Source organism: Amblyomma americanum, chromosome 3, assembly GCF_052857255.1.
Source record: "Amblyomma americanum isolate KBUSLIRL-KWMA chromosome 3, ASM5285725v1, whole genome shotgun sequence".
In the NCBI taxonomy this organism is placed as follows: Eukaryota; Metazoa; Arthropoda; class Arachnida; order Ixodida; family Ixodidae; genus Amblyomma; species Amblyomma americanum.
Genome location: NC_135499.1, coordinates 135,634,789 through 135,778,967, shown reverse-complemented (window position 1 = coordinate 135,778,967; position 144,179 = coordinate 135,634,789). Strand labels below are relative to the sequence as shown.

The window sequence follows — 144,179 nt, the reverse complement described above, 5'->3', positions numbered from 1 at the left end:
GCAGCTTTTGTTCTCAAAAGCGGTAGCACAAACACATTGCAATATAGCTTGCGCACGTTTGTTTCTCTTAGAGCAGCTGGGGAAAAGTAACTTTAATTACTGTTTATTTTGTTTATCTCTTTGTAGATAATGTAGCGCCATTTGGAGCTATAGCAGGTGTTGGGGGTAAAATGTAAGAACAAATAGTACAGAGGAGAGCAAGTTTGTCAGAGTGCCAGAGTGGCCCTCTCCGAAGCAAAGGAATCAAATCGCGGATGTACGCAGAGAACTATTTAAACTCGGAAAATACAACAGCTTAGCGCATGCATTATTTCAGGAAATCTATTGATTCACGAGACTACTATGCCGGGTGTACCACCCGTGACATCTAGAATAAATTATGTTGATATCGAGACGAACGCTTCGTAATTGAAGTTTTTGTAGTGGCTTACATACTAAAAACGCTGAAGCATAGAGCGGTTGACATAAGAAATGACCCAATAGCGAAGACCTAACACTCGTGTTTTGCGGATGTCATCACATCAAAATGAATGTAATGTAGCAACCATTTACCTCAATATAAAGTTTTGTAGTACCCCGAGCGCATAATAGCTTGGTGCTAATATAACAGTGTTGTTTTTATTGCAGCCTTGATCACATAAAAAAGAACACGTTAAATGGTAACCTCAGATAGCGCACATTTAATGACTGATAGTAGCACGGGTATGTGAACTGAATGGCACTCTGTGTATAACGAACGGGGTAGTGATAAGGATTAGAAAACAATAGGCACAACCACAAACTGCTGGCGCATATGAAAGTCGTACAGGTCGACACCTTAGATTGCTATTTTATCGTTTTTTCCTGAAAAAATATGTTTCCAGTAGCAACTAAATACACGAAGGAAACAGATCCTAGCCGACAGAAAGACGGATATATTCGTTTCCAGCTCCTGCTATTTTTCTTACTGCAACGCCTCCCGTTTCTTTGCCAGCTGTCGTCGGGTGGTTGTCGTTGCGCGCACTCAAAGTTGGATGCTCGTTTCCAGCCAGCCGAAGTATAATGCTGCCCCCTCTGTCGGGGCAAGAGGGCTACAGGATGTCGCATTCGATATAACCTTCGGCCCTCTGGGCTTTCGTCGAGCGACTGGGCGGAAATGAAATGGGTCCAGAAGCATCCTGCGACGTCCGGGCTGATGCTGTGTTAAGTCGAAGGCGCGAGGCCTTAAGCAGATATTGAGTAGCGTGATTACGGAAAAGCGCTTGAGATTTTAACGGAAGCCAGAAGTGGTGAGATTGAAAGTGGAGGACTTTCGCGAATATACTAAAGGTATGCGAACAAGATGACGATTTCTCGAAACAGCGCGAAAGTCAGAGTTCAATATTCCTGGAATTCCAAGTAAACCTTCCGCGTCTTTACGAGACCTTAGGCAAGAAAATTATGCTCTTTGCCTTTTAACGGCGATTCGATGTGTGCGAGATAATCGCATCAGTCACAAAAATTATGCCTGTCAAAGCAGCCTTTGTCGATGGCAGTTGTGATTGAGGGCAGAGGCTTGATCGTGTTCTCTCGAAAAGCAGACGAAGAGCGAGCTATTACACTACCTCGCTCAGTCAAATGATTAAACGATGAGTGAGCCGAAGGGCGATTATCGACTGCCTTCGCCCCTTGTTTAAGGTACTGTTAACAACGAACTGTGGATTTGTGGCTGGCGTGATAATCAGTGTCATGGTGTGAAACAAAAGAACAGCAAGGACTTCTCCAGTAACTCATTTACCGACAGTTCGGGAGGCTACTACTGGTTGCTCAATGAGCGATATTGCATGGGCATTAGGCTGGACAGGTGAGTTGACTGATGAGGTTTTGTGTTTCGAACGAGTGCGGTCGACTACGGGTTCGCTGTAGTGGACAGCGACGGAATCAGTTTTGAGTTGCCGAGGTTCCAAACGTGCACTGTAAACTCAGTAGCACTGCATTTTCGCGTTTCGCCTCATAAGAAGGAGGGCGCCGTGGCCGGGATCGAAGCTGCGAATTGGTGATCTTTAGCTGCATCCCGCAGCTAACGATCGACAGCGGGGACGTCTTTACCTACCGCGTCGGCCTGTTCAGCTTCGCTGCTATTAGTGTAAGCTAGGCCTATTACCGGTGTGTTGCCTTCATAAGATCTGGATGTTATGTGCATGTTTTCGACTCGCTGCGCACCTGTGTAAACAGGAGAACAACGAATACAGGAACGGGCTGCCACTCGAACTTGGAGGTCATTCCGAGCCTGATGGGCACGCCACGTTACCACCCGAGAAAGGGGCGCCTGCCGTGGAAGCGGCTAAGACTGTAGAAGACTGCTGTTCATGAGAGCAATAGGAACAGACGAACAAGCTATTTCACTCGCACCTTCGGCGATTGTGTTCTTCAGAAAGTAGTCTGTCGTTGTTTTGACCCAAGGCATCGAGCAACTTGACGTGTTGAGACACTGCTGTGACAACCTCTGCACCACTTGTTCCGTACTTAATTCAGTACCTAGCTGTAGGAAGGGGCTGACTTAGGTGGTCTCAAGAGCGATGCAGGACGATTTGCTGGCAATTAACTCATAGCATTGTGGTTTCCACTTTTTCATTATGTAATCAATGTATCATGACTGTGCTGCATTAAATCTTCCTTGAGTCCTCCGCGCAAAGCAAACTTCAGTCTTTCTTCAGCGTGGAAACTAAAAGACGTAGCTAATATAGCCCTAGTTCGAATGGACTACGCGCCTGGACCAAGCTTTTCGTAAACTAAACGCATAATTCTGTCTCTCACGTTCAAAAACTACCGCCTTGCCGGAGAAATTAACGCTACATCGGAAACGAAACATCGGTCCTCTCACTTCAAGCCAGAAGCGTAGCGTGCCTGCAAGCACGAATTACGGGAAACAAATGCTGGAATTTCGTTTGTAATCCATCCTAAACGAACGATCCGGAGACAATAACCCAGATGTTACACATAAATCATTCACAGATTTACGCAGTATGTTTCTCTAAGCTAAAAAATACACAGGGCAACATAGTTGGCTCTTTCTCTGCTTCATGTTATATGCTAAATTCAAAGTGTTTCCTTTTCCTTTTAGTGGTTATTTTATAGTTTAAAGCGTATATTGTACACTCCGTCTTTCATGTTCCGCATTTTGAAAATATATGCTTTTTTTATTTGTGCTAGGTTTATCTCCTCCTGTACGCATTTTTATTTGTGAGGAGCTGCGTTCTGCAAGCGTGTTTTCTGCTTTTGTACCATCCCATTTTTTCCACTGTTTGCCTGCTAAGAGGACACGAACCTCGTCAAGCTTTTCTAAGGCTTTTTGTCTGCGCTCCTAAACATCTGTGGATGTTTTGAATAAATTAGTTAGATTTTAATTACAGTGGCGAAGTCATCGTTAGTGGGCAACATGGCGGGCTGTGACCACGTCTTTGCGTGTTCGCAGAGCGTTAAAAACTGCCGCCTCAAGGGAAAAAAGACAAATACAACAGAAACGAAACTTCGGTAATGTAAGTACAAGCCAGATGCATAGCTTTCCCTTAAGCAAAGAAGAAGGTTCTGAATTCTGAGTGCGAGGTCATCGTTAGCGCGCTAACGATGCTAAATGGGTGCAGTAAGGAAGGAGTTAAGAGATCTAATATCAAAACAAATTGGGCACGCCTATCTCTCCCACGACTGTTTTCGCCCTAAATGAGAAATGTAGGCGCAAAAAACATAAAATTGTTATAACGGCAACACAATAGATTTAGCTAACAAATCTCAATCCCCCTTGCCCCACCTCTCCCTCCAGAAAAAAAAGTTGATTCTTCTCCTGAATTGCCCCCGAGTGGGAGCAATCCTATTTTATTTCTTTAAGTGATTGATTTCAGTTGAAGGGAGAATCTCAAATCTTGCTTAAAACTCCAGATATTGGCGGTTGCACAGTTTTCGCACCACTACATTTCTGTGAACGTCTTTATGACAAGACTTTTTAATTGCTTTTCATTTTCTAGTTTCCCCTTCCAGAGAGGCAGAAACTTCAAGGATATCTGACATTTCTCGGAAACAAGCATTGTCCGCACGTAAACACTTCGTCCAACAGTACTGTATTGCAGATTCTTTATAATCCTGCAGTCAGTCCACCTGTTTCAGTTACTGCTGCAGATGTTTTACAAACCCGTGACCAGTGCTGTCATAGAAAATCTGCACCCAGCGCGCTCAGCAAACCACGTGGTCGATTTTCATCACAGGTCACATTTTTGCTTTGGTGTTGTTTATTGCTGTAGGCATTCTAACCTATCCCTGGCATTCCTACTAGTCGTTCAGCATGTGCTCCCTTGAGAACTTGGTAGAGACACTCGAAAGAGCGGTAGAAACTTTTGTGCGTTGGTCGTTCTCGGTGAGCTGCTGTCCACTTAGCTCTCGGCTACAATCAAGCATTTCCAGCAGTCGGTTCTCCAGAGGCCGCTTTCCACACAAGAGCATTTCCCCCTTCTTTCTTCTCCTCTTTACTCTTCGAAGGCTTGGTCCAGGTTTGGCAGTAAAACATATTAGGATCTTTTCGTTCAGAGTAGTACAAGTTCACGTTTCCTTCCTTAGTTCACTCCACATGTTAATTCTTGTGCGGTTTCGCGCACAAAAATAGAATTGTAGAACAGAAAACATTCCAGGTTCGCGTAACTCTGACATGATGGCCATGGTGAATATTTATTTTCTTGTGTTCATATACACAACCGTTGTCAGTGGAAGGCGGCAAATATTATCGCTACAGAGGCAAGACCTTCGTCTTAAGGTCATTTCGCCATCGTAGAATTTTGAAAATCTAGGTGTTTTTACAGAATATAGCGTTCAAGGTACAAAAGTTTCTAAAACCTAAAGCCTAAAAAGTTTCTAAAACCTTAAAAGCTAAAGCATCTCGCAATGTTGGTTGTCATTGCCACTTCCTTGCTTTTATTTGCCTTGAAGCGATTGTAATCGGATATCTTTGTTCACGCCAGTTCACGAGGAGGAAGAACTTAATTTCAAAAAGAAAAACTGAACTTGTAGTAGTCGCTAGGTGATTAGAACACTTCCTGATGACCTCTATGGCTCGCTCGAAGGCCCGGCGCTGGATAACCAGGTTCGAGCTGAGCAGCGCTGCCTCCCACTGCTGAAAACTGCTGAGTGGCAGCTCTGGTTTCAGGAAGATCAGTCCGACTTCCTTCTTTTAAACACTTTTTCTCCTTCGTCTTTATATCCGCTCATGCATTTCCCTTGGGGGCAGGGTAGCAAGCTGGTTTCTTCTTCCGGTTACACTTTCCTTTTTTCTCCTTATCCTCCTCAACCGTAGTCACTGTAAATATCTTGGAGTGTAGATTGATGCTGTCAAGATGTTTTGAAATACTCTGTGAATGCGGCTTTTTCGACATAAAATGTTTCTCCCCATAAATAGCGTTTCCCTAGACAAATTTCTCAAGACAGCGACAGGCGGGAAAAGTAGCCGCACTACAAAGCACGGTCTGCGCTAGCCAGAGCAGGTAGGTTTACAAATGCCCTTATGGAGAAGAAAATCTTCAGCAAAAAATAAAAAAGGCAAGTTCAAGCTTTCCACAGTGCATTATAGCGCGCAAAGGATAAGCGCAAGCGCACATTGAAAGGCGCCTACGTCGTGTAAGTTTGCCGCATAAGGAAGAAACCTAAACCACTGAAAGAACCTTTTTGACGCTGTTGAATAATTCACGGAGAATGGGCAAATGACAGGTGATATCTGATCTCCAGTACTCACGAGTGCGCACTGTTTTCAGTGTCAGTGAAAAAGAATATTCTCAAATCCGGGAAGCATCGCTCTCCTGTGCAAGGGATTCCAAGGTGCATAGATACTGCTTATTTTCAAATAATTTTTGTACGCGGAAACTTGGCCCTTTGTTATGGTAGTCTACGCTGACTCTGATTCACAGTTCAACAATACCTTCAAAATTCGGGCATCGCCTTTCAGTCATTTAAAAAAAAACACAAATCCTAAGAATTTATAGCCGCTGTTTGCTCTCGTATTCGCTTTTCCTGCACTTCGCTTATGTAGAGCCTACGGTATGAGATGATAACGCGGGGAGAAAGTATAGGGAACAAAATAAATATTACTCGCAGGAACGACATTCGGAAGTGAAAGTATGAAAGAGGCACTCTGTATTTTGCATAATGTTTAGCCAGAAAAGAATATTCGGAGGAACACTCAAAAGGGTGCAAACCGAGATGCAGGCATCGCAGAGAAGAGGAAGCTCAAACTTTCAAGCTGGACGTAGTGTTGTTACTACAAATGGCACACGTTAGACTGCTGCTATCTTTTTTTCTCTGGTATCTTTCCGCACTTGACGTCGCATAATCAAAGCATACAGTTAAACTGTAGACTAATCTAAGATTACGTAGTAAATAATAAACAAAATATACTACACCTAAAGATTATGTATAGCGTGTTCGCAACAAATTGCTAAAGTCAATATTAGTTTTGGCCCTAGCTCCCTCGAATAATATTGAGCGCATGCCTACATTCTCATCCGTTTCACCGCTTCACTTCGTCACACGCTTTTGCAATGCAGTTTTTCCGATGCTCTGGGGGGAATGTTAAAGGACTGGCTGAGTGTACATCTGCAAAAGGGTTGACTTGTGGTGCATTCGTACTTTCCAGGAAGTGTGCCTAAGCACGGACGCAATTTTTGAAGCAATAAATGTATTAGCGTTTTTTTTTATTTTTGAATGAATTGTAATCCACTTTTTGTGTACCAAGTAGGTATGTAAATAAATTAATTTATTCACCTTCAAGGTCTTTTCAAGGCTATTGCAAGAATAGGGTTGTGCTACTCAAAATTAGCAGCACATTTATTTAAATGTTCACGCAGAACAAAACATGGTAGAATGGCAGACACTTAAGATATTCTTGCATATTACTCACGTAGCTGCCGTCAGTATTAGTCTGAAAAAAAAAACTAACGATGGGAGCCTTCGTTGAACTGAAGCTGACGATGCTAATCTTTTTTTACTATTACATTCAAGCAAAAAAACTAATTTATCTAAAAAGGCTATTTGTGATCTCCATACACCTGCGACTACTAGTTTCTTATCGCAAGGAAGAAAATGAGATTTCGAATGTTTGCATTGTTTACTCGATTTAGATACCTAGCTGCAGCAGGAGATAGACGTGGACGTGGCTGCGGGGCACAGAACAGACCCCTCAAAGCGAACAGCAAGCCTTGCACTCCCTTTTACTCGCATGCGAGAAAGGCTTTGTACGCAACGTAAATCCGACATGCGTTCTATTGCCTCATTGGAGCACAAAAATGCTGTTTATTATTGAAACGGCAGTTACTACTGAATGCTCAAATATACATGTCAGAACTGCATGTCACTGTAGCGCAAGTTCTCATTGCATTCGCTCGAAGACGGCTTAGAATATCTGAAGACCGACACAAGGTCTGAAAATATCCTACCTCTCATAGCATAAAAATTATGCGTGTTAAAAAGTTATCGTTCAGTGTGAATACATGAATTTCGAAGATGTGAACTTCGCTTCTCCGACTTTTCAAAGGCAACTTTTCTGCGTTAGTGTTGAATAATCGCTCTTTTACACACGTAGACTTCCTGAACGAATACTCTTTGCAGAAGACACTACGTATGGTGGCAGCCACACAAACCAGGAACGTTGCCCATCACCTAGTAAAATGCAATACAGTTCACATTCTACTACGCTGTCTACACTCTGAAAATTTCAAACGTCAAGCGGAGTTTTTATAATAGGACTGAGAGCTGCAGGTTCATTTTTAAGAAAAGCTTTAAAAACGAAGCGGTGTTTATTATACTCCCAATTCCGCCGACCTCGGAGGTATGACTATCACAGATCGGGGCACCGTTCTCATGTCCACTTCAAATCCTGTCGACGGCTGCGCATTTCGCTTTCACAGAACATTCACTCCAGCTTAGAGCTTCAAGTTTTATGTGTGCATATTTCTAAGTAATTTCTCGGTTTGTAATGTGCAGAAAATTCTTTGCAAAGCAACGTATGCTCTCAACCGCACCATAGGTAAATTTCACATGCTGGGTTAAATCTGTAGGTGCATGGTTAATGTCCAGTGGGGTTTGACGCGGTAACACCACATTGTCGGCAGTGAGGTACATTCTAATGCACGGCTGCGGATTAATTCCGACCACCGGGAGTTCAATTTCTTACCAGTGTATCAAAACCAGCGGAAAACTAAGTTTTTCATTGTTCCCGACTCATTAAGCACCCATGATGAGCTCTGCATGTAACCCACCGATTAGGAGCGAAAGGAATGCAGAGGAAGAATAATGCGGCGTGGGCCAGAGACCTTGGGACCGAAAGAGAGGACGGCGTATCCTAAGTGGCTGCAGTCAGGAAGGAAATGGGCGGACGCTGCTCGCCAAGAAGCGTCACGTACGAGTGGGCCCGTGAACGGCTAGAGATGCCCAAAGCCACTCAGCCGTTTCCACTAGCAGTGCTGCTGCCTTTAGTGGCGGGGCTACGCGACTTTGCTCTCTCCAGGTTATACCTGCTGCCGAGTAAACATGCGGATAATGTAAGAGCGGGCCGGCGAACAACTAGCGGCCTGTGTAGTCACGGTAGACGTCATCAGTACTGTCTTTAGTGTATCAGCCCAGGTAGTCGTTACTATTTACTCCTTTGTGAGGAATGAATTTTTTTTGTCTCACATGCACAGAAATAGTGTCATTGAACTGAGCATAACTGTAGAAATAGAATGACATCATTTTCAAGCTGTGTCGATTCCTGCTTTAATAGAAGTTACACACCTTTGCAGCGCTAACTTCGTAAAGAAAACTCAGATGTGGTACATATTCGTACGCTTGACTTTTGGCAGTATCAATAAATTGACAGTCGATTACGATTGACGGTGCTGGGAAATTTGAGGCAGCTCGTCACGGCTCGCATATGGCATGCCACGCTTGTAGCCACGCTCCGGGGTCTACGGCGTCTCGCACTGCCACTTGGGCAACTGCTGACGCCGACTTCGCCGACGACAACGACTACGCCGATAACAACACCTACTACGGCGGGGAACACAGGAACGGGTGCCTAAGAGCTGCGCTCTAAAAAATTATATCGCCAGCGGCTTTCTGGAGCAGGATGCAGTTCAAGAGAAGTAGAACGTGGTAGCAGGCAGCAGTGAATAAGGTGAGGAGGTGAGGTGTGGTGATTTTCTGGACGGACGCAGCTGGCACAGCGTATGGCTAATTGAACATTAGTGGTGGCGACACTTGTCCCGCTGTGACTAGAGTACTATACTGTGCTTAACTAGTGATGATGATTTAAGAATTAAATACTGATGTAGTGCAAAACCAGTCCATCCCGTCTCCAAGTGCTAGTAACGATACTACGTGGCGGATTTGGTAGCACTAGGACGTTTCCTTTTGTAATGTAGGCTAGGCAAAAAAAGGTAGAAAAAAGTGCGGGCGTGAACTTTATCTCTATACTGAAATATGAAATAAGCAATATTATTTAGATGTGATAAATGGGAGATCTTTCCTGAATTTTTTTAAGCACAGCTCCAGAAGGTGCCCCTAGCTGTTGCATGCGGGCTCCTGGTCTCCTATCGAGATCACAGAATGGCGCCTTCCCACAGTGTTGCTATATGCACTGCCATGTTTATAATCTTCTTTACTGAAGCACTTGTGCGGAAAAGCAAATTTTAACAAGGATGAATACTGCGGATTTGTGATACGATGACACGTGTTGTTTGCCGAACAAGGTTTCTTCCAGTGTACTTTTAAGCTTAGGATAAAGGCCGTCAAAGCAGCGGTCTTCAAAGGATTCTTTTTGCGATGATGGCGAAACAGAGCTTCTGATTTTTACTTATTGCACGTCTACGAAGAAAATGTCAACAAACACTCAAACACTTACTGCTGCCCCAATCTGAACAAGCAGTAAGTGTTTCAGGCAGTTAGAGACCCACAATCGTCAGTGGTTCAAGACATTGAACTATGTTCGAGCATCGCAAGAGAGAAAATGGAGGAGCCGGATAAGAGCAGAAGTGTGTAGATGGGGGCAGCGGGAAGGAGGTAAAGGTGCCTGAAGGTAGAGAAATGAAAATGAATTCCAACTCAAACAGCCCTTTTTACGAAGAACTCTGGCTCAATACTGGTGGGCACTCAAGTGCTGTATTTTTTGTTGTCTCTGTAGACAGGGTATATGTCTGTTTCACTCAAGGACTGATAATTTAAGCTAATACTGAACGAAAATCAACGGACCAGTTCACTATTTTTATTGCAATTTTAATGACAATCGCATAACGCACATGAACAACGGGCATGAACGGTGTTGATATTTCCAGGGCATAGGAATCAGTCTGCAGCGTTATTATTCGCAGGCCGTTGACCATCATAATTAACAAGCTTCCTTCCTCATTGGAGGGTTGAACAGATCTTTGAGATGTCTATTCTGACAAAGACAGCAGAAGGCGGAAAAGTAAAAGGCAAAACAAACCCACTGCTAGTATTGTCACGGCGCTGCCGCTGGACGCCCTACTACCGATCCATTCAAGAAAAAATATGTCGTTAGACAAAGACAAGAGTTTGACTTTCAACTGCGGCTTATTGAAACATACAAGTGCCGTACAAAACATTAAAACCAAAAAATGACTGTGCCGCTGTTGTGGAACGAGCGCTGTATTTTTAAGCGGTCGGTTCCGTAATGGGTGATGATACGTTGTGTTGTTCTAGACTTCGCATGCAAGCGCAGCAATGCCACGCTGCTGGCTATGGGAGAAAATTTATAACCGTCTCCTCTAACTCCATACTTTTGTCAGTATAAACGCCAAACTCAACAGATGCGTCGCATAAGAGGGGAGCTTCATGCCATGCCCCGCGATCTCACATGCACAATTACATGTTTTAGGGCCTAAATTTCAGTTACCCGCCTCGGTGGCTCAGTGGTTAGGGCGCGGAGTACACGGGGTCGAACCCGACCGCGGCGACAGCGTTTCGATGGAGGCGAAACGCTAAGGCGCCCGTGTGCTGTGCTATGTCAGTGCACATTAAAGATCCCCAGGTGGTCGAAATTATTCTGGAGACCTCCACTAAGACACTTATTTCTTCTCTTAGTCCTTCCTTTATCCCTTCTCTTAGGGTGCGGTTCGGGTGTCAGCCGAGATATGAGACAGATACTGCGCCATTTAAATTCCTCAAACACCAATTTGTTTAAAATTTCAAATTTCAGACGCACAAATTTCAGGACTAAGGCGCGTTACTTAAATTGTACAGAATAGAATAGTCTTTGAATGCAACGGCCTCCAAGTTTTCAGTATAAACATGCGCGGTAACAGCAGGAGAATTTAATTCCAATGAATTTAATTAATTGTTCAGGTCAAGACGACAGTTTACTCACTATTTGCGTCAGCCTGGCCGCACAGCCGATTTGCAATAACTTTTGTGTAGTGTTCCTGTAATTTTTTTAACACGTAAAGCTCAATTTTGGACTGTCTGTATGCACGCCTTAATTTTATTTAAAGTGGCTTACTGTGGAAATGCAGCTTGTTTACTTATTTTCTAAAATGTTGCGCTAGCTTTCTTTTGTGGGAATAAATTCCGCGCTTTAAACAACACTTGTTTTCACTGCTTAAGGGATGATCCTTCTGGATGTATTTTTTTTCTGTTTGGTTAAACGCGAGAAAAACCAGGCATGCCACTATGCTGTGAATCTCAGTATTGATTTAGTAAGCGTGCAACCCACATAATTAGTAAAACTTTGTGCACAATCACACGCATGGGCTTTCTTTCGTTAGCACTCACCCGAGCTTTAATAAAGCACGCTCCTGATTTATTCCTAAAAATCTGTGAGCAGCATGATTACGATTCGCTCAAAGACCGGTAACATGAGCAGTGCCCCGGTAATTTGAGCGACACTACTTTCTGCCTAACGAGATCCTACCTTTCGTGCCCGGCGAACTCGACAGCCCCACTGTCTGCGTCTATCATAAGGTGGTAAATTATTATTTGTCGATTGTTCAGCTAATCGGCATCTCCAGCCAAATTATGAGTGATTGCGATGGCCGGCGAGGCCATCTGAAAACAAACACATGACAGTAGATGCTTTTGTTGATGCTGTTGTTGCCTATTTAAAGACAACTTGTGGATTTTAATATTTCTCGTTTTTTGCTCATCGCCACGGTTTTCATGTTTGTGGGTGGCTGTTGAGTATGCATTTCCAAGACAGCTGCTCGCTTTCTCTCGAATACACTGTTAATTTATTCCGCAGCAGACTAAACTGAAAGCGAAACAAGGCACATACAACGTGGACGTGCTACAAAGGTGCCCGTAGCAGCCTGACTTCAAGCTTACCTGAGAGCAAGCGTCCTTATTTCAAAGGCGCTAATTTTCCTTTGCCCCAAGGCATGTTGCGGATAACTTTGCACAACGTGCTCTAGAAGTAAGAGACGCTTTTGGTCTTAATTATTAAAAGGTGAAAAACTGGGCTCCTTTCTTAAGGTGCAGAGGTAACGAAGAAAGCCCGCTTCTTTCCCTCCGAAAACTTCGCCTTTCGTATAGGGCCGTCGCACTTTGAGACAACCCCTTTTTGAAAAAAGTCCTGCAAGCGAGGGATGGCAGATTCGCTCGAGGCGCTAACGCGCTTTGATATATACCAGACAAAAGGCCGTTTTTATTGTAGACACGTAGTTTCATGAAGTATGGCGGTGAAGTTCATTGTCCCTCGGTGATTCAAAACCTGGCTATGCCAGCGCACGTAATTGGAATTTGATCGTACCTTCGAGCATGGGCTTTTTGATATCTTTTCAAAGTGCTAAAGTACAATATAAAGTGTATGAAGCAGAGAGTGTACGAAAAAGCTATTATAGGGCTCAGTACTCGTGTGCGATGACACAAAACTTGTCTCGAGTTAGGTGTCTGTCAGCCAGGTTTTCTCTGCGCAATCAAAGATCCATGAACTTTATTTCCACCTCACTCCCCATTCTTACTCTTCTAGATTGGGGTGGAGCGCATTTGGCAGGTTCTCAGTTCATGAACAGCAGTTTACAAATATCGCTCAAGAGAAAAGTATCTAACAGCTGTATCTTGATCGTCCTCACCTATGAGGTAGAAGCGTGGAGGGCAACGCAAAGGGTTCACTTAAATTTGGGAAAATGCAACGAGCTATGGGAGGGAAAATGATAGGCGTAAGGTTAAGGAATAGAAACTGGGCAGAATGGTCAGGAAACAAAAGCGGGTTAATTACATCCTGGTAGAAACCACGAAGAAGAAATGGGCTAGGACAGGGTATATAATACGAAGGCAAGTTTACCGACTGTCATTAAGGGTAACGTAGCAAGGGACTGCAGATAGTCACGTGGAAGGATAAGATTAAGAAATCTGCGGGCATAAGGTGGCCGAAAAAGACACAGTAATTGGAGAGATGTGGAAGTGTCCATAGTCTCGCAGTGGGCGTTGTCAGGCTGATAATGACTATGATGAGACCCAATCTGGACCTGAGAAATGATTTATTTGTTTCTGAATATGAATCCTGTTTTCTTGCGTCTGTATTGCTTGTAAAGATTTCATGTATTACGTCACTTTTTAAAAGCCTTATTTTCGATGAAATTGAATTTTTCGAAATATCTTCAAAGTGTCGATTCCTTCCTGAATCAAGTGAAAGAACATTATGTTTTTAGTTAACACCGTCACAAAAATACAGCCAAAGTTGTGACCCCCGCTTGTCTCTTCAAACGAAACTGAAAGTTTTCCAGTCAAATAAGAGCATAATTTTTTCACTTTATATAAGTAAAACTTTTTCTTACTCTCTACGCTCTTTTTGTTTGTACAGAATAACTAAAATGCACACAAAAAGCAATGAAAGATATTTGAAACATATTGGATGGTTATGTCAGGATACCTTTACTGAGGTATCATCTGCATCGATAGCATATGTCATTTCAACAACGGCGACAGATGTAGGCAGGCCATTTCGAAGCACATTGGTACCAAACCTGGTCCACACACACAGAAAGTTTGCCTGACAGGCGACCGTGTCCGGAACTTTTCCTCTAGGTCTACTCTTCACGCAAAAAACACAAGAAAAAAGTGAGTTGGTACACTGTCAAAATCAAGAAAACATAACGCTATGGAGGAGCTGAACTACACGTATAGTGTAGGTCAATCGTTTCTTAGTTTGGTTTACGACATTTGTAGTTATTCCTTATCATCGCTGTTCTTTTTCTAACATAACTATCTCTTTTGCCATTCCTCGATACGTAGTATAAACCTAACTTTATACCGGTACAAGATTCCTATTGAAACTTTGTACAATTATTTATTATATATCTAGCTGTGCAATGAATCACAAAAAATAAAACCGCGCAATCTGTTTTTTTTACAGCCGCGCTTTTCCACAAAACATACTTTATGGACAATTGTTCTTGGTTATTCTCGCAATACGTAATCAATTGGCATTCTGTACAGAATGCCAATTGATGGTATCATAATTATTTTAGTTCATTGCACTGCTCCTGTTTTTATTTGTGCAACAGCAAAAGCAACTTGACTTGTCATGATCTAAATTAAAGTAGTACTGCCGGCATTAGATGTATATTTACCAGATAAAAAATATATAACTGAAATAACGCTTTTTCATCTCTTTTGACATTTTATTAGGAGTAAACAACGTGTTTCTCAATCCATAATGCCAAACCTTTGAGAATATGAAAAAAAATATATTTTATTCTATGAAATGTTCATTTCATTTCACTTTTTAAGAATCATCCCTTTATTGGTGTAAGGCGTGTTGCTGGGAGAATTGGTTAATCATTCTAAGAATCACAACGCTGGCATTCAACGGACAAGAACAAGGACACACGACTGCTCTGTGTCATTGTACTCATCCGTTGTCTGCCAGTGCAGGGCTTCTCTGAATGTTTTTTATTGGTGGAAATGTTTTTATCAACACCAACTTTTGAGACATCCTACAGTGTAGGGTACTAGACAAACTCGGTACCTGTAACGTGTGGTAAAATTTCTATTATTTGACATCGACTTTAATATTACATTTCTCATCCCGCTCGGCGGTTTCCTTACGACGATGCGCAAAAATGACTTGTTTTTCTTAGAGAATTAGAATGTAGTCGACGGGGGCGAATTTCAAAAATGGCATCCAGAGAAGACTGGTTGATATTTCTGCACGCACAGAACACAACCCTCGCACAGGAAAAGTTTACACCTTCTTGACCCTACGCTAGCGGGTGCAATCGTTAACAAAATAAGTTACTGTGCAAAAAAGCTGCGTCCTTCAAATAGGACGCCAGGCATGTATTGGCTAAGACAGACCACTAATTTTCTGCTTTTATCTGCTATTAAATTTTTTTCCGACAAAGTGGTCTCATACCTTAATATACCTCTTCAGTAAGCTCCTGAGCATTTGCGGTAAATTAGCTCACGTCCGCTAAAAGAAGGCAATCTTTGATTTAAAGGCGTGTATTAATTTTCTCACGCTAATACATTTTTGTGATTGTATTTACTACACCGGCAATTTTGTTTTTCTCCAGAGCGGCGGTTGTAGTGATAGTGAAATCTATTCCGCTGTTCTCTTCTCCTTTACTTTTTCCAGGCTGCTCACTTGCCGGCGAGCTAGCTTAGCCTAACTATTCTAACTGCTGCGCAAGACTACTTGTTAAGGCGAGTTTAGCAGCAATGCATGCAGGCTGCAATCTCCATACTAATCCTAACTCCGAATCAATAACGAATCAGGTAAAAACTGCTACTTTTTTTTGATCTTGCAGTTTTCTAGAGAAAAAAAAGCATCACATTAAAATAGGACTAGAACAGCGAATAAAGAGTCGCACGCAAGCAGCGCAAAGCGCCATTTATGACTAGCGAGTTTCGAGATATGACTTCCACATCGACTCTAATACCCTTCATATCTTTTATAGATGGCTCCCGCCCCTGTTGTAGCCACAATTTCGCTTTACCTATAGCCTTGCTTTTGGGCTACGCAGCTTTATTGTGGACGACGGCCTTCAAGGAAGTTCGAGGATTCATTGTTGGGCACCTGCTCTCTCCTCGCCCCTCAGTACTTTATTTCTGTTTTCTTACGCCGTATACCTCTGCGATAAAATCGCGGTCGTTGGCCCTCCGGGCCGCTCTGTGGAGATGAGCGGCTCTGATTCTTCCGTTCCTGGCCGACCGTCATGTGGCGAAAGATGACACATTGCGACAGGTTCTTACATTAGAATTCCGACTTTCGCTCTCTCTCTTTCTGAAGCATGGTGCAATATCTTACGTCGTAAGTCAAGGTGGTCGCGCATTTGTCGCGCCTAGCTCCGTATACAAGGTTGATGCCTTTTCCGCGAAGAAGTTGTTTCTGTGGTGTTTTTCTTTCTTTTTAACGTTGTATCTTCAGTCGCCCTTTGCAGTTTTTGCCACCAAATGGCCTACTCACCCTTCTTTTCTGTACCCCTCTTATATTTCTCTGCGCATTTTTCACTGCTTCCGTCACAAGCATCATCGCTGTCTTCCGTGACGTATCTAATCAGATAAGCTCCTTGTGATGAAATACGGGAACATATTTATCGCTACAGCTCCTACCCTCCGTCTCCGGTGTTTTTGAAGCGTATAAGGGAATAAATCATCTCTCGCCTATGAGAACATGTGTTATATCAAGAGATATGAAAGCGAGCGCCATTGTCTGCCGCGGTGGCTCAGTGGTTATGGCGCTCCGCTGCTGTCTAGAAAGACGCGGGTTCGGTCCCGGCTGCGGCGGTTGCATTTCGATGGAGGCGGAGTGCTAGAGGCCCGTGTGCTGTGCGATGTCAGTGCAAGTTAAAGAATCCCAGGCGGTCGAAATTTCCGGAGCCCTTCATTACGGCCTCTCTCATAGCTTGAGTAGCTTTGGGACGTTAAATCCCCGCAAATCAACTACCAAGAGCCATTGGGATTAGCGCAAGTACATTTCCGTCACGCTGTCTATCACAGTTCTTCCTCGGCGCAAATATTTTTCTAAAAAAGCGATATTTAAATGCATAGGAACGCAGAATTGAAACGCACGCCCAGCGACATCTACAGTGGGTCGCAGCGTCTGCCTTCCAGAGAAGACAAGGTTGAACAGCAATCGAATTCCGAATTTCCACTTCCACTTATTTCTCCTCCATTTTACGCTACAACCGCGCAACAGACGCGACATGCACAAGAAACACAAACCTATTCTGTGTTTCTAGCACGTTTCCGCTTTTATTGCGCTGCTATATTAATTGATCACTCATTTACCGACTAACAAACCTTCATTCAAGTACGCTTCTTATTTTAGTGCGTTGCTGCAGTGCGTTTACCTCCTTCAGCGAAGCAGTAAAGGAAACTTCTAATAAAAGAACGCAGAAACTTCTCCGCGTAGATCCAGCCATTTTGAAGTCTTCTTTTCTAGGGCGACATCGATCTGTTTTTTTGGCCGTCAAGATTAGCCACTGTGAGCACGCAACGCACGTAATGAATATGGTGTCTGTGTGGTTGCGTTTCCGGTTCTGTGTCTTCCATTCTTCCTTTTATTTTCCTTCCCCCCCCCCCTCCTGCCTTTTCGGAACGCCTCTCCGTTCACTAATGCCGGCGTTTTGCTTTTAACGCACGTGCTTGTCCAGGAACACAAAGCGGGAGCTTACCAGCGGAGTTGTGAGCGGTTTGAGCGGAAACGATTTATAAGACTCGCGAGCGCGCCCGGAAAGAAAGGCAGTGGAAAACCTTTAACTTTTCTCCATCTCTCCTCCCCTCGAGGTCGACGCTTATGTGGCGTCGTCGGGATCTGGTTTTCAGTCGATGCTGAAGCTGGAAGATCAAAACAATGGCCGAAGGCAGGGACGAAGGAGAGCAACAGATGGTTGTTAACGGCGCTGCAGTGGTTCAGAGGGTGAGGAGCGGAGAGCGAACCAGCTCGGGCATGAGAGACTTAAGAGAAAAGTAAACAATGCGAAATTCTTTCTCAACTTGTCCAAACGACTTCCATTCCTTTCTCCGTCATCCCCAGCTCTGCTCCGCCAGTCAGACTGTGTTTGTCGAACGCCTCGTCGAAGTTATGAATGCGCACACGTTCCTGAAGTTTGGTGAGGATTAGTTAGGCTTGTCTCCGCTTATTTGATCCTTTCGCAGTAGCGGGAAAGATGGGAGTAAGAACAATCGGAAAATTGCACCTTTTCTTGCAGTGAATCATACGGAATCAATATTTAGTGAGTGGAAGAGGAAGTATCCAGTGCCACTTTTATTCGCATTTTTATGGCTGCGCCTGAAAGCCGATCTTTCGACAAGCTATCACTCTTTTAAGAGCTATCACTCTTTTAAGAAGAGTGACCAGTGATTACGAGCAGCAGCTGAGGTTTACTTTATTTGCAGACATAGAACATGTACATTTTATGGTGTGCATGAGAATAACGCTTCTGATGGAGATATGGGAAGTTTTTATCATTGAAGATATTGAAGCTTCCTTACTTTGTGCCTGTATTCGTTTTCCTGACGTTCATATCTGTTCACCTAACAATAAAAATTCAAGTCGCATTCTAGCGCCAGTCACCTCTACATCTCTATGCTTTCATGTCATTAGCCCTGTGTTTTTGAACGTGATTTGACTTTTATCACTTTAGAAAGTCATGCATTGATTGAATTACATTGGCGGTCTGAACGGCATGACGGGAAGCCTGTTAAAGTGCTTGTTAAGGTACAGATATGTACATGGCTGCTTTCATCGAGTTTTTCACTCTAATAACTGATGGTGCCGTTACAAAAATGAATTATCGTGCTATTTATTGATGCAATTATCTTAAGCTTAGCTATTATTCATGAACACCCTCTTTAGCTGGTGTGCTCAAGCAATTCGTTTAATTTTGAAGCCCGTGGCCTCCATAGGCTTAAATAAATAGTCATTTTTTTATATTCGCAGGAGGAACAATCCTTGTAAACGTGCTCTAGTCGTACTAGATCATTTGTTGAACTGGGCGGCTTCTCACATCGGACAGAAAATGCCAGAAAACCGCCAGATAAGAAACCAGTTCTGCTTCATCAAACTTTGATACGTCACCCTAAGGCGTCCCGTGTGGTCTCTATCTCGTTAGTTCTGACTTCACAGGTGTAGTGTAACCTTACCAAAATATAAAGGGTCGAAGCATTGAGCAGCACGTATCAGTTCCGCTTGCATTTGTGGCTGGATATCTGTAGTAAAAATAGACCAGTAAAAAAAGAAAAAAATTGAAAGTATTAATGTCTCAACTTATACACACCTGTCTTTAAGAAGAGAGGTTAATTTCAAGTTGGTGGGGGGGGGGGGTGCAGAAGTAAACGAAGCAGGAGTCGACATCTCCCTCTACAAGCAAGGCGACGGCTACGGCTATGGTTAATTTCTAGGCTCAGCTCTTTCTATTATTGCTTTCCGCACATATTCCTACGCCATTTTTCACCCGAGCGCAGCCATACGGCTACAAAGGAAAGCTATGCAGCTTTCTCAGAAACTTCGTAGTTGAAGAAAAGTTCATCCTGGTCCGAGGTTCGAACACGGGACCAGCACTTCACCGGAGCAGTCGCTTTACCAACTGAGCTAACCGGGACGGCAAGCTTATGGTAGGGCGAAATAATTTATCAATTACTCGAAGTGGGTAGAGTGTTGGCTAAATGTTTAGAGAAATCCCCCAAGGTGGAGTACATTTGTAATAAAGGAGTAATTACTCATTGGCATCCACTCAAGCGCAGCCATACGGTTACAAAGGTAGAGCGACTGCTCCGGTGAAGCGGTGGTCCCAGGTTCGAACCCCCGCACCAGGATGAATTTTTCTTTAACTACGATGTTTCTGAGAAAAGTGTATAGCTTTCCTGTGTATCCGTATGGCTGTGCTTGGGTGGGATGTCAGTGAGTAATTAGTCCCTTATTAAAATACTACGAATCAGACGCTATAGATAAAGGTTGAAGTACATGTATTTACTATACCATGATAAACTAGGAGCAGACAAGAATAGGTACATTGAACCAGTCACTAGACGTCCAACGCGATCGCAGCCCTCAAAGAAATTAAAGGAATATTCTAGTAAAACTGATGGTTTCAATAATTCGTATTTCCCACGAACAGTCCGAGATCGGAACTTGCTATCTCATCTCCAGACGCAGTGGAAATTCGGTCGGCCGTGTCATTCTGCTGCCCGCTAAAGAAAAACAAAGATATGTAAAACTTTGATTGGAAACAGATAAAGTGTCACCTGTTTTGTTTATTTAATTGTTGTCATTTTCCCTGTCACAGCGATGGTCTACAAGTAGCACTCATGTGCCTCCATTTTTTTTTCATTTTTGCATACGCATGCCTTCATTTATTCATTTCTGCATGCGCAAACTATGCTGACAAATGTCTTGCAATGCTTTTATGCTGTGTTCTGTTTGATTATATCTGTATCTCCCACTCCTGCCTAAGGCCTAAAATAAAGACGGGCACTATCTTCGAAATAAATAAATAAATAAATAAATAAATAAATAAATAAATAAATAAATAAATAAATAAATAAATAAATAAATAAATAAATAAATAAATAAATAAATAAATAAATAAATAAATTGTAACGGGGGTTTGTTACGAGGTACTGGGGCGACGGGAACGGCAACGGCAGCAGTCTGGGATCAGATCGGCAAAAGACACACAAGCGTAGCGCTGGCCAAAAACTCTCGAGAACACTGTCACCTCGTCTTCGTCTTTTCAAATCATCAGACGCATCTTCTTCTTTAGCCTTACAATCACCCCGGGGACAAGAGGAGCCATCCTGGCGACTTAGGATGATGGCAAGACGGCGGGATCGTAGTAGGGCTTGAGGCGCTGGACATGAACGGTCTCCCGTCCTCGGCGGCGGAGATCAGGAGACGGCGTGAGGGGTTCCACGATATAATTAACCGGAGAGGTGCGCTCCAGCACACGGTAGGGACCATGGTACTTCGCAAGAAATTTTGAGGAGAGACCGGGAGTTCCTGAAGGGATCCAGAGCCACAGAAGTGCACCAGAAGTGTAGTTCGGTGGGGTTTGGTCTTGGTCGAGGCGGGAGCGCTGGCGATGCTGGGTGTCAGTGGTGAGTGACCGGGCAATTTGGCGGCAGGCTTCGACGTGTTGCGCGGCGTCGGAAACAGGCCGATATTCGGATTCATCAGGGCGGTAAGGGAGGATAGTGTCGATAGTAGCAGAGGGTTGGCGGCCGTAAAGTAGGAAGAAAGGAGAGAATCCGGTGGTAGACTGCGTAGCGGTATTGTACGCATAAGTAACGTACGGAAGGACGAGATCCCAATTCGTGTGGTCAGAAGCGACGTACTTGGAGAGCATGTCTCCGAGTGTGCGGTTAAATCGCTCAGTGAGGCCATTGGTCTGCGGATGATAGGCGGTGGTAGTTCGGTGAATCGTGTTGCACTCTTTGAGAAGCGCCTTCACCACCTCAGATAAGAACACGCGGCCTCGGTCACTGAGCAGTTCACGAGGTGCACCGTGGCGAAGGATGAATCGGTGCAAAATGAAGGAGGCGACGTCCGTCGCTGTGGCAGCCGGAAGGGCAGCAGTTTCGGCATATCGTGTAAGGTGATCCACCGCTACTATAGCCCAACGGTTGCCGTCTGCAGTGTATGGAAGCGGACCGTATAAATCAATGCCAACGCGGTCGAACGGGCGTGGAGGGCATGGTAACGGCTGCAGCTCAGCAGCAGAACGATGGGGAGGTGTCTTGCGACGTTGGCAGGGAATGCATGCGCGCACGTACTTCATGATAAAGGTGTACATTCCGCGCCAGTAGTAGCGCAGCCGTATGCGGGTGTAGGTCTTGAAAACGCCCGCGTGACCGCTGTGGGGGGCAGCATGGAAGTATGCGTATATCTCCGAGCGTAAGTGACGTGGAATAACGAGCAGCCACTTGCGACCTTCGGAGTTGTAGTTACGGCGATAAAGTAGGGTGTCACGGATCGCAAAATGGGCAGCTTGGCGGCGGAGCGCACGTGACGGTGAAGCAGCCGTCGGGTTGGCGAGAAAGTCGAGAAGGGAAGCGATCCAGGGATCCATGCGTTGCGCTGAAGGCATGTCGCTGAGGCGAAGCAAGGGCAGAGAAGCGTCGGAGGTGGAAAGGCTGGCGATCTCGGCTGGAAGGGGGCAGCGTGACAGTGCATCGGCGTCTTGATGCTTGCGGCCGGTGCGATACACGACGCGGATATCATATTCTTGCAAGCGAAGGGCCCACCTAGCGAGGCGGCCGGAGGGGTCTTTCAGGTTGCAAAGCCAACAGAGCGCATGGTGGTCGGTCACAACGTCAAAAGGGCGCCCATAAATGTACGGTCGAAACTTCGCGAGGGCCCATACAATCGCCAAACATTCTTTTTCAGTTACGGAGTAGTTGGGTTCTGCTGGTGTGAGTGTGCGGCTAGCATAAGCAACGACGTATTCGTCAAAGCCAGGTTTTCGTTGGGCGAGGACAGCGCCGAGGCCAACACCGCTGGCGTCCGTGTGAACTTCGGTAGGAGCGGCCGAGTCGAAATGGCGCAGAATGGGCGGCGCCGTGAGGAGACGGCGCAAGGTGGTGTATGCGTCGTCGCACGCTGGAGACCACAGTGATAAATCCGCACTTCCAGACAGCAGTTGAGTCAAAGGCGCAGCAATGGACGCAAAGTTGCGAATAAACCGGCGGAAATATGAGCACAAACCCAGGAAGCTGCGCAGGTCTTTGATGGAGGTAGGTTTGGGAAAGTCAACCACAGCACGAAGTTTCGCTGGGTCGGGACTGACGCCCTGCTTAGAGACAACATGACCTAAGATGGTTAATTGACGAGCGGCAAAAAAGCATTTTTTTTAAGTTCAGCTGCAGGCCGGCGTCAGAGAGGCAGGTCAAGACGTGCTTCAAACGGGAGAGGTGGGTGTCAAAGTCCGGGGAAAAGACCACAATGTCGTCGAGGTAGCAAAGGCATGTCTTCCACTTAAGTCCGCGCAAAATGGTGTCCATCATCCTCTCAAAAGTCGCGGGGGCGTTACAAAGCCCGAAGGGCATCACCGTAAATTCATACAAGCCATCCGGTGTCACAAAGGCGGTTTTGGGGCGATCGGCTTCTTTCATAGGAACTTGCCAGTACCCGGAACGCAAATCAAGAGATGAAAAGAGTTCGGCCCCTTGCAAAGAGTCCAGAGCGTCGTCTATGCGCGGGAGGGGATAGACATCTTTGCGCGTAATCTTATTAAGGCGGCGGTAATCTACACAGAAGCGTATGGAGCCATCCTTCTTTTTGACGAGCACCACAGGCGACGCCCATGGGCTGCTTGAGGGCTGAATGACGCCGCTCTGGAGCATCTTGTCGACTTGGTCTTCAATAACTTGGCGCTCGGCGACAGACACACGATAGGGACGTTGTCGCAGCGGTGCGTGGTCACCTGTGTCGATGGCATGGGTGACAGTGGAAGTTTGGCCCAAGGAACTTTGATGTGAGTCAAATGATGAGCGAAACTGATTAAGTAAAGTGAGAAGCTGTGCCCTTTGCGGCGCTGGAAGGTTGTCGTCGATGGAGCGAAGGAATGCTTCGGTTGAGGAGGGATCGGGCGCAGCAGTAGGTGGGCTGAGTGCGGCTATGGAGAGGTGCGGCGCGTCGTCCGTCTCTTCGCGGATGAGCAGAGACGCGAATGGTTGTACCGTGCCGAGACATTCACCTAGGCGCAAGACGTTGGGGAACGAAAATGGGTTAGACACGAACAGTACGGAGAGGCCAGCGGATATAGTCAGTACAGCGTATGGCAGAGGCAGACACTTGCGGTGCAGAAAGATAGGGGACGGAGTGAAGAGGACAGTGTCGTCGCGAAGAGGGCCGCAAGAGAGGGGTACGAGGACTGAAGAGCAGGGAGGCAGGTCAATGTCTTCGGCAACTAGGGCCTTAACACAGGCACCAGGAGGGGCAGTGTCCAAGACAGCTTCGGGCAGGTGAGAGAACTCGACTTCAGCTCGAGCACAATCGATGATAGCAGCATGGCGCGATAGGAAATCCCAGCCCAGGATAACAGCATGAGAACAGCAGGGCAGTACGACGAATTCGACGGCATAAATGGTCCCCTGGATTACAACGCGAGCGGTACACGCTGCTGACGGCTGGATGTTCTGAGCGCTGGCGGTGCGCAGTGAGAGTCCAGCAATTGGCGTCCTTACTTTTCTTAAAGAACTACACAGCTTTGCGTCCATGACGGAAACGGCAGCACCAGTGTCGACAAGCGCCATGACAGAAACGCCGTCGACGGAAATTTCAATGAGGTTAGCGGCTGACGGATGAGGCCTTTCGAAGTTCGTTGTGGACGCAGTTCTCGCCTCAGGAACTGCGGCGCCTAGTTTTCCTCCTGGTTAGCGGTGGGGCGACGTCGCATAGGCGAAATAGACCGGCGTCGTGGAGAAGAGGGCCGGCGGCTGGAGAGGGTAGAACGGTCCGGCGAGGAAGTACGACTTTGCGGCGGCGCAGCTGGTACAGAGTACTGACTCGGTGGGGGCCAGTACCCAGGAGCTTGGGGAGGAATTTCCGCGTCCGGGAGACGACGGCGGCAATGCCGAGCTACATGACCTGGGAGACCACAAAAGAAGCAAATCGGCCGATTGTCCGTTGTGCGCCAGGAATCGCTGACCCTTGGAGTAGGTCGTCGGTAAGCCACTGGCCCTCGCAAATGCGCCGGAGGCGCACTATAGATTGGCGGCTGCGGTCTTGCTACGACATCGGCATATGTCACTGGAGCCGCGACAGGAGGCGGTCTCGCGACGGCTTCGGCATATGTGAGCGGAGCCGCCACAGGTTGTGGTCTGGCGACAACGTCAGCGTATGTCAGCGGAACCGTGACGGGTGGTGACGGATGAGCCGGTGGAAGAGCCTCAGCAACTTGCTCTTGAATTGTATGTCGGAGCGCTGGAGTCAGATATGATGGTCGGTCGTGAGCGCTCGGCAGAAAGGAAAGTTGACGTGCCACTTCTTCCCGCACGAAGTCTTTAATCTGCTGTAGCAGCGAGGAGTTAGGAGCAGGCGTGAGCCCAGCGAGCGACTCAACCTGCTGTGGCCGCTGGCGTGTCAGAATCCGCTGCTTGCGCAACTGCTCAAAGCTTTGACACAGCGTGACGACTTCAGCAACGGTACGCAAGTCGCGCGCTAGAAGCATCTGAAAAGCGTCGTCATCGATGCCTTTCAAGATGTGTTGGATCTTGTCGGCTTCCGACATACGAGCGTTGACCCGCTTGCACAAGTCGACGACATCTTCAATGTAGCTAGTGAAGCTTTCACTAGCCTGCTGAGATCGTTCACGCAATCGCTGTTCGGCTCGGAGTTGCCTGACAGCCGGTCGACCAAATACGTCTGCAAATTTAGTCTTAAAAATGGACCAGGTTTGAATATCTGCCTCATGGTTGCGATACCAGAGGTTAACCACACCGGCGAGATAAAAGATGACGTTGTTTAGCTTCGTCACATCGTCCCATTTGTTGTATACGCTCACCCGCTCGTACGATGTGAGCCAATCTTCCACATCGTTCTCGTCAGTCCCGCTGAAAATGGTCGGGTCCCGTTGACGAAGAGAGCCGGCACAGATGACAGCCTGGCCCACTTGTACGGCCTGGTGTTGGACGTCCTCAGGCATCGTGCGCGCCGGGAGAGCACGACTACGGAGCTCCAGGGCCGATGTTTTTACCCAGCACCTCCACCAAATGTGACGGGGGGTTTGTTACGAGGTACTGGGGCGACGGGAACGGCAACGGCAACAGTCTGGGATCAGATCGGCAAAAGACACACAAGCGTAGCGCTGGCAAAAACTCTCGAGAACACTGTCACCTCGTCTTCGTCTTTTCAAATCATCAAACGCATCTTCTTCTTTAGCCTTACAAAATAAATAAATAAATAAATAAATAAATAAATAAATAAATAAATAAATAAATAAATAATTAAATAAATAAATAAATAAATAAATAAATAAATAAATCTACTCCACCTTTGGGTATTCTCCCAAACATTTCACCAATACTCAGGTAAGTCTTTTTTCATCCGTTTTCATCTTACTAAGCTAGCCACAACGTGGCCTAGAGTTGTGAATCTCAACGCCATCCTTTTCGCAACTTTTGTGTGACGAGACGACGCAGGTCATTTTGGCGCCCTGATCATCTCTTGTCTCCGGCTGAATTTGAATTTCAATATCTGGTCCCGCTTAACGATTCCTACAAATGAACAATCGATAAAACGGCGGCCTTGATGATGTCAATAGTTTTGAGCCACTCCTAATGCATTGTTCAAAATAGCTGTCTACACAAACAATATTTTCCTTCGTTCATAACCAGAACAAGTACCTCCAATGCCCTGTTAGCAACGGGGGGGGGGGGGGGGGTCTCACTTTGATAGAATAATCTCATCTCTATGGTTTTTCCGAGCGCGACATACCGAGCCTATATGCTGCTCTCTCTACTTTTGTAAACTGTTGTTATTGAAGAAAATATATCTAGAGGGGCCACCTAAGCTCCGCCTTAGAGTTACGCTGCGATAGCGTAAATGGCGTAATGCCCATAAATGCGGAATATGTTATTCTCTTCATTCGTAGTGCTGGGAGTCCTCATACCACTCCTGGTGCAGCGGTGAAGTGGTTAAGCGATGCGCCACTGCATTGCGATGGCAGGTGCTGCCACCCGCGGAGCTTGTGCGACCAAGGTTGCTCTTACCGAGCAAACTCCTGGGATAAATCAATAATTTAACTCCCACCTGCCACGGTGGGCAGTTTCCTCGCAATTCGGTATGCAGAATGGGATGACGTAACAAGGTCACGTTACCTAGGTGGCTCACCTGCCCTGTAGTTTGCTTCTCGGGGGAGGTTTCGTGGGCTTTTCGCTCACGGCCTGCGACACGGTGCCCTTAACGCTACCGCTTTAAAAACAAAGATTCTGTCCCAATTAAGTAAGCAGGCATTGGTTCCTGCAAATCGTTTCGATAAATATTTTCCCGACTGTCAGGTCTGAGAAACTGAATCGCCTCTATAAACTTGGTGCAAATACTTGCCAATGGGCCCCCACGGTGGCTAAGTGGTTATGGCGCTCGGCTGCTGGCCCGATATACGATGATTCGGTACCGGCCGCGGCGGCCCAATTTCGATGGAGGCGAAATTATAGAGGCCCGTGTACGGTGAGATGTCAGAACCCCACGCGGTCGAAATTTCCCGAGCCCTCCACTATGGCGTTCCTCATAGCCTGAGACGCTTTGGGACGTGAAACCCCAATAAACCAAACCACATTTGCCTATGCTTCTTTTCGACGAAATACACAGAAGACATACACAGGAGTTACATGCAAACGAAGACACTGCAATACGTTTCTTCGATAACCATTGCTTTTGTTTTAACTAAGCATTAGTGGAAAGTTGGTTAATAGAGCAAGACATGACGTTGGGCTAGTCTGTGCGTAGGAAGTAGCGAATAGGAAGTTCTGCGCTATGTGTGCGCGTCTTTGCGCTTCTTCTTGTCCCGTCGTCTTCGCACAGTTTTTTGGCATCGGTTATTGAGTGGATAATGCACTCCTTATTTCAGAACGCACTGAATCATGTGAGAGTTACTGAAGACAGTTATCTCCCATCGCATGGGAAAGTCATTGTTAGTCATCAGTAGTCGAGCTCCCTAACCACTGAGCCACCGCGGCGGGGGTGGCTCAGTGGTTAGAACGCTCGGCTATTGGTCCGGAGTTCCAGGTTTCGAACCCGACCGCAGCGGCTGCATTTTTACGGAGGCAAAACGCTAAGGCGCCCATGTGCTGTGCGATGTCAATGCACGTTAAATATCCCCAGGTGGTCGATTTATTCCGGAGCCCTCCACTACGGCACCTCTTTCTTCCTTCATTCTTTCACTCCAACCTTTATCCCTTCCCTTTCGGCGCGGTTTAGGTGTCCAACGATATATGAGACAGATACTGCGCCATTTCCTTTCCTCAAAAACCAATTATTATTATTATTATTAAATTACAAATTTTCCGAGAAGTGCGATAAAGCTCTCACTGCCACTTTCTCATTTCAGATGATAGTGAAAAGTGTGGTATTTGGGGGAGTAAGTAAAGCTTATTCAACTGAAACAGGGTTTGTTGCGTCAGTAAGACAAGTCGTATTCATACTTAATCTTGGCGTGTGCTTTCTGTCCGTTTCAGTGACGGGAGTGATGTTGAACTTTCGGAAGAAAAAAAATCTAGTCGAGTATTCTGGCTGCGTGCAGAATGCCACTCAGCGAAATGAACTGTGCGCCATATTCGAAGACAAATGATGCATCTCAATATCATGCGCCTTAGGGCTTCACGAAGTCATCGCGTGGTTCTGCTAACTCACGTCCATGTGAAGAGTGAGAGGTGTGGAGTTTCTTGCGTGCCGTCGGAAGGAAAAACATGGGAAAGCTAAGAAGACACCAAATATAAAAAACTGCTGGTAAAAACTCGGTGCCTGCGGAGGAGCGGGGGGGGGGGGGGGGGGAGACATTTCTGAGGCCCATTCCTCAAGGAAAGATCAATGGGATCTCTTTGATCTTGTCTACATTTTCACGTTCTGCGCCCATGTATTCTTCAGGAAATTTCAACACGCGCATCAAAAATGGAGTGAGTGATTGCGGCAGTGATTTGCTGAAAAATCTGTTGCTTAACCTCCGCGCAGATACCTCTGCAAAGCCTCCTCTTGAGCGATAGAATGCACTGAGAGTAACGTGAAATTGTTTGCACATGAAAGAAAAAAAAAATGACAACGACTGTAATGTAAAAATAATTTTACTTGCCAAAATCAGCCACTGCGCTGAGGGCGCGTAATAATTGTTGCCGCGATTAAACTTACAGTTATTAAAATTACAGTGGTGAACCCTGTGCGAACGGGTGATCTTGAATTATGGTGAGTAATGAATAATCAGTTTACGTTAAATAACCGCTATGTAAATTTCGTATAAACACATATTACCAGTCTCGTACTTAAGCATCTTTTTCGTCCTCTGGCTAGCTCAAGAATGTGAATAACTGACATGAAATTGTGCTTCAAGATGGGCATAAGCCGTTCTTGCTTCTGCACCTTGCGGCTTATGCAGCTTGTGGTGTTAAGAACTCTCCCAAATTGAAAGTTCTCATGAAAGCTAGCCAAGAAGTGAAACTTTAAGGCGCTGAATTTTTATGAAAGGAGAGAGCACTCATCGTAGGTAGGCGCAAGCATATCGAGCAGATTAAAACAGGCCGAGTTCATTATATATTCACTTTAATCCAATCAATCATGACAGGGATATCTTCCATCAATCTGCGTCATTTTACCTTGAATTTGCCTCTCAATCTTCGTCCATGATTTTGTTTCATTGCAAAAAGAAAGAAGGTTAGATGATTGTTTGCAACCTTAGCTTCATGCTCTCAAGGGATTTGTCGTTTATATTTTATTGTTACTGCTCAGTAATGAAAAGAGATTGGCTCCTGCAGACTGTATTTCTTGTCTGCTTGTCACTTAACCGTATTTTATGATACGGTGTTCTTAATATTTTAGTTCTTAACTTTAAGGAGGTCACTTGCTGCGTAAGTAATGCCGAAGAACACAAGAAGGAAATTCTATTTATTTTCTGCTCTAAGCTGACGCTGCAGGCAATCTGAGGGAGCAACTCATTCGAAGACGTTAACCTGAAGAATTGCTTCCCGCGCCGAATTAAGATCTTTTTGACAACGCTTGTAGGCAAGCCGGCGACACTGAGCTCGAATTCCGTCAATGGGACGAAAATAGGAGCATAGTCACCAGGCATAAACCATGGTTATGACATCGATCTTGTTGCTTATAGTAGTTTGTTTTGTTACGCAGCTGTGTTACGCATCGTTCAGCCAGCTCTACACCGAGTCCGGTAGTTATGAACATACTATCGTGGGAACTTTTTTAGGCCTGTCTTTTGTGCTAGTGTTCTATTAAACATAGTCTTACAGCTCTTCAAATGACAATATCTTACTAAATTCTTCGTCATCGCTGTATGCACCGTCTCCGAATATTTCTTGAAGACCGTGCTATGATATAGGTATTGGCATTAGGTACTCTAGTTATTGAGGTTTTTTTTTCCCTGCATAATGAAAACTTTTATTTCGTGGCATTTGTTTCTGGTTTAATGAGAGGTTTCTGGTGTGTGACAACGAAGCTTAATGGCAGAAGTTCCTTCTTGAGAGCTCAAATATGGCGCTTGATCGTCACTTAAGTTGACTGAAACAGAAGTGCGTTGTCAGCTGCGGACGAACGTACTTCTGGTGCCGTATTTTGTAATTAATTTTGTTTTCATTTTGTTTAGGTCTGTGCCATTGCAACGTATCGTGGTCACAGTTGCCCAATTCTATGCTTTATTTGACACGTTTTTCTCAATGGAGGGAAAGTCACGAGCGCTGTACTCAGCGCTCGCAATCAGACCTGACAAATTTGAAAGCCGCCGCAACTCCCTAGTAGCTTCCACTCCAATACGAGCAATTGTGGTGCGAAACGTAGGTTGTTGGTGATTGTTTTTGAGTGTTCGTGATGGTGAAAGCGTGTTATTTTTAAAGTTACAGTCAAAGAGACCGCGACCAACAGCCACGGCTAGCATGAGCTCATTCATAGGCCCCACTGTGTTTGTATCTGAATAACCTGCTTCTTTCTTGTTTTGTTGGAAAAGACTCGGGTAATTGGCAGTGTGGAGTTTTACGTTATCCTCCACGTCTTACTTCTGCGATCGTTTCCCTTCATTATACGTCACCACTTCGTGACAGGGTTCACGAAAGAGAACAGCGAACAAATATTTTGCCGTAGATACAGTGTGAAAAAAATCTCCTGAGGATTAATCAACAATGGCAGGCGACGTAATCTCCTGCTTATATATGGTTAGTGGGGGAGAATATATGAGGAATGGGGATACATCTGGGGGCTGGGATGGACGCTACATTTATGTTTTGAGACGCGAGAAGAGCAAGTCTGTATTTCAAAATAAAAAAAGGCAACATTCATGCTACCCTCTGCTTCCGCAGTCGGCTTCTGTTCTCTATGCAAAGTTATTTTTATTCTTGGGTAACAGTATGCATATACCATTCTTGTGCATACTTTTTTCTAAATGGTACCTGCCTTTTAACAAGCCTCAGGTCTTTTCATGTTTGCCTACTCCTGGAGATTGCCTTCGTAGAACTGCATTCTTACAGCAGCTAGCTAACGAGTCCGTGTGTAGCTTAGTGTCACCAATAACATGCAGAGGACGACAAAGGGGCTAAAATTCTCAAAGTGCAGCAGGCGAAAGATTTGATGTGATGCTCAGTTCACTTTCTTTTTAATCTGCGACCAGCTGGCATCATCTAAAACATCACCTTTCTCTTTTCTGTGATGAAGTACAACGCAAATTCTTCTGCACAGGGGGATCAACTTTTATTGTAAAAGCTTGTCTCGCTTGAATTAGTTGACGCCCTATGCATTCCCTCACAGCAGGCACTCCCCACGAATACGGCGAAGCGCGAGTTCTCTATGCATGCGCCGCTTTTCATGCATGCTCTATGATTTTCTGGAGATCTACAGCAGGTGCTCTGCTAAACATCCCGAACACCGCGGACGTTTGAAGGTGCCAAATATTCATGCAGATCTGCCGCACCTTCCTTACAACTTAGTAGAAAATAAAAACCGCAGTATTCTTCATGAGTACATAGTTTTATTGGCATAAAAGTTAGCAGGAGATGCCATATGCGTTGCATTCTTAGAAAATTAATGATTGCTTTATTAACGATGTTCCATCCATCCAATCTACTTTTTCCCACGAAAATCTTTGAGCATACAGTGACTTCTCGTGCAGGAATTTCAGCGTGCAGTTATTTCAGTCCACCCTGCACTGTATGTTGCCCTGTTCCAACTGGTATCACTAGTAACTCACCTCTAGTCAAAAGTCTACCTTCAGCATTCAATTTTATGTATGTAGACACCACGGAAAGGCGATTAGTGTTGAGTAATACTTCTCGCAAAGTGATCATTGCTTAATAATTTTCTAAACAAGGAAAGATAAAGTAACAATCTTTCTTCAAAATTGTGATTATCCTGATCCACACTTTAAAAGCATCATAAGCTCTGAAACGTCGTTCAGACTAAACGTCTTTCGACTGTTGGTTGCAACTTTAGGCTTCTTGCTCAAGAAAACACTGACAACTTCTATGCGTTGGGGTAATGAAGCAATGCATCCGGACTGAGAATGGGAGAAGAGCGGCCCGACAGCAGGCGACTGTGGACACAGGGATAATTTGTTTTCAAGCCTGTTGCAAGGCTGACGATCGAACTGTGTGCACTGTTTCGATTTCCGTTTGTTACCAGGCGCCCTTCACGTGGTGACAGACAGAAGTCTTGCGTCACCAGAATCTATATTTGCCTGAGTTCATTTCTCACTGTCTTCTCATTCAACCTGCTTTACCCAAGCCGACCTATAGAACCCATTGAACTCGACGCTCAGAAGAGCTGCTCAAGGTAGCACTACGTGCAGTGCGGTTACCAGCAATACCTTACCCCCCTAAAAGAACCAAACGACACATTGCAGAGTTTCCTATGTGCTCTTTATCTGCAGGTCCTCTTACAACCTTTCGGCCGAGGAGTTCGGCTTTGCTCTGCACTCGTTCGCAAGCATAAGGGTACGCTGCGGTCAATGACAATCTTATGCCTCTGCTTCTTACGTCACAGCGAAGAGGGCTTTGGCTACTTCAAGTCACATTTCTCCGGTAGCAGTACATTCGCGATGAGCTTTTTGCTCCCATTAACCTCAATTTTTAAATGTTTTTATCAGGCATTCAACGCCACATGCCCAAATATATCGCGTCCGGGAAACGGAGGGATTGCATTTTGCTCGAATTTAATGGGGCTCTGTTGCCCATAACGGACTTCAAGGGCCGCAGCGATCTTATATCGCTTCCATTTTCACCGAGATTTTGAAGAGACAATTTAAGTTAAACCTCTATAAGCCAGCGTTAGCAATGATGCCTGGCTTTTAAGTTGATGCAGGATTAGGAGACCTCGGCAATATGAACTTAGCATTTTTCTTTCGTTCACGCTCGTTGTCATCGGTTCAAATAATGAAATAATTGCAGACGTGAAATAACCTGAGAATCGTGAGTGAAAAGGGATATATCAGTTATCATGACATTTATACATCCGCACATCAGTGCTTCGAGCCTAATTCATTTGCCTGTTTACTTCTTATTTTCGCGCCCTATGACGTTGCTACCAATGAATGAAAACCACAACGTACTTATCAGAAGCGGAGTTGAGTAATGGAGACATGTAAAGACAAAAGAAAAGGGAAAGCGTCATTTACGAATATTGCGTGCGCCGCGGTTGCTATTGGTGGCTACTGTGCTTCGAATTGGCCACTGTACTACCCGGACTGGCGATGAAAATTTGAGGTTGGCTCCTTGGCTACTTTCTGGCTACTTCCAACTTGTATTGTTGTGCATTTACCTCTCATTTGTTCAAAGTAGCGCCATCCTCGCCGGTGGAGATGGTGTGCACCATGGCATCCCTAGGCACGGCTAGGGAAACTAGGGAGTCTATATGCTCGTGTGGGCTTGTGGCGTGACACTTAAGAAGATGGCATCTTCAGAGAGAAGATTTCACTAGCTCAACGGGCCCTCAGTGAGTGCTGCTACCCGGTCTTGAGGCATGTGGCGACGCAACTCCTACAGCGGCTTCCAGATGCTTCGTCTGCACTGCACTTCGTCAATCCTGATTACTTAGAAACCGCGAAGAGCCTTGAAGGCATAGTGAAGCTGCCGATATATTTTTAAAATACTTCTCCATCGAGCTGGAGTTCGAATTAAGGCAACTGGAAGCACTTAGTGTGAGCCTGATCAAACATCATGTTTCAGTTTATGACACGAAGCGGGATCGGTGAAGGCCAAATGCGGCGAACTCTGTTTTCCACACCTAGCGGAAGGCACAGAAAATTTTGCCATTTCCACTTTATAACGCTCATGCTGAGCGCGTGTTGTTCTGTTTGAACTTGACAAAAACAGATGCGTAACAAAACGAAGCTGGACTGCTTAAAGGCAATCCCACGAATCAGGTTCGCTTTACGGCTTCCAGGCAAAACTTACTATGTTGTTGGCTAAAATATGACAAAAGTACCCTCGCAAGATGGGTACTATGCGCACTGAGCGTTTAAAAATTCAGTTATTTATTTTCACCGTACTCCTGGTTTGAAGCTCAACGAAAAGGGGGGAATTTTGGGGTGCTGTAATTTTTTTTTGCGTTGATTCAAATTGCTTTTCTTGACGGTTCTGTAATAGCGACTGTATTCACAATATCGCTTCTGTTCTATTTGGCTAAAAATTTGGCGCTGAGGTTAAATGACACGGCTACTCTGGCTGCTTGTATATCGATTTCTCGCTCCTTTTAAAATGCACCTAACGGGAACCCTGTCTTATGCACATGATGTGCTGTTCAGGCTGCGAAAACGTAAAGAAACTTCGGGACTCATTGAGTTTATATGTTTCAGCTAGTCTACGTGTAATCTATTCCGGCCAGGTTGTTTTGAAAAGCGATAAGTAAATTCTTGCTGCTAAGTTTTTCTTTTGATTGAAATGAAAGCTTTGTTCAAGGAACAAATATTGTTGAGAGCAAAGCAACTCTACAAAGCTCTGAACAGACTTCACTTCTCTTACTTCCAAATGTGCTGTCGCTAGAGACGATATGTTCGAAGCGCATCTATGGAGCTAAAAGGGGCAAGATTAAGAACTGAGAATATGCTAAAAAAATAAAAGAAACATAGTAGCGGGAGGCAAGATTTCAGAATTGTTCTACCAGTTTTAATGAGGCTGTTGTTAAACGTGATGGGACTGCAAAACAAAAATGCTAATATCTTATTTGTACTTCCATCTAAAAAAAACATGTAGTTTAAATCCGACCTCTTCAGTAACCTATCTTCTCCAGTGCCTTTAGCGTGTGACAGGAGAACGCAACTTCGGGCGTTCAGTCCCGTCCATCGCAGCAATATTTTGGCTTAGGCAAGTTTCCAGAGCGGTCCCATGCTGAGGTATCTGTCTATGGCCAAGAGCCATAGATGGTTGAGAATGATCCGGAGCAGTTTACAACGCCGTGTCTTGAAGCGTTTCTTCGCACGTAAAAGTAAACCTGTTTTTTTTTCTTATTTAGAGCATGTTATCTTTTCGTTACCGGTGTTTCAGCTTCATAAGTGCAAGGATATCACTTTATCGTTTTTCCGCTGTCATGGGTGATTTTTATTCCTATGTCAACGCACGGTCTCAGATTTATTTCTTTACAAATACAGCCCTGCAAAAATTAATAGCGAAGAGCTAGTAAACAAGAAACAAGTTGCAGAAGATATATTTTTCGCACTCCTGTGGGTGTTGCCACTATCCGTCGCCGCCCGTCGCCAGGAGAAGAAATTAACAAGGTGATTTATAGTGGTCGTTGACTATGACGAATGACATTTTTTTTTGGAATCATTAGGACGTCAGAACTCAGCCACGAGTTATGTTGCAAAGGAACTACAGCCGGCAAAGAAATGCCTCATAGTAAAGAAGACGTATACACAGGGTTGTGTACGTGCATTCTTTACTGTGCGGCATTTATTTGTCGACTGAAGTTCCTTTACATCAGGAACAACCAACTCTAGCTTAAAAGCAAATCCATCTACGAATGATGTCACGTGAGTAAACGATATCTAGAAAGATAACCTAATTATGCATGCACTACTGCGCAGGTATACGCGGAGAGTTCAAATGGAGATAAAGTCGTGAAATAGCTTGTGATTGGTGCATAAGTTTAGTGCCTGAAATGGTATGATCAGCCCAGATCGGGCCTATTTTCGAAACTATCAAAGCGAATAGTCTATAGCTCTTTGAAATAACGAATGTCAGACACCAATGTTTCCTGTCCACTGTGTGGAGGCGAAAGCTGACAAAAAGAGCTTAGTGGCTTAGACCCGTGTTAATGCGTGTGCTGCTGCTGTCGTCGACATGCACGTTCTACCTTTTTTCAAGCAACAAGGAAGAAAGTGTAATGTTTCTGCACTTAGTGCGGTTTCTCACAAATCGCGACGCCCAAATTAAAGCTCTCGGTTAAGTGTATTACTTTTTATAGGAAAACGAATAGGTGCTGTAACTTGTCACTTTTCGGTGGACACTTCAACTACGCCGTGAGGAAAAGGAGGAAGGAAGAATTTTTTTAAGCGAAATTTATTGCCCCAGGGCATTAATGATGGGTGAAGGTGTGATGAATGATGTTGTAGAGATTAAATGAATGGAAAAAAGGCTAGCTGATTTGATGAAGTCCAGTAGAGAACGATGGTACGGTCCCTGCGTCCAGGCAATGTATGAAGCAAGGTTGCTTGGTGAAAGACCTGCTACCATCAGGTGCCGGATCCTTGTAGGCTTGAGAGCTGGGCAGTCTTACAGTAAGTGATGAATGTCGGCCTCAATGTCATCGTGTTTACACATCGGACACCCTGGCCGAGGAAACAATTCTCGGTACTGAGGCCACTTCCGAGTGATGGCTGGTGTGAGAGCAACCGCGACCCGTATCCTCCTAAGCGCAACCTCCTCTGCACGGGTAAGACCGCGTGGGAGGGTTACCGCACAGGGAGGGATGAAAGCATGTGTGCGCAGAAAGCTAGAAAAAGGTGCCGTGGCGGAGAGCTCCGGAATAATTTCGGCCATCCGTGGATCATTAACGTGCCCTGACATCGCGCAGCACAGGGGCGCCTTTTGCGTTTCGCCATCATTGAAACGTGGCAACCGTGGCCGGGTTTGAACCAGGGAAATCCGGCTCAATTAAGTGCAGGAGACCCTGAAAGAGATTCCATAATGAAGAAGGAGGATAAGTGCACTGAATAGAAGAAAGTCGCAGTAGCACTGTCCCTACGAGTAGACACCTCAAACACGCCACGAAGAGACAGTAAAAATAAGTGAGAATTGAAAGAAAAACTTTGAAGACGCTTAAGTCACCTCAAGAGTGGAATGCGAAAGCATTAGGCTTCACATTTGTCGCAGCTTCTGTTGCCACTTCTGTGTGCTGTAGCATCAGTCAGTTTATTTGCAATTGTCGGTCCACGAACCACCATAGTCAGGCTGCTAGGTGCAGTAGCAGGTATCCGCTGTGCTGTCATTTGGGTATATAATCATTTTGTTCTGATTTTGGATTTCGATTCTACATCTAGGTTGCCGTTTTGACACTAGGTTGCTCACAAACCGCTATGCAGGTCGTGATGACGTCACGAGGTGACGTAACCTCTCTCGACCAATCATTAATTTAGTTTCCATCTTCACGGTGGGCAGGTTTCTCACAATCCGGTGGCCAGGTTACCACCTGTCACGGCTGGCAGGTCGTGATGGCATTACAAGGTGGCATGACCTCTTTCGGCCAATCAGGGTAGCCCATCAGGGCGTGTTGTGATGTCGCAAGGTGACGGGACCTGTCTTCGACCGTTCAGTGAATTTTGTGACACCGCACATCGGCGGAGTATTGGTGCGACGACAAGACCAGTTATATCGCTGTGAAAGAGAAAAAGAGAAAGTTGTGGAAGAGACCAGGACAACCGGCATTCCACAGCAAATGAGTGAATACGAGTGTCCAACCGACACGTACGGGAGTTCCTGCAGCAGCAACATACTGAACGCCTGAAGACTACACAGCCCCCCCCCCCCTACTAGAAATCAATTTTCATACACCGCTGACATTCTTAACATTCATTGTAGTTGCTATACACGTAGATTATCTGTGGGGTTTTTTGCTACAAATTATGGGTTCCATGACCGAAAATCCAACCTTGAACCTGCGTTGGGAGAGATAACGCAGTATCTTATAATTTATAACCCACCGCGGATATCCGTGTGACCGAATGCCGCTCTGAGCCTGAGATGTGACGTAGTATTTCGGAGCACGGGTGCTTCCTTTGGCAACAAATCTGTTAGATAAATCATAAGCACGCATTTTTTTGAAGCAATGTTTATTGCCTCAGGGCATAAAAACTATGAAGTGAAAGATGAGTAAGATGCTTAAATAAATGAAAAAAGGTAAGCCGATTTGATGAAATCAAGAAGCGAACGATGATATGGACCCTGTGTCCATGCAATATAGCAATCCAGATTGTCCGGTGAGAGTCCCACTGCCGCCAGGGGCCGAATTCTTGTCGGCTTCAGCGCCGGGCAGTCCCACAACAGGTGGTGGATATCCGCCTCACAGTCTCTGTTCTTGCAGACTGGACACCCGGGGCGGGGATATAAATCTTTGAAATGCGGCCACTTGTAATATATACTATATTATAGACTATACTATGGACCTCCTGCATGTTTGTAAACAAACGAGGTGGCGCTGCAGTCGCTAGCGAGCTCGTGGTAGGCAAAAGACCAGGGAGTGTCGTCGCGGAGAGGTGTTGAGCGCGGGTTTTCAAGGCTTGTAGGCGCGCTTTCAGCTTCTGCGAATCACAGCAATGGTTGATGTTTACAGCTTAGTAATTTCTTGAAGTACACGAGCTCGCGTTGGCCACGTGCGGTGTATTCAGAGAAATAGTTCGCCATTGTGTATTGTATATATGGTTAGTAGTAAACAAAGTGTTTCTGCCGTTGATTTCTACGCTAGGCATTGAATAAAATAGGAAGTTTTTGGCACTCTGCTCTAGCCAGAATGATTTTGCTTCGGGACAGTAGTGAGAGGATGTGCTGGCGATCTTTCGGCGGAGCAGATGTGCGCTCACCGTCTGCTGACATACGTAGGTGTCGTGCTGTGCGAAAAGTGGGGACAGCGTAGTGTACTTATTCTCCTCTGGCTGTCCCGCTTAAGCGCTGTTTTTATCCGCAGGATCACGCACCAGCCAGGCCGACTTCTCCCCTTGTTAAACTGGTCGATTTGGTGAAAATTTTTGATTTCTGGAATTATTTTTTTTTTAGCCCTGGGGTGTTCTGTTTCGTGACGAAAAATTATAGCGAAATATTCAGTAGAAATTTATAAAGTACTCTTTCGAGATGCGGTGTCGTCGAAAATTGTGAGGTAATTCCTTTGAGGCTTTCTTTGTGTTCAGGGCCGCATTTCTTTGACCAAAGTGCAAGCGAAGAGGCCAAAAACGAGGAAATAAACGTTAATTATAAGGTTCGTTTTCTGACCTTTCACATTTTCTGCGATTGGTATCACTCACACCTGCGTAATATCGTAACGCATGAAAATAGAATGATTCTATTTGTCCCAAACGATTCCTGAGACGTTGAGGAATGTAATTTATCTCTCGATTTTTTTTCCTACAGGTGCAGTATTATGTCCGTTATTTTTGTAAGAAACGTTTTCACATAACTATGCATGCATAAGTACATGATCATCTAAAAAAGAAGTAATAGCGTCATATACAGAACAAGGCTTTGTATAAACATTAGTTAGGACCTTGAGGTGACTTGACGAGGGTGTTAATTATAATTACCCAAGAACTGCACCAGGTATAGCTAAAAATAAAAGGCATTACCGAAACTAGCGTAGCAATTTCATATTTTTTTTTAAATTATTAATTCGTTTTTGGTGGAATGGAAATGGCGCAGTATCTGTCTCATATATCGTTGGACACCTGAACCGCGCCGTAAGGGAAGGGATAAAGGAGGGAGTGAAAGAAGATAGGAACGAATAGGTCCGTAGTGGAGGGCTCCGGAATAATTTCGACCACCTGGGGATCTTTAACGTGCACTGACATCGCACAGCACACGGGCGCCTTAGCGTTTTTCCTCCATAATTGCACCAAATTTAGTTTCATATCGCGTGCATAAATAACGAAAATACTTTTCATTGCCGCACCCCCTCTCAATCTCGACACGTCTGTTAGTAGCACGCCTGCGGCTGCTTTTTTCCAAACAAGCTTCGCGGTCATGGACTGCATCATGAAACATGACACATGCATGATGCAATGAAAAAGCATATGGCTTTTAGCACACTTAAGGTACGCTATTCTAAGCAAGCCAACGTGACCGCGCATGAACTTACCAGACTTCTTTCTACTCGAATCAAATAATTACGTCTGTCATATTAAGAAACACTTTCTAGTAAATATCAAATGCCATAAAACGTGTCATTAAAACATGCTGTGCTATTAACAAAAGAACGCATTCCTTGGGAGCAAGTGAACCTGCCGGCGGGGGCCCCGTGCACACCGGCTCAAGGTGATAAATGCGTGCGCAGCTACATACGTGCTTTTTTTCATTGCGCAGTTATAAGCGTACTATGCTGATGTGCAGGTGAATGAACGCAGTAACTTACATGCTATTAAGCACATTGAGTGGAAGTGCCGATCGACTCACAGCTTCGCGCTTTAGTACCGCGGCCCATTCCCCGTTAGCCAGTTTACTAATGCGGTATTTATCGCGAGGAGCCTATCTGGGCTAATTTAAATTTCCTTTTATGCTACTACGTGGATCGAACAGTGACGCAGCTGATCAATACATGCGGCTTCTGCAGTGCGCAGGCATGATATGTAGCCGCCGGTAGCTGCAGCAGCTGCGGTAGGCACCGGCTGGACGTAGCTGTTTTGCCTACCATGCGAAAGTCGCTGCTGACATCAGCGCCACCGCATCTTCTTGACGTCGCCGGGTGAAGGAGGTTTATAGACTATACTGTTCTTGTGTCCACGACTATACTGTTTTTGTGCACTCAAAAATAAGATTTCAAAAAGTAGTTATGAGCAGGTTCCTGGCTATGCGCATTTCGCGCTCATGTCGTGCACTGTACCGTCAACTGCAACGCAGCAGAAAAATTACTTGCATGTTTACCTACCGATCATTACGGCATTGTCTTGCAAATATAAACATCCCGTGTTACTACAACTGAAGGCAAGCGCCGCCGGCTGCGACATAAATTTAGGTGGGCGGATGAGATTAGAAAGTTTGCGAGGACAAGGTGGCCTCAGCCGTCACATGTGCGGGAGAATTGGAGAGATAAGGGAGGGGCATTGCTCTTGCTTTGGGCGCAGTAAGGCTGATGGTGATGCTGGTTATTCCTAATGTTAAATCTCTAAATCCATGCTGAGTTGGAAAAGCAACAGTAATCATTAGGAAATCAGCTTTCTAACACAAAAAGCATTTCGCGCTAGAACACGATAGGATATACCGGACAACATTTACTTGATGAAGTTTTTCGTATAAGCCTCCTGAATAGCTACCTCACTTCCACTGTCTTCTACTTTTAACGGTTTTTACGACGCACTGCGCTATAAGCGATTATAAAGTAAGTTTTGCTTGAAGCAGAAATAATGGAGTTTGATCGGTTTATAACCGTTCAGTCCGGTCTTAACAAACGTTTTTGACCTTTCTGTAATGAGACTGAGCTCGAAAGCTTCTACTTTATCGTAATAATCGTAATAGCAGCGAAGGGTCAGTTATTTATTATTTACGCGCAGCGTTATATTCTACTGCTGTCATTAAGGCCGTAAGTGACGAAAGGAATATGGCCGCTTATATAATGATTCCTGTAACGGTCTCAACAAAGACTATAATGAAAGCCCACCGTCTTGATATCAATTTTTATAAAGCCGTCGCAACCAGGGCCGCCGAAGTACACATCAGTTTTGTAAACTAGAACTGTTAGTTTTAGGAAAAGCTACAATGATGTTTTTTTTTTGTCCTCGCGCGAACCATTTGATCTACGAGCAAGCGAGGTTAAATATTTTTCTCGTTTCCTGAATAGTGAGTCAGATTTTATGCGCGGCTCTCAAATGGCACGTTGAGGGCCTAATTTCTCTTTCCACTGTAACTACATATGGCATTTAGCTCTAACTGCTCCGAAATAAGGTTTAACTTTTGCCCTAATGGTTACTCGATAACAATTTTTATTGCATTTGTGCAGTCCTGGGGAGAGATCCAATTGGGTGTAAGAAGGAAAAATAATTTCCTTCCATCTGGGTATTCTTTGTTGAAAGGAGGACACGGCAAAAGTGACTTCGAGTTAAAATGTAGTGCCAAGTAGCAGGGTTAACAACAAGAACAGAAGAAAAAGTGAGACAGCATATTCGTTCAATAATAAACAGAGCTACCGAGCAGGTAAATTTTAACCGCTAGCATTTTCGAGGATTGGGGTCTTCACTTCTGGTGCTCGTCCTTCTGCGCATGCCAGAAAGCCTCCTCTTGTACTGAAGCGTCAGTGCCTAGTCACCTGTAGGGAGCTATGAATTTTTAAGTTCTGCCGCTCAAATGCCAAAACATTTGCGCAGTGCTCACGCTCTCTTCACGTGTGCTTCAGCAGGGGATTTCCCGTCGCACCAAGCACAATAGCTCCTTTGCCCTCTTCTGTAAGCACTAATAGCATTGGCTTTACTCGGGGCTGTCACTGACGTTTCAACACGTTTTAGAATTAGCTGCCAGTGTTTTGTACAAGCATACCGCTTTAATATCCATTCGTCATACCTCCTTCTTTAACGGCCAATCTGAACGTTCGAGTTTCTCATTCTCTGGCTGCCTATATGAAAGACGCACTCTGGCTCTTGCGAAGGCAAGAGGTGTGTTACAGCTCTGAGCCTGCTTCTCTGTCTTCTCTAAATTGCGCCACTGTTCCACTGACTTCTCGTGTGTATCAGTGCATTATTCTATTTTGTACTTTCAACAGATATTGTGTGAAGCAAGAAGCTTTTGTGGCGATTCTTTGTTGTCTCACAGGTTAAGTAATTCAAGAAAGAAGCAGTGTTACTAGTAAATTCGAGGTACGCTTTGAATCTGTAACAGCTAGAACATGCTTTTTTGTTGAAAGGAAGTCTGAGACCAGCAGTTTTCTTTTGAACTTTTCCAGGACATCGCTCAATCAATGTACAATTTATTTGCCTAATACTCTGCAAGCCGTTCAATCTAAGTTGTCACGTGTGTCTTTTTCTCGACCATCAAAGGTTTGTTTCTAAGAATTCTTCTGTATGTGCCTTTAAGTCATTATAAGTCCTACACTGTATTCACACGACCACGTCGCTAGAAATTAGGATATCACTAACCTAACTTACCTCGACCGAAGGTCTTCAAGTGGGCATTAAGTCTCAATTTAGCTAATATTAATTTTGAAAAGTTCGGTAGCTTATTAAGAGTTTTGATTTGCTGCAATTCAGGAATATAATATGCGCATAACGCAGATCGCAGACGCTTGTACATTATTTAGGGGCGTGGGCTGCTGCTCTTGTTCATGATCTATGTGTGCTGTACATTAACAGTGAGAGGTCCGCACAGACCGCATTCAGTTTTCTTGCACGTGAAGTAGTTCGGTGATTGAGGTGATCTCACCGTCATTAACTGCCATGTCTCTGTCTGCCTCCCACTGAGAGCTCCCAACGCACTACCGGGGAAAATGAGGTCAATATGAGAGGGAGCACGCTGTTCCCCAGAGCCCTCGTAACAGTGACTCGCTCAAGAGAAGATAAGTGCCTCCAATATTCGATCCATTAACGGTCGGGTCACAAATATGCGCGCAATCAATCATGCAGGAGGATATTGTTTCCTTCAGCACACAGTACGGGCCTGATTGGTGGAACTCAATGCTAGCAGGTGGCTCGTGTTTCCTATCTCGTTCGCAATCTAACGCCCTGATTGCTTTTTTTTCGTGGTTGTTTTCGGCATCACCTTCACGTATTTGGAGACGACACGGATTCAATAGTGATGATGATAATAATAATAATAATAATAATAATAATAATAATAATAATAATAATAATAATAATAATAATTGATTTTTTGGGAAGGAAATGGCGCAATATCTGTTTCATATATTGTTGGACACCTGAACCGCGCCGTAAGGGAAGGGATAAATGAGGGAGTGAAAGAAGAAAGTCAGAAAGAGGTGCCGTAGTGGAGGGCTCCGGATTAATTTCGACCACCTGGGGATCCTTAACGTGCACTGACATCGCACAGCTCACGGGCGCCTTAGCGTTTTCCCTCCATAAAAACGCAGCTGCCACGGTCGGGTTCGAACTCGGGCGCCTTAGCGTTTTTCCTCCATAAAAACGCACCCGACCGCGGCGGCTGCGTTTTTATGGAGGAAAAACGCTAAGGCGCCCGTGTGCTGTGCGATGTCAGTGCACGTTAAAGAACCCCAGGTGGTCGAAATTATTCCGGAGCCCTCCACTACGGACCTATTTGTTTCTCTCTTCTTTCACTCCCTCCTTGATCCCTTCCCTTACGGCGCGGTTCAGGTGTCCAACGATATATGAGACAGATACTGCGCCATTTCCTTTCCACCAAAAACCAATTATAACTCCGGATCAGTAGCCGAGCGCCTTAACGACTGAGCCACCGCGGCGGGTTCGATGGTGGGAAAGGTGGGAAAAAGAGGCACTGAGAGTAATTTTATGATATAAAGGGGAAGAGAGTTTTTAATATGGCTTATTCATTACAATGGAACGAGTGTGCAAAACAATAATAGCGGAATAAACAGTTAAGCTCAAGGTGTATGGAGTGCCAAGCACTCAACATTAGTTTCAGTTCTTCAAGCTTGTGAAACAGTGCCATAAGTAACAGTGAGCGAATGATGATTTTTAACAGTCGCTTACGCTAGAACAACACCCTTTCATGATATTTTAAAGAAGCTCATGAATTAGAAAAAATAACGCAATAACCGCAGAACCGAATAAGCGGAAAGAGTCGTTAACACAGAAATGACTGCAGCGGGAGCGAAAGGACTCAAGAAAAGGTCGCAGAAGTTACTAGCCTGCACCCACTGTAAAAATGTGGGTGCTCATTATTGCCATGCTTCTCATGGAACTTGCCCTCAACATCAAAAATAATGAAGAAACAACCCGACATAAATGGTCAGAATCAAAGATGGTTAAGCGATTACGTAGGAGCTTGCGTCCAGTGGCCCGAGAGGCTCAAGCAAAGATGGCTCAGGAGGGAGAAACCACAGCGAAATATTGCACCATTGTTAAGGCGGCTGCGTTTTAATGGAGGAAAAACGCTAATGCGCCCTTGTGCTGTGCGATATTAGTGCACGTTAACGATCCCCACGTGGTCGAAATTATTCCGGAGCCCTCCACTACGGCACGTCTTTTCATCCTTTCTTCTTTCACTCCCTCCTTTATCCCTTCCCTTACGGCGCGGTTCAGGTGTCCGCCGATATATGAGACATACTGCGCCGTTTCCTTTCCACAAAAACCAATTATTATTATTATTGTTAAGGAGAGAAAAAGAGAGACACAGAAGGACAGAAAGGCAGGGAGGTTAACCAGGAGAACAAAGGCGAAAAGGGCCGAAAGAGTGGCAACGAAATGAGTTTCTCGCGCATGCATCGACCACTATGAAAAGGGGACAGAGGGTGCGCACCTAAAGCTTGAAGTTTATAGTCGGGTGGGGAAGCGACTTTCTAGGAGGTGATCGTGGGGGATAGAGATCGGCGATTTTTCGCAGCAGACATCTTACATATTCTGATCAATAGGTGAATACCTCATTCATTACTTAAGCTTGACTGACGTGAATGAGCACATCAAGATTTCTGCATTTAAGCGCTCGGAGATCACTCTCTGATCCCTTTTTGTATGAAACCGTAGGCACTTTTTCAACTCCTTACTTCCTCGATATGTTTCCGCTGCATAAAGGCAAAGAAAACAAGTATCCTATTCAGTCAACAGTTTCGCAAAAAAAAAGCTATTTTTTATTCGACAACTAGGTACTGTCTTAGAGCATTTTGAGGGTGAATAGTTTTCATCTGGACAGGTGTCTATCGCTGCTGTCAGCACCACTTACTGCGCGCAAAATCAAAGGCCTCAAAGCGCAGACGTATATCACGTTATTGCTAGGGGGTATTTCGAGCTGCAGCCAGTGTAATCTAGAAGACAAGATTGGTGGTAAAGATGATGATATTAATAATAAAAGTCCAGTACATCTGCTTTGAAAATGACATTCACTGGCCATCCTCGCATACCTGGGAACACAAAAGTCGACAGTTCAGTTCTTGGCGGCACCACGAGTCTTCTGGAGTCCAATTATTGCAATTACTTCGTGTCAGCAAACGACCTATATCGGCCATTACGCGGCATGAGCCTTGCATTATTTACACGGCTCTAGAAAATATACCTCGTGGCAGGTGACGGACTGTCTTTCGAAGATAAGCCACGTTTCCGTGAAACTACAAAAAGCGGAATTGCGCGTGACTTGTAGAAGTCAGCATCTAGGACAATGGGGCGTAAGCCTCATTGGTTCCAGCTGAAACCGTTATCCTGCGTGCTTAAAGAACTCTCGCTGCTACTGTGCTTTTTTGTGAAGTTTCTGACCGCGGAACATCTTTCCCGACCGATAAACACTGGCGTGCCGAAAATAGCGACCCTTTTAAATTATTCTCACAGCATCGCACTCCCGTTCAAACCAGTATCAGTACCACTGAAGATTTAGAGAACGAGCACTGCAATTCAGACATGGCTCTGCACAAATACGAGAATCTGGAACTGAGGAAAGCAGAGGTTTTGCCAAGCACAAGAAAAAAAAAAGGCAGGAACAGGCCATAAGGCAACGACAGTTATTTGAGCACCTCGGTTCTCATCTTGCTGTCTTTGCGTGACGGGCATGCGGATTTGACACGCAGGCTCTCTTTGATGTTGGCCAATTGGGAGTCGTCAGCCGGGCCATCTCTGTCGCGAACGGCACCGTGTGAGATGATGATGTTAGCCGCGAAGCCTCCTGTCCCAACTCCGCTGATGTTATGTCTGTTCTTCACGCAAACATTCCCCGGGGATAGGCTGGACACTCAAGGGCTGGCCACGTCGGCGGGAAAAGTCTTGTCACAGTCGAGATAGAGGCACATTAAGCAAGTTGTTTCCTTTTCCTTCGTGGCTTCCTTGTTTCCTCTTTACGCGATACCTCTCTTTTCTGGGTCAACAAAAAAGGGAAAAAACGTGCCATCAGCAGCCCCCCCCCCCCCCCCCCCCCCGTTCAGTAAATGAGCGACTCATTGGGTTCCCAGCTTGCGACCGCTGGTTCGGCGTTTTGCTTAAACTACTGTAACTTTGTTCACACTGCATTACGCTTGTTACGTTCGCCGATTGTGCAGTTGGAGATGCACATTATGGGAATATGTCGATTTTAAGAAGAATAATATTGGAGACATTTGCGAAAGTCATAATTTATTGTTTTTATTGGCGCTATTTGTTCAGTATAATTAAAATTCAGCTTCAGTGAGGAGAGAGAGTAATGAAAATTTCAGCTGTGTTTCCCCGCTTATGCTTTGAGCATGATTTAAATGCCTTCATTTGGAGTTGATGGCCATTTTGCAACTATATAAGAATTTTGGGATCAAGAATATTGTGTAGTGTTGTGAGAATTTGTGACACAAGCAGCACATTCTTGTTTCCTGTGGCTCCTTTACTGAACTTATTTCTGTCTTTAGGCTATACCTCGTCACACGGCTAAATCAATAGAAAAACATTTCCCCTAAATGCTGGAGAAGTTTCCGATATTTTTTTAGTGAATGTTTGTTTCATATTTAACTTTGCAGTCCTCGCTCCTTTTTTTTACATGTACTGTTCATGCAGCCAAAGCAGTAGTAGTGATGGTGTTTAAACGTTTCAAGCACTTCTGTTTCATGAGTTAAGTTTTTGTTCCTGTTTTCCTAGAGTTAATCTGAGCAATTTGATTGAGATGGAATGGGTTTCGGAACACTGGTGTTCCTATCAGTCTACAACGCGAAGTTAAACACACCTGTAAGACGAAAGGTGACAAAACGGGGAATAATTTTACAGCGATGAATGGATGAAAGAACTTCTTTGATTGTGTGAGTTTCTATTTTTCAAGGGCCCAGCGCGACCGCACCGCCCTCACATTACGCGCATGTGTCGAGGCCACACAAGCCCATGCCACTGGCACTCCGGTTCACTCAGCGAAGTTGGGTGTCTATATCCTGCGACGCAGGGAGGGCCAACCATTACTCCCATCATCCGATGGCGGAAGCACAGAGAGATCGTCCCCTTTACAGCAAAATTTGTAATTGCTTCCTCTCTTCTTCCGCTCTCCTACTATTAAACTCACGTATCTTACAACAGTGATCGTCATTGTTCCACAGACAACGAAACGGCGGCTGCAGTGAGGTCGATGAACACTCTCGACACTCCTTTCAATTTTTTGCTCTTTAGGACAAGGACATCCCACTGAGCCAGGAACAAAGTATCGCTACTGGCACTTAATTGACGTGCGGACAACAGAATTTCTTTCCTTCTTTCTCCCACATTCCAGCAGGTGATAAAAAAGTCGAAGAGATTTTTAAAACGCTCTAATATGTCAACTTTGCTATGCGTTTTTAAGCTCTTGAAATTGTCTTTTGCTCTACAAAAATCCAATAACAGCATTGAAAAGTCACGCTTTAGTTTCCTCATTCTTCATAAGACTTAAGCAGAGTGTCTAAGGCTGACTGTTATGAGAAAACGAGAAGCTCTAGAAGCTGCTGGAATTTCTGATGTCCATTAGTAATCGCACCTGCGCAAGACTGTCTTCAAAATTGTGTTGCTCCGCTTCCAAAGAGGGCACAGCTACAAACTTCCGTTGGCGGTGCCAATAGCTAAAGGCAACGTTGCACCAGCATATTTTTGCTGTTTTATTTTCTGCACGCATCAGTTAGTTTTCACTCGAGTTGGTTCTTTTTTTTCCTTTTAGTTCGCCAGCGAGCCTTCTTAGTGCACCGCGTCTTGTTTACTTTTCGTTTTGTTCATCCCCGACACGTATTTATTTGGTTTTTGCTCCTAATAATATATACCGTTTCTTTCATATTTTTCTTGATACCGCATCATAAAGGATGCTACTCGAATGATGCCCTTCATTTCTTTGGCTTACCTTGGGGCATCCTTGCGCTTAGTCTTCATTTGTTGCTTGCAGCAAAACAATGTGTTGTACACGAATGCACAGAAAACGACTCGGAAGGCAGGTAGGCTGAGGGTTAGTAGCCAGGTCACGTCCTCAGCTGCTTCATTTCTTTTCCGATATCGACGTACGATTGCCTAGGGTATTGGGAGCCCCTATTCTGCTACCTACAGCTAGGTAAACTCAAGCGTTCTTTTATATTAATTAAAATGGTCGCTGGTCAGCAAACAAACCAACATCGAGTAAACTTAGCACGGGACCACGCACATTCCCGTTCGCTGGGCCTCTGGATCACAGTAATCCGCACAGAACACACGCTCCTTCCCACCGTTGCATTGAAGCACTTGTACAGGATTAGAAAGAGAGAGCGTTAAAAAAATTATCCGCGTCTCAATTGTTGGACGTGTCAGTTGGGCGGACTTCTTAGTTCAGGATTGTGGTAACTTGCGCTAACGTCCGGACCCGTCGGATATTCTAACTATAGTCTTGAAACCATCACTTGTTAAAACTGCTTGCCACTGCTCTTATGATGTCTGTGTTGTTTTCAGGCGGGATAGTTATATCACGCAAATCTAAGAAATGTGGAATAATATGGGCTTACCGCCGCACCTTGGACAGGTATAACGGTATGAGGAAAGGTGTGTGAGGTTGTATCAGTAAACGGTAGCGAATTTGGATGTCTTGCGTTCACCTCTAGAGTGTGGGCTCTCCTGTTATAAGTTTAATACGAGGCGGAGATATTTGTCGGTGTAGCCTAAGAATTTGTAGCCGTTCACAACAGTTTGGTGTTAGAGAGGCAATGTACGGGTAAGGATCCAATCGGTTTGTTAGCTTGCGAGCTAGATCGTTTGTTGCCTTATTGCATTCAAGCCTTCTATGTCCTGGGGTCCAAGTAATGTATGGGAGCTGTGTAGAGAGGATGAAATGCCCGATGGTATGACCAGGGCCACCATCGTTTTTGGAACTCTTACTGCCGTATAAAATTGAGAGGCTTGGCTAATAATCAGTTATTACATGGGCTTATTTAGCCGCTAGATCGAAACGCCTTATTGCGAAGGCGATAGAGGAGGCTTCTGTCACAACAGGATCCTCAGCCAGGAATGAAACACTCGTCAGCAATTGGCAGTTGTGGTCGAACGCCACCGCGACGAAGATGCCGGGTTTCAAGGTACGCCGCCACGTTTACATAGACTGCTTCGTGGTCTGGCTCTAGACGCCGGCGTAATTAAACGCCCCTAGCCGCGCGTCCGCATCTGTGGATTTTTGAGAATGCTTATGTTTGGATAGTGGAGCCCCCATTATTTGCCCACTTATGTTGGTAGGAGGAAAAGTGAGTCGTCGGAGCTCCCGTAGATCTCCCGTAGATCTCCCGTGGTACCAGCGCGTTGAAAAACGGCTGTTGGAGCCGGGCCTTCTGAGCTGCTAAGAACGCGCCTTTGATCTCACGAAAGTTGTAGTGAATTCCTAATTTGGTGTTCGGTAGAAAACTGCTCACTCCATACAGCGGTGCTTAAGTGTTCGCATAGCGTAATAGATGAGAGTTCTGAACTGCCTTCACTGCAGCTTAATTCGCAAAGCTGCTGCAGTGATATTTTTTTCTCCTTTAGCTGTAGCCTTTTACTCAGAGTGTGCTGCCAAAATGTTTCTCAACACACAAAAAAAGAAAGAATGCGGTGCATTCAAGGATACAATGTGCGCTCGGCGCTTCGTAGTTTAGACAGTTGTGTGATTTCATTTCGGCCGAGTGCGGGTAAAAATATTACAAACTGGCCTTCATCGCAGACGTCTTGCGCTTAAAAATAGGATCCGAATCTTTAAAACGAGATTGCCTTTGCTAGAAAACGCGCAGAGGCGTTTCGGGCTAAAATAATTGGTAAAACGAGACCACGTGTTTGTTATCTTCCTCAAGTAGATCTGACTGCCAAGAATTCTACCGGCGCAAGCACAAAAGGGAAGCACTGACAGCTCCTCTCCACCCAGTTCTGTGTTACGGCGCACAGGTTTGACGTGACTGGCGCAAATAAGTCTGTTCTCGATCAATTTCAATATTTTTTTATACTAGATTGTCTTTGTGCTTATTTTTTGCGGTTTTGGTTAGGGTCTTCACTTTTCCTAATCGTCACCCGGATACTGTCACTTCCATGCATCTGATGTGCTTTCTGCTTTTGAAAAGAAGTTGGCAGCTGCCTGAAAGTAGTTCTAGTGCGGCTGGTGATGTCGCAGGTTTCGCGGCATTTCTATAGTTGCCCGATTTCTATGCTCCTCTCCACACAAACACCAACGCGATTCAAGAGCCACGAAAGATTTTGCGCTTAAAAGTCATCGGCTGTTTCGCGGGCGTTGAAGCAATACTGGCGAAGCAGTGCGACGGGAGGAAGGAAGTTCCGCTAGCCTATTTTAGGCCAAAATTTAAGACACGTCTTTTTGTAGGCCTGTGTATTACGGTGTTTGAGCACAGTGAAAGGATTTGCTTCCTGTAACCACGATGGGAGTTGTTCCTTGTTTGCTCGATGGCAGGGAACTGTAATATTTTACTCTGTGACTGAGCGTCTTTTTTGCGCTGCTAGTAGGGCAGAAGCCTTTTATTTATTCGATGAAATTGCCCTCAGACGATGTTTCGTAAAGAACTGAACAGGAGCGCAAATTTCTCATAATTGTGTAAAAGATTTCATTTTTTTAAGTGTATTGCTTTCTTGTTTACAAAAAAAGTAAATCCCTATAGTATGCCTAGGTACCTCATATTTTGGCCCTCTCTCGATATACACATTGAAAGACTTGCCATATCCGCTGGCACCAAATAAACATGTGAAAAGCTTCTTACAAAAATCTGAAAAATTCGTAATATGAAACTTCTTTATTAATATTTTCTTCATGCAGAGCTTGGAAAACAGGTGCAGCGGACACCAAAGGGGTCTTCATGGAGCTGCGAGTGCTCTATGAATGACGCGCTTAGCTTTCAAAGGTCGCTATCTAGAGGCAATCTCAAGGTGATTGTGCAAGATAAGAGGAGAAAGAAATGAAACAAAAACAAATAAATTAAATGAAACAAAAGAAATGCTGTGAATGACAGTACGTAAAAACTAAAATTCTCCGAATAGAGATGAAAAATTCAATTTTGTGCGAGTCCACACACCTGGAAGCAAAAAATCTCGCATTCGCAGCAGAATGAAAGGAACGACGGAATGTCTTATAATTATTATACGACAGCAGCCAGCTTGGCAGCTATTCATAAATGCGTGAATGTCAGTCGAAGGAATCAAAGAGGCTTTGCCGGGGAAAATTAAGTCTTTTGTTCAGAACCAATCGTAGCGGACGTGTGTGCCTTTGAGCCTACGTCCCGACTGAGTGCGCAATGGAGAAGGCAATTTCACTGCGATCGAAAATTAAAATTTCAGGTAGACGGCTTTCTCTCTCCTACAAAAGAATGTGTTCTGAATGTCAACTTATTGAGCCCTCAAATTCAAAATCGCAGCATACGCGAGGCTATCGAACGATCAAGCTTTGCATGGGAATCAATTTCTGTCGAAACCAGTCGGCACCTTGTCGGTTATGCTTATTCTCTTTAAAGGGGAGAACAGAAATAAATATGCAGCGCAGGAAAGGCTTTAGGCAAATATAATTTTACAGCCTCAACGAATTTCGCAAAGGATATGAAGGTTTCCATCATGTGCTCTGTTTGAGGGTTAGGAATGCACTTGTGCGCACTTTGAATCCATTCGTGGAAGGACGATAAAAATTCAAGCAATTCTATCTTCGGGGCTTACGCGATAAATTTTTCGCAATAACCGATTTACTGCTCTGTGTACTGTACTGCTTTTGTATTTTGCTTACACAATGTCGAACACCTGTTGTAAGCACTTGCGAAAATACAAGTGGTATCCTGCAACTTTTCTTTTCTTTGCTTTGTTGCATTTCACAGCGCACAATTGTGGCCTTGTGGTGGCTAAAGTTCCTACTAATCGGCTCGATATCTCGTACTGCGCTGTGAGTATAAAAGATTAAGTTCATGCACGTCTTTCTGTTTGTCGTCGACGTTACTACATTCGAAAAGAGCAGTAGGTTGAGGACGTACATCTTTTCTACGAAGCGCTCAAGCGTCGCTTCTATGCTCAAGATGTACCACAAGCACTAGCAGGCCATTCATGTACGGCTGCAGAGGCTTGGCTTCGGGCGGACCATCCTTCACGGGAAGTCGAAGGCCCAGACATCGCCTCCTTTCGCTGTCACCTTTCAGGGGCAGTGTTAATCTCATCCCAATACTCACTTTGGTCCGACACCAAGTCTGCCCTGATATCTTCTTTTTGTTAATGGTAAGCCGCATGGTGGCTTTGGAGTCAGGTCGGGCGAAATTTATTTTGTATCGCTCCAACCCTTGCTCGCACTCTCGGAGTATGCCTCTGTGATATCTCAGCAGTCTGCTTCTCCTAAGCTCGAGCCTTATTTAGGACGCACTATAGCACGGGTGTCGCGCCAGCTGTGTCGTCGGGTTACACTGAAGCTCGGCTTAGGGTGGGCTCCGTAAAACCGCTCCCGCCGAAAAAGCGACTAGTTCATAGCTACCAACAGATAACTTTAGATCCCTTCCCTTACGGCGCGGTTCAGGTGTCCAAAGATATATGAGACAGATACTGCGCCATTTCCTTTCCCCAAAAAACCAATTATTATTATTATTATTATTATTAGATAGCGAAGTGGTAATAATGAAACCGTAACGCAGCGTTGCTGTTTGATTGAGTATGAGAATAAAGTAATAACCAAACGTTCTCACCAGAGAACCGTAACATAATAATGAAGGGCAAAATCATGTGATTTTGCGTTCCTTGAATTCGGCGACGTATTTATTGAAGTTAGCTATTAACCACTGTTTTATTTAATGTCTGTTCGACAATATTTTCCGAAGCACTTACTAGAAGAAAATGCGCATCTAGATTGCCTGCTATGGTGTTCACAACGAGAGCCTAGTATTCTCTGCGATTTTCCCGCCAAAACTCAGGTTGGAACTGGCTCCATTTCTTTTATATGGAATGCATGTCATCACCTTCTAGAATATTCGAGTTTCTCCCATTGGTTTATCATATCTCATTATAACAATCCGGCCCATTAACACACCCTAATCCACCCACTAATCCACTCTAATCTGTTTTTAGGGAGAGCCAATTCAAAGATTTTTGAGGTCCTCAGATTGTCAAACTTGGCTGTAACTTATGATTGGTCCGCTGTTGGTTACTTAGTGTTGATGACATCAACACCCTCTCATTAGTATTCATATGTCGAGGGAAGGCCTTGTACAGCTGCTGACGCAGTGGTGCAGCGGCTAAGCTATGAGCCACTGGCCCGGTAGAAGGCCGTTCCCGATATTGTCACAGGTGGGGCCTGTGATACTAAGGCTGCTCTTCAATGTCGCTTCAGTGTAGGTGGCGAGTGGCTCTATTTTCTGCTTCCCTCTGTGTGGATCACTGTTCAGAACAGGTTTCTGTTCTCGAGCTCCCGTAAAGCTGATGCGTGACGCCACGGTGGCCAGGTGGCAGTTGTATTCAACTTAGCAATGATGGGCAGTTTGTTCACGATCCAGTTGGCAGGTTGCCACCTTCCACGACAGACAGGTTGTGATTACATCACATGGTTACATGCTCTCTCGACCGGCCAGAGCATTTCGTCGCAGAGAAGCCGGAATCACAAAAGATACGTTCACTACATGGAGATTGAAAACTAAACATTTTGACAGATTTGCCTGTCTGGTTGGGTTTGAAGACTTATAATCAACTGCACATCTCCAACCAAAAATGTCAACTTTAACCCAACGTTTCGAAGCCGACTCGGCTCCTTCATTAGGGGGTGACTGAGGGCAGCAGCTAGCCTCTTTTAAGTATGAAGGGGAGGGGGTGAAAATAACGACAGCTGTGTCGCGAAAGGCGCGGGGGGGGGGGGAGGGGAGGTGGGAAGGGGGGTTTAGGCTTTTAGTCACGCTGGCGCACTGCAAGGAGGTGCTGAATGGCGACATTTTTTCGTTGCGTTGAAGAACGAAGTCCCTGGGCATATACTGGGGTACATCTTGAGAACACAGCGCTTGCAGACAAAGGACCAGAACCAGAAGGACACACACCTGCGCTAACTAACAACTTTTATTTCGGAAGGGGGCCGATCCGCGCCTTTTATACAGAATTGGAGGGAATGATGCGCACGCGCACAACACAGCCAGGTGGGAGCATGGAAAGAGCCAACACATAGACCAACTATGCTTATCGCCACTGATAACCAACAACGCAGCCAAAACAAGCAAGAAAGAAAAAAGAAAAAAGAAAAAAAGAAAAAAGAAAAGAAGAGAAAGAACCAACGGGGGGAGCAAAGGCAGGGAACGTAAGAAACAATTCCAAAAAGTACCAAAAGATCCCGAAGAAGCCAACAACCAACACGGCTAAACGACTGACGATGAAAGGTAACAAGATGAAGGCACTAAAAACTGAACAAACAGGCATAAAAGGTGCAGGAAAAACCTGCGGGAGAGTAAAAGATTCGGCACAGCTAAAAGATGACGGAAACTAAAGGCGTTAAAACAGATACAAGCAAAAACCCAAGAAGCCGACGCGAAAGAATACAAGCAGAAAAGGTGGTCACTAAAAAATGACATTGAACAGACAACAGATCTCTAAAAACAAGCAAAGAATCGTAAAAAAACGTGTGGGCGATAAAACATAACAGAGAAGAATACAGAAGAGTTTAAAAAGGAAAACATCGCAAAAAAAGGGGGCGCAAAAAAATCATCACGGAATGAAACGAAAAGAATACACTGAATCAAATCAAAGCAGAGAGGAATGAACACTCTTTGTCTAACAATGCAACTGATGGTGTGCTAACGCACTCATCTTTTAGCTTGGTAATAGTGGCTGCTTCAATGATTTCTCGAGTCAGTTGATTTAAGTTTTTTGCCAAAATATCTGTTTCCTTGAAAGTGGGGGAGACGCGTCGGCAAGGACTGCAATCACGGCAGTGTATGGCCAAATTACCGGACCTTTTATCCTCAGCATTAGCTTTATGCTCCAGTAACCGCTTATTGATACATCGGCCTGTTTGGCCGACGTACTTCCTGCCGCAGGGTAAAGGAATCGAATAGACGACACCCGACGAGCATGCTACGAACGGATCCCGATGCTTAATTGTGCAGTCTGGAACTTTTTCCCCAGAGCCGTTGACCTTCCTGCAGAGTCTAGAAAGCCGGTGAGGAGCAGAGAAAATAACGTCTACTCCTGCCCTTTTTCCAATTCTTTTTAGGTTGTGCGACAGTTGGTGGATGTAGGGGATTACAGCTACCTTTTTATTGCGACTCTGCCCTTCCCTTGAGGTTAGGCTCTTTCCTTGCCTCGTTTTCAACATTTTTTGAGCAACTGAGGATAGGAGTAGGGCCGGGTACCCAGAGCTGAGAAGCCTCTGCGCTTGGTTAAAGAAACTGCTTTCAAGACTGTGCGCGCAGGACTTGAGTAATGCGTTATTGAAGGTGGCCTGGATTATGTTTCTCTTGACCAATTTCGAATGAGCTGACTCATACGGTAAAAGTGGCTTATTGGCCCTTGGTTCGAAGATCCAGCATACGTGATCGGGTAAGAAGTGCAGCTTAAGTTCAAGAAAGCGAAGACAGCTATTTTCTGGAACTTCATGCGATAAAACGAGGGGATGAAAAGACTCCCTAAAAATGCCTAGAACCTTGGAAACTTCAGTCATGAAAGCATTGCCTGGGCAGTCGAGAAAAATTAGATAATCATCGACATATCTGAATATCTTTAGTACCGGTGAATTTGCAATCTTTGTGCTTACTTCTCTGTCACGCATGGCCAAGAAGAGGTCGCTCAGGATAGGGGCGATGCACGACCCAATACATATGCCCTGCTTCTGTATAAAAAGAGATCCATTCCACTCAGCATAGGTAGACCTAAGATATACAGACAATAATTCTAAAAAGCCACTAGCAGAAACGCCACATGCATTTTGAAAAGCCACAGCTCCGTGTTTGTCGATACACTCGTTTACACAAAGGAGCAGATCGTCGTGCGGAATTGAATAGTAGAGGTCTTTCACGTCAACGGAGAAACCTAGGTAGGCCCTGCTGCCATGTTCTCGCAAGAAGTGAATGGTATCACTTGAGTTTTTTACTAGGAACGGGTCATCTACTGCGAGAACGCTGAGATAGGCTTGAAGAAAGTTGGCAACCAATTTTTGCCAAAGTGTCATTCTCTGAAACGATTACACGAAGCGGGCACTCGGGTTTATGTGTTTTTGCGGTAAAAAATAAGCTGAGGGACATTCTTCTGCTATCTGTTATCGAGCGGGAAAGTTTATCGAGGTTCAACCGTTGGCACAACTTTCCTGCTGTACTCTTAACTTTTGTCAAGGCAACGTTCTGACATTTGTCAAAGCAGGAATTGAGTGCGGACGATGCTTTTTCACAATAGACAACCTTCGGCAGTAAAAACAAAACCCCCTTCCTTGTCAGCGGTTAGCAGGGACAAGTTGTTTCTTACGTTCCCTGCCTTTGCTCCCCCCGTTGGTTCTTTCTCTTCTTTTCTTTTTTCTTTTTTCTTTTTTCTTTTTTCTGTTTTCTTTCTTGCTTGTTTTGGCTGCGTAGTTGGTTATCAGTGGCGATAAGAATAGTTGGTCTATGTGTTGGCTCTTTCCATGCTCCCACCTGGCTGTGTTGTGCGCGTGCGCATCATTCCCTCCAATTCTGTATAAAAGGCGCGGATCGGCCCCCTTCCGAAATAAAAGTTGTTAGTTAGCGCAGGTGTGTGTCCTTCTTGTTCTGGTCCTTTGTCTGCAAGCGCTGTGTTCTCAAGATGTACCCCAACCAACTCGCCCAGCAACAAACCTTGCTCAAGTTCATTTCTAATACAAGGGGCCCTTTTTTCTCGTTCAGTGTCGATCCGTGCCATCTTGTCTCGTTGATTTCGTCCGCTTCCTGCAAGGCTAGGATTCTGGGTTTCTGCGTGCGACACCAGATCTTACCGCCTGATGTTCTGAACCTGTTCGGTGGTCTTCGACCCTCGGCCGGCCATGGAAACCGGATTTGTAAGATTTTGCGCTCCGAATGGCAGCACCAAGCCCGTCTGCTCCGGCAACATCTTCAACTTCTGCTTGTGCCTCCGTCAACACCCATCTCGTGGAGCAAGTGGCGCGAGTTTTCGCGCATAATCGATAGCACCACTGAGTTCCCGTGGCAGAGTGCGCTCCCACGTCTCCGGTCGGCAGTTCCAAAGAAGCAAGCACCGGCCAGCAATCGTCTTCATCTTTTAGGAGGCGCCAGTAACATTCCCAAGAAATTCCAGCAGTTGCTCCAGTGCGGGCCCAAGTTCGCCATCGAACCAAGCCCCTCAGCCCCGGAATTACTGACCATGGTCAGGCAAGTCTCAAGGTCAGCTCCTGCAGCCGACATAGATCGTTGCGTCTCCGAAGGCGTTGACGTACTCAACCGCCACAGTCGTACCAGCAAAAAGCCACCTATTGGGAAGACAATCGCTTACTTGAAAAACAACTTGTCCCTGCTAACCGCTGACAAGGAAGGGGGTTTTGTTTTACTGCCGAAGGTTGTCTATTGTGAAAAAGCATCGTCCGCACTCAATTCCTGCTTTGACAAATGTCAGAACGTTGCCTTGACAAAAGTTAAGAGTACAGCAGGAAAGTTGTGCCAACGGTTGAACCTCGATAAACTTTCCCGCTCGATAACAGATAGCAGAAGAATGTCCCTCAGCTTATTTTTTACCGCAAAAACACATAAACCCGAGTGCCCGCTTCGTGTAATCGTTTCAGAGAATGACACTTGGCAAAAATTGGTTGCCAACTTTCTTCAAGCCTATCTCAGCGTTCTCGCAGTAGAAGACCCGTTCCTAGTAAAAAACTCAAGTGATACCATTCACTTCTTGCGAGAACATGGCAGCAGGGCCTACCTAGGTTTCTCCGTTGACGTGAAAGACCTCTACTATTCAATTCCGCACGACGATCTGCTCCTTTGTGTAAACGAGTGTATCGACAAACACGGAGCTGTGGCTTTTCAAAATGCATGTGGCGTTTCTGCTAGTGGCTTTTTAGAATTATTGTCTGTATATCTTAGGTCTACCTATGCTGAGTGGAATGGATCTCTTTTTATACAGAAGCAGGGCATATGTATTGGGTCGTGCATCGCCCCTATCCTGAGCGACCTCTTCTTGGCCATGCGTGACAGAGAAGTAAGCACAAAGATTGCAAATTCACCGGTACTAAAGATATTCAGATATGTCGATGATTATCTAATTTTTCTCGACTGCCCAGGCAATGCTTTCATGACTGAAGTTTCCAAGGTTCTAGGCATTTTTAGGGAGTCTTTTCATCCCCTCGTTTTATCGCATGAAGTTCCAGAAAATAGCTGTCTTCGCTTTCTTGAACTTAAGCTGCACTTCTTACCCGATCACGTATGCTGGATCTTCGAACCAAGGGCCAATAAGCCACTTTTACCGTATGAGTCAGCTCATTCGAAATTGGTCAAGAGAAACATAATCCAGGCCACCTTCAATAACGCATTACTCAAGTCCTGCGCGCACAGTCTTGAAAGCAGTTTCTTTAACCAAGCGCAGAGGCTTCTCAGCTCTGGGTACCCGGCCCTACTCCTATCCTCAGTTGCTCAAAAAATGTTGAAAACGAGGCAAGGAAAGAGCCTAACCTCAAGGGAAGGGCAGAGTCGCAATAAAAAGGTAGCTGTAATCCCCTACATCCACCAACTGTCGCACAACCTAAAAAGAATTGGAAAAAGGGCAGGAGTAGACGTTATTTTCTCTGCTCCTCACCGGCTTTCTAGACTCTGCAGGAAGGTCAACGGCTCTGGGGAAAAAGTTCCAGACTGCACAATTAAGCATCGGGATCCGTTCGTAGCATGCTCGTCGGGTGTCGTCTATTCGATTCCTTTACCCTGCGGCAGGAAGTACGTCGGCCAAACAGGCCGATGTATCAATAAGCGGTTACTGGAGCATAAAGCTAATGCTGAGGATAAAAGGTCCGGTAATTTGGCCATACACTGCCGTGATTGCAGTCCTTGCCGACGCGTCTCCCCCACTTTCAAGGAAACAGATATTTTGGCAAAAAACTTAAATCAACTGACTCGAGAAATCATTGAAGCAGCCACTATTACCAAGCTAAAAGATGAGTGCGTTAGCACACCATCAGTTGCATTGTTAGACAAAGAGTGTTCATTCCTCTCTGCTTTGATTTGATTCAGTGTATTCTTTTCGTTTCATTCCGTGATGATTTTTTTGCGCCCCCTTTTTTTGCGATGTTTTCCTTTTTAAACTCTTCTGTATTCTTCTCTGTTATGTTTTATCGCCCACACGTTTTTTTACGATTCTTTGCTTGTTTTTAGAGATCTGTTGTCTGTTCAATGTCATTTTTTAGTGACCACCTTTTCTGCTTGTATTCTTTCGCGTCGGCTTCTTGGGTTTTTGCTTGTATCTGTTTTAACGCCTTTAGTTTCCGTCATCTTTTAGCTGTGCCGAATCTTTTACTCTCCCGCAGGTTTTTCCTGCACCTTTTATGCCTGTTTGTTCAGTTTTTAGTGCCTTCATCTTGTTACCTTTCATCGTCAGTCGTTTAGCCGTGTTGGTTGTTGGCTTCTTCGGGATCTTTTGGTACTTTTTGGAATTGTTTCTTACGTTCCCTGCCTTTGCTCCCCCCGTTGGTTCTTTCTCTTCTTTTCTTTTTTCTTTTTTTCTTTTTTCTTTTTTCTTTCTTGCTTGTTTTGGCTGCGTTGTTGGTTATCAGTGGCGATAAGCATAGTTGGTCTATGTGTTGGCTCTTTCCATGCTCCCACCTGGCTGTGTTGTGCGCGTGCGCATCATTCCCTCCAATTCTGTATAAAAGGCGCGGATCGGCCCCCTTCCGAAATAAAAGTTGTTAGTTAGCGCAGGTGTGTGTCCTTCTGGTTCTGGTCCTTTGTCTGCAAGCGCTGTGTTCTCAAGATGTACCCCAACCAACTCGCCCAGCAACAAACCTTGCTCATATACTGGGGGCAGGTTTCCTTTTGTGCGGTTGATATTGTTCGGGGTGGTTTGGATATGCCAGGATTCCAGAAGGAGCCTTTTGTGGTAATTGGTTTCGGTTCCGAGGATGCGGGTTTCTTCAAATTTGATTCTATGGTCGGATTCCTCGGAATGTTCGGCTACTGGATTGCGCTGTCTTGCGATTTTGCGGACGTCGTTTTTATGTTGCCGAATTCTTTCTTTGAAATTTTTGGTTTCGCCGATGCAGCTTGCGTCGCAGTCGGCGCATGGAATTTTGTAGGCAATGCCTTGGGCTATTTCTCTCGGCGGCCGGCCTTCGGGAAAAGGTAGGCAAAGCGCGACAGTGTTTGTGGACTTGTGCGCAACCTCCGGGTCTCCAGGTTGCGCACCAGGTTCAATATGCAGCAGGTTGCATATTCAGTTGAAGAATACTGTGCACGCTCGCAAAGCCAAATTTTCTAATCCCAGCAATGTTTTCGGGAGCGGTATCGCTGTTTAAAATCTCTTATAGCCTCGTGGCCACTTTGAAAACAGGAAACGGAGTACGCGATTGGTAAGCAGCAAAAAATCACTTAGATAAGAGAATTTCATTTTACGTTAGTCAGGGGAGAAACTTTTTTGCAGCTGTGCAATCTAAAGTTCCAGTATTTAGGCTTACGTAAATCGTATTTGACTCATTCTTCTCACTTACTTGTGCCCGAAAAGAACGTCAACTCTTACACCTATTGATTCCTTATATTTAAAAAGCTCTACAAACAATGTTTGGCTACAGAGCTTGCTGCCTTAGATTGTGAGAGTAAGTAATAATTGTAACGTTTTCATAACTATTTAGTTTCGTTGCATTGCCTCGTATTGCCTATAAAGACGCGAGGAGTAGAGGCAGGAATCACGACGTGAGAGTAGAGTAACTTGAAATGGAACATCCTAGTGAATGCTCTGTTTGATTGTTGTATTTTTGGGAATAAAGCTAAAATACAGCTGCATGGCATTTTTTCGACGCTGAAAAGTGTCCTAAAATAAATTACCCATAATATCGCTGACAGTTGCGAGTGAAAATTTGTGTACTGAGAATGTGCAGTGGCATCGTTTCTGCCCTCAGCGTCAAGGCTTGGATACCACGGTGGCACATAACTCTTTATGCGTGCTGTATGGGAGCCGGTTTCTCCCTTTCAACGAAATTGAGCATGAAAAGCTAATGGAATAGAACCTTACGACCTGAACTATTTGATTTCTTCCTGGCCTCTTGCAACCGTCACTGGCCCACCAAGTCAGTCCTAGAGCATTGACATATAGTGACGCTCTTTTCCAAGCTCTCCACTCGGCCGCAAATGTTGCACCTACGGGAGCTCCACTTGCGCTTTACTTTTTTGTCTCACCCTTTGTAAGTCTTGTTCGTGAACAGAGCAACGCCCCTTTTCCTGGGTGTGGCATGGCCGCAGGAGGGTAGCAATGTTTACCCAAAGGTCTGGGAGAAACTGGGCGGCGCATGGTGCTTTTTCACGCGTCCACCCCGTTTACACACAGGGTAGCACTTTCCGGGGTTTTGCTGTGGCCACATTTTTCTTCGTGCCCGTCAGTTTTTTTTGCCTTTCTTTTCTATACCGGATGAGCTCGCTGGCTGTTTTTCTTTCCGCCCCTTAGCCGCCCGCCCACCGTTCACCAGCGTGTCACTTCCTGTGCTACGGAATATGCTGTTCCATTTCTTCCTTTACTCGGTGAAAGTGTGGTGCCAAACATAGCACAGGAGCTCTTCCCCGAACACCGTCTGCTAAATTTCTCCGGCATCTTCGAGACAGCGAAGCTTGAGCCACAACAGCACTTCATCGAACTGAATAGTGCTGCTGGCGGCCTTCTTTTTCAAGTTGTCAAAACTCGCCTAGCTACTCTGCGGCGGCGGAGTCGAAACACACCTCCATACTACCCGAAACCTTCTCTCGGTCGTAGCAATAGACATGCATTAAAACAAAACAAGAGTAGTAGTTGAGGCTCAGACCCCATGCTACTTGAAGAATCTTCGCGTAGTTGCTGCTGCTGACACTGGATAAACTGGATTCTACGCCCTTATCTAAGGGCGTAGAATGCCATCAGTATGCATGGAATTTGCTCCATTTTTGATGGAAATTTACACTCCGGCTCTGCACTTTGGGCTACGAGCGGCGCCAATGTGGAGGGCTTCGTTTCAATTTAAGCTACGTGGAGTTCTTTCAAGTTAACAAACATCCCAGTTTATATGAATTTTTGTATTTTGCTAAGCTTTATCGGGAGCCGCCTCGCCAACCTTAGAACACACGACCCTATGTTACCAAAAGAATATCCGCAGACCCCCGTGTGATAACCTCTGCTTCGGTGCGGGCTTCCTCTCACATTTGTGTTAGGATTTTATGTATTTCTTGAGATTTTTTTACAACAAAGGGAGATCTCAATATTGAAGTGACTGTTTGCGTAAACAGGAAGCCTGATATGAGCTTTGTATATTCGCATAGGACGAAAGCTCCCACGTTGTTCAAATAGGAGTTGTTGATAGCATGATTACGCTGCACAATGTTTTAGGGTAGGCCGCTGTGTGCAAACCAGAATAGTACGCAGTAGTTATCCGTCACCTAAAGAAGTTAAAATAGGATTCCTGCTCTTCTCTTGGTACCTCAAGTTTGCATTGCGAAAAAGACTGCATATAAGTAAAAATGCAACATAGACTTCCAAAGGATCGCAGTTTACACGAAAATATAACGATATTTAGCGGTTTTACTTTACTGTTATATTCATGTTTCTTTATTTGAAAGGACGCCGGAAAGTGTCATAGTTTGAGTTCTTCGAAAATATCCGAACGTGTTATTAATTGTTCCGAAGTTATAAAACCTTTGATTTCGGTTTTCTTTTAGGCATATCTTCTTTTAGCAGACAGGGCCGCTTTTAAATTGCTTGAGCAAAATACGCTGTATACGTCACACTTTGGACGCGCCCTGAAAAGACGGTAACTCGGCTCGAACTGCCGGAAGGCAAGCTCAGTAGTGCAAAGTATAAGTTCAGTAATTTAGCGCATTCTATCAGGTCTACGTTAGCTATAAAGATATTGCTATTACGCTAGAGCTGGTGAATTGTTTTGGCTCGAAGACTCAATGCAGCAAAACAGTCGCCTAATGCAGCAGTAAAGATATTTGTGCATTTATGTTTACTGGCCTAAAGTGCTAAGGCGTAGGTATAGCTTTCTAGTTTGAGCTTTTAGTAAAGGAAGTGTAACACAGGAACTACTTAATGTAAGTGCGCTACATGCATAGCCGGCGCACGAGAGCAGCAGCCAGTCATGATAGTCGAGGAGACGAAAGCTTGATCATGAAGACGAACCAAGAAGGCACCGACGAGGCAGAATAATACGCTTTCTTAGAAAGCTTTCTGAAGACTTCCACTGTATCACCCACCTATTTTTTGCCTTAAGAGCGATGCATGACTGGCCGCTATCTTTTCCTGGTCGCCACAATTGGCCAAAGATGTCATGCCGGCATATCTTCAGGCCTTGTTACCTTAAAGACCTTGACGATCAGCGAGTGCAAGAAAACGGCACGTGCGAAATTCAGCGGACAGGACATACGCTTGTGTTGCAACTGTATGAGCCCCCTTCCTCAATCCTCGTCTTTTTTGCGGTTGTTAATATCACCGAAGTGTTGAGCCCCCAACGAGTCTAACTGAGCGCTTTAATACCTGCACATGGCGCCCGTTCTCTGTTCAGGTGTAAGCTCTCCCACGCGGTCGCTATATGCTGCATGGACACCAAATGGCATGTGCGCGGCCTAACGGCGAAACTATGGCGGCTTAGAAGCTTCCGTGCTCAGCATCGCTGTGGGGATGACAGCTTTTTCAGCGTCTGGCGTCACTAATAGGTGGACAGCGCATTGCTTGACCACCCGCCACAACAGTCATATAATATAGGTGGCTCCGACCCATGCTTTCAAAGGGAGAGCGCTATCGCGCCAATGAAACCCATCTTTCCGTATGCGGCGTTGGCATGCGCAGGTTTTTGTTTTCTTTGTTTTCCATACTAATAAACTCTTCCTTTACGAGATAACGTATGCGCGCGCGCGCTGTTGTGATTGTCTTTTTCTCTAAGGCGGCTCGATCGTTAGCCGTCTGTGCTTTTTACTGGCCGTGTTTTATTCTCGTATCTCTAGCCTAATGTCCATGGTAGAAATTACGAGTATCGCCGCCACTGTGCAAAGGTGCACGAATGTAAATTTATGGACAGTGTTCACCAATCAGTAGGGCATTTGGGGGCTTCACATCCTCTTTATTTGACACTAAGCCGCATAAATAGACTGCCTGTTATCTCATACTGCTGCAAGGTACCGCTTGCTGTAAACGCCGAGCGCCAAGACGCGACAGGAAATGTTTAAATTTTCTTCCCGCTCTGTAGATATAAAATCAAATGCCACCGGATGCCCGGCAGTTTCATCATCACTTCCGTATTTTATAATTGCTCTCGTTTGAGGTGCAGCCTTTTCTCGCAATTGACAGTAAACTTCGCCGTCGTTTGGACACGTGACGTCGACCACAGCAGCTAAGGAAAGAGCCCAGATAAATTTGTCTCTGTTGTGATGAGACATGCCAGCCCACGAAAGTGTAGGAGCGAAAGTACTTTTCAAATTCAGGTCCGGATTCTGAATCCCTAGGGGGCTTTGTTCCTCCTGGTGTGCCTCGACGCCAGAGCCGCTTTTGAACTTTCGCCTGCAGTAAGACTTCGATACCTGGTAGCACTACTGAACCGTTTCACTCTTCAAAGACATAAAAGTGTTGCCTTCCACAATGATTGGGTGTTTCAAATTTAAACCTCTGCTCCGAAATGACGCTGAAATTATCGCCGTTTACTGCCGAGTTTAATGGTTCTGATGGGTAACACAGTTGCTTAACAGTCGACCGGTTTGGAAAGTTCCTAATTTATTATAAACGGCACAGTTAAGTCAACGTTCCCCTAATAATAAGAGGAGTTATGTATTTTTAATACAGAAATGCTTTCTTGGCCTCCAGCTCGCTATTTATGAGCTGGCGAAAAGTGAAAGGTTTTTGTGTCCTTCGCCACAATCGTTTCTAGAATAGCCACGCGGTTCCACGATGCCACCAAGCGCTTCGAAACGCTTCTGTAACGCTAAGCGCTTATCTGTGTGCGGGTTGTTACTAGATATTGAGTTGGACGTGAGGTCGGATAACGCCACCAAACGCATCGAAACACCTTTTTCGAAACGCTTTTTTTTTAAATGCCTGACCATTTATGTAGTGGTAATGAGCAATAAGCAAAGGTGGAATGGCAGTACCTCTTGTCGTAGATGGGCACGTATATAGGCCATAGTTGTGAAGGAAGCCAGAAGGAAGGAATGAAAAGGGTAAAGATGTAAAAAAAATGTTTCTGCTTGCTCTCTCTTAGTTTCGCGTCCTACTGTGCGTATCATAGGCTTGTGTACATTTTTTTATTTGCGTTTGTCGAAAGTCTTGCGACGGATGTCGCTACACTGCATTTCTACATATGTTGACTTCGGCGGAGGAAATGCCTACGGAAATTTCTCTAAAAAATAATCTCATCCGAAATCAGATTGTGCATTAACGAGTGGCAAGTCAATAATAAATTCTCTGTAAATTATATTTTTCAGATAATTCGAGGTGACACTGCAGGCGCGTGTGACACTTAGTGCATTGAAGAGGCCCCGCTTAATTCCGACTCTGCACATTTTGAAAAAAACTTGCGATTCCCTTCGAGTCGGCATCTTTGAGAGCCGAGAGCATAACTTTAGTCTCCAGGAATCGCATGAGCGCGAGGAAACTCTTCTCAGTTGATAGAACCGAAGACATCGTTACTTCATCCTACTGAAAATCGCTGACGCCGCTCGTCCCTTTAGAGCTGATATTTGGCAGCTGTCGGTGGCACTCTCCTCAGAGAGCAGCTGACACGCTAAGACGTACGGAAGAGCGGAATCCTTCAGTCTTCGCATCGCACGAACTGCTATTGGCCCGTCCGCATGTCACCCGCTTTCCCTTCTATGACGCCGCGCTGACAACTTCAGTGTTACTCTTGCACGCTATGAGACATGTGATAAGAATGTGTCTTAATCCTCTGGGCGAATAAGGACTGCTGTTACAAACACAGAATAAGGGGGGCCTGTCCGAGAGACTTAAGCGTTAATCGGAGTTGTCCAAGCATCGACGCGAAGAGGAGAAAGTTTTTTGAAGCATTTTCTGCTTGTCTGAATCATTTTATTGTGTGAAACATGAAAGACAAAAACTCGGGCTATGGAATGCCGACTTTGTTTCATGTATAGTCAAAATAAGCGGTCGCAGATGCTTTTTGGCGCAGTGGTCAATCCGACTGAACGGAGCTGATTTAAACACTCGACACCGCCTTTCTCGCGCTTTAGCACTAGAGTTGACTTATCACTGCTGCAGTCGATTAGGACACAACAAACCACTCATTAAGCGATATGAGAGAAGGCCTGGACGTATATATGTGGTTTTGTGTCTAAACTTCAACGTATTTTTCTACTATCTTGAGCGGCCAGCCGGAAAAGTGAGAAAAAAAAGTCGGAAAAGTAACGAAGAAACCAAGCTTCGTTTCTCGGTTACTTTTCCGACTTTTCCGGCTAGCTTTTTTTCTGGGTTACTTTCCCGACTTTTTTTAGGAATTTCCTCTTGAAGTAAGCGTTTTGCCAACCTCTGTTAAATTACTAAGAATGCGCCGCAAACGGCAAACAAAACGAACTGTTTCTCATAGCATTTCATGACACTGAAGAGAGAAATCACGCTTCTGTCATTGCATGCGAATTTGTTTTCCAGAACGTTTGAAGCAGCGTTCGCGCAACTAACTTGCAGTGGGTATTTGGGGGCTTCGGAAGCCTGTGCTTGTGCACGCCGCTATCGTGTTCCCCTCGATAATGACTTCCGTCCATGAAGGTAAATAAATGAATAAATAATGGTAAATAAATGAAGGTAAATAAATGACTCCATCCAGTGGATGAGTGAAGTTGCAGGAGGAATAAAGAGAAACGCATATACAGGGGAGAGGGCAGCGCCATGGGGGGGGGGGAGGGGGAGGGATATGGGGAGTGGCGAGTGAGGTTGCATGCGTGTTGATGCGCGACACAGAAGGTACCGTCCGATGGCCGTCGTGACAACACTCGAGGAAGCCTGTTGTTGAAGCACACATATGTCACATGTCTGATTCAATACGTCGCTGCTGGAAGTCTGAGATGATTGTCTGTGTACTTGAACCCAGTTACCGGCCAGGACCATTCAACGAAGTGTTCATACTGAGCAGACTGTGAGGGATCACCCCGCCAGAAATGTGTTGGTGGGTGTGTTTTGTTTACGTAAACACAGGGCTACAAGCATCTGAAAGGTAGAAATACAACTTTAAGCATAGATGCTGAGTTAGAAGCATGGAAGCTTATTTGCCCATGGCGGTATTTTACGGCACGCGCCCCACGGGAGAAACAGGTACACAACATTAGCTCTAAATTCGATTCTGTAAACTAGCTTGAAAGCGATATGGTTAGATTTGTTCCCACTCCATTTACACCTCATTGCAGTAGCTTACCTGTGATCAAATATTGAACCAGGCTCAGGCAACGTGTAATAAATATTTGTCTTGCATGGACGTGCGTCGATGCAAGGCAAAAAGCTGAGGCGAATTAAACCCTTGCCAGAGTGCTCCCACCATACTCACTGAGGACTAACAATACTGAAAAATTAACCATGCACGTCGCAACATTTGGAGAACGAGAAGAGTTCATAATTAATCAGGACTGTGATTGTGCAATTAGGAGGCACATTTATGTAAGGGAGTTCATTAAGACCTGAAGAATTTTCCTGGTTAACATTAATATGTTTGCGCATATGCTTGCACGCTAATAAGGAAACAGCTAACTCAATTCACGCAGTTGGGTGGGTTACACAAGAAGATGCGCATAGCTGGGAAATTGCTTAAACAGAGCAGGCGCCGTAGTCGGATGGAGAAATTTTAGGTTACGTAGAAGTACCTAAACTCCGCATTACCCTTATAGAGTCTCATAAGGCTTTATTTCGTAGAATAGCCTAGATGATGTATAAAAGGAAAGAAATTTTTTACTTTATGCTCAGGAGCGTTTTATTACCTAAAAAGATTTCTTTCGATTTCTGATCACTAATATCTGCGTGGATCACCAGCTGCTCATAAACAAAAGAAGAAACTATTACAGTAATGGGGACGGATTTCACATGTGAAAATTCGGGCTTCATTTGCTAAAATTTCTTCCATTGGTTAACTCTGCCAACGACTGATGTTTCGTCAGCAGCTAAAATAAGCACTTATATTGCTCAAAAGTAGCTAAACTACAATTTGTGCAACGTTCTACATCGGCGCTTCATGTGCAAAGAGCACCTCACCTGGAACATGTGCCATAACTACAGTCGGGGACGAAAGTCTCCGGACACCGTGGTTTGTAAAAAAAAAAAAAACTAAAGTGGCTGTTTGGGCTTGTTGGTCAGTGACCATGGGTAAAAAATGCAGCGCGAAAAGACAAGGACAGACGAAGAAGTGGGACAGGAAGAAGTGGGCAGGACTGGCGCTTGAATAAAACAAGACTTCTACGTCAAGTGTGAAACCGGTCGTAGCGTCTGTACTGCCTTCGAGTCGCTGTATCCCCTCTGACGAGCTCCTTACCAGAAAAGGGTCATCTATAGGTAGGCCGTCCAAGTGGCGTTGTAGGCAGGCACCGACTTCAGCTTGCCACGTACATTTTTCTGAGATGATGATCCTCAGAGGGCAGTCGGGCTTATGGATTGTGTCTGTGAAAAAGACTTTCATGAAACAGTTTCGTGCCTTCTCAGCCAATGATCTTATTCTATCGAAATGGAAACTCGTCAGTAGGCTGAAAGCAATTGCTTTCTGTCTACTGGGGCGGAACTGAACCTTCTTTAAATTCTTTTCGAGCGCTACCGCAGCATTCCCCTTGCAGAGATGGTCAGGGAGGGTTACAAATCCGCCTTTTTTGTCACTTTGCGGTGCCATAAGGTCCGTAGACGTTGCTCTCAAGCAGTGCTATTAGTTGCAGATATTCCGCAACTCACCGAGAGAGTAGCAATTCACGCCAATCACGAATTGGACAGGACTGGCGCTGCAAAGCGCTGCAAAGCGCTGCAAAGCGCCAGTCCTGTCCGCTTCTTCGTTTGCCCTTGTCTTTCCGCGCTGAATTCTTTATCCGTAAAAAAAGTCGGTGGCTCTTTTATTAGCCGCCGGCTGGAGACCACACTTGTGGAAGGGAAAGCTAAAATCGTGGTCTTTCACCTCCAAAAGCGCATCTCCTACCGGCGGCTAGTAACAAAGCCATCGGGTTCGTTTACGAACCACCTGGTATATATAATAATATTCCCGACTTGATACGTCGTCTTGTCTGAAAGAAAGAAGCAGCGTGCAATCTTCTTAGTGAAGGTGTATTCTTTCAGGACTCTTCCACTCAATTTAGGAAAGCCTGTTACACGGCAAAGCTTTTACGTGAAGCTGGTAAATAAGCTATTGGCCCCTCACTGCTTCTCAACGGGTCCGTGCAGAGAAATTTGTACTATTCATGTCTTTGCTTATGCCACCCCCTTATACCCTGGCTACAGCAATCTCGTTCATTTTAATTACATTTTATTCAGCGCGTCCACAGCGTGCGGAAGCAAGCTTTGGAAAAAAAAAACTTTTGAAATAGATTAGTACAAGCAGAAAGAACAGAAGGTAAAGAAAGACGGAATCGCCAGACGCTACCAAGATTGAAAAAAATGCAAAGCAACAACACAATATGATCCCGTCTCAACGTACACCACCATGAATTGAAAAATTCGCTATTCAATTGGCGACTACATGGTTATGTATATCAAAGCATTATGTTTAGTTAGAGAGCGGTTGCTGTGATCGTAATGCCCGTGATACGCTTGTCTTGTTTCGAATTTTACGACTTACTTTTTTCTTTTGTCGCGAAAGATGAAATTTAAGGTAAGCGAATGCAAAATTTTTCCGAAGTGGCACCATAGTATTGTTGGTACTTTTCGCGTAAAAAATGCTTTTTAAATCAAGCAAAAAAACAACGCCGAAGAAGCACACTGTGAGCACGCCACCTCCATTTCCCACTCTTCTTGAACAGTGAACGCGATGGCAAACTCAATGGAGAACTGATTTCTCTCAGAGATACCCCCCTGTCTTAGCCCATGAGATTCAAAATATTGCCGTTGTATTGTAAGGTTACATAGATGGGCGTGGATTGCTACTTTCTTGGTGGGTTGCGGAATATCTGCAACGAATCGCACTGCTTGAGAGTAACGTCGACAGATAATATTTCAGATTTTTTTTAACTACAGTTATGGTCTTATCTTTGAAAGAAGGCGAATGTTCTCTTCGGAGAGACTGCTTGGGCAGACCTGTAATTCAAGTGATGACTTTGCTGGTGCCTGCCATATATTCGTAGAGATGAAGCTAGGAGATCAAGTTAGGAGAAGCCTTAGAAAGATTTAAAATGGGAAAAGTGGCCGGAGCTGTACCTTATAACTCCTGTAACGCAGAGGCAGATCTTCTTTCTTGATCGTATAAGTTACCCGAGAAGACAACGCTTATTGTCGAAAGGATTCGGCTGTTCAGGTTTGTGTGCTCGCCGCAGTTTTTCCAGTACTGCAAAAAGAAAATAAAGGACGAAATTGAAAGAAAAACAACGAGAATAAAAAAGATTGAGCAGGGTGTAGCAGATTATTGTGCGCTTTCCTCAGAATGTCCGGCATATTCTGAACTCGGAGTTCAGGCCATCGAGTGGATGTTTTATCGCGAACAGGGGACAAATATAATAGGAGCTGAAAGCAGTAACTGCTCACATTATGCGTCACAAAGTGACACGTTATGCCGGCTTAACTAGAGAAGGAAAAGAGGCGGAGACGCTATCCGGAGCGAACACACAAATGCGAAAAAAATTCGGGAAAAAAATAAACGGACTGCAAAGTGCCGCACGGTGAAGTAGCATTGGGCACCTAAGAGGTACAGTTCGTTTAGCATATCATCCTGCCCTACGTAAATATTTGTACCTTGGAACCTCGCCCACATTACGGCAGGAAGCGTGCCGTCTTGAAGACAACCAGAAAAGAAAAAAGGAAGCAGTGCTGTTCCTGTATGAGGAAAATTTGCCCCGGAGTGTGAGTGGCCAGAGGGGAGCCTTGCCACATGTCGCTGTTGACAGAGCGTATACTTGTGGACTGATAGCGGATCGCTGTAGCCGACCGCGGCGCGCAACGTTAAGAGTAAAATCAACTGCTTGGGCACCAGGTTGCTTCTTCCTTACGTTGTCAAGGTTGAAGCTGGTCACCAGATCCAGCAGAAAAAGGAAACACGTCTAGTCAAACTCACACACACAAATTCAGCGGTTCAGCAGCAACAAACTTGAGCCCAGTGCCAACGCAGCATTCATTCCTGGTATTTTACATGCACCTGGGAAATTACTACTGACGTATCGTTTGAAGCAGACTCTTTTAGTGAGGCTGTAACTAGACGCCGTGATTTTCCGGAAACAGAACTGGGAGCGCAGTGAAAAGCTAAAAGCCCCTACGTTTACCTGCATGTCATGGTTAGAGAACGGCCTGTTTTTGTCTCCTTCATTGCTACACCACCTGTATTTATCGAACTACTAAACTCTCAAAAAAGCGAGACACTCTGCGATAAAGTTTCAAGAGGGATTGTGAAGCCCTCCTAATGTCGCACGTTACCCTGAAGTTACGTATTGTTTTTCTTCAGATAAGAGATGTTCGCCGAGTAGATTAACAGCCCTCTCCATGACAACGAGGCCACAACAAATGAATTCACCCACTTCGCGTTGTTTGCTCAAACTCTAAAATTCATGCCATGCACCGTAGGCTGGCCCTAAGTCAATATTCAGGAATTAAAACAACACTGTATATTTCCTTTTTTTTCTCTCGTGGCGTTCATCAGCCACGCAATTTTCCATCTGCATAAACTCTACAAATCAATGTATGGTGTCTAGGTATAGAAACGTACGAAAACGAACTGTTTGCACAAGACCGTGATTGCCTCGTCTCCCTTAGCTAATGTAAAGGTACCCAGCCAAGATATGCAAGCGAAACGGCATTTTATGCCACTAAAATGCTAAAATTGATAAGTTAGGGAGGCTTAAGCCAACATAACTCTTCTTTAGGAAACTGTGGCAGCAGAGGAGAAAGGGAAGGGCAATCTGACAGTTCTGGCACGGCATGACAAAAAAAAAAAGCACTTCTTATTGAGGGTTAGGCTTGGGATTAGGATCATTCGACTACTTTAGGGCAAAAGTAACGGTCGTTATAGTATCCGTATATTAAGGAAGGGCACGAATTTCATAAAAAAACTTATGACTGGAACACTGCATTCATGAATGCATATCTTCTTATGAAGCACCCCAAAAAAGAAGCCACTCACTTCATGTGGGCACTGCATTGAATCCACTGTATTCTGGTAAGGATTCCTGCTATTTTGTTTCGCAAGAAGTGGATCGGCCGATCAGTAGTGGGAACTCGAAATTGTACGAACTGCTCGTTTTGAGCAGCAGGGTTATAAGTAGGTTTGGGCAACGTGCAGCACGTGTTCAGACCTACATAGCGACCTATCATGTTGATTTCTGCCTTGAGACTAAACAGTTGCTATGCTTTCTCACTCTCGACCTGACTATGCCTCGGCGAACACCTCCAAATGTCTGAATCTCTAGGGCCCGATATTTCGCACGTTCAACGCTTCCCTGTGTCTACTCCCGCATGAGGAGAATTGCAGAACTGGTTAGCAGCTGTGCGACCCCCTCTACATCATTCGTAATTCGTGCATGCACAGGAATATGTCTAAAATGTAAATTCATAATGTGGTCTTTCCAAGTTACGACACTTTTTTTTTTACGACAGGTGCTTGTTTTATACTGAATATTTTTTATTCCATTTTTATGTTCTCCGTCGCTGGTTCTGCTTCGTGCGCCACCATAAAAAGAAGCAGTATTCGACATATTCACAAAGCGCCGTGCAAGAACCTCCTGAAAATCATTACCGTTTAAATTTCGTAATCTTATGAAAGGTTGGTTTATCTGCCCTTAAGGTTGTTTCAATTGCAATCGTGCACTCACACTTTTGTTTTACGCAAATACAAAGAGAAATAACCGGGCGGGAGGAAGGTTTTCACAGTCCTAATTGTAATCTTATCGCACGGCGCGTCGAATAAGTCACAACAGATGAAGAAAATAAAAAAGAAGGAAGTAATAATTGCTCTCATTTTTATTTTTCTGATTCTAAAACTGGTAGCTTACACGCGAGTCGGCAGCGGCGAAAATCAATTTTCGAATTTTTGGCTGTATTCTAACTGTCCTCCACACACAAAAAAAATAAGAATATTCCATAGGCCTAGAAAACGCGGTTCGCTCTTTTCGTGGGGTCTTAACAAAAGACGTAATTTCGTTCAGCGAGAGCTGCCGTGCCTTCTTTTAATGACACGTGCGCGCTCTCTTGAATACCTTAGATGATATTGCAGTTGCCCATCGCAGTCGGTTCTGTTTCTCTGTAAGATGAGAAAAAGCTTTCGCTTCCAGGCATGCACCCATCAGTGCGAAATTGAAATCGTCTTCTAACTTGAAGACATTTCACTCCGCCTATGCTTTGTTCATTTGTCCCTTTCCTTTCAAGTGTCAGGCTTCGTCTGTTCGCCATTTGAATTCTACATCTGCGTATTAACGTTTTCTTCTTATCCGTTTCTGATTGCTTCTGAAGTGGAAATCTTTAGAAAGCAACTTGTGGTTCACGATCCATGCGTTGAGCAGTGAAGCGTCTTGTGCTGTCCACGACATCTGTATTAAAAAGCCTTTGATTGAATGCGATGTAAATTAATGACGCTTACTTTCTGAACACCGAAATTTTCGTCTCCTCATATTAACCTCGTAGATATATTGTAAGCACAGAACGCGAACCTTCGTCTTCATCTGTACATATTCATCATCAACACGCATGTTCGTCTTCGGCAAAGTGGCCGCCATACTTGCGAGTGGCAATAACAGCTCGCTCCGTCCACAGTCTCGCAATATCTTTAAAAACTGATTGAAAGGCAATCTTTACTGCGTGACAAGTTTAAAAAGATTGCGATTGGACGAAATATCATGAACAAAATGTGAAAGTCGGCTTGCCGCCATTTATTTTCATTTTGTGATTGGAATTAACGAGCTGCATTTCCCGAAATGTCTTCAGCGCTGTGTATTTTAAAGACTGTTTTGAACTCATCACCCTAAAACCTAAAAGCCTTCACAGTGGTCTACTTTTTGACTGCAATCCGATGACACTGCGACAAAAATGCAATTCGTCGTTTTGTGATTAGTGAATTGCCAATGAACATTATTTTTCATTTCACAGGTGTACCTGCAACAAACGGCTCGGAAGTCAAACTAGATTGTTTCTTTCTCAGTTGTGACAGAAAACGGAGATTTTGTGATAAAGAAAGAAGACAGAAAGCTGGAAGTCTCAAGCGAAAATAGGGATAAGTGCGTCTGCAGTTCTGCATGAAGCCCTTTGACGGGTTAGGATAAAAATGAGCAAAATATCTTTTTAGATTGATGCGGGTTGGTATGAGCGGAAAAATGGGGTTCCAGCAGAATTATACAGCTTTTAATCTTTACCAAAATTACTCCCTCTCACGGTTTACAACATCACTGATCAGAAGTGTAGAAACTCTCGTTCACCTCTTACGATTGGGAACAATAGGCACTAGTCACTTTCTACATAGAATTGGGAACGCAGGCAACCCATGATGTGGGTGGGGCATGTGCCTCATCTGTTACTGGATTGACCAGAGCATGAGAGTTTTAGGACCCGACTGAAGAGGGGTTTAACTTGATTGAAGAGGGAGGGCCTTCAGACCTTTCGGTCTCCAAAAAGCATTAGGTACATGGCAGACGCATGTGCTATACAAACGGGCGATCATAGCGCTGAAATCATTCCTCGAGGATAATGGCATCATCAGGAGGTACTAAATATTGCTTGTGTAAATTTTCTACTTATTCGCCTCGGTTCGTGCTTTGCAGTATCCTGGCTACATTTTTTATGTGTTTCTATCATGTATCTGATGTGCCTGATATCGTTAATGCTGCTGTCATTGTTTCTCTTTCATTTCTTTGATATGTGATTTTTATACCGCTTACTGTGATTAGGATATATCATTGCTCATCGTATATACTCCTTCTATGTCATTAGGTAGTATCATTGCTTAAAGTTTATTTTTATATTTTATGCTCGCATTTCTGGCTCGTCTATTGTATTATTTGTGCTGTAAATTGTGTGTGTAGTATTTTATTTATTTGAAATACTGTTTAGCCCTTGCGCGCTGTTACAGAGTGGGAAAAAGAGAACAATATTTCAAATACGTTCAGTTAAAAGAAAAAAAGCATTTGAAGCCTCATGCTGAAACACCCTGAGAACACACTGGTACCGATTTTGTCTCATTCAGCAGTGGTTTGAATGAGACACGAAAATTTGAATGTATCAACCCTTATTGTATAAAGATGCATAGCATAAGGATGAGCTGTACGTACGGACGCTCGTAGTGGACGTTGTAGACAAACATCTGGATCTAACTTTAGGATTGTGTTATAAAGCTCGTAAAGGAATTTCAGCCGCGCTATGCTATTTTTATCCTCAGGGAGAAGGGTGGTAGACCGGCCTTGTCAAGCAGGGCAGTCACCGATTGCTTTCTGTCGTAGCTTGGGCTGCTAACCCGGCTCCTAACCTCTGGATTCTTTCTAATTTTCTAACTTCGGTTTGGCTTTTAGGGTCTCCAATGATACTTGCATATTCCAGTGCTCGTCTTACTACAGTTTTATATGCCGCAAGTTTGACACTTACGTAGCGCTGACACGAAATAACTATCATATTATGTCGGCACTTATATAACATGACACTACATAACGCTTAACAAAGCGTTGCAAAAAAGTGCCGTGTGCGGATGGGGACAAATGAAGCGCATCGAAAAATCAGCAAATAAACATAATCAATCCTCGGTGCAATATGAAGTTTTAAGTAAGGTATTTGAAAAGACAACACGTCCGCTTTGCCCTTTGATACTCACAAACAGCATACCACAAATGTTTAGCCTGATGACATGTAGTAAATTAACCATTCATCACTCTTTCTTGTACGTTCAAGAAAAACCTTTTTTGAAATGCAAATTTTTTTACATCAGTCGTGTGTTGGGCAAGTGCCGCATCTTCCTAAATCACTCCTTTGAAATGAGTTGTTGTCTGAGTTGAGTTGTGAGTTTTGATTTGCGCAAGCCGTTCTTCGGATGCTAAAGTAAGTTCTCTCTCTCAGGTACATGCAGAAGTACCGCTATGTAGCCCAGTAAAGTATTTCTTCTGGGTATTATTTTTAATAACCGATAAAATTCAAAGCAGGGTGTGTTGCTGGGCGAGTTGGTTTGACATTCTGAACACTGAAGCGCTGGCAGACGACGGACGAAGGGGACGAAGCGCACTGTGTGTCTCGTCCTCCCTTCGTCCGCTGTCTTCCAGCCCTTCAGTGTTCAAAATTCAAAGGTTTGTCAGTTGCATGACAGTTGAGATTGTCATCCTTCACGGGACGTCGCCGTTTTCTTTATTAATCACCATACACTACGCAATAGTCATACAATATACAACGCAATAGTCTCTCAGAATTTTCGTAGGACCTGCAGTCACATGTTATGTAAACGCTAGTCTGTGCTAATTGAGAACAATAAAGAAAAAAGAAATATAGAAACCACTAGAAAAGAAAGAGAGCGGTGGTTGAAAATTTTACCAGCGCAGTGGAAAGATCGCCTCTTCATCGGACGCGAAGCGAGTGCCCTACAAATGTCCTTCTTCTTGGGAAACAACTAGAGGTCGGAAGGCGTACTAGAACCTGTGCTGTAGTTTAAATGAGGCAAAAAGCCTGCGCAATTCTTCTACCACGGCATGCGCAGACTAGTGCACCGTTGTGGAAGCGCATTGTCTTTGGAAATTATTCTACCCTAAATGAATGTGTGCTCCTGGCCGAAAGGACAGTGTGAAGTTTAGCTTGAATGAACCATTTCACAATTACATGAGTTAATAAACAATATACAGCTTAAGCAGCAAAACATGGAAAGGTATTTAAGCACAAAATTACCACCACGCATTCTTACGATTTTTACCTAACACACCATAGCTTAACTGGAAACGATTAGAGAAAGAAAGAAAGAAAGAAAGAAAGAAAGAAAGAAAGAAAGAAAGAAAGAAAGAAAGAAAGAAAGAAAGAAAGAAAGAAAGAAAGAAAGAAAGAAAGAAAGAAAGGAAGGAGGAAAGAAAGAGAGAAAGAAAGAAGGAAAGAAAGAGAGAAAGAAAGAAAGGAAGAAGAAAAGAAAGGAAGAAAGAAAGGAAGGACGAAAGAAAGAAAGAAAGGAAAATCTTGCCATCTTTAAATGAGCGTGAACATAACCTTTTTATCAAAATATGTTTTATTTCATTATTTCCCTTCTTGATTACAACGCTGGATGTAGCAGGATTCCGCAGTGCTACACCGAAGCCATTCCACCGTAGACAGCCCCAAGAATCGTGGTCGGTCGTCGCAATCTCAGGAGAAATGACGCGGCTAGGGACGTGACCGGGGTTCTAATCCCCGTCCTCTTTTCGTGTGGCGAGAAACTGCGCCTGCTTAGCCGTCGTGTGTGCCCCTCTTTGTTGCACTCCTGGCGACAAATGAGGAGGGGACACAATACCTCCTGGAGATTAAGCCGAAATAAACAAGAGGAAAAAGACAGCGCTGGAATAGAGCCTTTAACGGCGTGCTTCAGAGACGGCAGAAAAAAAAAAACGTTACACAATTGAAAGCTCACAAAAACAAAGAAAGTAAATGAAAAGCACTGATACAAAAAGTCTGAGAGCTCTGTAAAAGAAAGCCACAGCTCACAGCCGACGCTGAATTCGATAAGATAAGAATTTAAAAATGCCTCACTCATCTGCAGCATTTTGCCAGCTCACAATAATGGTTATTTTCATGCATGCATACACAGGTCTGGGAATATGTATTTATGGCTTTGCGCACGGAATGTAACCGAAACAAACGTACCCTAGGAGCAACAAACCTAGACTTCCTCCTAATTAGGTCAGACAATGAAGTTAAAGCAAAGCCCGAGGCGTGCTATATAGGGAGGGGGGTAGTCACGTAAGTACACGGCCGCGCTCTAACGTCATAGCAGTGATCACATGGCTGCTTAGTACAACCTTTGTGCGCAAAGTTTCGAGACTGATTTATTTTCTTCTCAAGAAATCATCCCCCAAAACAAATGTTGGTGCGTGTGTGGAGCGCCATCTATTCGGGCTAACCTGAGCTGATTGTGTTAATTGCTGTGGCAGCCGCTAGATGGCACCACATATAGAAAAATACGTTGTCACTAGTCTGCGCATTCCACCTCGAACAGCGTGTAAACATAAAATTCTGTGTGAAGCTTGGCAATACAGCCACACAGACGTATAGAGCTCCTTCGTGACACTTATGGCAACGAGACATTATCGCGGGCGCGCGTTTTCGAGTGGCACAAGAGGTTCGTTTCAGGGAGAACGTCGGTGGAAGACGACACAAGGAAGGGGCGTCCTTCAACCTCACGGAATGAAAACAACGTGGCTCAGATGAGGGGAATCGCACACCAAGACCACACCATTAGAGTCCGCATGCTGTCAGATGGTCTCGATATTAGTAAGACAACATGCCACCAAATTTTACGTGAGAACTTGGGGAACGAAAGCTGAATGCCAGACCTGTGCCGCACTCCCTCGCACAGGAGCAGAAGGACACGCGGGCATCAGTGAGCGCTGATTTGATCTCCGAGGCAGAGAAGGATGCTGCATCTGCCGACAGCATCATTGCTGAAGACGAAACGTGGCAGACGTGGCAAAACGTGGCAAAAGGGCAGACGGTGAATCAGGAGTTTTATATCCGCCTGCTCCAACAGATGCATGATGCACTGCGACGCCGTCGCCCTGCCTTATGGGCATCTGGACAATGGAGCCTTCTCAAAGATAACGCAAGGCCGCACACTGCTCTCAGCGTGACACATTTCTCGCCAAGCACAGCATTACTGTACTTCCTCATCCGCCATACTCACCTGACCTCTCTCCATGCGCTTTTTTCCTGTTTCATCGTGTGAAATGTGCCTTAAAAGGTCGTTGGATGGGGAACGTGGAGGCCATTCAAGACTTCACGACAAAGGAGCTGAGAGCCCGGCCAAAAGAAGCGTTTTTCAACATTTTCCAAGACCTCAAGAAGCGTTGGAAGCTGTGTATAGACTGCACGGAAGACTATTTCGAAGTGGTGCTGCACATATGATTTCAATGTTAAACGCATTTTTTTTAATGGACTCAGTCTCGGAGCTTTACAGAAAAAGGTTTCATTTGTCGTCTTAACTACAGAGGGTTCGATCTTTGGTTACGACGACGATTACTACTTTACCAAAGACCAGGAAGCTCCGAAGAAAAAGCGAGCGCTTGAAAAAAACTAGGGGGACACTGAAGCTCCACCTTAAGTGTGTGACGCGACAGTGTTAATTTGTTATCTGAAACTTTCTTTTTAATTATTACCTCTTTCTAATTGCACAAACTCATTAGCATACACAAGTAAGCATACTAGACCACGTAAGACACAAGACAATCAAGGTCTTCCTTCAACCAAGTCGAACAAACGCGCCGCAGTGGCCTGTGGTTAGTGTGTCTGACTCGCTACTCACTCAAGTACATATAATATCTTAATACTTCCTATCATCCCGTTATCAGCAGTTTCTATATACTTCCTATCAACGACTTTCAAACAATGTCTACCAACACCCTATCAAAGGTCTTCCTACAACTGGCGACGGTTATCTAAAAGACTCCAGTACATAGAAAGTCTTTATACCTCCTATCATCCCCTTATCAAGTTTCTACATACTTCCTATCAACCACATATGAACAAAGTCTACTAACACCCTACGAACAGACTTCCGACAATTGGCCACCGTTATCAAAAAGGTTCAAGTACGAAAAAAGTGCGAGTGACGTCACAACCTGTGGCGTCACAATACTTTTTCGACCAATCCTGCATTAGTGTGATAAGCGCGCGGCTTTTCGTCCGAACGCTGTAGCGATGTCGTGGTGTCTTGCAGAAAATTAAACGGCAGAAATACTGAAATATGTTACTGAACTGATACTGTTACTGACAAAAAAGCAATTTTATGCTTCACAGCTGTTTAAATCGTGGCGTGTGATCTCGGTACCTCGCCTTTAACTCGAAGCATACCGTCTGCCTGAGCGTGGTTGCTTATTGCATTAATTTGATTTTGAAATAGCTACAACATGCTTTTCACTACAAATAGTGCTTCCCGGTGGTGGTCCTGACGCGGCAGTGTTTACTTTTTATGCGTTCTTAATGGGCAGTAGTGCAAGCGACAGTCTGTAAACGGCAGTGTGCAATCACCCCGGTGTTTTTGCTCACTTTCTTTGTAATGTTATTTCGACAACGCAAGTACCTTGATCTTTCCAGATTTACAAAGTTCTTCATGGTGGTAACTGCCAAATGGGGAAAAAGACAACCCACTGATATACAAATAAAAAACTAAAGGGTTCAGGCTGGCAACTTTGATTTAAGAAACTGAACCAAGTCACGTTTATCTCCGGCTCTTCAGGACGCGACGGATATCCGGCCTGGAGGAAAAGTTCGAAATCGGAAATGAAAGAAAGAAGCGGAATTTCCAATCGGCATAAGCGGTGCAATAAAAAAAAGAGAGCCTCGTCGTGAAAGACATAAAAGAAGTCTCCAGTGAAGCGAGAACTTTATTAAAGATTCCTCCTCGGAGCCATATTCTTCAGATAAAATATGTGCAGTCGGTAAGAAGGTGCAGCTTGCGAGGGCCGCCAACATGTCCTTTTTTAAAACCTGAAATTCATTCCCATGATCACTCTATTTTATTTTTTCAGCTTGCTTCTCCAGAATATCTGGCACTTTGTGCCACCGAGTTCTTTTTACGAATGAGATCATACGTCACACCAAAAGTACACATCGAGAATTAAAACAAACTGCAACAAAGTTCCGAGACTGAGTCCATTAAAAAATGCGTTTAACATTGAAATCATTTGTGCACCAAACTTTCGAAATAGTCTCCATTGCAATCTATATACAGCTCCCAACGTTTCTTGATGTCGTGGAAACAGTTGGAAAACGCTTCTTTTGGCAGTGCTGTCAGCTCCTTGGTCGTGGCGTCTTGAATGGCCTCCGCGTTCCCCATCCAGCGACGTTTTACGACTCTCTTCACACGAGGAAACGGGAAAAAATCGCATGGGGAAAGGTCAGGCGAGTATGGCGGATGGGGAAGTACAGTAATGATGTGCTTGACGAGAAATTCTCTGGTATCGAAAAAAACTATCAGCATCGTCTTTGTTTTGGTCTTCGGTCGCCGCACCTTTCGCGAGCCGGGCTTTCACCGGTGGCGCCTCTGCTGCATCATGAAAAAAGGGCGCGCTTATTCCGCCGGTCGGCACACCTGGTGATCTAGACACCATAACCTTACTGTCGATCACAGGGCCAGTAGAAAGGTTATTCTTAAAGCAGCAGTGCTAAGAATAGTCCCTCCAAAGATGTCGCTAATTGTATTTCAGCAATGGTCGTACTGCCATTAGCAAAGGCTTGCCTTTGCTAATGCGCTGAAATTCTCTAATCGAGGCTGTGATGTCAATCTGCCCGTACCTGTGAAATGAACCGCACTAGAAATGCCTGGTCGTCAACATCGTGGTCACTTCGGCACTATTCACCGAAACGAATCAACACGATACAAATAATGTAGCCACCTAATAGCACCTGCAGAATCCTACTAGATCTGAACAGATGCGTCACTTACACTTGAGTATGATCGAAGTTATCAGGAATTAACTAAGATGCTTCAAGCAATCACCTGGTTGAAATGGGCGCCTGAGCTCATAAGCATCTGTCACTGACTTGGCCACGTTATGACATTAAAGTTTCTTTCAGGGGGCAGCAAACATTCCCTTCTGCCTTCATTTTGTTTTCTCTATCATGATTTATGAAAATAGCAATGCAAACTGCACTGTATTCGGTCGTATGCCTACGAGACAACCGTCTAGTAGTTTAGACAAGCTACCTATAATAAATCTGGATTCTAGAGCTGTAGAAAATTGTTGCTAATCATGCCAATGAAAGGGACGACCCTTTTCTTAGGCGTAGTCGGATCTGGGAGCCATGTTTCCATAGAGACAAGATGTCTGTTCTGAGGTGGACTCTACTGCCCATTGCAGCAGTCCCCTCCTGTGTACAGAAGGATGCGTACTAGACGCCTTAAAGGGGGCTCTGTGTGTTCATCAAACGATATGCCAGTGTAACAAAAAACTGTCTTCTATTTTCTAAGGTGGCCCGAAAAACTAATTTCCGTGAAGCTTATAAGAAATTGGGTCATTCCATCTCAAACGTCCCAGGAGTGGTTCACGACCTTCTGCAATTTCTACAAAAAAAAAAATAATCGTGGTAATTGTGGATATAGAGAAAAGTGATATCCTTCATTTCTCGCGAAAATTTTTTTCATCGCTTGAACATTGCTTAATTTATGAGGATTGGTGCGAACACAGACATGAGAAAAAATTTGGTGAAACAAATCAATTTAGCGCACAACGCGAATCACTATTTTTACAACGTCTTCACATGTTCCACCACACTCCAGTATAGGCTTCACAAATTGTTTTTGGTGTTAAATTTGTATATTTGTTACAATATCTAAGAAATGCCGCTATTTTGGAGAATTTATCTGAAAATTCACTCTAATTTGGGCTCAGTAAACACCCGCGTAAAATTGACAAGACGTTGTAGTACAAAACAAAAACAAATTTGACCCATGATCTGTTCTCATCTTTACAGCAAGAAATATCAAATGGGCGAAAAACATAAATCTTTCTAAGTATTGGCTGTTTCACGTAAAAATATAAAAAAAATGACTCAATTGGTAGTCCAATCTAATGCGTTTAAGGTCGTGTAGTTTCCTCGAAACAATTTTTGTTTTCAACAAAAAAAAAATTTGAGGTAGAGCAGTCGCTGTGAAGTGTACGACACCGCACGTGCACTAGCTTCAAACCGTAACAAGTCAGTGCAATGATGCTGCAATTCGACTGGTTCCGCTGCAGTCCGCCAGAAATGTCGTCTGGTCTGATATAACATTCTTTCCCTCCTGCCTTTCTTTAACATGCGGTTGGCAGGCCATGCAAGATCTCTCGTGTTGCATTTCCACATGTACTAGGCGCCCCGTATTTGTTTGCCCATGAAATAGGATTATTGTAAAGTGTGCAGAAAACAAAATAAATTCATTTCAAATTGAACGGACCAAGCTAAAAAAAGGTTTGTCTTCACTCTTATAAGCTCGTTGAATGAATTCTGCCTAAACCATGCTAAAATTTATAATAAGAACATTGTACTGAATAAAAGTAGTGTCATAATATTTTGCTTTCCTCGTGTATTTGTTTTAATTCAATAGGCGGGAAAAATCATCCAAATCATTATCATTTTCCCGTCAGCATTTTTCTTCCTGGCAACATAGTTGGCAATTTTTATAGCTGAAAAAGAGGAGAAAAAAGATGCGAATACAAAGAATATATAGAACACTTATTTCAAGAATACCTCTTCCTCAACGCGTCTTTTCTGCAAAGGATAATCTTAAAGCTTTTCTCTAAAGTGCACTGATATTTGTTTCATGAAATTTTCTCTTAATAGAAACTATCATTAACTGACAAAGCAGGGCTGCATGTATGAGCGCAATTTAATCTTTAAGCCAGTTCAATTTTCTGAAGACACTAGATCGAGGAGAAGACCGCACAAGTTGCTGGAGCAGGTTTCAGCCAAAGCCTCCAGGCCCAGCCGAACTGGGCGCAGACTGGTAACAAGCATTCATTTATAATTCACTGCCAGAGCCGTCCGATCGGTCGTTTCAGACCTGAGTGCTCGTTACAAGGACTAGACTGCGTACACACTTACGAATGTTTGTGAGATGTTGTTTTTTTTTGTGTGAAGGGCATCTGATATTTTGAAGAAAAAGACGTCGTAAATCATAAAGAAGAACGCGCGAAAAGCTTAAAAATATTAATGTAGAAAAGGAACATTGGCTCAAGTGTGCGAAAGCGTTCTAAGAGCGAAAGCAATAACATTGAAACGAAATTGGCAGTGTAAATTTTGAATGGTTGGCTTTCATCTGCTTCAGGCTGTTGTGCTGAGCCACAAGTACATTACGTTTTTCGGTATTCGAAAGGCATGCAGGTTTTTAACTGCTTGGTACGCAGCCATCGTTCTCCAGCGCAGTCTGGGCAAACCAACACGCAGTTTCAGGAAATACAAGTAAAGCAAACAAAGCAACACAATCTTGACCACCTGAAAATTGCTAAATTGTGTGAAAATAAAAAGGGACAAAATAAATCAGGACCACATTGTCACTAGATGCATCAACGTGTCCAGAGCTGAGAAAGCACCTTCGCAAGGGTTACATAATGAAATTTTCGGATCACCAGAAAAAAAAAAGTGAAATACTTATCAGGAAGGAGAGGCAAAATTGAGCATTAGGTTGCAAAGGGTGAAAAATAAAATCTTTTCTTGTGTGTTATAGTTTCAGCAACGTGAATCGACACTCAATGCATAAGAATAAGATTGTTAGCCTAAAACAAAAGGGTTATAAATTGATGGGCCTTTACGTTACAAACTGACATTGTACGCTACGAAGGACATTGTAATTATAAATAATTTCTGCATTCTCGCGGGTGTAAAGAAACCGCGTTACTAAAGGACAACGCGAAATTGTGTCCTTGTGCACGACCAGACTTGCATTTCTTCTCCATTTAAATGAAGCAGCCGCGTTCGAAGGGTAAGAAAAAAAAACAGTGAGAGAACTTTGCTATATTTGAAGCAAGAGTTATATTAAGCATTAGAATAGCAACAAGCCCAAATTTTACGTTAGTTTGTAAGCTTCCAGCACAAATGAAACCTATGAAATTTAAGTTGAGGCAATGTTTTCTAAAAAGTGACAACTAACGTAGGAATGTTTTCAGGGTGCGAAGGGTTTTTTCACTGCGGTGCGAAGAGCGGAGAAGACCACACACGCACGCACGCACACACACACACACACGCACGGACGCCCTCACACACACGCGCACACGCACACGCACGAACACACGTACGCACACACACACTCTCTCTTTCTCGACTTACCGCAACACATGCCATAACAAAATACAACGAAAAACACGGTAACGATTTCTACGCTGTTAACAAAACGCATGACGCACACAATATCGATATCATGGGCGCGTGCTTGCATGTACAAACCGGCAGCACGTCTGTACTATACGTTGACATGGGGAGCATTGTTTAGCACAGCTTCTGTCACACTCAGTGTCCACGCGTGTTCGGAATATCTTGTTTGATTCACATGATACATAGCTAATAACCCTAACAGAGAGTACACATTCTCCCGGTTCGTCTATGCGATGGTCAAACAGACCGCTTGACTTTGCCACACAGGCATAACTGCTAGTTTTCTCGAGCCCTTGCCTCACAGTACTTATTGCATACTTTGTTTTCGTCAGGGCGGCAGGTTTTCATCTTGGAATAGAGTGGTGTTTTTTTTTTCACTTAATGCATCTATTTTCATGCGCACCAAATATTTAATGAAATGCAGTTCTAAACAAAACGCAATGACTGAATTGGCAGAGCTCCGTACACAACTTTATAAAGTCGTGGCTTGTGAGCCAATTTGTATCACGCTGTCGTTTTCTTTTTTCCACTTTGTAATGAATTGTTTTTGGCATTAAAAATGACTGAACTAATAATTTTTCTCCGATAAACAGCACATATCTGGAAAGAAAACTTTCTCCTATCCTCATATTGGTTTCAGTGATTTTTGGCTTCCTTCATGTGATTCACAGCTTTAAAAAATATATGTTTTTGAAGAGATAACCTTCACTAGGCTAGGTGAAGCAGTTGTTGGGTAGGTCTGAGAATAACCTTGAACGATCTTCAGCCCAACCATGTTAGCCGTGCATGATCATATGTGGTACAGTTATGGTGTCGAACCCTTGAACCCTGACCTTGACCCATGATTTTTAGTTAACCTTTGACCTCTGACCGTTGACCTCTAACTTTGGGTGACCTTTCGGTTGACCTTTGACCTTAAAAATATCCGATGGGGTGATGTAAAGTCACGTGATGACATCCCATGGAAGTGCCGTAAGACCATGTGATACCACGTCATAGCCACGTGGTCATGTGGGTATATATAGAACGGCTGTCGCGAGCGTGTAGCGGAGCTACTATGGGCGCGCCTCAGGCGCTTTGCTTTTCGCCGAATTCTAGGGTTAGCCAAGTTAAGCCACTCCCAATTTTGGTTCTACGGAGGTAGCTTTTAGCTCTACTGTCCTTCTGTCTATGCTTCTCGGACTGTATCCGAGGCACCTTATGCAATCATTAAAGTATGGAAAACAAGAATGCCGTTCGCAACCGGAACTTTGAGCATGACCTCCTCAGAGCAGAGTTGACTGTTGTTTATAAGACCTTCAGAGACTCATTTCCGCGATAATTTCAGAATGAATTAATTGAACATAACAGTGTAATTGGCTTAGCATGTAACATCCGCCATAGCTGTTGCCCATTGCAGCAAGCGTAGTACTTTCAGTTGTCGGATTAAAAGGATTGCGTCATCTTCGCTACGCTCGTTTATCCACCACATATGTGTAACGCAACTTGAAGGAATCCTCGTTCTGTGGTTGAAGAGGTATAGCTTGGCATGACAATATTAGAACACATTTCTAATCAAGAGCTGAATATGGTGAGTACCTCTGTGCGAAAGGTTCAACAGAGGCGTTTTGTAGACTCACCAGCTTTTTAAGAAATCTTTGGCACGTGCAGTGAAGCGCTTTCGTGCATTCCCGTTTTGCGTGTCCATCAGAGAAGAAGGTGCCAAGTTTTATATGAACACTTGCTATGAAGAAGGCCTTTAGCACACGGTCGGCAGACAAGCAGGGCGTCAAAAAGGCAAACGCCACGAAGCTTGCTTGGCGAGCAGCAGTCGACATTGTCGTTCCGCTCTCTCTGCTAGTAACTGCCGCGGCATCGTCTTAACGCTATCAAAGGAGCCGGCTTGACTGAAGGCGGGCTTCTCCATCAGAGCAGTGGCCCTTGTTCCTGGTATAGTTAATGAGGCAGCCCTCCGCCGCTTGTTACAAAGAGCGTCTCGCCTTCGGGGTTAGCCGGGAACGCGAGTGCCTCGAGACTGAGCACTTGTAGTTAGCGTTGGCGTGCGGACAAATGCCACGCTTGGTGTAAAAAAAAGAACGGATAGAAAAAAGCGCCAACGATTTGGAGGGGTCACGCAAGATCAAATTGCTATGAGAAATAGGCGGCCTTTCAGAGACATCTGGTTCGTTCAACGGTTCACTTCCTTGATACTGGCTTTAGCTTTCTGTGGCATTTTTGCTTTCCTCTCAAAACGAAAAAAGCATCATCTTCTACGCTTGTCTCTTGATCAATTCCCCGGTCCTATTTAAAGCGCAAATATTCATAAACACACCTTGCACGTAATGACTAATCAAATAGTGTCCTTATTATCATTACGTTGTTTTATTAGCACGTTTATTTTTTGCTCTGGGCATACATTTTCGCGTTGGTGCTGAAAGCCGGGTACTGAATTTTAATAATTGTTTGCCGCGGCAAAGGTATCGTGATCACTCTATGTAGCCAAGTATTCATCTTATTAGGGACGCATTTGCAGTAGGGGCGCCAGTACCTTACCAGACGCGGGAAGGAAGTCAGGACATGGAACGCACTACTGGTTGTGGAGACCCTGCGGAACAAGCAGTCGCAAAGGACATGCCGTGTCTGAATCCGGTGAAAGGGTTCCCGCGTGTGCACACGCGCTGTGGAGTAAGAGCCGAAGCAAGTTTGGGGTGAGCGACAACAGAACAGAGCTTCCCATGTCATCAGAATATGTTGTATCAACAGCAGTGCTTCCTATAAAAACAAGGTGTGCCGCTGAGACCTCAAAGACTCTTCCTGAATTTCCTGGCCATCGCCTCCTTTCAGTTTGTTTTTCTGTGGAGGGAGTCTTAATGTATAGTCGTCCGCAGACTTGTCTAGAGCGATAGAACGGCACACCACGGAGTACAGTTTGGTCATTTACGAGCGGCCTAATGCTCGAAACATGGCCTTATGATGCATGCACACTTTCATGAAACATATTTAACACCTCCTGTCATTAAAAACTGAATCGGGCCGTCCAGGCTGCGGTGATTGTCATCAATGGAGAACATAGTCCGCGGCTTGAGCGCTTTAGACAAGTGTGTGCACGACTGCAAACTCCAAAGCTTGACTGCACAGGTGCTGTTTAATAACGTTACCATATTTCTCAATGCCTTCTTCTCGCCTATTGTGAGCGAGAAGACAAAGGCAAGGCTGTGGAGCAAGCAATGAAGTCGTTATTTTAACTTTAGGTACTCGAGAATGCCAGGATGTCACACTTTACACCACATATGCCTTTCTGCTAATTCTCCAGTAAGAACGCTAGGAGCAAGCCCCCATATAATTTCTACAATTTATGACGAATAACTAATTACCAGAGCATTTCGTTAATCAAGGATACTTATTCTGTTATGCTGCACACTAGCAAAAAATTGGACGGTAGGAATTCACTCCATATTCGCTGCTTTTCCTCTCCACAAGTTCACTTCGCATTTTTTTCTGTGCTCGGGAAAGACTTGTCTCGTGGGCCCAAATTTTAGTCGCAGTGCACATGCGGTGTGTCTTTTCCTGTAAGTATCCAGAAATCCATCCTGAAACAATAGTTTGTAATAATAAATGAGGAAACTTTAGTCGCAGAGTCGTTTTCTAAATTCACTGTGAGGTACTTCGCATGACAATTTTTGTCGCGTTTAAATCACTGCTTGGACATTGAACAGTGCTCTCTCAGTCCCACTGGCAAACTTAGCGCTTGTTGCACCATCTCGCGGCTTTTATTACTGGTCCTGGTCAATTTATGCAGCCAGTTTAGGGAGCTAAAAATTGAAACATTTGTCCTGGGAAAAATAACTCTCCATCAGTGGCAACAAAACCGACCTTTGTGTGCGCACTAAAGCTTTCGGGGGGCTACTCAAATAAAAGCAGGTCATCTGCAAATACTCTAGTTTTCAAAATATATCTTCTCGTTTTGCGGGTCCATGTGTCATAGCTGTAGGTCGGCTATGCCGTTTGGAGGATCTCTTTTGAGAGCAATCTGGCACTCCGTTCTTCACTTGTATCTGACTGCAGACGTTTTCAAGATGACCACAAGACTGCCGTAATTTTAATGTTTTAAGTCATATTTAATATATGCTAAATAATTGCAGCGAACCCCAGTTGCTATGAAGCGATATGTTGCACTTTTTCCTGCCATTAGCAATACATTGATACCATTATATTTCACCTTGAAAAGGTTTTGAAGGCAACCCTACAACGGTCGCAGGACATCAGCTAAATGATTAGACAGCCACCGACAACTTCAGAAAACGCACTCATGAGCTCCACTTCGACAAAGTTCTCAGTGAATAGCAGAGTAACGTGGAAGTTGACGGGCTGATACTCTAAGAAATCGTTATAAAAGCGAAATGAGGTGTACGTAAAAGATATATCCAAAAAAGGCACTTTCCGCATTAACGCTGTAAACATACTTGCAGAAGGACAACCATGTAGATTGATGTACTAAGGATTCAGTTAACTTGGTTTTAAATTAAAGTAGACTGAAATATCTGACCACCCCTTTCAATGTCCGAGGCTTCTCACTAAGGCTATACTTTACGCGTGTGTTGTAGTGTTTGCTGCATATATTACCTATTATTGCACAGCCAGCACTATAGAATTTGAACCCTGCGCTTAAGTATCTGCATCGACGAGCGTTTTATGTAATGCTGAATAACTACCATCTGAAGTAAAGCTTGTATTTTCGTTCTCTAACTTTCTATAGCACACAGACTAACTTTATAATTAATGAAGTTACGCGGCCCAGCAAACTGCTACCAAAATATTCACGAATTGATCAGATGCGTGCGTGCTGGACAAGCAGCATTACGCGCTCAGTTGGCTCTACTTGATATTTCACCACGGAGAACGATCGCTGCTGTTGTGTTCAACAGCGAAACTACATCTCTGTATTTAAATTCTCATTATTACGAATATGCTGCCAATGCCGCCAAAAGGGATTTTGTAAATACGGAATCATAATGCCTTTTATGCTACGCTTTTTCTCGTGTGGTTGTCGCGGAAAGAGGTTCCTCTCTAGGGGGCTGTGGAATTCTGATAGGTTTTGCAACGTTTGCAATTCACTCTTATCTCTACGAGTTATTAAGCGGTGCACGTCGGGAACTCAGCACGTTAGCTGCTTCTTCCGCCTCGTTTGCAAATACTGTAGAGAAATATTAAGCGCTTGTCATCGGAATCACAACACAAATTAAGCGACAAAAAAGGCTTAAACAGCAGTTGAAAATAACCGCTAATTGGAATGAATAAAATATCAGGAATATATATACCAGTTGTTTCTAAAGTAATGGCAATGAACAGCGATACAACCATGGCGGGACAAACTGGACAAACTCCTCGCACTGGTGCGGTGCAAAGTGCAATACTGAAGTATTGAACAGCCTTTTAAGTAAGTTACTAAATAAAAATCTCCCGTCATCAATAAAGTGTTACTCTTGGTAATGCGTAACAACCAGCTCTAGTGAAACAAATCAGTCAGCCTTAAAAATAAACTAACTAGAGGTTGCAGTATTTACCATATCTCGATGATTTTCTATGCCGGTACTTCGGTGAATGTCCGCCTTCTGCTGCGGACATGTCTAGGAACAAAGAATTCTAGAACAAGACGCTTGCAAGAATTTGGATTTAAGGCAAGAAATGAGGAAGACCGCAACTTGTAGCTTACGGAAAAGAGTAAAAGCCAGAGGCTGCACATGCTACCGCATGTTCAATAGCGTCCACGGCCTTTTCTAGTGTCTTGACCATTCCATAATATGCCAAATGTGAAGTGCTTGAAAAAAAAAATATTGTCAGCCGCAGAATCTACGTAGGTGTGGATCTGTCACCGCTATGTCATCTCAAAATTGACTTCCAGGCTAACGCAATCCCGAACGCTTCAGCGGCAAGACTTCGAACGGCATGTTCAACAGTGAAATGCGTGCAATGGGCTCGTTTTTCAAGCAAAACCTAAATCGCGCAGCAAAAGGTTTCATTGACAAACAACGCTGTCCTTGAAAGCAAGAGTTTCTGGACACACTTAGGTTTATCTCTGGCCTGCGGGCTACAGGAAATTGCAAAAGATTTTTTTTTCACATCTGCAGCATGTTGTTATAGTTTTGTTAACCCTTACCATGTGCTGAGTTGGACGTTTCATTCATTGGTTTTCCTGTGGCTCAACAATATAGAACAAGACACAGCTTAAATAAGGACTGTTAGAGAATGCAAGGACTTTCTTCATGCCGAAGATTAAGGCATTTGAGGAATAAAAATTCTGCAGAGACACTGAAGATTGCTTACGTGTGCGAATGTTAAAGCATTACTGTCCCGGGGTGCCTTGTTTACGCGTAATATTTGTTCTTTTCTACGAGTTTATGTGTTTCCGCTTGTGACATCACTCGGATCCTCTACGATGAATGATTAGATCACAGTTCGGATACAAATGTCTGGGAACGCATAGAAATGACGGTGCATATGTCGTTGGTTCGAATTCCTGTCTCAGGCTATAATCTAACTTGACTAGAACACGTTAGCTGTATGCAACGAGAAACCGTATGACACTACCCGGAACGCTGTACGACAAACGGTTGCGGTACAATTTGGGTACAAATGTCTGGAAAACTGGCGCCTCATGGAGGTCGGCCAGTGGCAAGTACATAAAGAGGAACAACATGGGCCATCTGTCGTGGCGGTGCTCGGTATGGTATGTGCTACGTACGGCGGCTTTGTGATGTTACCCTATTTTTTTTGCCATCACTTGGCGCACGCGCGCGCGCACACACACACACACACACACACACACACACACACACACACACACACGTCGCCGGCTTTTCTCGTAATGCCAAATGCGTTCGCATTATTAAATAACTAAAGCAGACCCATGCGTGCCCTGATTTGTTCGTGCACTTCTCCCCTCTTTCTCTTTTTTTAGATTGGAAGATGCGTCACCTAGAACGCTATGGGCTAGGGCTACCCTTACAGCGTTCGCTACGTGTCGATATATATCGCTCTCAAAAAGACGCAGGGCTGGCCATATACTGAATACTGAAGAAAGTCTAACTAACAGCTACGAGGGGCCAACTTCCTCATTATGCGGCAGCTATCAAAACCCATTTTCTTCCTTCGATTTGTTTCTAATAAATGCAAAAATATCAAGAAAACATTCTTTGTGAGCAGCTCCTTGGATGAAGCTATGGACGATAAATGTACCCGTATATTTTCCTTCTGTCGAAAGTGGGCGCCACTCTTCGTCTTTTGTCTGAGTTTCCACACCATGTGCTCAGAAGGAGACAACAAAAAGAAGTCGCGAAACACTCAATTCTCCGGCTAGCTGTAGAGCAAGCAGCCGACGGTGATGGACGACCAGTCTAAAAAATGTTGCGCTACGAGATATTGCCGGACCGCTCCGACAGCAGGAGGTAGCTCCCATCTTCAGCCACCCGAAGACACATGCAGCAGTAAAAGCAGTGTTTACTTGCTCAACAACGAAGGGCATGACTTTGTTTTCTCGCCATGTCAATAAATCTCTTTTGCTTCCCTTTCCAATATATTTGCCCCCATATACGCCCTTCGTGCATTGTTCGGCTCGAAGAAAAAAGGCTGTCAGCAATACAAGGAGAGCGCATCAATCAACAATTTATCCTTACGTAGAGTGAAGAAAACAATTCATGCAGACTTGCAGACAGTTTACAAGTTTTTCTTTGAAGACGTATATGAAATAACTTTTCGCCCCCATTCTGTTGAACCCATTCGGGGTCCCCCGACCGAGACCCCGTAGAATATTTGATACGGGTCCCAATTGGACTTATTTTTGGAAATGTGGCGGAGTGCTTGAAGGTTGCTTCACTTCCGCCACCGGTTGGCCCGGTATTGCACTACCTTCGGGATCGGCCTGGGTCTTTATACCGTGCGTCTTTTCTACCCTGTCTTCCTATCCCATCTTTGAACTCTCCTGCTATGTGCACATGGTAGCGATTGTGGCTCGGCTTGAGCCAGAGGGCAGGCCTGTGCACTTTCCTTTTCTTTCTTCCTGGCAACAACAGAAAAACAGACAGAACAGGTCTTGCCAGTGGTGCCAATATTGCACAGAATTTTTCTTTGTTATGCGCGCTTTCTAAAATTGGTACGCGGTATTTTTCAGGTCAGGACACTTGATCAAATATTTTAGCTTTGTAAGACACTTGCGCCGCTTTTGGCAGATAATAGTGGGTTTTCTATTATTTTTGCAAATGTTCCACAGAAAAGCCAAGTTTTCTATAACACACGTACAAAGTATCAGTTAGATGGCATGTCTCTTAACTTCACCAATGACAGTAAAGAGTGCAATTCCACCGGCTCAAAGTTTGATTAACGAGCAGCGAAACACTCAACGCATTCAGCCGACTTCGATACTATTTACGTTATGATCAGGTTATGAGCCTAAAAAACAGTAGATCATTGGACACTAACGATATTCAAATTAAACCTGTTAAGTATGTATTAGAATTGCTAACGTCTGCCCTTGCTCATATTTTTAATCTTGTCCTTGAGACAGGCATATTTCCAACTTCTATGAAATGTGCGAGGGTATCTGCGTTGTACAAAGGCGGTGATCACAATCTTGCGTCCAATTACCGTCCCATTTCTGTCCTCCCAGTATTTTCGAAGGGATTGGAAAAAATTATTCTTTCTCGCATTACAAACTTTTATGATAAGCACAGTATTTTGACAAACTCACAGTATGGTTTCAGAAAGGGACGGTCGCCTGAAGCCGCCTTGTTAGCCCTGAAGGAAATAATTTTGGAAAATATTAATAATAATTTATTGACAGCCGGAATTTTCCTCGATTTTAGTAAAGCCTTTGACTCCATTGATCACAGTATTCTCATTAGTAAACTTTCATCATATGGAATTCGTGGTACAGCTTTGGCTTTAGTTAAATCCTACTTAGAAAATAGGTACCAGTGCGTATGTATTAACAACCAAAGGTCATCATTCTTACCAATAGTATGTGGCGTGCCACAAGGAAGTATATTGGGGCCCCTTTTATTTAATACTTTTATGAATGATATCGTAAATATTGACACCACAGTTAAATTCATAATCTATGCTGATGATAGCACCTTACTTATTTCTGGGAGTAATATCAGCGCACTAGAGTTAAAATGCAATGATATCCTTACTAAACTATCGGCATGGACTAGAGTAAATAAAATCAAAGTAAACCCAACTAAATCTGAAGCCGTTATTTTTCGTGCTCAGAATAAAACAGTTCCTCCGGTGAATTCATTCGTTTTTCAAGACCAGCATATAGAAATAGTCAGCGAGCATAAGGTTCTCGGTGTGTATTTTTCTGCCCATCTTAAATGGGACGCTCAAATTATTTATATCTCTAGAAAACTGTCTGCTGTTACTGGCGTAATCTCACGCTGCCGCACATTTCTTCCCACAAGCGCTAAACTACAAATATATTACGCTCTATTTCTTTCTCATATTAACTACTGTACACTGGTATGGGCAACAACAACTAAAAGAAATATTAACAAGCTTCTCGTTTTGCAGTGGAAAATTGTTCGTCTTATCGCAAACACCGAACCAACATCAAGTGTTAATTCCACAATAGCATCTTTCAATATGATCCGTGTAAATAATATATATGAATTTCGTTTGTTACAAATAACATACTTTTCTTCCACAGGTATGAGTAATTTCTTGACACAACTTGCTTCCCTTGAATATCGTACACCAAAAGTTAACACTCGTTGTACTGACACTTGGTCCTTACCATAGTTTCGAACTGATTACAAGCTGCAATCCTTGGCTCACAATCTCCCATTTTTTCTAAATAAATATAAAGATACTGCTGGATTTAGTCCAAAACAACTGCGAATATACTTTGTGAAAATGTAATCTGTATTTATTCTTATGTCATCTGAGAAAATGTCTGTCATCACTGTACTCTTTTTTTTTTGCATTCACTCATTATTGATAAACATTCTCTTATCTTATTTCTGCTGTGTTGCTCTCATGCATACGCTGTATAATTTCTTTTCTATTTATTTATTGACGACCACTACTGTATTGTTCATTAATTGTTATTTCGTTTTGTCTGCTGCTGCCATGTAATGGTTTCCTGGGCCTTCGTCAAGCTGTTCGTACAGCTTTTAGCCCAGGTGACCATCCAGATACTTTCTGGAGAATAAAATATGATTTGATTTGATGTCCAAAAAACAAATCTTGTCAATTAGAGTCAGCTTTCAGACGAGTAACAGCGCATACAGGGTGCGCTATTCTCACCTGCTGTCAAGAGAAGCCAGAGAAAAGTTTTGCAAACACGTCACTAATAACAATGACGCTTTCGACGGCGCACGAGCTGCGGACGTTCTCTCGCTTTCGAGCAGCTGTCAGAAGCGCTCAAAACCATCGGAAGTGACAGCGGATAACTGTCGTATTACAATGGCTACAGTGTAAGAAAAGTTTATCTAAGACAGTGAGGACAAACGGCGTCGTGTTTTTGTCAGCGATGTTAAAAGTAATAAAACGACAGCGTCGACGCCACTGACATTTCAGAGGTTTAATCGGACATGATAGGACAAGGCAGTGGAGGCATATCTTGTTCGGCTATATGCAGTCCAACGTTGTGCTGCCAAGGCTTCAGTAAATAGTAAGAAATGAGTTCATCATCTTTGTTTACTTGGCGTCGAGTGGTGCCCCATAAAAATTGGGTTCAACACGTCAAAACTCTCAATACGAGCAGTGCGTCCAAGTTGATGATTTGTGATCTTTTTCATTTTTTTTTCAATTCAAGTGACCTCTGACGTAGCTGTTATAGAATCGCATTTGCTTCAATGGATCGCTCATGCGAGAAAATATTTGTTAGCGGTGTCGACAGTTTAAATTATGAAAGCCAAAAAAAAGTGCTAATGATATAAAACAGGGAGAAGGTAAGAAGCTCTTTTGCGCGTTCTCCCTTGTATGAAAGAAGAGACTCTGAAAGCTGCAAATCGCGAAGCATCTACCGCAAGGTCCATTTTCGTCAACGGCTCGTTACACGCGTTCTCTTTTACTGCGTTAACAGTAAAGTACAGCAACAGGGAGAACCTAAGTGAACACTTCGTCGAATCCTTCATGTTTTTGCGTGATTCGTATTTGTGGTACACTCATTGGTGGCGGCTTTTAAGCCGTGGATCAAGTTGTTGCACTATGTGTTGCTGAGTTTTACTTGCTCCAGGCAACAAAAATGGAGACCTTGGAAGCTGGACGAAAATGCACATCCCAAAGGTGCAGACAGGTGCTTAAATCAAGAGGGTATCACCCATTGCTTGGTTTCTATCCGATAGCTGCGCGCCTTTAATATGTTCGGAAATCTTGACAATAAAGAATCTTCGTGCTTCACTCGCTCCGAACCTTGGTTCGCCACCCACCGCCGAAATTCCACAGAACGAATGATTTGTTTATTTGGCTTCGTATGAGGAAATTATTTATATTATGTTCCTCTGATGTATTCTTTTGTTGTAAGGAAAATGCCTCGTTCTCTATATTATGTTCCTCTGATGTATTCTTTTGTTGTAAGGAAAATGCCTCGTTCTCTTCTTTAGGCTCTTAGGAGTGAGCAGCTAAAGGCTGGAAGGGGAAGCTATTTTCAGGTAATGAAGGCTATGTGATCAAAGTGCGTAGGATGAAAACAGCTGCTAACCCATCATGACCGTTCTTAAAACAAAGCGCTCTATACTTCTGCTTTCGTTTTCTTATTATAACCACTCCATACCGTCATAGCAAAAACCTTGATATCTTAATCTTGCAGAACACTCATCCGTTTTCGTATGCATAAATCCTCGCACCCTCGTGGTAAGAAGCAACTTTCCAGCTGGACCCAGCGTTATAATGACCCAGGAGTGGCCGCTGATGCTCGTTTGTCCGCCCGTGAGACGTATTAAATTATGGCCTAACACCGACAAGGAAGGAGCCGTGCAGGAAAATGATATTAGCGGATATTTCTTAACAGGCAGCTTATTGACCTGTCTCTCGGAGATTTCCTCGGAAACTCTTTTACTCCTTGCGATTGCCATGGAAGTTGAAATCATGTAATCAACGCTCAGTGTTTTTCTGCCCCCGTATGATCTCGCCCATCGCAGTTGCACCGACGCTCGTATGAGGTTACACTCTTCGACTATGTTGCTTGAATGTTCCATGTATACAGCGTTCTCACACCTAGAAGCATCCCCGGGCGTTTTTGTGAGAACATAGGGAGCAATAAAAAGGCTGAATAGATAACGCGGTCTCTCGCTACTTCGGGCGCAGGCGAATTTGAACGAATTGCTCATTATGCGCTTTCGTATGAAAAAGGCTCCGGAATTACTTAGTATCTGTACTGTTAAGCATACATTTTAGATGCGGGTGCCGGCGTTGTCTCCTATAATAGAAAGCCCTCCACTATAGATTGATGCAAATCTTCCCTGGTGATGCCCACGAGAAGTTTGCTTTTAGAGTCAAGTTCTTGATTGCCCTATTTCTGAGCTGTGAGCCCATCTCGCCATCTTGCCTTTTCGAAAGTGTCCCACCTTGAGAAAAAGAAAACCTTGTGCCATGGTGCTCTGTGGCCACGGATGCCCTTGCGCCATAAACATTCATCATCATAATCGAAAGTACGGGGTAAAGAACAGCGGACAGTGTTAAGTTTATGGACTGAGAACACTGCTCGAAGGTGCTAGAATATGGTCAAATTAATATTTTCTGCTTTGCGTCTTCAGCAATATTTAGATAAGTGGCAGCTGATGGCGCAGATAAAGTATGAAGATTCGCGCCACACCCGCATATAAGCAGTTTTGATGGAGCCGCTCGATCTCTTGCTGAATGAAAATTAGTTATACGAAGCGTCTTAAATGGTTCTTTCTTATGAGAGGTTTATTTGGATTGTTTTTTGCTTGAAACCATGCAGTAGAGCAACAACTTAAGCGCCGGACTGTTCTTATATCTGGGCGTACTTAACTCACAAAAAAAAACTACGTAAAGCAAGAACGCTTTCTTTGATGTTAAAACAATACATTTCCTGTGTCCCAAAAAGTATGTCTTCTACGACAGAAACGAGAGCTGAGAGGTGGAAACGCGTGCCTGTAATTGAAAGTTCATCCGGGCGTATACAAGGATCTTTGAACAGACCAAAAGTATCAGGAGTAGTAAGAGCATCGACACTGTATCTCGCATTGTCTCAAGAAAGCAGCGGGCAGGTTGGGTATACGAGTGATTTTTGCTGCTCAACATTACGTCGTTAGAATATATGCAACGGTGAGGACAGAGCTCGAGTAGTGTAGGGTCACTGAAGCATTGTGCTCTGTAAAACACACCTACCGAAACGTGCTGGGTGATGAAGGGGTTGTATACAAAAGACTACTCTTATGTAGAAAAGCGCCCTAGCACTCGTTTAAGAGACCACGAGAGGTCGCTAGGGCAACAGCCGCCTCTTGCAATCTTGCCATCTATTGCCGCTCCTGCGGCAAAGATGGGGATTTCAAGGACTCGGCTGAGTTTAGGCGCGCCGACAGGGTCCAGAAATAAAAATTAGGAGCGTATTTTTAAGCTCGGCCTTAAGGGTATGACGCGATAGTGTTTATGGGTTAAGTCCCTTATATGCGAAATTACTCTTTATCTAATTTAAAATAATCGATCGCTGGGAGTCCGATAACATTCCTGGCGCTGTGGTTCAGCTGTTAAGCGATGCGCCATGGCCCTGCGATGGCAGGTGCTGCCACTGGTGGTGCTTGTGCGACCCAGGTTGCTATTACCGAGCAAACTCTAGCAATCAATCATTAACTGCCTAGTGCCATGGTGTTCAGTTTGCTCACAATCCGATGGGCAGGTTGTGATTACGTCACAAGGTCACGTGACGTAGGAGGCTCTCCCCGGTTTCTTCTCAGGAGACTTTTCATGAATTTTTTGTTCACGGTCAATGACCCCGACAACGACAAGGGACGCCGAAGACGACGCCGGCTTTTCTGCGATACGGGCTCCTAACACAGTCGCGTTAAAAAGCAGCTTTTCCGAGACATCACAAAAGCGTATACCTCGTCGACAGATAGCGCACACCATGTGAGTCTAAGCTTTCGGTCACGTTACACCCGATGTAACTGAGCTATCTAGATAGGACTCTTGAAATATCATGAAGGTATCGCAAGTGTTTAGTACTCTTCTAATATTTTGTATAGTTTCTCTTGTTTTCATGCTTTTTGCGCCTGCATGCACTGGCTTTCGGACTTTCGTGCGCATGAATCGTTCAAAAGAAAATTTATGTTCATAGTCAGCGCTGTGTGCGTCTGCTATTTTTTGTCCTGGTTATTTTTCTTTCTTCAAAAATACTGAAGCTGCGCCAACTCACCCAGTTTTCGGTTCTACTCAATAAAATAAGTTTTGTTTGTTTTTAAATCTGCAAATACTAGCGCCGTTCTCTTGACGAAGCTTTGATATCTTAAACTAGGGGGCTTTCAAAGAAGATTCCGGCAACAAAATGCACGGCTTAGAAATATAGACTCTAGCGCTAATTAAAAGGATATAAAAAAATAGATCGTGTACGTTTTTTTTTCAACATTCCTGCGACGCTCCTAGGAAACAAACGCGAGCGCTAGGTTATCGAGTGCTAGGAAGTACGCCCATTAGAGACAGAGGGCACCGGCCGAGACAGCAGTCACTCGAGCTTGCTTTTATTCGCACTTCGCTTTGTGGCGCAATTCCTTTTTGCATTTTTGTTTACGACATGTCTCAGTGCATGACAATGTGGCATTTCAAGATTGGGATCCCATTCAGGCGGAAAGGGAGCCACTTTAACTGACATGTCACACCGTCGCGAATGGCTTCTAGAAACTCTCTTGGAATTTCGCTTTCAGGGAGAAGAAAATATATTTATGCCGCAATATTAAAGTTGCTGTAATCTATTAGATAATTGCCTCGAGGAACTGTATGTGAAGGGTGATCTCAAGACACGCGCTCCGGAAAAACACAAGCGACTGAAAGGCTCTCTACAGTTCTGTTTCAAAAATCCAATGGATGCCCTGGTGCTCCCACGTTTTTTTTTCGCTGTCACTTTTTATGAAATGTAACAAAATATTTATTCTATGTTGCTTTCAGTACCCACTTGACAACTCCAAGCCCCCAGCTTAAGCATTCAGTTGGAATACTTAGTAAGCACTTGGCTCGTCGTGTCTGCCGTCATTACCCTCACTTGACTTGCCTGGGTACTAGATTAAGTCAGCTCCTGATCTTAGCTTTCAGAGCTCCGCTCGAAGTTTGTCACTCACGCGATCATGTACTGAGTTCTCAGATTGATATCAAGGGCCATTAACATAAACACGCTGCTATGAGATTAGGAAGAAATATTCTTATTGCCATTATAATGCTACATGTCCCAATAAGCTTCATGCTACGTGCATATACCCATCATTATTGTAATGCGCCTACCGAGAAATCTGAGAAGTGTTTCGCAGTTATTTTAACACCACCCTGCAAACCAGGGGCTTCAGCGCTAAAATTCCGTGATAATTTCATTATTGCATTTGTTCGAAGCGGGAATTAAAGGGTCCGTTCATACTCACCACCTCGTTGGCGTGAGCTGCTGTCGTCTTTGTGTTCTCCAAGTATTGTTCTACCCACTTGCACTTTCGTTGTTTGTCTGCTGCAGCTTTCTGCTCCCTAGATGAAGTGTACGAGAGCGCTTTCCTCATAAGTTGACCTTTTCTATCTTTTCGCTCTCGGGTGTGTCTGTCTATTTGTTGATATGACTATCGCGGTTGTCCGAATACGGGCAAATGCAAAAGCGAGCAAGCGCTGTTTCTGTAGTTTCCACTGATCATCGACCGGTCCGGTGCTCTGGCACCCAAGGTTCACAAGGCCGAGCTTTGGTAGGACAATGCCCAGAGGGAGCTTCCTTCCCCCGTCTCAATGGTCCCCATCTGTCCGTGATGTGTCCGGGGCGCAGGCAGGATGACATTTCGTACTTCTTTTTCAGTCCTTGTTGTCGCTCAAAAGGCGATTTCTTTCTCGTCTGCGCTCTGGTTTGCTTCTGAGCCACTTCCGGTCAGTCACAGGCAGCCGGCTGGTCTTCTGAAGCCTATGCGACGCCCCAGGCGACGACCGTAAGGAGAGTCTTGTGTGGTCGTTCAGCTTGATTGATCAAGCTGTTGTTTTTTTTTGCGTATCTGCCCAAACTTTACGACTCGACTCTCACAAGAAAATGGGCACTGCTGAGGAGATCAAGGAAAAAAAAACGATATAACGGCCCAAAACAGGAGAGAGAGAGTTCGGAAACATGGTAGTTTTTGACTACGATATACTGCGACGAGGCGAACATCATACACTCTGGAAAGGCTGATTTAGCATCGTCTGGAAAATAAATATGGTTTAAACTCGGTGGTCCTCGCTTGTAAACGAAATATATTTAATTACATGAGATTTATATTAGTGAGGAGTTTATGGGAAGAAGGAAACTTAAACAAGGATATACAACCTCACCATTTAAGAAGCAGATGCACAACTCAGGCTTGGTTATATTTCCTTGCGATCTGCCTCCAGATTTAATGTGTCAAAACAGTCATCACGACTTCAGCTCCCCTTCTTGGGGACTTCAGTACTGAGCCACATTTTCTGGTTTCCATCCAGTCGAGACATATATAGTTCATCGTTAATAAGAAAACGCCCTCGCGAACAGCGCTTTATTGCTGCTTGAAACCTCAGTGCGCTTTCTGGAATTTTTTTTACTTCGTTCTCACTGTTACTACAAATCGACATCGGATACTACACTAATATTGCGGCAGCCTTGGTAAAGTGCACGAAAAAAAAGGTGCATGTTTCCATCGGCTTCATATGGTAGTTTTCCCACTGGTACACAGCTAAATAAAGAAGTCTTTTAGCAAGGTATTTGGTATTGTTCACTGATATTTTCCCGTCTATATTCCTTTGCCGCCGCGGTGGCTCAGTGGTTATGGTGCTCAGCTGTTGACCTGAAAGACGCGGGTTCGATCCCGGTCGCGGCGGTTGCATTCCGTCGGAGACCAAATGCTAGAGGCCTGTGTACTGTGCGATATCAGTGCGCATTAGGTACCCCAGGTGGTCAAAATAATCTGCAGCCCTCCACTAAGGTGTCACATGTAGCTCGAGTTCTTTTGGGACGTTAAGCTCTATAAAAACGTGGAAAACATATAAATTTCCCTCTTTTTGCTCTGAAGCTCGAAGCATTCCTTTCATTCTTTCAATCGTTAGTTTTGTTCTAATCAGGTGTGACTACAACAAAAAACTAAACTTTTTCTCCTGTGAAATCACATTTTTGACGAGGTCTTTAGAGGCGCTCTCGTGAAGAGGCGTTCTAAGACAACAGCGCCTATCCGGCAAAGCTTTAATAGAACGTTTTCATAGATTTTAAGTATACCTAACTTGATGAAGCTCGACAGGGAGAGTCAGTGCCCAGGAAAAAATGTGTAGTAATTTTAGCTGCCCGCTGTTATGATCACCACATTAAAATCCTTCTCACGGGAACTCTCAAAAATAGTTCTGTTCATGCTTATCTCTACTCAAATTTTGACTTTAATGCTTCTTTGCTGAGAAAGCGCATTTTTTGTTAACGGTATTGCTTATTTATCTTGATTAGTTGTCTAAAATAGCGGAGGTGCTTTGCTTTTCGCCGTTAAATAATATGAGTCCGCAGAAAACAACGCCGATCGCCAACAACATACCTATAAGTAGCCCCGGCACAATTCTATAGTTTATGAGTGATGTTTTGACCTTTCCTTCATATTTTTGTCCACGCTATTGTCGTGTTTGCCCCCAACATGGCGTTGTCGAAAGCAGAGAAACTTTCTCTTTGCTGAGCGGCCATCAGATGAGCGAGGTCTCAAGCAATTACGGTTATTACTTCGCAAGCTCCGCACTCAAGTGGCATTTGAGAGCTTTTAACCAGATGAAAGAACCCGACAGGGTAACAGAAAGTGGTTGCACTCAGAGCATAGGAGCTGGAGATATTTCAGCCTCACCTGTACAAGCACGAAGAAAACAGCTAAAAAAAGCTAAAGACGCATTTATAGGAGCCAGGGCTCGCGGCCTCGTCCCAGGATAATTAGATTAGTAGAGATCTTCAAGTCAGGTGACACGATTTGTTTTTTTTTTTGCTCTTCTTTCACTACTTCTTCTTTGCCTCCTAAACATGTCTTTCTTCGTGTTCAGTGTTTTCAATCAATTTAGCACCGGGAGCTTCCAGTGTCTTTTGTCGTTTTCGACAGAAACCTGGGGCCGTATTCCATAATCTGCCCATTTTCCATTGCCTATTTTGCCTCCATTTGTTCCGTCACCGGTAACTCAGATATACACGAGGCATTCAAAAGACTGAGGGAAGCGACCCGACCATTGGGTGGCTGGCAACCGGACCTCGCCATTGGCTACCTTTGGCTGCGATATGCAGCCAATGGTGAGGTCGAGTCGCTTGCGACAAGGATTCAAACTGACGACATATGCACCTTCAGTTGTAAGCCTTCACAGACTTTTGTGTCAGGATTGAGATGCAATCATTCGTCGTACAGCGTTCCAGGTAATGTCATACGCGCGTGTATGTGTGGGTGGGCGCCAGTGCGCCCAGAGACAGTAAGGCTTTCGCCTTCCCAAACTCATGCGGTTTTAAGTGTCTTTGCTGAATTTTTTTTTGCTCTTCAGGCGCTCTTTCTCCATTGTGCCTTGCGACGTGGCAGCGTCTTCACCCTCCTTTCGTTACGCCTCTCCCATTTTCACGTCTCGAATGTTGTCACACGAACACACGCATGCGCGCTGTTTCCTGTCAACGAACAGCAATAGCTATAGAAGAAAGGAGTTCTAACCAACGTGCAACTATTGCTCAGCCTTCTATCTCATCTACCCATTCATATCAACTTTGATACGGCTGAAATTTTGGTCGTCCTGTACGCGCAATGGTGGTTTGGTATTTCTGCTGGATCGCTGTAGCATCGAAGCCGGCGCGGGGTTCTTCGAGCCCAGATACGACAGTCCTGTCGTAGCCACGGCTGACGGTGCCTCCAGGGTGTTCCCCGGGAATAGCAGGGGTTCCGGAAGCTTCAAAAGTTTCATCGTTTCTGAGAGTTCGCCATTTCCTGCTTTGCCCTCAGGCAACCAACGTGAATTCGCCGTACTTCTGACACCATGTGTCAGTCGGGGTGTGCCAGTGAACAACCGCTTTATTGCAGAAAGCACAGTGCTTTTACAGCTGAGGTGGCTGTGGCAAACAGAGCGCGTATATTAGTCTTGACAAGCATGAAGAAAGGTCGCGCCAGGCGCTACATGTGCTTCATGGATGAAACAGCAGATGGAGATGGCAGGTGACTACTTGGGCAGGCTGAATTAAGCATTTCTTAGCAGGAGTCAATATGACTACTAATAATGCAGCGAAAATTAGTTGTACGTGAACAACAGCAGAATGAGAATCGGCAGCGATTGGCACAGGGAAGAGGAATGCTAGCGGAGGTCATACGATAGCATTAAGAATGCCTCAACACTTGTAAAGATTCCGAAGAAAGCCTAACGAATAGAGCCTGCCGCACTCCGCCAAACTGATCCAGTTGATCGCCCTTAATTTTTTTTTATTCTTCTATATGCGCAGCAGATTGACGCTAAAAATGTTGCCCATACGTTGTCAGTTCGTGCGGGCTAAATTCCATGCGTTTACGATTCGTTGAGCCAACCCGCGACGTCTTCCCGTAACATTTATTCACATGTGTATGTGTTCTACTCCATTTCTTTAGATATATCACTGCATAATGCTTCTGAATTTTTGCGGGTCTTAAACTTTTTCTCCACCCAACGCAGAGCTGGGTAATTAATAAGGTAAGACAAGCAAAGCTAATCAAGGTTTAAACTCATTTGCTGCAGTGCTCGTTTTTGTTCTTCTGACTGCGTGGCATTGGGCTCGTTTTTCCTGCCAAATTTCCTTCCCAGAGTCCTCTTTCCAAATGTTTTTTTCTACCAAAATATATTTTCTTTTCGATCATAGTTGTCTCCTACCACCAAAGGCAGTTTAGTTAAAGGCCTTTATACATTTAATTCTAAAGCCTATTTGGTAGTTATCGCCAGGCGCATATTGGCTGTACATAATTTCTTCACCTGACTGATTAAAGTAGAAGCTTATGTGCAGAGCTACTGCACCTGCTGGAATTAAGACACGTTTATTCCGTAAGTAAGCTGATTTCTTCTAGTTTTGGTCAACAGGTACTTCTGACATTTTTACCACCTGTCTCTGCATCACATCATCAAGTAGAGCAATTGGTTAAGTGAAATAAAAGAATGTGACGTCCTAAAAATCCACGTTAAGTAAGAGTAGCTACAGAAGACACCTCTGTTTATTAACACTATCTCAGCACCTAACGCTAGCATAAATCACTGGCAGTAAAGAATGGCGTGCTGTCGAGGAACTAGGCAAGGCTGATGTACCGGAAAAATGCACTCTCTCTCTCTCGTTCGAGAGCACACGTAAGCATGAAATGCCCTGTAATATCGGCGTAATAGAGACTGAACTTTGTTGAGAAGTCTCGACTCGTGCAAACAGAACTATCCAGCATTAGCGTCGCTCGGTCGGGAGAGTGCAACGTCCAGGATCACTACCTTTCGAAACTCAGTTCTGGAGAAAACTGTGAACTATGACAATGGCTTTGGCATCGGTAGAAGCTTCGAGAAATGCTGAGGCCGAGTGCCAACAAAGCAATCGTCTTCAACAGCGACAGCTCATATCCATGACCACAGAAGTATAGCGACCGCAGGGGCGGCTACGCAACCGACAGGAAAAGAATCAACCACGTACGACGAGAGGCAACAGGAGAGCCTACGCAAGCAGGAAGCGAGAATATCAACACTGAACGACACGTGTATGTGTCTAGCATAAATTACGTTTAGTCATTTGCTTGAAAAATAAACCAGCCAAAAGACGAGGACGGAGAAAAGACGAGGCAAACACGCCAGCTGGACTAACAACTGTGCTTTATCGAAAAGTACCAACTCACTCAGATTAGAATTTTCCTGGTCATTTACCTTGAAAATGCTGCTACTTGAAGTCCTGCGTGACGGGACGAAAGCCAAGCTCTACGAAACGAATGCATTAATTAAGGTGCTTTAACTAAGAAAGCTCGGTGTATATACATGGCAGCAAAGCATGGCTCAAAACGCACACATTCCTGCAGTGGAGTAGTACAGGCATAGGCGAGATTAATCTTCTACTTTTGATTATGAGAGTACTTTTTGTACTACCAAAGAAGCAGTGAGACATTTCATGGCAGCTTGCTTGCCTCGAAGAGTTGCAGGTTTCAATACGTAGCTTTTTTGAAACCTTGTACATTCCATGTAAGCGGTAGACGCTATATTGAACCGAACAAACTAGCTGATCAGAAGTTTCGCATTTATGAACATTCCGCCTGTCTGTAAAATATACAAGCTAGAAAACGTTTATTTGCTCCTAAATCTTTAATGGGTTTAAAGGATATTCACCCAAATATACTGAAAAATTTGTTTTTTTTTATATGAGCGTCCTGCTTGTTTTAAATCGCTCCTTAGCGTACGTATGTTTCATAAAGAGTGGTACCCAACGCCTCAGCTAAGCCAGTCAATGCTGGAATATTCGCCGTCTTTAGTGCCAACAAGATCATCGCGCAGTTAACAAATAATAATTAAGAGGTACTAAATGGTTGCCCATTTCCTATTTATTATATGCTCAAAGCCACATCATCACATCCTGTCGCTTCGTCTCCCATGTCTGCATAGAACAATCACAAAAACTCGGTATTGGACTCAGAGAGCTTATAAGGAGATTACGATCGTTCACTAGCCTCGCTGTTTTGAGTCCTAGGCCTCACAGCAGCACTGACGAATGTGGAAACTTTGTCATCACCATCGTGCTAAGATCATAGCACTCACACGTGTTCCATGACAAGGAAAAAGTCGATTTTTTTTTTCTGACGCCTTTATACGTGCTTTCAATGCCAAAATAAGTCAGCGGAGTGCTGCTTTCGTTTAAAAGAAGATGTGCCTTACCCTGCGTGGTTCCTGAAATATACGACGAGGTGTCATTCACACATTTCCAGTGCTTGGTTATACTTGCTTTTAGCCACTGTTCATATTTATTGCTTCCTTGATCTGGCGCCCACATCCAGAACTTCCCAAAATGAGGCACTTTTTTACAAAGTTACGGCCTCACCCATGATGGCTGCACGGATCGTGAGTAAACTTCGAAGTGGAATCCTCTCACGTCCATCATCGATCTCTCAAAAAGCCGCGGATTTCGTCTGTCGTCGTCTGCGGCGCATCACACATGAGGCGGGAGCGGAATTTCTGACCGACGAAAGCTTGAAAAAGGAGTATTTCACATAAAAAAAAAAAACATACCGCATGTCCAAGGCAGAATATTGACATCTAAGTAGTGTGTGTCAATTTAATTTTTTTTTAGAGTTCCTTCGAAAACGTTCTTTCCTACAGAAAAGTGGGAGCATATCTTCTACTTTATTTTTATCCCAAGCAGTCATTAGAATTTTTAGGGTGCAGCAGCAATCGCCTAAATATTTCTATCAGGTTCAAGGTGAGTATTGTAGTTATCTACGCAAAGACTACTGCCAAATTGGCTCCAAGAGTAAATAAAACATTAAAAAAGTTGCATTAATGCGACGTGGAATACTATGCGATGTGCTACAATGCATTGGTTTTCGGAGCTTGCCAGAATATCATCATTTACTGGTTTGCATTTTATTGCTCGTTTCATACAGTCCCAAAATTTTCTCTCCTAGCAGCTTCCACAATACCAGCAGTGGCTGTTGATCATTTCCACTGCTTCCATTTTATGAGACCTTTACGGCTTAGGCGTGTGGTTTAATGTTAAACTTAATATCATTATAAAAGCTGCCTGGTTTGGTTCCTGTGGAAATTTGTTTTACTATTTTTAACAGCACACTTATGAATAGTAATAACATGATACATTTTTGCAATTTGTGCAGCATCAATCGCGTACATATATTTTCTCAGGCCAGGAACTATGCCTAATAGAGTCACAGATTGTGAGAATATATTTTATTGAAAATTAGATCAGCCTAAGCTTAAATGCTAATGTTGCACTTCGAATGCAGAGCTCAGATTATTCTCTGCCTTTTGCTTCTTCCTTAGATTCTCTTGAAAGTGTAGACAGAAAATTTCACTGTTCTCTCAAAGGAAAAAATGTGCTTCAGATCCGCCTATAATCAACCGAAAGAAGATGTATTGGCCGACTGCTCTTAGATGGCTATAACTAAAGGTTCAAGACCTTCGGCTCAAATTTGTTTTAAGCATATAATGCATGCAGGTCTTGAGCCAGCAACAGTATATTCTACGAGCACATGTACACGAGTAAGTAAATCGTACAGGAAAAAAAATTCTTGTGTTCAATTATGACCGAGTGCGCATCATCGTATACTTGTCACACCACTGTATGCTCGTACCAAGCTAAGTTGTGAATCTAATCATCAAACTTTCCGCTACAATCTCTACCTCCAAGCTTTGCACTCATCACAGGGCTTCCCTTTCGAGTTGCCGTCACGTGTACGCCGGTACAACGAACGCACAAATTTTTCCCAACCCTTCAAGTTGAGAGTTGCTCGAAGCAAGGGTGCCTCGCAAGAGAAGTGAGAAGAAGCAGAATCACGAAGCATCAAGAAATTTCTCTGCAAGATGGATGAGCTTAGCTTCTTTCAGATGCGACACATGTCGTGCTCTGTTCACAGGGAGTATTTCGGCACGTGCGCGAATTGCTCAAAGCACGCAGTTGCGCCACCATCCGGCATCGTCGACGGCTGAAACGCAGCGCTGTCAGCTTTCACCAGGCTAATGCCCCTCGATCTGTTATTTGCGAAACCGTAGAGCTCAAGCTCTCATTTCTCATAGTTGCCATACGTCGAAGCTCTTCAGTGCAAATGCAGGAAATGCATTCTTTCTTTTGTCCTTTAGGCACGCTTTCGAAACAACGATCGAGAGGTGTCGCATATTTGGTTTGGTTTGGTTTGCTTTGTTTGACCGCATATCTGTAGAAACACATCATGCGAAGTGTCTCATGCTCTCGCGTTAGAAAAGTCCTCAAAAACAGCATGGTCTTGGTTTTCTACTCCTTTACTGAAGACAACTTCGAGCGATATTTTTCTTCATGAAGGAACAGATGCTTCTTGGAACATGAATCTCGTTTTTAATGTTCCTTTAAAATTGTTCCTTTGTTAAACAAATACTATGGGTCACTTTAAAGAATGCACTTAGCGCTGCAGCAAATTTTTTTCTCCTAAACAAGTCGTTTACTTTAGAAACATTGTACTCTGTTGTGGTGTAAACATTTTAGTGTGCAGTATGATGAATTTAGAATCCCGAGGAATTTTCAGGGCTATTAAGAGACGCTGTAGTTCAGTGCTTTCGTTTGCTTTTTTTTGACTTCCTGGGGATCTTAGAGCACTGGAATCCTTTTTGGAGTTGTCGTCGACTAAAATGCGGCTTCAGCGGCCGGAATTTTATCCCGAAGCTTTTAACAACGTTAGCTCTTACTCATCACGTTTTGAGATTTTGTGGGGTCTGCTACCACCATGAGATCACAGCGGCATCTGTAGCAGGAACTAGAAAGCAGCATATCTCGCATGGAGACTTGTAGCGTCATCTACAATAGCATTGCAGAAACAACCACCTGCCGCGTGTCAATGATGACGTCTCGGTTCAATATGGTGGATAGGGGTGGAACTGTGTGAGAATGACGTCAGGGGACGAAATGGCGGCATAATATAGGTTCCTTGAATCCAAGATGGCGGCCATTAAATATGGTTGCGCCCTCTCATCCCTTTCCGCCTCACCAAAATATCCAAAAAAGGTAGAAAAATTGTCCCGTTATGGGACCGCTATATACGCATACAGTCGTTTTGCTATATACACTCCGACAACAACGGACACCCATCCGGGGACAGTTGTATACAGAAGTTGGTAGGTAAATAAAACTATATGGGTTGTGGTGTAGAAATAAAACCACAATTAAATAATAGGTAAACATTGCATACATGCAATTACTAATTGAAGCGTTACCATATCGCGCCACAAGTGGAATTCTAGGCTCACCTTGACCCCCTAAACGAAGCAAGTTCCGTCTGGGACGTTTCTTGAGGGGGTGTGACTGGACAATGGGTGCGTTCTTCTTCGCTTTCTTCGTCTAGTAAACCAAACCGCTAACGCTCGTCACTTAAAAATCTTCCAGATGGTGGCGGCCTTTCTTATTCTCAGCAAGTTGTGCTTGGAGATGAAAACAATATTCCCTCACCTTGCACTCCGCGTTGTTTAGATATCAGCAAAAAGTCAGGGGAACGAAAATCGTAACCAGAAAAACAAGATAGAAAAATTCTTCTGCCTTCTTTTAGATGATTATCTTTTAATTTCAATTAGAAGATATTCTGGCCGCCATTAGGTTTTGCCCGTACACATGTCCATTCAAAACTTAAATGAAATCGGTCGCTCAGAGTACCAAAGCTTTCCTCACTGCGTTTGCCTTTAGACACTTAATGGTTCATTTGTGCACATGTTACTTAAATTTCACGACATGCATTAAGCAGAGAGTTAGCGTGCCTACGATCCAGTTTTCAGCTGTAAGTGTTTTTTGAAAAAGTGTTTTTAGAGAAAAACGAACAGAAAAGCATGTGTGAAACGAGGTGTTTTTCTGAAAATAAAAATGAAACTCCAGAAGGATTGTCATATATTCACATACAGATAAAAATCGCTGCCGCCAAATGTGTTGTTAGTTATTTCAATGCAAAGCATAAATCAATACCTCTTACTGACACAGACGTCTTGATGGCGAAGTTGGCGGCAAGCTCCATATATATATCTAAAGTACTTTATATTTTTCTCGCCTGTTCTGCTTTCCTTGTTTTTAAGCCTTCTGAGTTTCACTATGATAGCGTTTGTGTTGTAAAGCTCCAAGAATGCCACCAGAAGGATCAGTGGAATGCGAGAAATGTGCTTAGCGAGCTCACAGCAAAGCTCGGAGCCAAAACCCTTGGGCAGCTAAAGAAAAGATCGTACAAATACGCGGTCGCCGCTGCGTTTCCACTATTTTGTCGTAGATTCTTTCATTTTTCATAACTTTTGCTTTCTCTCCCACATGAGAAATATGGAGCCTGCCCGACACAGATTTCGGGGAGGCTGGCCGTACACGTGAAGCCGAACAGGAAATATATTCTACGCCCACGGGGCCCAATAGCGTACATCAGGCGAACATCAACGCGGATGTTTGGGCCCACTCAGAGCTGCGCATTTCTGCTCAGACAAGTGAAATTCTTTGCCTTTAGGTATTCTCTCGGTAGCATAATCTTTTCTGAGGCGCATTCTGTACCATAAAATGTAGTGTTAAAAAAATACAGCTTTTCCATCTATACGGCTGCGAATAATGTGGCATTTCTTTAGTTTGATTTCCAAGTTTTCTGTGTTTGCCGCTGAGAATTTTTTTTAAAAAGCCACTTCTTGTAGACTGCCTGTAAAAAATTCTTCCAGCAGGTTTCTCATAGCATCTTCTTTTAGAGTACTTTGCAGTATTGTGAATGGCACATGAAACAAAACAGTCCTCACTGATATGGACGCTTTTGATGCGTTATATCGTCAATCGTTCAGTAGAAAATGAAGTCGAAAGCAGTAACAGGCATTAGTAATAGAAGCAGCGACTCCGACCATTAGCGCTTGACTCGATGCTCTTTCTACACTCCTATCAATAGGAAATGTATCGAGCAATCATGCACAATTACAGAAAGGCTTCTTGTGTGGAATTTATTATCCGCAAACCGCGTATTAATACGATACAATAGTAGCATGTTCATGCTCCCTTCTATAGCAGAAGTTAACCTGGCCTCTATGATAACTCCTGTGAGAGGAAGGGATCGCCGACGAATCCGCCAACTAATATATCAGTATCAGCCGTGCAGTAGTTTAGTCGACGTTAGCTAGAACATTACTTATTTTTATTATTGCAAATTATCGCAACAGCGACAAACTGCGGATGAGGAGGAGAAGAAAACTTCGTTCTACAAACTGCGGAAAAATCTTGTAACTTAATTGTTTTTATACCTTCGTACATTTTTAATGATTTAGTACCCTAGTATGCCTTTAAAAGGGGAAAGATATCAATTACACATTGTGGTTGATGAAAAAGAAATACCTTTTTTTCTTTTTCGTTCCTTATTTCTTGGCCCATTTTTCTGGATGAGTGGCGTAAGCTCTGGTCGGCAGCTTTACCTTCAACTTAATCGTTCGCTCTCGGCCATCGAAGGAGTAACTTCAAGCTCAGGAAAGAAAAGTTGAACGGAGCTAACAATACGGAATGGAAGAAGTTCGCGAAGTGGTGCGTCCTGAAGACTATTTCCTGTTCCACTTACAATTGATTCATATCGCACCATTCCATCCAGACTGGGTTCATATTAGAGTCAGCAGGGCGCTAATAGCTACCGCAGAACCTTTATCTCTTTCTAGAAGTGAGCCTCTGCTTAGGGATAGAAACATGCGCGCACAACAAACATGAACATGGAGTTTCTATCCAGTACGAACAACCAACTCGCCCAAAACGCAACGATGCTCTGCTTAGGCTCGCGCAGGGGTGAGCTTGCCATATTGCACGGAGCTCCTGACAATTTACTGCGACGAATACGTCTCCCTCGAAGCATCCTGTAAACATTGTCTCCTTTTTTGTTTCTGAAAACATACCGTTGCTTGTCCTCGGTTTCATATCCTTCCAGACTGTAGAAAAAACAGTTCTAGAGCGATCCTCATAATTTTCCTGATAATCCATCTTCATAATCGGTCCTCATATTCCATTCTCATAATCGAGCCTCATAATCCATCCTCATAATTTTCAGCGGCAATGTGCAGCTGAGTAGCAGTACGGCAACAGTCTTCATAAATAATGTGAAGTAGTGTTTCAGTTCGTTTTGTCTCTTTTCATTTCTTCTCGCTATCGTAGTTCCAGCTAGAAGACACGTTTTGATTGCTTTATGATACCTTTGTCACCTCGCAGCAGCGGCATTCAGTTAGTGAAATACATTTACCTATTTTAGCTTAGTAATGATTTATTATTAATATTAGAACATAAAAACAGCTAAAAAGGAATATTTCAATACTCCTACATGTCTCGTGTATGATATATGGGGTGTGTTCCTTGCTTCGCACACTACATTCCTTTGTGTCTTAAGTAGTTATGACTTGAGATCATGCCTCGTAGGCCGCGTAAATATTTCGTACGTGAATCTTGGCTTTCCTTTCAGTATCAACTTTATTTCGGAATCGGTCTTCCATTTCTTACTCTTTTGTTTGTAGTTTTACTTCGTAATGAGTAAAGCAGTAGTTTGCATTGAGTAGTGCGCCACAATAACTGAATGCCTTTAAAGAAGCCAGTGCCTCTTCGTCATTACATTGCTGGACCATCCCCACGGTGGGGCGAGTCGTTGGTACTTCCATATCGTCTCTGTATGTATTCATATCCACCCACATTCGCGGGGCTAGTTTGCCAGGTTCTTTCCCCGAAGACCTAGACTATGAGCCGATTTCCCTACTCCCTCTTGTCGTACACATTTAAGCCTGACCATCTCTGATGATAAAACGCATGCCATTTTTGTTTGCTTTATTTGCTAACAACGTACATGTGTTTACATCTCTGTAGCTAGACACGAGGATGTTGTACAGTAACCATGCACGAAGCGAAGACCTTGCATTGCACGGGACTCAAAGGTATCCTTCTGTATCTGCTCGGAGCTTTTTTTGCCTTTTTATGTGTTTGGGAAAAAAAACATAAACCTAAGCGAAAAGGAAAAGTGAAATAAACTGAGAAATAGCGCTTGTGAAACGGTGTTCGCGATACGTTGAAAGAAAAGAAAAGGAACATGGCAGTTAGTGTTGGTAAATGGGTTGGTTTTTCTTCAGCAGAATTGGGAAAGAAAAAAATGCTCCCGCAAAAGGAGTAAAGGTGATCGCCCTTACATCCCTAACCGTGGTCTTCGTCTGTTTTTAATATCGTTGTGCCGGGTCGCGTTGGTCTGCGCTCAATCTGCTCCCTCAGGAGGAAAAGACCGAAAACTGTACGAAGCGAATGGGAGTTATTAGCGCTGGGATCGTTCTCAGTGCGCCGTGCTGTCCACTCGGAGACAGCCAAGCGTCGTCCGCGGCCGGATTTTACTAACTGGCGGCACAGGGAGACACAGGGATGCTTTCAGTTCATTTGCGGTGTGAATATTTTCTCTTTCGTGGTGGGGCCGACCGTAAAAGGGTTTTGCGATCGCATCACTAGTGCTTGTCCCACCATTTTCGCTGACCTATTTTTGAAAGGTCTGTCTCAGTGCCAGTCTTTCTTAAAGCACGTGCAGGACATGCATAACAAGAGCACAGTCACGAAAAACAAAGTCTGTGTTTTGCGGCTTGACATTTTTTGTCCTGCAATACTGACTTTGACCATCGTGAAATGTGAAATACGGCCTCTTTGACAGTGAGACCCTCGTCTGCGCATGTAGACTGTATTTTACCTGTTAAGAATGGAAGGCTTGTTAAGATTCCTGAATTAATTTTGTACCAAGTTCAAATTCCTAGAAACGGATCTTTACTTTTGCCGAATAGAATAAATGACCCTCCCCATCCCTTGTATTTTCGGATTGTTTTTCGTTCAGTCGAGCTGGTTTACTAAAATTCTTCTATTTTTATGGAACTGCGTTCTCATTAGGACCATTTCTTAAAACCGACTGTGTAGATTGGCTTGTAAAGTTCCTGTTTAACTCTCGGTCTCCAGAAAAAAAAAAACTACCAGTTCATAAGTTTAGGATTAAAATACTGTCCATGGCATATTCATTTCACTGCTTTGAGAGCAAAACCTAGTGTTTTGTTTTACCGAAGGTCATCAATGTATTTTAAGGTTATCAGATTATACGTGGGATTAGCCATGCGTTCTTCTGCAGGCAAGGTACTGTACTCAACAACAACACGTAAAATGAAATAAAAACACCAAGGTAATTTTCTTATTAATCTCACATTATGAACACCACAAATTAAACACGAAAAACATCCCCAATGCTACTTGGTTTCTGTGACTGTTGCCTTCAGTCATGTACGTCATAACGAGCCCCTCTTTATCCTTCTCTTGTCTGCTCACGTATGCTTTATGCTGTGTAATTGTGGAGTGAATATTTTTTTATTCGCGTGTTCTTAGAATTGTTACATCTGTCAACATCTTTCTCGAAGGGTGGGAATTACGTTGCGAGAATTTCTCATATTTAGCATTCCTGTCGTTATCTTCTTGTCGGGCATCCAGTTCCTCTATGTGTCGTCGTCCGATGAAGTCTCTTGCGGCCAGAGAGTGAAGGGCACGACGACTGAGGGGAGAAAACTGAAAACGCATTGATCTTTGATTGAGAAATGGGCACCGAATATGATTTTTTTATCTCGCTTTTTCGCTCTCAAACTGCTTTCTTCACGCATATATTCCTCCCGTCCTACTAAGCTTGCGTTTTCGCTGATGGTTGCCCTTGATTTGTTTTTTTTTTCTTCCACAGCCAACGGAAGCAAACTCGCGCAGTTCGCTCCCGTCGGCGTCAGTCAGCTTTCTTCGGAACAGCTCTCCCAAAAGCGCTCGCTGTTTTCCGGCTGCGACAGGAAACGCGCGATTTTTCTTGCGTTTCGAAAACACGTCGACAATTTCATTCACTCACTTCGCTGTGCGAGGCGCTCGCCAACGCTAACAGTGTCTGTCGGAGAAATAAATAACTGACTAGAAACGACAAGAACAAGTTCGAGAAAACAACGAGGAAAATACTCCTTCCCGTGCAACCGAGGTGAAACAGCGCCACCGCTTTACTTAGGTTGCAAAAGATGCTTATAAGCGTCTACATATCTTCATCTCGCTGACACATGAGTAAAAATTCAAGACTGCGACCTACAGGTTGCACTACTGCTGAAGCTTTTCAGCGTCGTCGCCACGCGATGCTAAATTTATAAAGTAGTTGTCAGAGCAAAGCGTAGTCACAAAAAGAGACCAGAATAACACACGCGCTACTTCAAATTCTTTATCTGATTTCGAACTAGCCTTCCACTGTCATGATCTCTGTTTGTGTCTTCGTGTTGCGCTGAGAACCGGTCAACAAACCAGCCCAATAGCGCATTCTTGGCGGGGATAAGTCTTTGAACATGCATGACTGGTAACTTGTGGCTAAAAATGATGGTTATGCAGTGATGAATAGCTACAGCCTCCTCGTGCCTATCACAGTAAATGAACGTTCATATCCGTCTAATAAATGCGATGATTGTATGCTGTAGCTAGGGCTGTTGCAGCATCCAGAAACTTTCATGCCACAAGCCTTAAACGAACGTTAAACTAAAAACAGGACTGCACTGCCGAACCATTATCTCATGCCTTCTTTTTTGTGTCCTGAACAGATAGAAAAAAACAAAGCATTTGAAGTTCCAAAATTATAACATCACCAAAAAGTGGCGCGCTAAATAAATAAAACAAGGAAAACATACATCGTAAGTGCGAAAGGGGCGGCAAGAAGCGCTCAAGAGGAGGGAAACCACAGAAGCCAGCATTGGTAAGTTAATGCGATAATTAGCCAGTCAGTGGCGCGGTAAATTGCGTCACTTCGTCACTCGGGCCGATCGGCCTCTCCTTCGCAGAGCCCCTTTTTTTCACTGCCTTCTAGCGGCTGGGTTCGATTTTTATCCCCGTCAGGAATGCTTGCGAACCGAAATTCGCCAAGCAAGAATTCTGACACAGTGGGGCGAAGCGTGAGGAAAGAAAATGAAATCACATAAAGACATAAAATGTGGTGGAGTTCCAAAAATAGAATCGAGAATAAAGAGTATCCAACCCGCATTCACATAACGGCTGTTTTTAGCGGTCCTCACTCCGGGTAAGCCTGGCCTTATCTGCGCGTTACAGAAGGCGGAGCATACACCTAGCCGTTCATAGACTTATGGTAAGATGGCAAGGAAAGGAGACCTCTGCTTCTTAATATTATGTCTTATCCTAGCAAAAAAAAATAAACCAGTAAGACACTTGTAACTGATGCTGCTGAATAACTCTGATTTCTTGTTTCTACTTTGTTACTGACCTTGACTACTTGTCACGGCATAGTTGCTATAACTTTAAGGTAAGAGTTCAAATTTGAAATATGTGAGTATCATCTTTGCCTGTTAGCTTATACCAGTTTTCAAATCTCAAAAATAGGTTCGAGATACTACTACGCTGGTTGTCTCTGAAGTTCGAGAGTATTTCAATTCACACTCGCGAAGCCTGTGAATTTGAACACAGCGACACAATTTCTTGATTTCCATTTTTTTTACTCATGCGTACTCTCGATGTTGCTGCTGTCGTCATGTTTGGTTTCCAGTATGAAGCCTAACGATCTGTTCTTACTGAAGTAGGAGGCTTATTTGGTAGTTCTTAAGTTGAATCCTCTGTGAAGACGTGGTCATTGGCACTGCTATGTTGCGTTGTTGGCACTAATTCTCACAATGAAGGCCTTCTTCGTGTATTCAATGAAATCAGGTATTATGCTTTGCAATTGTACACGTTGGAATGCCCCGTTAGTATCATAGGCTCCTTTCTGTCCTCTGAGTTTTTGTGGAGGGTATTTCAGCACGAACACTATAGGTGGCGAATTGTGCTATCTGCTTCTTTGTTGCACCGGGACTTATCTACACTGCCTCGACAACAACATATATGCCATCGCAGTTCAGCTGTGCGAAGCACACATTAGCTACCGCCTTGATTGATGTTATTTTTCTTTGTACATGACAAGGAGAATTGTGATTTTATTCATTGTGTGATGGTGGATGTCACTGTTCTTGTCAGTTGCAACTGCTGCACACCGATGACCTGGACTCTTTATATAGGTGACACGTTCGAAGCCATTAATTGTTATGGGGTTATACTTCAACGTTTCAGACATACCGTGTAAGCCACTCCACTTTTGGTACTGGACCTCTCTCTACATCTTGAATGTGCGCACTGAGTGACTGCACTACATGAACCCCAGTCGGTCGTGCACGCTGCACAAAACTTCGAACTCGTCTTTGCACTCAGTGCTTCACACTAGGTACCGGCGCCGGAAGCACAGTGTTGTTCTCGAACATGACGTAGCTTAACTCCAAACAGGCTTTCGAGCCTCGCCTCGTGTTCCCAGAATGTTTCGCGGGTGTACCGTTGTCGGGCGCCCTCAGGCGACTGTTGATGACGCAGCGTGCGGTTCGATGGGTACCGACGACGTTCGACGGCTGCACGTCGACGTTTCCTTTCGTCGAGGTTGCGAGGACCCATCTCGGCTTTTCCGCTTTTGACAGAGTTGGGATTTTTTGGCTCAAAATTTCATATTTACCGAGCGCATGCCGGCTGTCTCACTAGCCGCCTACTCGGCATGCGCGAGCATCGGATACAGATGCAATGTGAAATGTGGCAGAAGTGGCTGTAAAGAATGCTTCTTATTAAGTATTCTACGTTGGGCACAGAACTCATTTCACTTTAGGAATGCGATTATATGGCGGCCATATAGTTTACTGTCTTCGTTTTTGCATCCGTTGTTTGTCTTGCTTCTGCAAAAAACAAACAAGGGAGCGACTGCGCTGGATCAAGATTGTGAAGTAGTTCTTTTTTCCGAGCACAACAGCGAGAGCAAAAACAAGTTATTTTTCCAAACTGAAATAGTGAGAACTTGCTATAAATCAGTATTCGGTTAATAGAGTATTCCCGCATCCTTAAAACAACGTAAATGAACCCTACTTTTCGCAACCCCCCACCCCGTCACACACACACACACGCACGCAAAGCTATAGAAAGTGTAAAAAGGAGAGTAGTGAGATATAAAATTGTTTCAGAGAGAGAGTTGATGAAGAGCGAATGAAAAAAAGACCCATCGGGTAATTACAGAACCTAGCGTTTTAAAATCGTTCTCCCGTCTTCCGGTCCACTTTTTATATTCAAGGAGCAGGACAACAGTGTACCACTATTTACCATGGCAAACCTAAGAGAGACCACACCAGTGTCCGTTCACGTGCTGCGCAGGCTTCTTAGCTGACTTCGACAGTGATAAATCTACCCGGCTCATTCCGCCGAAAGGGGCAACCTCCAGATACCTGCGTACAAGTACGTGTAATTAGACGATTAATCATCGAGGATGACGCATTCATCGTCCACACCTGCGTTTTTCTCCGTAGTCAAAGCCACGCGACATCAGTAATGGTACCTATACATTCCAATCTTCTCCTCACGTCACCTCAATCAATCATCTATTTTATCAATACTTCTATTTCATCAAAACACTGATAAGAGTACCTGCAGCCTTATATTTAGGGTTGATGTGAAATCAACCTTTTGTAGCCACTGTCTGTTTATATGTGGTTTAGTGTCTGACAAAATAAACATAGCCTAAACACAAAAAATGCGCCCAGCAAACACTAAAACAAAGCACAAACTAAAACAAAGCATTACGGCCAAAATAAACGACGCTAACACTCCAGGAAATCATTAAAAAGTGGTGCATGAAAATCTGAAGCAGGAATATTTGCGGGTCACAGTGTAGCGCAGACTTCAGTGGCTCAGCTTGCCTGACAAAATATTCGGGACAAGCCGCCGCGGTGGCTGAGTGGTTATGGCGCTCGGCTGCCGGCCCGAAACACGCGGGTTCGATCCAGACCGCGGCAGTCGAATTTCGATGGAGGCAAAATTCTAGAGGCCCGTGTACTTTGCGATGTCAGTGCACATTAAAGAACCCTAGGTGGTCGAAATTTCCGGAGCCCTTCACTACGGCGTCTCTCATAGCCTTAGTTGCTTTGGGAGGTTAAACCCCTATAAACCAAACCAAATATTCGGGACATAGGAGTCAAAGAAGGAATGTGCATTTGGCAAAGCGTTTGGTTTGGTTTATGGGGGTATTAACGTCCCAAAACGACTCAGGCCATGAGCGACGTCGCAGTGAAGGGCTCGGAAATTTCGACCACCTGGGGTTCTTTAACATGCACTGACATCGCACAGCACACGGGCCTCTAGAAATTCGCCTCCATCGAAATTCGACCGCCGCGGCCGGGATCGAACGCGCGTCTTTCGGGCCAGCAGCCGAGCGCCATAACCATTCAGCCACAGCAGCGGCTATATGGCGAAGTTTTCTATCGAAACTTGTCGCAACAAAATTGGGATGCTGTAACGACGTTCTGTTCTAGTGTGTTTTTATGGCTGGTATGTGTGCTGTTGGGCTGTTAAGAGCGCAGCATCACATAACCACAGTACGCAAGCACAGCGCAATACAACAACACAGCGCACACACGAACGTGGTAAATTCGCCGTAATGGAGCTGCCGGTGTCAGTTCTCGCTTGTGCGATTATCAGTCGATCGATTGATCATTCATTGAATTATGAAGAATTGCCAAAATAAGTTCGAAACTAACGATTACTTAGGATAGCGATGGTCATTTATCTGCAATCTTACCACACACATAACCTGTCTTTGTGATTCTTCTAAGCATCTTTAAACATTCAGCTCGTGGCAGCATTTTCTCTCCCCCATTCTACTTTCTGCTGCAGGCAACCGACAGTATTTGGTCTGCGTTCTCTCCCACGCAGTAGAAGGATAGAACGGCTTGCTGTGGAGCGTGTTTGATTTCTTTCCTTAGCTCCATCGGTCTCTTGAATAATCAGGGCGACGCGGACCGGGCACTACAACAACGTGCGTACTTCCACTGCGCTTCTGTGCATATCTGACCGCCTCTTTCTCTCTGCTTGCTCCCAATAGCTGAGGTCTGCCCCTGCAGGCGAGGAAATATAGGAGCGCAGCGCAGTCCAGACAAGACAGCGGCACCCTTTTCAAATATCTGGTTGCGTCAGCTGGGCTTTCAGCTGGACGACGCTTCGCAAGCCTTTCGTACATTATTGCGAGTGCTGCATCAAATGGGGGTAGGTCAACGTGTGCGCCGGGAATCCTTTCAATGTTCTTCCGCGCTCTTGGGGAACCTCTTTATGTAGAATGTCTTACTTATATTATTTACACTTTGTTCCTTCATAACAGGGAGGATGCCGCTGTCATGGGGCGTGCAGCTCACTGTCAAACGGGGTGGGCTGGCAGATGCAGTTACAACAATTACATGGCTGAAATGGGAATGAACTACACCAGTATTTCTGTGGGTGTTTCTTGCACATTTTGTGAATGGACTGAACAGCATAGGTGGCGGGGCTAACGGTTTCATTATTTCCAGAATTCACTGGCATGCAATATCGAGTCAGATACAAGACGAGAGAGGCGCTAGGTTTCGTTACGTTTTGTCCTTTGTAAAAAGACAGAGACTTTGTAATCTTGCTCTCATATGAGGCGTTTGCTGCACTTATAGACAGATGCTGCGTAATGATTACCATATGGCGGCAGCAAAAGTAGCTTGGAGTTTTCCACAGCAACGTGTGAGGTTTAGAACCACTATTCCACTGTACACGAATTGCCATCAGACTATGCCCTGCCGCATTATCCCTTGCAGCCACCATGGGTGATGGCTCAGCCTTCAGCATACCTGCATGTCCCTGGCATAATCCAGAAATCTGTGATGCCGGTTAGCGGACTGAAGCAACTTGCTCTTGTCTACATCTGGTCTGAATACCAAAACTGGGTGCACGTATACGCGGATGGATCTGCGTTACCAAAGGCATCGACAGCAGGTTTCGTAATCCCCGCTCAGCAGACGACCCACAGATTCATTCTAGGACGCAAGTCTACTTCAACCGCTGCAGAGCTTGCGGACCTTCGGAGAACCGCTTCATCTTCAACATCTTCGGAGAACCGCCTCAAGAGTGGTGCAGTTTCACTTACTGTAAACCTGCGCTAAGAATTTTGGGATGCTTCTTACACCACACCGCCTACCACGCTCTGGCTCTTGATATCATTAGTCTCCTATCATTCGCTCAAGAAAAAGGCCACCGTATAGTGTTCCAGTGGATCCCTGGACACAGCGGACTCGATGGAAATGAGACCGCCGACGCTGAAACAAGGAGTGCCTTCAGCAGTGGCCTTCGTTCAGCTGTGCCGTTCTCTAGACCGGACACCGCTTGTCTCTTTTCGGAATCAATGAGGAGTGCGACGGCTAGGTACTGGACCCCGCCAGATACTCGACACACCCGCCTTAAACGGCTAAATACGGCGATGACGTTTTCTGTTCCTCGCGGAATACCACGCCCTATTGCATGCGTAATCCACTGATTACGTTTAAACGTCGCCTTCACACGCAAACACTTGCGCTTAATAGGACAAGCGGACTCCCAGGAGTGTACCACATGTGGCGTGATAGATACTATAGATCATGTGTTAGTGGCATGTCCAGCATATGCACGTGAAAGACTCATGCTCGCATCTGCTTGAAGTCTATGGGCACAAGACCCCTCTCGGAGGACTTGATCCTCGGCGCTTGGCCAGATAGTTTGAAAACTGTGCAGGCAACGCGAGCGCTCTCACGCTTTTTATCCACGTGGACCTTGCATCGCGTTTGTGATGTGAGAAAGTGTGCTTTGATTTCTTTTGTAATTTTTGTGTATTTTTTCATCTGCCTTTTCCCATCATCATCATCCCCCATCGTGGCACTCCTTTATCTCCTCTTCCCGTTCCCCAGTGCAGAGTAGCAGGCCAGATATTTTTTTTTTCTGCCAACGTCGACTTGACTAGAAAATAGAAAACTATGCAGCGGACAGAACGTACAGGCACCCTTTCTGTTGACTTCATTCCGCACTCAGAAAGCACACCATACTATAAGGCTCTGCTTTCGCGTGCTGCTTCTCTCCTTGGCTGTGTCTGGAGTGGTGGAAGCGGTGCCTCATTAACCCGCCTGAGACTCGAGAGCACGCGCGCCACGCGCGCGCGCAGAGTCAGAACGTCGCTGTGGGAGCCGAGGCGAACTGCACGGTTGGAGAAGGAGGATATTAGTGGTGCAGGATGGGTAAGTAGGAAGAAGTGACGAGAAACGGAATGAAGAGCGCCTCAGCAGCCAGACACAGGGCTTATTATTAGTTTTTTTCCCTGCTGTCGCCTTTTTCTTTCTCCTCCAGTTTGACTTCTGTTCGTTTCCTGAGCATGTTGCTTTGGTACACACTGAGACCGCGTCTCTCTTTCTCCTTCTCTCACTTTCTTTTCTCTCTCTTTCTGTGCCTGCTCTGTTTTTGTTTTCTCTTCTCCTCCTCTTTTCCTCGCAGGGTTGCCGGGCTGTCACAAACATTGGAAAGGGCGTCTCACGCCCTTAACTGGAATTCCTTTAGCGAGTTGAAAGAGGGGAATGGAGAAGTTAACGACTTGGCGCCACCCTCTGAAGGTATTCGCAGCACGATTCTCGTTATTAATTGCTTCCAGCAGTGTCGAGCCACCCGCCGACAAAATTCGGCGAGGTGCGGCTGACATCGGAAGCAGCGTGCGCTGCCGGTGGAACAATCTGTGGCATTAGCGGAGAGGGCAACCACGCAAGGGAAAGAGAACACAATCGCTGGTTTAGAGAAATTGCTCCGCGGGCAGCTCTAGTAGCAGTTGATGGCGGTGGATGGGACGGTTGAAAGTTTGCTACCGATGCGGTGTGCCCACAGCCACTAATTACGACGTCATCACTCGTGACCCGCGTGCTTAGATTTAGAATTCGTTTTCTCTCTTCAGTTTTCATATTGCTGCCTTTTGAAGTGCTTTTGCAAAAGGGTAGTAGTGAGAACCACCACAGTACGGAACATGTTTTCACGCTACTTCAATGCTGGATCCTCGGAAAGCCCTTTGTTCTGTTCGTGCACAGCTTCGCTAGCTGCGTTCCATGCAATGAAAGCTCGAGCTGCTGCTCGTTTCGTAAGCAGAGAAAGAGTAAGGAAGTGTGGTGCACTTGATGTTGTTTTCGGCCCCTTCTGAAATGGTGCACAGCCCGCGAGTTGGGAATGGCGAGGGAATAGTGATGAGTGACAAAGAGAATCGTAGTTAAGCCCAAAATAACATTTTTGTGGGGTCGTGCGTGGTTTCGCTCCTTGCGCGCCTGAAGAATAACTGCGCCTTCACAAGATAGAGCATAAAAGAAGTGCAAATGTTTGTGAAGAAAGGAATGCAAGAGGCAGTTAAAGGAGACGCAGAAGGTTATGCGCTGTAGAGCAGGTCTCCAGTTTGATTTTGGCGACTTGGGCTTCTGACGTCGACCAACACACGAACAGAATTTTTTTTTTATTTAGGACATGCCCCAGCGGATGCGAAGGGCATCCAGCTTCAAAAAGTGTGATTTTGGTAGCCGTGGACAGTGATACGACAGACGCGTGTGTCAAAATTCACCGACAAAATAGACACTATAGCTGTCCGAACCCCTACCGTTCTACACGCGAGCAGTACCAAGGAACATTTTTCTCACGAATTCTGAAGACAAAACACTTGGAACAAGATATTGGTAAAAAAAAATGCTGGCTCTGCAAAGGAAGACATAATCTTAAGCATGTTATATTTACTTTTAGTAGCCATGCTATGCACGTGCGCATGCAGGTTTTAAACAACATTTGTTAGGTATTTTAGCCTAATGACCGCTGCAGATGTGTGCGGTGCTGTAAAGCACCGAAAACAAGCAGCTTAAAAATTAATTTTTCTCAAGTATAGTAATTTACAGACGAAGATGCCTTTAAATAAATGCTAAACAACAATTATTCACTCAGACAAATCTGTTTCTTAAATTGCGAAGGTTACTTGCGCTCATGTTGACGGTAATCAGCAATTAATTTCTGAATGAAGTCTATCCCTGTTTGAGGTTCTTCCAAAGATCAGCTTTTACTTTTGCATTTTTTTGTGAATACACCTCATTTACTTCGGATTATGTCTTAGTTTCAAAAATCTCGCTTCAGTAACTACATGGTGTTGGGGGATAGCGGCGGGACGACTTGTACAGCTACGACCACCGGTGCGTTATCAGCGCTGGAACCAAGGAGCTGAACGACAACGCTAAACGCTTTGTTTATTCTCAGAGTCACTTTTTTCTAACTCGTTTCCACAGTTGCTCAATGAAACTAGCTAGCGTTAGCTAAGCGTGTCCTTCGCAGAGCAAGCAACTTTCAGCGCCGGTGTATGCCTTCTTTTCTGTCCCACTTGTTGCGGTAATAATTTTACGCCATGTGCAGGTAGAAGCAATATGAGAGGAAACACGGTAGCGCGTGCCCTCCGCGTTTCGTGAAGCACTGCCGCTGAGTGCCGGTAAGATACTGCGGCAAAGGCACACGCCCAGTAAGCATAAACCGCTGCTATATCCGCAAATGCACCTGCTGCCGCTCATTCTCGCCGGCTATGGACGGCAGTTCTTCACGAAGCGCTGAGGTCATGCACTCCAGTGTTCCCTCTCATATTGCTTCCACCTGCACCAACTTGCCTGGCCAATTCCTCTCTTCAAGGCGTGTTGAAGGCGTCAAACTAACAGTGAATTGAAGCGAAGGAATAAGCCCGGATAGAACTAGCGCTGGTTTGGTTTTCAACATTCCTGTCATCTTTTTATTACTATTATTTCTTCATTACTGCAATCTAAATCATTTGGATGCCACATTTATGATGACACGAGTTACGGTCGCAGTCCTTGAAGAATGCTCTTGAATCATTTGTGAAACGCAGTGAGGTGAGTACGAATTGAAATCCTCTTCTGTAAACTTCGTCGAGAGTAATATAGAGGAACAAGCTAAATATAGCACAACTTCTGCACAAGAGACGGGTTGTTAAACACTGCGGTATTATCTGTGCTCAACCGCTCCTTTAATCCCTGCATCATTACACGTGTTACACTCATGCACATCCAAAACTACCGACGATCAGAACACGCCTGCCTAGATTCGAGGTAACTGCACCGTGAACATTTGGCTTTTTCCGCACCTTTCTTTTTTAGCCTCACTTATTTCTCTCCCAAGCCTTTTCAGCGAGCGTGTAACATCGGCATGTAACAAAACCGCAACAAGCAGCGTGATGTGCTCGACACGCAATTAGTCGGTAAGTGGTTGTTTGGGCTTCGCTCTTTCCTGCCTTTTTTATTTCTTCCTTTTTAGTTACAGACGCCGCAGTCATTTTTTATAAACAAGTTGTCTGAAAGCGATGGGCGATGTAGCCGGCTGGCGATGCGGTAATCGATTGTTCTAATTTCCTGTGCGTCGCCGTATACACGACGCTGACAGCGCTACCTGCAGTTGGTTCTTTCCTCTCCATGTGGTGGGGTACAAGCAAAGCCGTACACACGGGAAACGGGACGCCTTGCTGACCAGTTTCGAACGCCGCTGCTAAGCGCAGTGTAAAGGAAGCAAAATAAAATAAAGAAGGCGGATAAACTTGCCACAATGGCCAGAAATCAATCGGGAAACAAATCACGAAGAAATAAAGCAGTTGTGAAGGAGGGCTGTTTCGAGCACTAATGTAGCTCACGTAGAAGGAACATGTTAATGGCAGGCGTGAAGAGCAACCGGAATTAGGAGAGAAAAAAAAAAACGCCCCTAGGCGGATGGGAGCTCAACGAAAGAAATAAACCAGCGGACGACACGAAAATGTGCTGCCGGTGGGCAATCATCATTGCTCTCTTTGTCGCGGTTTTTATTATTGTTGTTTTTGTCCTCTCCTACGTTCGTATGTAGGCTAAATGTTTCAGCGCTTTGTAATTCGTCTCTGAAAAAACTTTTTCACTTTTACTCTGTGGCTTCAACTTACTAAACTAATAATAATAATAATAATAATAATAATAATAATAATAATAATAATAATAATAATAATAATAATAATAATAATAATAATAATAATAATAGGTTTTGGGGGAAAGGAAATGGCGCACTATCTGTCTCATATTTCGTTGGACACCTGAACCGCGCCGTAAGGGAAGGGATAAACGCAATTTTTGTGTGTAGCAACCGGCCGCAAGAAAAGCAATAACCCTAATTTTTATCTGCGACCTCGCTTTGACCTGGCAGACATGGAGACCAGGGTCCAATTTATTAACTCGGTAGGTATTTGTATTGTCAAAACAAATAACATTTGTGGTATTAAAAGAAACAACAAAGGAAGACAACGCTACAGAGTGGTCGAGTAACATCATAATGCAGGAAAGAGAACGTATGCGTGAGAATTTATTTTTTTCTAAGATGCAGATTTTGCGCGTTTAAGTAACAAAAACGAGCCCCTGCCTTGTGAACAAGCAGACATTTGACTTTATTGTTTTTTCAACAAATTTGAATTCTTATCCTCTGCGAAGGTACTAAAATGGTAAGAACTGTAGCTCTCTATATGTCCTGGTTGTCATTTTTTGAACCTGTGCTGCTCAATTACTTTTTTCTGCCTGTGATTATTATCGTATTGAAATTTGTGAAGCAAGTAACACAGTCAAGGACACTAGCCGCCGCCTTAGAAAATTTAATGGCTGGCTAACAGTTCGCTAACGATTTAAATGAGATGCCCTAGGCATTGCCTAAACTGCACTCTGGCAGAGATCACGAAAAAAAAAAAGACTGTCTGCGCAAAGAAAGTTGCGTCTTAAGGCAGACAGCTACAAGCAAAGAACAAAACAGCGGATGCCTATGCAAGCAGCAAGCAGTTAGGTGATCAGAGGAGGCCGAACTTTGTTTGAGAGGGAAGCGCACACTGTAGAACGCAAGCATCAAGATGAGTTAAGGAAAAAAATTCCAGAAGTGATCTTAGTTGCCAGGACGTCGAAAATATTCCCGCGAGCGGGGCTTGGGAAAACGTGTGACGGCAAGTAAACATAACGAATAGAAAAACAGAAATAAGATTCTCTAGAAGTAGTGAATGACGAAAAAATATCATCAGGACCTGAAGAGTGGCGAGCCATAAATGTTCTGAATTGCCTGGCCGTTGCGAACCGAGCGCACTCCGAATTCCCCTCGTCCCTTTTTGTTTGGCTTTGCAAGCGAACATTGCGGGAAACCTTCGGCCACATTGGTCACCAAGGAGGGCCCTCCTACACTGCTTCCTTTGGTGTTCGAGCTGGCCTCCTATGCAATATGCGCGGCCTGAATCAGACAACACTGAAGCCAGTGAGAGAGAGAGAGAGTGAAAGGAGCACGGTGAAAGAAAGACGATAAAGCAGGAACGAGTACAGGAAGACCGATGGAAACGAATCAAGACTTGAAGAAAGAGTAAAGAAACCGGGAGAAGAGGAATACCCTGCGTTGAAACCTTGGCCGACACCGAGGCCGTATGGCCTTTCCGCTCCACAAGGACGTCTGCCGATGCGAGAGATGAATTATTATTGCGCAGGACAGCCACAGAGGTAGGGACTACGGTGATCAATTCTGGCGCCCATTTCGAAGCGTACGAATACCTTATGAGCAAGCGCTTTCGAAAAGAAGGCTATGGTGATTTCCGAGACGTCTGCCGACATTCCGGCAACATATATCTGCTTTTGCGTGTGCAGCGATGAAATGGCTAGCAATAATAACAAAAAAAACTTACGACCTCAGAAGTGGAAGACGTGAAGCTAAATACCAACGCAGAAAGAATTTGCAATAAATAAAAAATGACCTCAGCACGGACGAAAAAGTGGCCACACGAGGCAGCGGCGAAGTTAAATAATCGATGTGAGTCGGCGGCTGGGCTCCGGCGGCGGCTTCGCGTTCACGCTTCCTACGCTCTCGCTCGGGCGCGACGCTTCCAGAACGAACTTGGTACAAGAAAGCAGATCCGGAAGTTGAAGGTTCGCCCTCCACGCGTTGTCGCCGTCACCGCTCTCACGGCTGGCTCAACCGTCCCAGACGTCGCGCTCGACCACCTCCAATTTGTTCAAAAAAAAAAAAATCATGGAAACTTATCCTAATGTGCGTAATGAAAGCCTGAAATATTTTTCCCGAAAAAAATTTATTTGTGAGATGAGGGCTATTTGAATATTTAGAAAAGGCGAGAAACCAGACACTGCTCAATATTAATAAAAATTCCAAATTTCTAGTGAACACTTCAGAATTTCTCTCATTGACATTTGCACATATTCTCATTTTCTATATAATTTGCAGCATGCAGTTTTATATGGCCTTAACAGTTTTAAAAAATTAAAAAGAAAAATGTACCATTTTTGTCGTTTTTTGTTTTAAATATCAACTTCCTCTTGGAAATTCGGAAACAGCCGTTTTGTTTCTCTAGAAGCCTAGTACCTTTAACAAATGTTACAGGGGATGAAACTGCGTGCATCTAAGTAAAAAAAAAAATACTAAAATTACAAGAAGTGCAGCCCTCACCCCTCCACCCTCTATGTAATAGCCAATTCTGGAGGGCCTTTAAGGGTAACATGAATAAATAAATAAATTTCACCCTGAGGTGTTCTAAATAAAATACAAGCAATAGCGGGTTACATAGAATGGTTTATTGCCTTTCATTTCTGAAATTTTTATCCAGGTAATTTTTGTTTAAAGCGAGTGGAGAATTTTTGAAGTTAATCTCTCACACCACACGTTGCGTCGTCTCCCGCACGCAGTTGTCACCTTTTGCTCGTTTCTTATGCGCGCTCTCATTAGCTGAAGAACGTGGCAAAGCATAGGGACCAGGAACGGCCTCGCCGGCTACACGGCTAGAGCGAACGGCCCAACGCTACGATTCCCCTTTGTCATTATCAACCGTTACCCGCTTTTTTCTTTTTCTGACGCACGTCTTTCCCACTGTTCCTATGACTTCGACATCACGGTACGCGTCGCCGCATGCCCTGGAATGCTCGCCTCTTTCCGCGCTCGCATGAATGGTAGAAACAGCGCACGCGATGCTCAACAAGTTCAAACGCGCACACACGCACAGACACGCGTGTGTGCACGAACGAGAAACGGATGCGGTGTCGCTGATGGGGATCAGTGCCCGGAAGCAGCGTTAATATTGCGGACGATACGACACCGTTGGCACCTAGCAGCGATGAAAGGGCAGCCTGCCACGCTAAGTTTTGTCATATCGTATGGTTTTTGTAAATCAAGGCCACTTCGATTGCATGAGGGGATGAGCGCGCCATTTGGGACGGCGGTTGTTAATAATTTGTTTTGGGGGAAAGGAAATGGCGCAGTATCTGTCTCACATATCGGCGGGCACCTGAACCGCGCCGTAAGGGAAGGGATAAAGGAAGAGAGAGGTGCCATAGTGGAGGGCTCCGGAATAATTTCGACCACCTGGGGATCTTTAACGTGCACTGACATCGCACGGCACACGGGCGCCTTCGCGTTTTGTCTTCATAAAAACGCAGCCGCCGCGGTCGGGTTCGAACCCGGGAACTCCGGATCAGTAGTCGAGCGCCCTAACCTCTGAGCCACCGCGGCGGGGCAGCCCGCTGCTCATCGCTTCACACGAGCACCGCTGCGGGTGCACTGGCATCTCGTTTAGTTGGTACAACTTTATTGGATTGCGTTTCAAGCTACGCCGGAAGAAATCTTTTTGTACATTAAAGTTTAGGTGGACGAGGTTGCTGCTGGCCGAGCTATTCGCATTTTTCAGCCCGTATAGGCGGCGCGATGGCATCGTCGTCACGGAGAACGGAGCGGTGATGGAGGTGCCACGGAAGCACGCGCGTATGAAGGATCGTGCAGTTCCCGGCCTCGTTGTCTCTGTCGAAGCGATTCTACAGCTCACTTTAGAAACTCAGAGGTGTGTCGTAGAGGGTGAGACACATTTTAATGCTATCCGCGGAATCCATTAACCGCTTGAGACCATGCAACTCAAAAGAAGGCAGTAGACGAAGTAAACACTTCCATGCGCCTCTTTTCGATCACATGTTGCACTACTTTGCGATGAAAGTTTTTGACATGCAGAGCTAGCTAATTGGCTTCCGCGTACCGTAATTTCTGGTGTACAGTCCGCGGGCTGTACATGCTTTTCGGACTATCTAACGGTGCGGACAGTACACTTTTTCCTTTCAATATCGCCAATATCCATGACATTAAATTCTCTGCGCTTATTCTATTACGAGGTTGATACTTCCGCTGTGTGTGCACATACATTTTTAAGTGCTGGTCGCACACGTATATCCTGCGGGCGCCGATAATAAAGTGAACAAAATTTTTGCAGAAAAATTTTTCCTCGCTGACAGTACATCGGGTGCGCACCTCGATCTAACATTCAGCGATCAGATGGCCGTTTTGGAGAACTGAAAACGAATCATTCCGGCTAAAAAGCGTAAACTGCAGTATCGACGTTTCATTCGTAGCTCTATTAGGGCGAAATAACATTTCCGGGTTGCTTCTGTGTGTCAAGAAAGCGTTCATTTATTTCCGCCGGTGTTTTCCGGTAGTCGAGAAACATCATCAACACATTTTAATGTGCTCAAACAAATTGCTGATTAGGAATAAACAGGCATCCCCTGAAAAATCGCCCCCGTCTCCCCCTCTTTCAAAGTCCGCAGGGAACAGACCGAGCGATGTGGAGAAAAACTCATTACGACGCAGCATTGTTGTCGAAGTTTTCAAACGACTTCTGAAAGCCTAAGCCTTTCGCGAGCATTGAACGAGGGCCTTGCGCTTGATGAGAGGTAATTTTAGGCATCAGCTCTTTAAACAGGATAAAGTCCTCGAGTAAGGAAAACGAACCCCGGAATAGGGAGCAAAGGATGTTTGCGCAGCTCGCCACGTGGCGATGCTTATTACCCGAGTTTACCAGAGAAAATTGTTATGCGGGACTAGTTTATGCGTGGCAAAATCTCTGCTGTGAGTTTTACTGACAGCAGAGCTGAAATGAAACATGCGAGAGAAGAACAAGAAAACAATAAGGAAGACACTAAGATAGGCAACGGCGCATGGAGCTCTTGTTTCGCACAAACTACGGAAAGCAGGTCATATGAAGTGGTATTACAGGACGTGCTACGTCCGCCGCTATGGTCGAGGGTGGCGCTGGTGAACACTCTCAAGGCTCGCTTACACCCAGTAAACATAAATACCCACGAGAGCAGCAGATTGGACAGCCGTCGCCGTAGCTCAGTTGGTAAGAGCACCGGACGCGATATTCGGAGGTCGTGGGTTCGGATCCCACCGGCGGCATGGTTGTTTTTTCTGCTGCTTTATAAGTAATTTTCTTTAAGCGATTTATTAATCTAAGTATTATTATCCCACTTATAAGCATAACACATTAAAAAAAATAACGTTTCCATATGCACCTTGGTTTCAGTGACTGTTGGCTCCCTTCATATATTTGTCAAACGGGCCCCTCATTTCCTTTAACTTATATATATATATATATATATATATATATATATATATATATATATATATATATATATATATATATATATATATATATATATATATATATATATATATATATATATATATATATATATATGTCTCCTCTCGGGGTATATATATATATATATATATATATATATATATATACCCCGAGAGGAGACACATCTTGCCGGGCGAGGCGCTCTTTACGCAAAGAATGTGGGCCCCCTGATTTTCGCACAAGCGTCGGAGTGGTCGCGTTCGAATCTGCGCTATATCTAGAACCGAATTGCTGGTCATAACGTGCGTCAGGCATCGGTCAGGAGTCGAACTGTCAACCAACAAATACATGGGCGTCTATGGGGGCCGGTCAGCCTTGCCAGTCGGGGTCCTTTTCGCTGGCATCTTCGGGCCCGTAGGCGCGCATGGCGCCGTTGCCGGTATAATGCGATCACGCCGTCCACACGTAATTTAAGTAAGTGGTGACTGCCTTCCTGCTAGAAGTTACCATAAACGAATAGACGACAGAAGAGGGAGAGTTTTCACTGTTCCCAGAAACGTGATTTTGAGCACTAAGTGGTTCCACTGCAGCTTAAAGTGTGCTGAAAATACATTTACGTGAACAGCTAATTCGTTAAAATTGAAGTATATTTGGAACGAATTAATTTCATATTTACGAACGTACACTTGCAATACATTGACAAGATCCTAAAACCGCATACATATTTTTTCACGTGTTTGAAATGTGCTCGAAATATGTTTTAAGTGACATGTACTTCAGACGAATGAATTTAATATTTACGAAAGTACAATTTAATACACTGACAAGATGCTAAAACCGCATACATATTTTTTCACGTGTTTGAAACGACCTCGCAACATGGTTTAAGTGACGTTTACTTTAGACGGAATAATTTCATATTTACGAAAGTACACTTCCAAAACAGTGACAATATGCTAAAACCGCATACATATTTTTTTTCACGTGTTTTAAACGTGCTCGAAACATGCTTTATGTGACGTATACTTTAGACAAATTAATTTCACATTTACGAAAGTACAGTTTTAATACATTGACAAGATGCTAAAACCATATACATATTTTTTCACGTATTTTAAACGTGCTAGAAGCATGCTTTAAGTGGCATATTTTTGGAAAATTTTAAGAATATATTTCAAATCCCAAGCATAAAATTTCAAGAACCTATTTCCGGCCTATTTTTAGTGCATTCATGAATACAAAATACGTTTGAAGTACGTCATAGATATCCCGCGGTATATTACAAACGTATAAGTTTTCGCTGAGGGTGTGTTGCCAGCTTAACTGTAGTCTATGCCTTCCGCTACCCACGGTGCACGCCACTTTTACCATCTTGGCCATCCGTTCGTTGCCGGCGTCGGACCGCCGCTCTAATGAAGGGAGTAATACCGCGTGCTCTTAGGAGAGCAGACCACGAGGCCAAAGTGCGTCAGCCATCTTGTCAGAGTGCAGTCTTCTGTGCTGAGCCAGTTCGACTGTAGCAAGCATTGGTTACAATATGCACTCGCGGTTTCGTGCTGCGCATGCACCAAGCGCGCTTAATTAGACGAGCACCCGTATCCGATCTACACATTGCTAAAATGTTTAAAGCGTTTGACGCATGCGCCGTAGTGTATAAACGACATACTTATCTTTACGCTTGCAGGGCATCTCTTGACATCTAGCCCCGATTGTCCGCTGCGCATCTGCAAAGCCAGAAATCCTGACGCATGCCGGAGCTTAGCTCATGTTGGACCGAGTCGGTCTGTACTGAAATGAGTCACTTTAAATACGGAAGCAAAGACTTTCATAAACGTGCGGCATGCTGACCGCTTTGCATACGCTGGCGCTTCGCTTCCAGCTGTCGGCTTCGCAATGAAGCGAGATGATCAGACGAGGCCGGACGCAGGCTTTCCCAAATTGGTATTGTGATATACAAGAGAAGAAAGAAAGCGACATTTGATGTTTTACTTTCGTTTGTTGTTATACTGTGAACTGCACTTTTCTCTCTCACAAACAGCGAGAAAGGAACGCGACTTTTCAACATTACTACTTGAGCTGGGAGGAGTGAGTGATTTCATGGCGGCAAGAGGGAAATCAGCTAATGTGTGAAGAAGCCGCCTTACCAATGACTGAGGTTCCAGTAAATGAAGGACATGATACACTACACAACATCAAACTGCGCAATCTGGGCTCGCCTAAAGCAGCTCGGTCCTTCCAAAGGCTGTGGAAGATGACAAAAAAAGATTGTCGATTTGCCAAATGCGAATTAGGTGCGATAGCACTGAGGTTTAACTTCCATTCTTGGATTCAGATACAGTGTTCACAGCTGGCAGTTGTTCGTATAACAATAATGCCTATATATGAGCAATTGTTCATTCTCTACTTAGCATATATAGGTCTATGCGCGTCCATATACCACCACTGGCGCAGTGGTGCTGCTTTTAAGCGATGCGCCACGGCCCATCTATGGCAAGTGCTGCCATAGGTAGAACTTGGATTGCTTGGGTTGTGTTGAAACCCAAGTTACAGGAACCTCTCGAGATTAATTGAACTCCCTTCTGCCACAGTGGCAGGCTGCTAGTTATATATGCACGCACGCACGCACGCACGCACGCACGCACCCCCCCCCCCACACACACACGCGCGCACACACACACACGCACAGAGAGAGAGGCACGCACGCACGCACACGCGCACGCACAGAAACTCTCTCTCTCTCTCTCTCTCTCATGGGTAGGTTGCGCAACACACGGTGGGTTCAGCCATTGAATTAAAATATACGTCTTTAACAGGTCGTTTGTTTAGCTTTATACTACAATCTTCGGCTTTTCACCACGAGAAAAACTGCCTACTGTGTTAACAGATGCAATATAATATAGAGCAGACGTCCGCACCTTCCCCATGAATGAAGTGTTAAGCTGAATAATTATTTTCTCACCGAATATTTTCTTGCTGTGCATATGAAGAAAGCTCCCACACTTTTGGCTCTGCATCAGGCCGTATAGCGATGACTCTGGTATCCTTTTCGCATCTCTCATGCCTTTGAAAGACGCACTCCACGATAAGCTTGAACCAGACCCACCTGGACGATGTGGCCCCTCTGGGTACAGGGTCGACGACACTTAGCGGGAACCCTTGGGCTTGTAGTTGCGAGGCTAGTTCATCTGGCGCACCCACGCAGGGCCTGTACTCGGTGAACGTGTATGGTGACAATGTCTATTCGAGACGCCCCCAGCTCACTCTGATCAAGCCGCCGAACAACACGCTAAAGATTTCCCGCTAAGTGTGGCTAGCAGGGTTTGCATGATCGGGAGCGTACCCTCCCCAGCCTATCCAGATAGCATTCTCAGTTACCAAGCGATTAAGGCGACTGTTGTCGTTTTCGAAGTATTATGACACCCACGCCAAGGGGGCGACGCCGACGTTACCTATTCCGGAGAAAGTCTAACACCCCACCCTCATATAGACACCTCTTCTGTATACATACCTACTGTCCTATTGTCTCGCTTCGAGGTCCCTGGCTGCAAACGTTGGCTCTAGCGTCTGCGTTCAATTCTTCTGTCTCCTCTAGCCTGGGCGCCCATTCCTGATGCGCTAGGAGGACCTACAACGCGGGAACCTCTCCGGCACACGGACCAAGCATGTCCACTGATGCGCGGCGAAAAAGCGAGTCTCTCCAGATCCCGTCGTACATCTTCGGAAGCGATAATCCCGCGCCGTTCTGCAACGTCCCATTAAACAGGACACGATAGCCGGCTTTCTGCCGCAATACGAGAGAACAACGCACATTTTCTACACCGATGGAAGGTCAGAGTGCAAAATCTCTGATACATTTCTAGAAGACAGACAATGGGGGAATGTCCGTGGCACAGAAAGCATAGCAAAAATAAAAGTCTGAGGCAAGATGAGCAGCCGAAAAAGCAAGGCTATTTGTTCAGGAGATTAGAAGCATCTGCGATCCCGGTGTCGTCGTGGGACATCTGCCCTATAAATAAAACGATATGTCCCAGGGCTGGAGTGCTTTCGACCGCGGAGACAATAAATAAGCCGTGAAAAGCATCAAAGCTACGTCAGGGAGAAGTATGGAGCAGCTTGTTTTTTAACACGTCTTAAAGGCCGATCTCTGACCCATGTCACCTTATCCAGCAATACAATTAGAAGTGTATCTTGAGTGGCTGCACTAGGACTCATAATTTTCCGTGCTAGGGTTCTGGTAGTTCCCTTACGATGTGCGACAAGGCCGGCATTGGTGTAGTACGTCAGTGTGTATCGTTGTAGTCAAGCATATGAAAGCTAAAATCCCTAACTATTACTTACGGCCCTACGTAGGCCTACTATCTAACCGAGTCTGTCTAAATAGCAATTTTTCAATGCAGGTCTGCATGTCTAATTGCTAGAGACAAATTCAGTATTTCGACTTCATAGAAAAGCAGGATTCATGGCTCCACATTTAGAGAGAATAAATTCCTGGAAGGATCATAAAATTAAAACTTGCTCCTAAACTTTATCTGCTCGAGAAACGAGCTCCACTTATTTCTGCCTCTAAATGTGCTGATTTTTGCGCGTTGAACGTTTACATTCTGCGCATGCGCCTACATGAAGCCGTTGTCGCCATCACTCCTCATCTTGGTAATGGGCAGCCTGCATGCAGCCTGCGATTTTCCAGAGCACCGCAAAGCACACTCTCGCTCGGTTCCGCTCCTTGTCGCCTCGTGCGTTGCAGAAATGAGGCGTTCGCTATGCAAGCTAGAGATTAGCACCCTGTGCCCTTAATGCGAAAAAAGAATTACATAATGCACTGGTAAATGTTTTATGCGACTGCGCAAAGCTTGGAGATGATATTCTCCGACGAAATGCATTCAGCTACGTACGTCGCTGCGTACATGTTGAACACCTGAACACTCTGTTAACCACGCACTGAAAACGTGAGATAAAAATTTAATATTTCCACGCACACGCAAACTAACACCAACTTTGGGAGACTCTAATGCGCAACTCAGACTCTGAGACTCAGCTTAAAACCATCCGACTGGCCGAACACGCCGCCCGCGTCCAAGAGTTTCAGGCCGTCGTCTAGGCGGTTGGGCTCAATCCCGTTCTATATTCGTCGAAAAATAAAGGTATTTACTAGTGCTACTACTACTGCGAGGATTTCATCTTTAATGGCCTCTTAATTGCAGAAATGTAAAAAATGTGGGACACTCAAACGAAAATTGCAGCCTAACTATTTCGAGCTAATATTGATGACATATGAATCTCCAAGGACGATAAAGCTGTGCGCAAGTATGGCGTATAAATGGAGAGCAGAATTCATTAGGTTTTAGGACATTATTAACATAGAAGTTGCGCTACGGTGGTGCAATTGCCGGCAGAATAAGCAAGACTAATCCCACCTGTAGCATTCAACATCTCAAACCAACTCAACTCATTTCTCCATCACAAGCGAATGGTGCGGCACACTCAGATAGCTTTTAGGCCGTTTTGCTGTTAGGATTTCGTCTTGCATGAATTTATATTTAAGCAGGTTTCCTGCAACTCTCGCCGCAGGTGCTTTGCCTGTGCTTCGATTAATAAGCCGGAAAAGGACGTTTATGCAAATATGTTACCGTAGTTCATGTAGTTCTACGAGCTCGACTATAAATTATTCACTACGTGTTAGGTGATCGCTCGGCCATTGCAGCAGGAAACGGGAGCACTGGCTTGCTCACCGATCATAATCTTAACTAGACAGGCAGGAAAGTGCCTGATCTCAAGGATGTGATCGCTTTCATATCATGGAGATGAGCCAGGATGAGCCTCGATGGTTATAACTATGATGACAGTTTTAACTGCTCGAGAGAAGCTTGGGCTAAGAGCAGCTATGGCTAACGTGCTCTTGGTCTCAGGGATCGAACAGCGTACCTCCCGCGTACGCGGCGAACAGTGAGACCACAAGACCACCATTGCGGTGCAATACGAGCATTGAAGTGGACATTCTAATTACGTACAGTTATTGCTGTCGCATTCTTTCCTAAGAAAATGACATCGAGATGTTGTTCGCTGCGAAGCCAAATTGCGACGAAATGTTACTTCGGTTATAAACCTTTTAATTTGCTTGAGATGTCATAAAACTAATGGCGACATATTTCCCAGTTTATTATGAATGAATGTTTAGTTCAGGCAGACAAGGCGAGAAAAAGTACACGTCTGTCTAAGAGGCTGGCAAAAAAGCACGGATGCCTGACGAGTGTCAGTCCCTCAATGCCCATAACACCTCAGCATAAAGTGAGAAAAAAAATGAATCGGTTACATGCACTGAAGAGCAGAAAGAAACAGTAAAAATAATACAGGCAGAGAGGCATTGCAGGGTTATGAAAATATAATGAAGGCATTCAGAGCAACCGCACATGATTTAAGAGGTCAAATTACTCCTAAAGTGATAACAAATATGCGTTCAACTTTTTTCTGAAGACTGCTAACGAAGATGTTTGATTTACTAAGGTCGTAATGGAAGAATGGCGATTTTAAAAATCTGGTATAACAATTTATTGCTGTTGCATGCCGTAATTAGTTCGTAGTTTACCCTTGTTGTAAGTTGTGTACCTTGTGCTATATTCGTGTTCGTTGGGGAGGTATTTTCGAAAAAATTCTCTCATTAATTTTGATTGCTTGGAATATTTTAATTGCTGTTTTCCTGTTAATGAGGTTTCCGATTGTTAATACATAGTTCTTCGTGAAGAGCGGAGCGGAATGACTCGTGAAGGGTGCGTTCTCTATAATGCGTAATATGCGTTTCTGAAACACAAAAAACTTATCTAATTGGCTTTTGTCATTGTTCCCCAAACGGATAAGCAGTATTGAAGGCGTGAATGCACAAGACTATAATATAGTTGTTGTTTTAATTGTGGAGGTAATATATCTCTTAGTTTATTTATGATACCAATGGATCTCGCAATACTGGTCTTTATGTTGCTGATATGACTTGACCAGTTCCAATGTTCTTCAAACACAACTCCAAGCATTCTGTTAAAATGAGCATTGCTGGATGATTTCGTCATTGTACTTTAATACTATGGTGTCATCGATATGCCTACTACGAGGCCGAAAACAATGTATTTCGTTTTCTTAGTGTTTAATTCTAGTTTGTTTATTCTAAGCCATTCATAAACTTTCCTTGGCCAGATATTAGCTTGTCGTTGAAGAACGCATAAGATTTCACCTGAAAAAAAAAAAACGTTAGTGTCATCGGCATATGGGATTATGGCTGTAGTAAGAGGCACATTAATGATATCATTGATGTATAAAAAGAAAAGAAGCGGACCGAGAATAGACCCTTGTGGTACACCAAATTTGATTTCTCCTAATACGGCCCGATCGCGAACTAAGTATTTCTGTGTACTGTAGCCTGTTAGTTAAATCATTTTGTTTGTTTTATGTTTTATAGAGGCTTAAATTCCCAAAGCGACTCATGCTATGAGAGACGCCGTAGTGAAGGGCTTCGGAAATTTCGACCACCTCGGGTTCTTTAACGTTCACTGAGTTAAATAAATTTGAATTAGGTTAAGAGCAATTCCCCTTATCCCATACTCATTTACCTTTAGCAATAAGATGTCATGCTTGATGGAGTCAGACGCCTTTTTAAAGTGTAGAAATATTCCTATTGTATACAGTTTATTCTCAAAGGTGCTCACTATTTTTTCTTTAATGTGTAGCAGCGCCGTTTCCGTACACTGTTGATTCCGAAACCCGTATTGTCTTTCTGTTATAATATTATTTACAGCGCAGAAATTCAGGATACGTTAATTAATCATTTGTTCAACTAATTTTGAAAAAATTAACAGGATTTAAATTGTTTTGTAGTTGTTAATGTCACTCCTGTCACCCCGTTAAATAGTACAACTTTCTGGCGGGCTAGTTGGTTCTAGGCGCTTCTTTGTCTTCTTTTTCAGTGTTCGTCCTGGTAGCGCACGCAATTCAGTTCCCTTTGAATATTTCCGATGCCTTTGAAATTTTTAATTAATCGAGAAAAATACTAGTAGGCAATATCAGATTGCAGATGTGTGACAGTGGTTTGCTAATGTACACCGCAACTGTTTTCATAGGCTCTGCTGTAATGCCATCAACACCACAAGCTGCCGAGTTCTTTAATTTGAGCAGTTGGCTACCTATCTCCGCGTCATTTGTAGTTGCGAGAAATAAAAAGCTGCTTATACTATTCGAAATATAAGATCTATAAGTAGGGTTGCAAGTGTACGAAGCGCTTGATGATCCGCTAATAGTGACCAGTACTGTTGTTACAAGCGTTTAAAAAGCTCCACAGCGGACGATGCGTGCACCTGCCGGCGTGTCGCGCAGCTGGGAATTTTACCGCATATGAGGAAGGTAGGAGGTACTGAAAATCCTCTTCAAGCTGGGCGCATTGTGAGTTAACGGATCACGGACGGCGTGAGTGAAAGGCTAGAGGCTAAAATGCGGCCTCACTCTCCCTCGATTGTTACCATGGCAAATTTTTTCGTAATTTCAGGCGCGATTGCCATGCGCAAGTGTTTTGTAGCAGACAGACAGAAAAACTTAATTGAGAAAGTGAGTTTTAGACCCAGCTGGGTCCCTGGGCCACTGCGCGGTCCCGCACTGCATCAAGTAGGTCATGCCGGGACATGACGTCGGCAGCCCGAGTCAACACAGCAAGCAGGCGGATACTGAAACCGCACATGAACGCGCATGTTGCAGTGTTTATGAGGTAAGGCTAACAGATGATGTAGTGGCGCATATATTCTCCTCTTTCTTTTCAAGAGGATTTCGGTGAGGTCATTGCCTCGTTTCGTGATACTGAATTGAAACCACGCGTCGTCTCTGGCGGTTCAGGCATAAAAAAACAGCTTTAGCAAAAAAAAAACTATGAAGGAAGAGGGGAGGTATCAACATTTTGCAATTGTTATCTTTATCTGCGTGGGGTTGTGACCAAAATTCGTTGAGGCGCAGCCATAAGAGGTTTTGGAATCTGCATTTCCTAAGATCCAAGCAATATATAGATTCAGAAAGCTTGAGAATGCAATTTGGCGTATGCAAGGGTCGCATGTCTGACTTGTTTTTAGAAATAGCGCTTAACAAGTTAAGGAACTACTCAAATGAGGCACGACTAAGTTGATTACGAAATATTTTTTTCTTTATTCAGTTCCAGCCAAACCGTGGCTTGGTTTCTTGCACAAAGCATTTCGTGTGTATTGTTTTCAAGATGTCCTATCATATATGCGTATTTACCAATTTTAAGTCAACTGCTTCTTCTGCTGTTCGCACTGAAAGAACAGAATGAAAATATTGGCATAGGACCGAAAAAAATACTTTGCGAAAGTAATCACTTGGGAATAAACTCCCCTTAATTATTAGTGATCCTTTTTTGCGGCATTGATTACAGACAGTAGAAGACTTCAGCGCAACGCAGCTTAACAAGATGCTAGAAAATCTGCCCTGATCAAAAAGGTCTTCTGGGCGTTTCCGCTGAGTGCCTTTTTGATATTAGCACCACCAATAAATGTTAAGATGAAAATTAAGTTCTTTCGTCGCTACCGTTTGCGAGCAAAACAAAAGGCACGGTCCTTCCTGCGCGGTTTTCTAAATATCTGTGACCTGTCAAAAGCAGCGACCCTGTCTGTCATCCAATATTTGTCTTCTCTTCCACTGTCTCCGTTGTCGTCTTACTTAAATGAAGTTCTCTGAGCGTATAGCCTGTCAACCGGAAAGTACCGCACAAACACATGGCTGAGGCGAGCAGTTTCCTTGCTGTTTTCTGACCCCCCCCCCTTTTTTTTTTCTTTCTCACGTGTGTTATGCTGCGCGTGCTGGCCTTTCGCTTTTATATTTACATCTGCGGCTTGTCATGCTCGAGTATAAGCTTTCTAAGTCAGCCTGCGCCTGTCTTTCCTGAGAGATAAGTGGTCCGTTTATAAACGAGCTTAGTTGCCCCGTCGCTTCGGGCACCCCTTTCATGCAAGGACGCTGAAAGGGTGCCCCTAGGCGGAATGGAGCGCTTGAGGTGGGCTTCATCAAAACAGGTACGAGATTTTTTTTTTTTTGAAGCATCGTTTCTTTTCATGTCGTCTTTGAGCCCCAAATTTTTGAGTGACGTGGACGGAAGTTCAGCAGGAGCCCGCGCGTATGGCGTCGATTTAAAGGGGGCTGACGGCTGTAATTACATGCCGTGGGCTGCCATTGACATCACCAATAGGACTGCCGTCATTAAAGTGCCCAGCTTATTTTCTAAGTAGTCGTTGGAGACGTTTATGGGAGATGTGCTTTATGATGCGAAGGAAAAAACTAGATAACAGCTGACATTTGAACCGCAACTCGAAATTATATGCCTTGAGGTGATTCGATTCCAGGAACTCTTCCCAGGACAAATTCACCCCACGCAAGCTGAAGTTGAGTCTACTTTAAAGGATATCGAATTTTTCTCGCGGCGGACAGTAGGGACACAAGCACAATTTGAAAGGCTGCAAGTGAATCTAAAGTAATGCAGGCCGTTGGGGGTTGCCTCCGGCTGTTCTGAACATTGGAGTCTCGGCCTGTCATGCTTTCGTGCCGTCTTCTTTAAATAGCAGTATGCAGGTCAAAATTGCGTCGTAAGCAAAAAACGCTACGCTAAAGAAAACCACGCTCGAAAATGCACTTGTTTTGCAAGAAAGGAAGCATAATTTTAGCAAGTCTAGTGTGCACTTTAGTATATAGCACTTTAAATATTTCTGCATATCAGGTGCTGCGTAAATTTCCTAGTTAATTGCTATATGCAGTGGGAACACCGTTCGACGCGTTCCGGTAAACATTAGGTTTTCAGCTTCTTCTAAAGGAGTTAACGTTATTCGAAGCCCTCGTGTTAAGTGCAAACCGCGTAATGTACGATAACGGCGTCGGCATAACTGGCTAAATGTAATAAAAAGTGAAAAAAAGGCCGCCACCGTCTGGAAGACGTTGAAGTAACTAGCGTTGA

General features: G+C 44.3%; 1 long non-coding RNA gene across 1 annotated transcript; it reads right to left on the bottom strand.

Moving 5' to 3' along the window:
- Window positions 1-69,422: 69,422 nt before the first annotated feature.
- LOC144123337 (uncharacterized) lies at window positions 69,423-136,910 on the bottom strand. Its single transcript, XR_013313067.1, has 3 exons — window positions 136,704-136,910; window positions 71,262-71,388; window positions 69,423-69,530 (listed from the first exon to the last, which is right to left on the bottom strand). It is a non-coding gene; the product is annotated as an uncharacterized LOC144123337 (long non-coding RNA).
- Between the last annotated feature and the right edge of the window lie 7,269 nt (window positions 136,911-144,179).